Raw genomic sequence first — 111,021 nt, 5'->3', positions numbered from 1 at the left:
TAATTGTAAAAGCTTGTATATTAAAATACACTATCCCAGGTTAATCAGATGTAATCTAGCTTAAATTCATGGCAGTATAATAAAATGTTAATAAGCTTATGCTTACAAAAATTTTTCCAGCTTTAAATTGCACTTTTAAGTAATTTTGTCAGATTGCAGGAACTAGGGAATGCATTGTACAGTATGTTGTTTTTTGTCTTAGGCATTAAAAGGATGAGAAAGAGATTTTGTTAAAATTATTGATTATAAGTTTGGTTCCAGATTGATTGCTTGAGTGAATAATAAAGCACTTTGGAAACTGTCAGGACGATAAGGAATAGCTCTGGATTTGGGCTCAAGTCTTTGTAATCAAAGACTGATGTCTGAGTGCTGTTCCATGCTTTTATTGCTAAGAAGTAAGATTTCATAAATGTAGCTGGTAAGAAGGAAAGATCAAAGGCAGTACAATTGTCTTTGATCCATTTCTATTTGGAATCAAGAATTTATAGCACTTAAAATTGTCATTTAGAGGACTAAATGGACTGTAGTAATCTCACCTGTTTCTTCCAGAGCTTTGTGTAAGCCCTGAGTTTTAGAGAATGGCTTGCTGAAAGTAATCCTGAAATATTTATTTCAGGACTGTTTAATACTTGTTGCAACTAATTGTTTTTTGAGACAGATTGTATTATATTTATTTTCTTAAAAGGGGAAAGGCATGGTGAGTTGATGTAAATTAGAGTATGTATTTTTGTGTTAACATTTTGCACACTGTAAACTTAAATGCACTGTATATAAATTTTTGCTGTAATGATTTTGGTGCCACACTTGTTGCATCTTCCTATTGATAATGAGAAGTCTACAAGAATTTGCTGGTGGTGGTTGTCACTGTTATGGCTTAACCCTGGCTGTCAGCTGAGCCCCTCACAGAGGGATGAGGGAGAGAATCAGAAGGTAAAAGTGAGAAAACTCATGGCTGGACATAAAGAGTTTACCATTAAAACAAGAGCCACATAGGCAGACAACCCCCAAAAAGGGAATCCATTCACCACTTCCATCAGCCATGTCCAGGAAAGCAGGGTTCTTTCACCCATAAACACCCCCCTTCCTCCACCTCCCCCCAGCTTTATATGCTGAGCCTGATGTCATACAGTATGGAATGTCCCTTGGGTCAGCTGGCCTCAGCTGTCCTGTCCATGTCACCTCCCAGGCTGTGCACCCTCAGCCTCCTGCCTGCTGGGGCAGTAAAAGCAGAGCTGGGCTGGGCTCTGTAGGCCCTGCTCAGCTACAGGAAAAACATCCCTGCGTTACCAGTGCTGTTTCCAGTACAAATCCACAGCTCCATTCTACTCCTGTAAAGCAAATGAACTACCCCAGCTAGAACCAGTGCATTCCCAGCAGAGAATAAGTGAGTTTCTTCCCCACTTCTACAAAACAGCAGCTAAAGGGTTAAACCAGCTCTTCTTGGACACACTTGTTCCCAGCTGGAAGCCCAAGGATTCAAGGTTACACACCAGAGTCGGTTGCTCCTGCACAGTTAGGAAGCATCTATCTGACTGTGGTTAGTAGAAGCTCTGAGTTGAGCACTTCCATAATCCAGGGGATTATAATTATAAACACAAAACTGAAATATTTCCAAACAGTATTTTGTTCAAGATGTGTGGTTTGCTTCAAATGGAAATGTAATAAAGTGGTTTAATCCATGCACTAGACTCATCCATCTGTTGCACTGTGTCCTCTTGGGGTTCTCTCCTGCTAGAAGCAATGTATGTGACAAGCCTTGGGAGAGACTGGAGAGTGGCAAATTGGTTATTGTCACTTCACCTTTGTGCCTGAAACCTTATTTCTGACATGCAGACCATAAAATGGAGCGTGGACAAAGCTTGTGAGTCATTGGGAAGTCCTGGAGTCCTCCCTCTAGCCAGCAGAACAGTGTTGGTGTGTTTATAAACACTGGTGACAGAGTTACAGTTCAGGGGGGAACTCTTAAAAGGCTGCTTTGAATATTGTCTCTCTCTCAGTCCTGGTCAGAAAGGCAGTGTTTCTGTGAAGCCACGAATCACAGAATCACTGAGGTTGGACAAGACCTTTAAGGTAATCAAATGTGGCTGTTTAACGTCAGCTTGTTCCAGCTCCAAGCTTCCAGTTAAATAGGCCTGCGTTGATGAATGTTGGTATTTTTTAGAGCATTTGTTCTTCTCCCTGATCTGAACAAGTGAGGCCAGCTGGTGCTCAGGGGAGAAGCTGACAGGAATGTACCTTCTCTGCCACAGGAGGGAGTGAGCACTCTGCATTTTAGCTGATTTTCCAGACTTGAGAAAGCTTATAGCTAGTCATTGCTAATTTCCTGATTATCTGGTAAATGCAAATTCTAACAAAAACTCAAATCTTTTTTTGTTTTGTGAGTCCCTGTTGCCATCCAACAGACACTGTTTGTGTAAGGCTCAAAGTATTGAAAAGGTGATGGTATAAACTGTTGTGCATGAGAAGAAAAAAAAAAAACAACTTTTGGATGCTGAGATGGATTTATTTGGAATTTACTGTGTTCCCATTTCAATCTCTTTGCCCTTTCCCCCTTTCAAGATTGCTTGTAGGATCCGAGTGGTCGCAGTTCTCAACGTGAATATGAGATGTGATCCCAGGAAATACTCTTTGCATCGGCAACATTCTCCCAAGGACTTGTCCCTTGGAAATTTTACCATTGTATCTTACGGGATGGATACAGAGTAGTTTTACACAGAACTCTGGTGAAAAACAAGAGGGAAAACCTCAGTTGACTGGTGAAGCATTTTTTGTTCTATACTATATTTCAGAAATACTAACAATGTCTGTCTTGCCCTTTCCACTGAGATAACAATAGTGGAAATATTGAAATAGCAGAAACACTGTGGTCATAAAAATTAGGTAGTGGTTGGAGTCATTGACTTGGTAGAAGAGGGAAGGCAAAGAGAAGGTGGGAATTTGTGAGGTGGAAAAGCAAAAAGCTTGAAGACATTCTGCAGAACTCAATTATTTGCATTGTAGCAGAAGCAAAAAGTTCTGAATGTAAATGGATAGAAGTAAACATGGCTAAACTACGGGGCTAACTGCAAGGTAATGCATCCTTTATGAGCTCAGGACAGAGAAATGTTAAATGACAGATAGCTGTTTACCTGGTCCCCTGATCTGGACTCCATCATCAATGGCATTTCCATTGTGGAAGAATTTAACAGGCCCAGAGAGCTGGCCAGAGAAGGGAGCATACACGGTGGCCCCGTCAGCACAGATGACATCCACTGCCCGGTGCTTCCCTTTGCCACTGCGTCTGAAAACAAACGCATCTTTACAGAAACCTCTGCTCAGGCCCAGTGCTGCAGAGAGAGGTTAGGCAGCATGTGGGGAGATCTGGAAACGGGCTGTTAGGGCAGAAACAGTGTCAGCAAACTGGCTGAAGGATCTGCCAAGGTGTAGGTGAGGTAGTGTCATGTAAGGGTGGATGACCTGTTAGAGCTGGAGAAAAATGCCTTTCTTCCAGGGCTTTAAATAAAGACCATAGAATCTAATAAAACCATAGAGTCACTTTGGTTGTGTGAAGGACATCAAGTCCAACCCTCCACTTGAGTCAGGAGTGTTCCCAACACTAGGTCGGGTCAGGCATGGTTTAGTCTGATAAAAAAGCTCCAAGCAGAGAGGTGTTATGAACAATGTGGGCAGCCTAAAAGTTTCTCAAGTCCAATTCAAGCCTTCAAAGCTGTAATTTTTATGTGACCTAAACAAAGTTTAGCTCTTACTTCAGTGGTGGTACAACAAAACCCCAAGTGTTCTAATTATTATATTACCTTGGAGCTCCATAGTATCCACAGCCATACTTATCACAGCCTCTTATCTCGTTGGTAGGGTTCCCAGAACACACTGCAGCCCAGCGCCCATCCTGTTGTGGCAGTGGTGGAACATCTTTGAAACACAGAACACAGCACATCAAAGTTAACTTCCAGATTGTTTAATCACTTGCATGTTTGCAACTAGTACTTTTGATTTACAGTTAGGTAAGAACATGCTGACATTACATCCCATGTTTCTAGCTGGATTTTTCTCCATAAAACTTGCAATCCTTTAGGAAATGTAAAGGGAATGCATACCTAAGCTGGATGGTAATATTTCTAGATTAGGGTTATTTCATAGAAGAAAATGCTATAAATACAAAAATTCAAAAGGAGTATCACAGGTCCTGGAGTACAAATCTACTCTTGTACTGAGTTGAGTTTTTTGTTGCGGTTTTTTTTACCAGGTGTAAGCAGATGAGTAGGATCAGAGTGGTCGCAGTTCTCGACGTGGATATGAGAAATAATGCCAGGATATACTTTTTGCATGGGCAGCATTTTCCCCAGCTGTTGCCCTCTGCGGATTTGGCCGTGGTACCGGATGGGATGGATGCAGACGAGCTTCACACAGTAACCTGGGAGAGACAGGAGAGGAAGCAGGGTCAGGAAACATCAGCTGCATCTTCTCCCGGGATGAGCAAGAAGCATTCCCTGCCAGCCTCTTACTGGAGACTGTTAGGATGAAACAGAAATATAGTCGAGGTGCCAGCAATGGTGAAATCAAAATTACTGTACTTACCAGGGCAAAAAGGAAAAAAGGGTGTTGGAAAATAGAGACAGGAAAACATCCTCTCAGCAAAACTGAGGATATATTTCTGGTGCTTTATTTTTACTGTTTCCTATTTTTTGATTTGGGGTTGTTATTTTCCTGCTACCTGTTTTTCAACTCCTTTCTTCCCTCCTCTCCAAGAAAAGCATAGGAAAGGACTACATCCTGCTGGTGCTGTCTTCCAATATTCCAGCGTACTAGAGAGGATGTAAGATTAATCAACACTGTGCTTGAATTGAAGAGTTACAGAAACCTTGCTCAAGTAAATGAAGTGATTACTTGTGCACATCTCACAGCACACCTGCTGTTTACTTGCCTGATCCCCTGATTTGGACTCCATCATCAATGGCATTCCCATTGTGGAAGAAGCGGATGGGTCCCGAGAGCTGCCCGCTGAAGGGAGCGTACACCGTGGCTCCGTCAGAGCAGATGACATCCACACCCGCATGCTTTCCTTTGCCACCCTGCCTGGAGGCAGAAATGCATAATTAGGGATATCTCTCAAGGTTATTGCTATGTTTCAATTGGTCACTTAATGCAGGATGATAGGTGGAGCTTGTCTAACAAAAATTTTTTACCTGCAATGAAATTGAACAGTAGTAGCAGGTTTGAAGCATCTTTTTGTTGTTGTTGTTGTTGTAAATTGTTCACATTACTCTGACTTTGTTCAGAGTGGGATGAAATTTCAAATTTAACTTATTTTTTTTTTTCCCAAGTTCATGGGGTATTTCAAACTGTTAGGGAAAAGTACCATTTTATTCCAAAAACCATGTGTGCCATGTAAAATAGAATCTTGGCTGGCATTTTCTCACCTAGAAATTTGGAAGCTATATGATGAAGATGGACACTTTTAGAGCCTGAGGAGATGACAAGAAAATGGGGGAGTCATTCTACATATAAAAGCATTTCTTCAGAGAAATATAACCTGTTGTTGTATGAGGTCCCTACTTAAAGACAGTGATGCTGACAGGTTTTTAGTTTGTGTAATTGAATCTACTCAGCTTCCTGAGTGTTGGTTAAATTTCTGGAGTATAAGCAACAAGGGCAAATGACACAGATCCTTGAAATACTTCCATTTCCTTTATTCTGTCTGTGATTCATGTATCTGTCCTGCTCCTTCACCCCTGCATCTGTTGTCAGCAGTGGTATCACTGTGCTTCTGTACGGAATATCCCAGAAACCAGCAAGAGGTCCTGCAGACAGCAGTATTCTCTCATTCTGAGTGACAGCTCTGTGTAGCTGTACTCTTTCTGGTGCCTGCACATTTAGTGTAGGAAAGGGAGGTGACCCCCGGTGGCCGGGCAGCCATGTTACCTGTCAGCGCCGAAATTGCCGCAGCCGTATCTGTCACAGCCACGGATGCGGTTGGTGGGGTTCCCGCTGCAGATCTGTGCCCAGTGCCCGTGCTGCTGCTGGGGCGGGTGTGCATCCAGCTGCTTGGTGAAAACTTCACATGGAAGAGAGGAAAAACAGGGAAAATTCAACCATGTTCTTAGTCCCGTGCAACAGAAAGCGTTCAGGTACAAAATAGGGCGTTTAAAGGGAAAGACATGAGCTCCAAGGAGTCTGTAATTGCAGAAACTGTAGGTAAAAGGGCATTCTACAACCTGTTGTATAGACTTGATCCATTTTTTCCTGATGTGTTGCTTTTAGGTACATACACCAGAAAGAAAGCAAAGCTATAGATAAAGATATAGATAAAGCTATAGATAAACTATTTTTACTTTCTAATGGTGCTGGGTTGATGGTTGGACTTGATGATCTTAGAGGTCTTTTCAAACCATAATGATTTTATGATTCTTTCTGAAAGCTCCAACTACTTCAATATACGTCTCTTAATGCACGCCTAATTCCATATTGTATAACAGTCATAACTGCCCACATTACCACCATTCCTCAAAAAAACCTCAGCATTATTTATGTTCAAGAGAATTTCAATAATTCATTATTGTCTGACTAACCCCAGAGAAGCCCAGCTGCATTACAGCAATCTCAACTCACCAGTGGACACCAAGCTGACCAGAGTGACCAGACTGAGAGCTGGCATTTTGGGGCCCTGTCACCCGTGTTCTTTGATCCTGTCAAAGACATTGAACAGCTGCTGCCTGAGGTATTTATGTGCTTTTGAAAGCACAAGTCCGTTGTCTTGGCCAATCAGTCTTGAGCTAAATATTACAGCTCCAGGCTGGTGGTGTTGTCATATTGGGCACTGTGGTGGTCTGCAGGCTCTGACAGTTGTTAAAGATGGTTGGGAAAGATGGATAAAATATTTGGGCTCTTAACAGTAAGAGATGGAAATGACCCCACATTTCAGGAAACTCTGGTTGAGCTATTTCTTAATATCTTTTCTTCCCCTTCCTGGAGTAAGGTCACATTTTGGCCAAAAATGGTAGGAACCACAGATATGGTTCAGAGGATTGAACTGGAGGGCAGAGGTGGCCAAAGCTCCAGAGCGGATGTCACCAGTTTGTCCTTTACTGCTCATTTCTCCCTGGGTGTTTGTGCCCACCAGAGCTTTGTGACTGAGAACACAGGAGGTGTTTGATGTTAATGAGTATTCATTTGTGCAAAGAGAAACAGATGCTTTTGCATCAAAACATTTCTTTTTTTCTGGTTCAGTTGAAATTGTCATTTATTTCACTTAAATTCATGAAGTCTGTTCACTGAAACCCTGGGGTTTTAACAGTGTAATACTTATTAAAACATCTCCAAGTTCTGAAACAACAGTTGCAAACCCACGTTGCATGGGCAAAACTGACCTGGAGTTCAATAATTCTAGGTTTTAAAGTGATGCCTTCAGTACCTTCTTGGTTTCACCTATTGTTCTATAAATATAACCTAATAGTACTTTGTGTCTCTGGTAATCCTTCAGAAAAGCATTAGATTCTCTTTACAGACATGTTGTGGATAATATGAAATTCAAATGAGTCATGGTGCTTTCACATAAATTATTTGATATTTCAAGTTACAGAAACCTCTAGAAGTCCCACAGATTTTATTCAGAGAAGAAACAGATGTGCCTCTGCCCCACTTCCAGTTTGCAAAAGCAGCTGTACATTGTGTTTTCTGAAAACCTCCATGGAACAAGCAGTTGGAGACAAATTTTTCACTTGCATTTCCAAGCTTTTCTTTACAGCCAATATTTAATCCCCAAACAATCTTTTAGCCCTCCCTGAGGTTACAACAAGTGGTTTGGCTGGTTTTATCCCTGCTGCTTTCTTCTCCATGCTGCCAGGAAGAGCTGCTGGTTTCCACACTCATAACCACCAAACAGATATTTATGTAAAAGTTATGTCCCTTCAGTCCAGTTTGGATAGGGCTTTTGGTTGTAATTTGCTTCATATAATGGAGTCTTGGCTGCTAAATGACACAATGTGCTGGGAAGGGTTCTCAGTGGGTATTCAGGGTTTGGGAATGCTGCTTATCCCTGAACTGAAAGATGGGATGTGTGGTTTTGTATGATCCTTGCCAGAAACAGCACTCATTGCTTATTCTCCTTCATTTGACACAAGCTCTCTGCAAACCCTCTCAGCTCTCCTTAACAGCAGGAGTCAGCAGGGGAGGTGGTATGGGTGGCACTTTCAATGAGGATTTCATAGCAGAGAGGTTGTAAAGTGTTTCTGAGCTTGGCTGGCTCTCTACTGGCTGCTGGAAGCTTTTTCCCTACTGCAATCAAAACCATTTAAAAATAAAGATTTTTTTTTCAGGGGATGCCTGGCCCAATCCCAGTTGAGGGGTGTCCAGTGGGATTTCTGCAATAATGATCTCTCTCAACTAGATTTTATTTCTGATTTATTTCAGTTTGCAGTGGGAGAGTTTTAAATACCTCATTAGATAACTTTAGCCTGGGGCAGACCTGCCTTGACAAACTACTGATTTTTATAGACTCCTGTGAACTCACATGTTCCAAATTTTACCAAGGAAAGAATTGCAGCAATTCAATCTGCTCTACAAAGTCTTGTGAAGGAAAAGCTTGTTGTAAAGGCAGCCAAGCTGCTAGGTACAGGAAGGGGAGGTATTATGGGTGCACAGACCCTGAAGAAGGTTTTCCTTGAGCCCTGTTCTGCAGTCTGGTTCTTCGTAAAATGGCTCTAAGCTGCCTGCTCATTGCAGTTTTTTTCCCATCTCTCCTGAGTGCAGGGCTGACTCCAAATTGCTCATAACTGTGCACATTTATTTTTATTTCTTCTCTGTAAGAGATCCTAACAGCATTGTATCTTGCTCTGGTCTTTCAAAAACATATCAAAATGCCATTGCAGTGTATCTAATGCACTTGTGGTAAAGTACTCTTAATAAAACAGCTTTCAAGTGAAGGATGAGGCATTTGGGATGTCTCAGTGCCTTCCCCTTCTTCCCTGGGTGAGCTGGCAGGTGGAGACCTCTCACCTGGGGCATGAGGCAGCTCAGAACCGAAGCTGGAGGGATTCTTGTGTTGGGCTCCAGATGTTAATTTAATAGTTGGTAGGTGCAGTTGTGAAAGACATGAACTGGCCACTCAGCACCCAGTAACAGAAGGATATGGAACAACCCCTGGCATTGCACAGTCCTGGGAGCTGCAGTTGCACCATTTCCTTCCCTGTGGTGGCAAATGGGCACGGAGATGGAGGGGAGCCAGGTGGGTTAAACTGGGAAATGCTGATTCCCTTCTTTTGCATGGGGTGTGAGGTCCCCATTTTCCCCCTTTAGTGTCAGAAATAACTTAAGTGGCTGTGTAAGAAAACCCTTCAAGGTCTTCTGATGGACAAGCAATGTCTCAGCAGGCAAAAGGGAGTGTTTGGGCTGATATCACTGAGTCACAGAATAATAGGCTGGTTTGGGTTGGAAGGCAACTCAAAAACCATCTCCTTCCTACCGCCCTGCCATGTCCCTTCCACTCTCCCAGGCTGCTCCAAGCCCCTTCCAGACTGACCTTGAACACTTCCAGGGATGGGGCAGCCCCAGCTTCTCTGGGCAACCTGTGCCAGGGCCTCACCACCCTCACAGGGAAGAATTGCTTCCAAATATCCCATCTAACCCTGCCCTCTGGCAGTGGAAGCCATTCTCCTTTGTCCTGCCTCTCCAGGCCCTTGTCCAAAGTCCCTCTCCAGCTCTCTTGGAGTCCCTTTAGAAAGGAGCTCTCAGGTCTCCCTGGAGCCTTCTCTTCTCCAGGTGAGCACCCCCAGTTCTCCCAGCCTGGCTCCAGAGCAGAGGGGCTCCAGCCCTCAGAGCATCTCCAGGGCCTCCTCTGGTATTGCTCCAGCAGGTCCATGTTCTTCTGATGTTGGGGATCCCAACAGGCAGAGAAGGAGTTAAGCCTGATGCTGTCCTGAAGAAATTCCTCCTTTGCTGGTCAGCCTTTCCAAGATACCCTGATTCTGCTGTGTAAATGATGTCATATTTCAGGAGTGTAAACTGCCAGTTACCAGGGCTTTTGGGTGGTACCAGCCATGCTTGTCTCCATAAACCTTGCAAACCTTAGACTAGTCCCCCTTAACTTATTAATTATCTTAATATTATCTCTTAATAAATAAAGTTGCATAGCAGAAGAATGGAAAAAGATTTTTGGAGGAAAAAGCCCCAGAAAACTGAGATATGCCTGGGGAATGGTAGTGGTGCCTTTGGGCAGAAACATCAGCAAAGCCAGGGTCAAACTGTGAGCCAGAGCAAATCCACCCCCACACCAAACCCCGTGGTTTCCTTCCAGCCATGCTGCCTCCCACTTCTGCTTGCACACCAGTGAGGGCTGGTTCCCCCATTGTTTCCTTTACACAGCTGCATTCAACCAACTTCCAAAAATTGAATAAGTCCTTCCTCTTTGCTACTTCTGAAGGGCTGCTCCCCAGTGAACTGGGTAAATGAGTGCTGAGCATTTTATTTCTTGGTCCTTTTACAATCTCACAACTGTAGGCTTGCCAGGTTTTTTGGCAGGTGATTGAAAAGGTAAATCCTCTTCCTATCGCTTACCTTTGCCTTGGTCCTTCTTGGCTAGCCCAGTGTTCCACGTGGTAATAAGTCAGTGCTGAGCACTCACCTCCCAGCTGAGCTGTGGACAATAGGTCATTAAAAATCCCTAAAAGCTGTTTCTCTGAAAAATGAATCATATTCTATGTGCTAATCATTATAAAATGAAATATATTTCAAAAATGACTGTAGAGGAGTTTACTCCTGCCACTTGCTGCACAGGCTTTTATGATGAAACTCCAGTGGGCACAATGTAAAACAGATTGCAAGGGTAATAATTCCAGCTCCTGATGGTTGAAATGGGAGGAATTTTTTCCCAGCAATGATCTAAGCCCCGAGCCCAGGGCTGGGGCTGCAGTTCTGGTGGGCTATCAGCAGGCTGTGCTCGCTGACCACCGAAGGGCAGGGCTGGGCTGCCGTGCTGAGCCGCGCTCAGGCTGGGGCAGATGCCAGTCCTGCCCTTTTTGCCAAGTATGAGCTGAAGACGAAGCTGAAGTTGTGCTATTGCACAATTCCGATTGAAGGCTCCATCTCAGATTTATTTGCCCTTATTAACCAGCGCACCTCAGCCTGAGGTTGGCTGGTTCCAGTAGGGTGGGCTAAAGAACACAAAATACCTTTTTGCTACCTATGTTCTATCTCCTGGGGAGGACAAAGCTTCAGCTGAACCCTCCAAAAGTCCTCTAAGGCTTGAGGAAATGGAAGGGCACAGCACAGATTAGGGTTGCAACTTTAGGCAGTTAGTCTGGGACCTTGTGATACAAACTTATAAAACAAAAGGGATAGAAGGGAATGAATCTGTGCAGAACCTGTGCAGAAACAAAGCAAATCTGCATGGCTGAGTTTGCTAGCTCTCTACTCAAAAGCCTAATTCTCCCTGTTCCTTCCCCTCACCTTAAACATTTCCAGAACTCTGTATTTTACCAGCTCTTTATTTCCCTCCCAGAGTCAGCTACACATTGTATTTTCCCTTCCTCTAGACCCAGTTAATTTTTAATAGACTGAGAAGATAAAACTGAATTTCCTTATACTGTTTGCCCCAGTGGGTCTGTAACCTGAAATAGAAATGGATATTTATTTGTTCTTCTCTGCTGCTGGGTGGCAGCCCCTGCTAAAACTGCAAGGTTTTACGCAAGAGCATCCCTGTGCTGCTGGAAAAACTGTAATTCAATAAGGAATCCCTGAAAATGCTTGGGAAACTGTCTGTGGGACACACTGGAGAAGTGCTGAGCTGTGGTCATTAATGGACAGGTGAAAATGTTACTCTTGGAGGGGCAAAGCTGGGGCTGGTGGAGGCTCAGAGCCCTGCTCAGTCCCAAAAGTCATCTCAGTTCTCATTAGGGTTTGCATGGAGAGGTGGGGGTTTGAGTGGGTTCTTCTCTTCAAATATAAGCTGATAACTGTGTTAGAACATGGAATTTTAAACAACAGAATTGTAGGTGGGAGTCTTTCTTTTATAAGGGCAACCAAATTCCTGATATAAATTTTAAAATATTTGTCAACCTGGATAACACTGAGACTTCTGCTGAAATAGAAGCAAAAAAAGAAGAAGAAAAAGTATTGGGTTTTTTTCACAACAAATTTTCACAAGTTCATTGTAATGTCTTGCCTTCAATGCCTGGTCACTCTCTGCCTCCGCAGGTAGGGCTGAATATTAATGTGGACATGCTGATTTTTCATTCATAGCAAAATTAAAGTGGTTCCTGGGGAGGGTGAATAAGACACAGCAGGCTGAGCACCTCTGACAGGTGCAGCAAACACCCTTATGTAGTTAGAAGAAAGAAACATGCTGCCAGGACATACACAGCCCCCACAGAAGCAGCTTCCCTGCTGAGCTAGGAAATACATGAGCCTGCAGCACTTGCAGAGCACTTTAGCCCTTGCCACTCCCAGTAGTGAGTTGGCAGCCTTGGCCTGAGAAGCCCTGACCTGTTCACAAGAGCTTGTTGTCGCAGGAAAGTCTTCAGCTGATTTACTAATGGAAAGAAATGCCTCACTTGGACAAAAAGAAACCTGCGAGTGCCAAGGCAATCCTGAGGCAGGAGTCTGGGGAAAAGGAATGAGTTCCTTCATCACTGCTCTTTTATGGCTTTGGAGATGGGCCCCAGGGAAGATTTGGGTTTCAGCTTTATACAGGTTTTTTCTCCCCTTAAAAAAGCAGAACCTAGCCCAAACTCTATGACAGCACCAAAGAAATTCAAAGCAATCTTGTAGTGAGGCAGACCTTTAATAATGTGATTTTCCATGTTTAGGCACAAGTGAAATTTCTGCTTATTAAAGAAATCTTCACTTTTGGCTGAAAGAAAGCAGTGAAATCCAAGAGGATTGAGCTGCAGCAGGGCTCAGGCTGCGGAGCACTGAGGATCCATTTCCTCCCACCATCCTCTGTCCCTGCTGCAAGAGCCCACACCCAAAAGAACAGTGATGGACTGGACATGGTACCAGCTTTGAAGCAGGTTTGGACCTTACTCTGAGTCTGGTCTTGCTCAGATAACCACCAGGATTTTATTCATGGATACTTCTGATGTGGAACAACTGCCTGAGGCTCAGGGGTGCCCACTCTGCTGGAGTGACTCCCTGTGCCCAAGCAGTGCCCTGCGGTGGGGGGCTGCAGGTTTGACCCTGATGTGCAGCCTCCTGCTCACAGGCTGGGACAGGATCTCTTGAGGCACAGTTCTGGATATGGAATATCCATAAATCCATGGGATATCACCCCTCAGTCACCCTTGGCATGGGCACCAGGACACTGATTTTCACTCCCCCCCAATGGGGCCACTGTACTTGAAGGGTTTGATATAAAACATCTTCACACAGAGTCCTATCAACACAGGAGAGAGACAGGGAGAAACTCCCTCCTGTGAAATGGTTTCAAAGCCTGCCAAAGTTGTAACATTCAGCAGCAAAATACAAATGACAATAAAATGATAAAAGATTTAGCAGCAATGCTTTAAGAAACAGCAAAGAGCTGACATTTGTGTGTGGGAAGAGTCAGCAGGCACAATCCTCTTTGGGCTCTGGGAAGAGGAAGGGAAAATTATATGCTGGCACTGGAGGTCTGACCTCAAAGAATGCAGGAAATCTCTAATGCCTTCCCTAAGTAAAAGAGCCCAGGCCCTAGGCAGTCTTCATTTATTTTATGAATTGTGTATTCTTTGTGAAGTCAAAGGTGCTTGCATTAAAGACAGAAACATTTCTGGACACTCTCTGTATTGATTGTTCAGTAGAAAGCTTTTAAGAAGTCAGGCATGCTGGTAGTAATCAATATGCCTCAGTTGATTCTTGCTTATTCAATCAATATTATTTCTTCAAGAAAATTTTTCCACAACCCTTGACCAGCTGACGATGGGCTGAAGGTGGCTTCAAAGTCTGTTGTTTCAGCTCCAGACAACCCCCTGAGACCAGCAAGATGAGAGGGGGCATCGTGCTGGTCCTGTTACATGGGGGAGTTTAAGCCCCCCACACCCTGCTGTCCCACTTGGATCCCTGAGTGATTTTTTCCTCAAGAAGAAACTCTCTTGGTGTACTGTTTTCCTGCTTGTCAAATGTCATACATAGAGACGGGAAAATCTATTTGACAGCAAAATTGTGAAACAAGATGTTTAGACAGACTATATAGGCAAAAAAATATTTAGTAGCTACTTCTGTGCACTGCTTCCCATGCTCAGGGCTCAGCTAAACCAAGCCAGATAACATTGCACCATCCTAAATTAATTTCTAATTACCAATTTTGTTTGAGAGATCAAAGAGGAGAAAACAATGAGTGAAGTAATTTTATGTTTCCTCAGAAAATAAGTAGTTTTTTTCCTAAATCTTCTAATAAACATCACAAGGGCTAATCACTCTCAGTTTCTTGTTGCACGCTCAGTTCAAAGCAGTGGAGGTGAATGCACAGTGGTGAGAGGCCACAGGGAAACCCATCAGCTTCAAGGACATCCTTCAAACACAACAGCAAGGCCAGCAGCCCATGACATCTCTGACACTGCTCTGACCCACAGCAGAGAAGTCACCACAGCTGGCTTCTGCTCCTGTCCCCAGAGAGGGGACACCAACACACTGGGCTGCAGAAAAATGTGCTCCAGCTCTGTGCCACACTGGAAAATTAGGTAAAGAGCTCTGTGGAAATCTGCATTTCCAGGCTGCAGATGGGTTTCTCTGGGGTCTCTTAATAAATTTCTGCCTGGCTGCCACCAGTGTGGGAGAGGAGAAGATGGTGAGGGTCTGCAAGGCTTGGCTCCTGGCACCCCTCTGGGACAATTGTTGGCTTCAGTTTGATTTTGCTAACTGGGATGAGAGGTTTTTACATTGAGTGAATTAAGCATGGAAAAGACCAAATTACTTGCTGACATTTTGCATCATACCCTGAGATAAAGAGCAGGGAGGGAAAGAGTGACTAATGAAGGTTTTGGGTGAGCTGTGCAAGAGCAGCAGATGCTTTGCTCACCTTCTCTGCCCCCACCATGCTGCATCTCATGGGGGTTTGGCCTCATTGTGTGTATGAACAACATCCCAAGGCTTGGAGCAATGCAGATAACCAACCACTTTCTTCCCATTTTGCTTATTCCTAACTGGATCCAAAGGTGGGTTTTTTAAATTTGCAGAAAAAAGGTTGGCAGACAGATGGCAGTGATTGGCAATTACTGAATTTTGCATTGATGGCAGGAGTGTGGAAGGGATAAAGCAGGACAAGGGGAGCAAAGCAAGGGCAGGGGTTGTGTGGTGGAGAAAGTGATGGGGGACTTGTGTGGGAGGTAAGTGAGGCAGGATGGGATTTTCCTCATCTCAAACAGTGCTGGGAGACACTGAGCAAAGGGGAAGGTGTGTGTGAGGTGCAGGCAATTCTCTCTAGCTATGGCTGCAGAGCCTACCTAGTGTGTCTGTCTGAAGGGAAAAAAAAATCACAAAAAAACCCAAACACTGCAGCTCTGTAGGCTCTGCAGGTCATCCTGTGGGGCAGAAGTGCCCACTGCTCTGTATTTGGGGGTTGCACCAGGCAGGGTGGGTGCCTTACTTGTAAAAGGGTTAAGGAGTAGCAAACTGGTGAACTGCTGATGTGCAAGTAAGCACCACAGAGCAATCAAATTAAATGTAATTCAAGTAAGATTAAATTTAAAAGACAATGGCATTAAATTCTAGCTCTCAAGCTCATAAAAGTCTCTAAAAACAATTTCCAAAATTGTAACCATGCTGAGATCTAATAAAGTTTTCACTGAAGAGGAAGTGCTTGACTCAGTCTGTCACTTAGCAATAGGAGAGTTGTTTTCCCCTGTTATGGAAGGGATGCAAATAGCTCTAATAGTTTCCTTTCTGTTTAACCAAGTACCAAGACATGACTAAAGTGGTTGGCAATGCTGTAAGGGATGTGAATCCCCAACTGATGCTATAAGTGCTCATTTGGTGAGACAGGTGTCTGAAAACTCACAGCCTCTTCTGGCCCTTGACCCAGCAGACTAGATCCTTCTTGTTTTCTTTCATTCACCAGTCAGTACAACCTGACAGACCTCAATGTGCTTAAACAGAGTGAAATCCATGGGTATGGGTAGATGGCAGAGAGGGTGATTTGCTTTCCTGAATGTCAGGTTTTGGAAAAATCCAGATTTTGCAAGATTCTAGTTTAATTTCTTACAGGAGATAAGCCCTGGGGCACAGCACTGCAGATGCCTATTAGCAATGTCTTACTTTTCCTCAATTTTTTTTTCTTGCTGGTGATAAATGCCACAGGAACCATATGAGATGACAAGCTGCAATCCCATGTGCCAGCACACTTTTCCTCTGAGTTGTGTCACTTCTATTTCCTAGATGCTGCAGACTGCATAAAAGAGGGCCTGAATTAGTGTAAAAAAGAGATTTTATGGGGATAATAACGATTGTTTCTGTTGATTGTGCTTATAAAATAATAATTTGGATGAACTAGAGGTCACTGTGATGTCCAAAGGCAGCTTTTGCCTTCCCTTCTCTGATAACATTTTGGGCCTTCAAAAAAATAGGACATAGTTTTTAAAATACTTTTTGGTGTTAAACTATTTTTTCAAAGGAAATACTGTTAGCATGTAATGGATTCCTGAAATGCAGCATCAACTTGTGTAATGGGCTCTGAGGGAAAGGATGGTAATGAAACCCAATTTAACTAATGAGTGTAATTTAGAAAGAGACTTTACTGCAGAGTTTCACAGGAAATAATTTAGAAACGTCCTGCCTGTGGAGAAGAAGGGGTTTGTGGTTCTTCAAAAAGCCTTGCTTCAATCTGCAGAAACACATTGTGGTTTTTTATTAGTTAATGTGAGCAACAGAACTGCTGTGTGCAATCCTGGCATTGCCATTGTCCCCCCAGTGCTGCCCGGGCTGAGGGACAGCTGCCTCTGCCTGTCCCACGAGGTGCCACCCCAAGGGCCATAAGTGTCTCTCTGCCCCACATTGATTATTTAGCCTGCCATCAGTTTTAAATCCTGCAGGTTTCTGTGCACAGCTGGCTGTTACTTCTTGCAGAAAGGAATTTTTTGGGCTCCTGGGTCACCATCTGCATGGCAGGGATGAGCTGCAATGTGGCAGGGATGTCCTGCTGTGGTGCCAAGATGTCCCTCGTGTCCCACCAGGTTAATGGTCATTGTCTGTGGTCCCCATCAGTGGTCTTGTCTCTGCTCTTGTCCTGTTGCTGGGCTGGGGAATAAGAGCAAGAGCTCACCTTGGAAAAACAAAGCTCACCCAGGACAAGCCTATGGAAACCTGGTCCCAGCCAGGACTTGGCTTTGGGCACTGCAGAGCCAGGGATGGGTAGCACTTGTGCTCCAGGGCAGGGAGATGATGGTGAGATGGAACTGGGCTGGGCAGGGGACAGTGAAAGTGGCAGGGCTGCCACTGCCCTCACATGGAAGGCAGGCAAAGGCAGTTCCACTGAGCAGCCTGTCCTGCAGACCTCCCTGGATCCTCATGTCTGTGTATTGGTAGAGATAAAATGTCTCTGGTGTGTGTGTGTGTGTATGTATATGTATATATTTGATATATTTGACACCTGTGCTGCTCCTTCCCTGGTTAAGGGGAACTCAGCCCCAGTGCTGGAGTTCATGAGGATGTTTTGTGTGTGCTGAAGGGCTGTGTAGTGCAGAAGTCCCTTTGCCTCCTCTGCTTTTTATCTGTCATGAAATGATGACCTGGTGCCTGCTAATAGCAGATGTTTGTGGGCAAAATGGAAAAATTGCCTTTTTTCCCCCCTTCATTTCAACATCTGTTTATCCCTGCCCCTGGCATCCAAGGTCGTGCTCTTGCACCTTTGCTTTCATCTGGAAGAAGGAAGAGATATTTATCTCACCTGGAGTAGTTTAAATCACAATCCTCAAACAGGTCTTGTGTTGCCCAGGATCCCAAATCTCCCCTCTCTGGATGCCTCAGCTTCTGGGATCAGTCCACAAACAACTTCTCAGTGCTTTGGCATTAACAGGGTGGAGAGCTGCAATAGACTGGATATCTAATTATGAAAACACATAAAGCAGACTATAAAAATAAGCCATGCAGCTATTGTGGTGGCTGCTACTCTTTTGTGTTCAGCAGATTTCTTTTACCCTTTAAGAGGAACTGTTGATGGATTTAGAAAAGCTGCAGACAGAAAGGTGGTGCTGCAGTGGGGCTGGTTTTGCTGATAGGCAAAGGCAGGTACCACCTCTCCCCCCACCTTCAGGCTGGCAGAGCCCTGTCCCAACTAAAATACAAACTGTGTGGGCATGGCCTCCTGGCAGGTCTCTGAACAGAAACCATATCATTATAAACCCCTGTCTAGCCTGCAGTCCTGCTAAATGTTTGAGCTATCACGTTTCCACAGCTCATTCAGGGGTATTTTTAGTGCTGGTGGAGAAAGTTGCTGACTCCAGGTCAAGTGCTCTTTGCCAAGGTCTGTGGTCCTGATTCAGGGAGGATTTGGTTAAATGTTTGTTCTCGTGAAGCCTCTCTCCTTGCCCCTGCCCCAGACTTCCCATGGGAGGGGACTAGGCCTGGATTGCAGGCATGAAGAAAAAAAAAACACCTTACACTGGCATTCAAAGTAGAAAAGTCAGATACTGCTAAAATGTAGCTCTCTGTCTAAATGTCATTTCTCTTACCTATTTCCACTGCTGTGCTGGATTTCCCCAGAGTGGAGGCAAGCATCCTCCATACAAAGTGCCTGAGGCTGTTTGGAATCCAGCTGTGCAGCACAGCTGGCTCCAGAGCTGAGGTTTGTTTGTTTCACAGGGTGTCTCTTGGTAAGACTGAAGGGAAGGCATTGCTAAGCTGTCACTCACCCTGCAAAGACAAGAGCCAGAAGCTGGAGTCTTGCATGGATTTGTGGTGCTGTCTGTGTGTCCAGTGACTCACCTCCCCATGGCTGATGGTCCCCAGGGGTCCCCCCGCTCCCTCTGGCAGGGATGTGTGGGAGCCACACTGAGAGGGGACTCACAGGGCTGAACCACAGGAGGGACAGAGCAGAGAGACTCCACGGTGGCCAGAATTGGGGGAAGGGCTCAGCTGGCTTTTCCATGCAGGAGGGAACTTCCAGGGGACAGCTGAGGAGGGTTTCTGTGTGGTGGAGAAGTGTGGGGGTCCCAGTTGTGGGTTTCCCTGAGTCTGGGTTGGAGGCGCTTGGGACAGTAATTTGTGTTTGGACTCAGGTGTTGATTATTTCTTATCAGTAAAACAATCTCAGTGCTGTGAGTTCAGCAGCTTTTCATTAGAAGGCACAAAATGGCTAACAATCTCTTGTTCCAAGGTACTTTAAGACTGAACTATCCAATTAAGAGCTGACTCCTGGATTATTTTCCCTTTTAACCCAATAACTGATCCCACAGAGCCCACAATGCAGACTTTTCTGCCCAATTACAAAATGCCACCCAAACCCATGGAGAAGGAGGAAGAAGAAGCTTGAGGAAGAAACCCAGGATGACACCCTGTGCCCTCCATCTTGCTTCCATTCACAACATACTAAAAATCCCAAAACCTCAATTTCCCACCAAGTGACACACCTACACTGCTCTCTATAATCTATTTCACACTTTTGTGGATTCCAGTCTATCTTGAAGTCTAGGAAACTTTCTCCATGGATGAGGGTCAAAGTCAGTGCTCCCCTGGAGGTCAGGGCACCCCAGAGCAGGACACAGAAATATTCCCAGTGCTCTGGGTTTCCACAGAGAAGAGCTCTCCTGCATGTGGAGAAGAGCTGGATGATGGAAAGGAGCTCTCCTGCAGGCAGCCAAGCAGGGGACTGGCTGGAGTTTGCCTTTGGCAGTGGAGGTGAGTGGGGCTGGCAGATTGCAGTGGGTGTTGATGGTTTGACAGCACGTGGGAGAGGACCAGTGCTGGGATGAGCTGAGGAGCTGTGAGATGAAGATGAATCAATGTGTTTGACACAAGAGGGGAGACATGGAGAGAGAGGAGTGATGTGGTTGTGCTGACAAGCCAGAAAATGAGCCTGGGCTCCTCTGAGTGAGGAGATATTCTACAGTAGAGCCACAAATCCTGGGGCCAGAGTGCATTATTGAAATCATCCAAGTTCTAGTTTAATTATAAATAAATTCTAGAAAATACATCCCCTTTAATTTTAACCTGCCAATGAGTATCCAGCAGCAAGTCTTTCTTGTGGGCAACAATCCCTCAGAGTGGAGGACATGAGCAGGGTCTCCCTTGATGCATTTGAGGAGTCACAGCTGCTTTGTGATACCCTAAATGCCACTTCCAGTGGTATCAGCACCCTGCTGCTGAACACGTGCTCCAGGTTTGATAATCACATTTCACTATTAACACAGGGTTTGTAAATAACTCCTTCTTGTGCCATTAAATCCACTGATCATTCCCTGTGGATTTATTACCTTTGTGGTGATAACTTTCCTCTATGAGTTCTCTCTGCAAACAGTATTTCCTGCAAAGAGTTTCCTTCACTGGTGTGTGAGGATTAATTAAAACATCCCTAGGATTTGGTGCTTTGCCGCAATGAGGGATAGGTCAGGGTCTTTTCCCTTTTAAAAAATAATCAATTGTCTCCAGGTAGTCTGCATGCTCCTGCATCTCTCATAAGAAATTCCTACTTTTTTTGCAAGGTCCTTCTTGGACTCACAGCTTTGGAATAATTGATCATATTGTGAAATGGGGAAGACCTGTGGTTCTAGAAAACCTCATGGACTAATGGTTTGTTATGGAAACGAGGAGTGCTCTATCTCAGGCCATGGCTGTCCAGCTCTGGAGCTCGATGATGCCCATGTTCTGTTCTGTTTCCCCTCAGAACTTGGCCATGCCCCTCCAAGAGCTGTGAGATGTGATCAGGGGCTCACATGGGGCTGAGGATCCCCAAAACCTCCTCGAGTTTGGAGTTTGCCCTGGGCTGTTTCAGCTGATTTGTGGGTGCTCTTCACTCCAGCAGCAAGGGGTGCCTGGCCCTTCTCCAGCATTTCTGACCCAGACATTCTCAAACCATTAGTGTTGGATCTCCCCCATTTGCTCCTGGACGCTGCTGCAAGTCTGTCCCTGAGCACTTTGGATACTTGGGCTAAAAAGAGGTTTAATTTTAATTATTGCTGGAAACAATCTTTTTTGCTGCCCTATCACCTTGCAGGTGTGGCTGACACTGAATTTATAATTCCTGTTATCTAGAGCACAATTTGCACCACTGTTCATCCCCAACTGGGATGAAAGCCATGCTGTGCTTTCATCTGTGCTGTACAACTGGAAAGACACAGTCAGAAAAAATTGATTTCTCTTGTACAGGACAACACATAATGTTGTGCATGGACAACACATAATTGTAATTCAGCTTGCCTGAAGTAAGTCTCGAGGAGTCCCCTCTCCAGGCTCCAGCAGAGGGTGCAGTGGCTTTTTCTGTCTGAGCCAGCTTTTAGGAAAGCTTGTCTTCCCTCCCTTCTCTTTATCCTTTTTTGTTTGATTGCAAGGCCTTTTTGCTTCCTGAAAACTGAAGTTGTTTAATGCCTGTAACAAAAACAATCTCTACTTAATCTTAGAGAAAAATATAGCAGTGTTATAGTCCATTCAGCAAACACTCTGATATCCAGCTATCTGAAACCTTTGTCAATGGGCAACAGATGGGAGGTTTATAAGAGTCCTTTTATATTTAATCTTACATTTTTTAATGAAGCCTTTACCTATCAAATTGTGTTGCAGCTGTTAGAATTTTGTAATACTTTTTGGGATGTGCTGATCAGTGTCTGTAGTGAGGGCAGGATATTTCTTTCCTCATGTTACCAGTTCCCAGTATCACAGATGCCACAGGACAGCATTACCTGGTGCATCATCTGAACTTTAGACCTTTGCTTCCAAAATGCAAATACTGTGCAAAATTAGCTTTCCTTTACAGCAAGTACAAAACCTCTCCCAGTGCTCAAAGGCTGCTCCTTCCAGTGTCTTTATAGACTGATGTGAGCTTTTCCCCTCAGAATAACAAGTTTTGGAAGGTGTCCATGCACTATGCACAGCTGGGCAGAGGAGCCTGATGCCACAGTGATGAAGCCCTCCCTTGTGGTGCTGGGTTCAGAAGTCACTTTGATGCCTTAAGATTTTAGCCTTTATATTTTTCAAATCCTGTACTGCATTAGTGCCTAACTCTAAACTCCATATAGAGTGTTAGCCACTGTCTTCACATTTTGGGCAGAAAACATAATTCCTCCAGGCCTGAAGCTCAAGGACAGCCTCAGGCCCTGAAAAGTATAAACAAAAGTGAATTAGGGGGGAGTGAACTGGGGGAATATAACTTCATTACCTGAAGCTGTAATTGGAGGATTAACCCCTGATATGCAAATAGACCAAACATATTTGTCTGAAAAACTCATGACCATTGTCCATCTGGAAGGCTCCTGACTGCCCAAGGTGTACCTACTGAAGGCCTTCAATAAATACCCACTTTATTCTCTTAACCTTGTCTAGCCTCTGTTCTAGGCAGCCACTCCAAGGCATCAGCTTGGTTATGATCCTGATATCAACCAGAAGTGAATAATTCCTCTGCCAACAAGGATCAGCCAAGCTGTGACAGAAAACTGCTGGGGATCAATTTTGATCAGCAAAGTCTGGTCTCATGCTTTTTTAAATTGAAAAATAAGAACAAAAATCCGCAAGCACCGGTCCTCCAAAGAGCCTGAAGGCCTTTTGGCCCAGGTGAGGCAGGAACAGCCAGGGTGAGAGCTGGGAGCCTCACGTTGGCCAGAGGCTGTGGCCTCTGTGTGCTATGCCTGGGGAGAGGGGCAGAGGATCATTTCCCTACATTACAGACCAGGGTCTGATGCTGCAGGCTGTGTTGATCAAGGCCTTGATATTCTCATAGCAAGGAGCTTCTGAGCCAAGTTCCCCCAGTGGTGAGCAGGGTGACAGGAGTGCCAAGTCTCCAGAAGGTTCCCAACCTCTTTAGCAGTCTGGGGGTTTATTTATTTCACAGAGCCAGTTATGATTGACAGGAATTAGCATGGGGATAATGAAGACTGCTGCAGAAATGATCAGTGGATTTGCAAAATCTGCTCTTTGAACACCCAGCATGTAAACTGTACATCTCTGGTGGGGTGGGGTTCTGTGGTCTCTTTAAGACCTGGAACATGGCAACTCAATGCAGCCTAATTGGATTCAGCCTCCTAATTGAAGTCTATGTTCTCCTCATAATGAGCTACAGATCTTACAAAGATTATTGATGGGATATCAGTGTGTGTGTTGTGAGCAATGCACCAGATTTATTCTTCCTGCAAAGGCAGGGAGAGCCAAGACCTGGACAATGCTGCGTGTGCTGGTGCACACAGGCAGAGCCCCCCTGGCTGCCTGGCAGCTGCAGCAGCCATTGCCACTGATCTAATGAGGGCCAAAGAGTGATCTAATTCCTGCAGAAGCCACACTGAGCACTTCAGCTTTCTTACTCAGACTTGCTGCTGCTATGGACAGCTCAGCTCAGGTCAGGGTACACGCCTGGGACCTCGTGCTCTCCTGCTTGTGGGTGTTTGATTGATCTCTTTATTCTGAGCTGTCTCTAGGCATCACTGACGGGCTTGCTAATTTGTATGAAAAGCCTATTATTTCTCTAACTTCCCTCATTTAAATGTGGCATTTCTTTGTGTTTCTAAGTGCCAAAATGATCCTTGTTTTTACACCGGGCTTGGAAAGTTTCCACTGAACCTGCTCAGATGTGGTGGGGTCAGATGATTTAGCTGCAGGAAGAGGCACAAATTCAGCAGCTCCTTGTTGCTGTTCTCCTGGTAGAAAGAGAAAATGTGAAATTCCCCATCCCAATGTATGATCTGAGAAATTGGGTAAACTTCCCACATCTGTCAAAGAGGAAACCAGCCAGATGCTGGTCAGTATTCCAGTTTCCCCATTACTTGTGCTGGGGGTCAAAGTTGACCTGTGTGAAGGTCAGCATTTTCATTTCTGGAGGTAATTTCTCTGTGGAAGGGCTGAGACACGCCCCCCCCCCCCCCCCGGTTGCTGTTGAGGAATGCAGTAGCAGAGCAGAAGAGTTCTCTGCAGGAGGGTGGTGTCAGTGCAGGCTGGGATGGATTGATTTGGAGGGCAAGATGGGATCCTTTCACATATTTCACAAATGAAATCATGGAATGGTTTGGGTTAGAAGAGACCTTGAAGATCATCTTGTTCCAACATCCCTGCCAAAGGCAGAGAGACACTTCCACTAGATCAGGTTGATCCAACCCATCCAACCTGACCTTGAACATTTCCAGGGATGGGGCAGCCACAGCTTCTCTGAGAAACCTGTGCCAGGGCCTCCCCACCCTCACAGGGAGGAATTGCTTCCTCATATCTGATCTAACCCTCCCCTCTGGCAGTTTAAAGCTATTCCTCCTTGTCTTCCTTCTTGCTTGTCTCCAGCGACCCGTTGGTTCAGGGTGGAGACATGGTGGGTGGGGGACTCAGCTACTCTGCTTCAGCAGATTTCCAGTGGGAAAAAAGGAACAAAAAAGGAATATTAAGTCCCCTGAGACACCTTCCTGTGGCATTTCTTAAACTCTTGAGTAAAGTCAAAGTCTTGCTTGGTCTTAGGGGGAACAGAAGGGCAGTTGCTCAGGCTCTTCTGCAGTGAGCCGGGCTTGTGAGCTTGCCCTGAGCAAAGGGCTGCCCACAGCCCTGCTCTGGTGATAAACAGCCCTGGAAAGCTTTCAGCTGGCAATTAAGAGGTGACCAATTAATATGATTCCATAGTGGCTGTTTCCAACAGAGCATTGAGTTCCCTGCTCCATTAGGGTGTTTCCCTAATGACCAAAGCAAGCTGAAGCCATGGTGTGCAAGCTGAGCTGCATCCTGTGCTCTGCACCCCTTCAGGGAAGGAAACTTTGTCCCCCCAGTTTGACATGCTTCCTAGCAAAAAGTTCAAATCCTAACCTAGCTATATATATGTTCTTCAGAACTGATGAAGCAGTATTTTCCTACTGAAAAGTTATTCCACCTCCCCTCCCCCTTCAAGTGAGACCTCATTTTCACTCTCCTTGAAAAAAAATGCATCTTGTTTCAGCTTTGTCCTGGTCTCAATTTTTTTGCATTTGCAGTTAATTTCCTACTTCAAAGAAAAACAGAAAAGTCTTTGATTTACTAGATTGTCTAAATTCAACATCTTTTCCAGAAACAGTGGCTCAGTGTTTCTTTCCTAAAAATAAGTTCAAACATTTGAGTGATACAATTTCCTCACTTCTGACACTCATCAAAATCAGCATATTGCAACCAGTATGGGCTCCTTCATCTCCCTGTGGCAAGCTTAGCATAAATTTTATCCACTTTAAACAATAGCTGTGTTTGCCACACAGTGTCCTAAAGCTGCAAGGTCTGATTCGTGATACAAATAACATGCACAGTTGGATACCTACATTAAGTATGTATGATGAGATCACTTCCAGTAAAATCCTGAAATGCAGTAATGTGAAAAACATCTGGTTGTTTTGCATTTGATTTAAAGTTGGAAGTCTTGGACAAAGAGACTATACATTCATTAATGAGTTCTCTGTTTTATGGAGGTTTCCATGCAATTTACTCATTAGACTTCAAAAGCAGGAAATTATACCACCTCTTGGTTGAAATTGGCTTATTAGACATCAAAAGTAGGAAAATATATGATCTTGGTAGAAAATAATTATTACACTGGTTTGGTTTTTTAAAAAATATTTGAATTTAGCATAGCAATTCCCTCCTATGAACCCTCCACTGATGCAATATGTCTGTGTTTGTTTATGTATGCATATGCCAAAAAAAAAAAAAAAAAGGATGGGGAAAAATATTTGGATGCTGACAGTTAGCCACACTGAGCTGAGCTGATGCCTGAGCTGGAGGTGCTGGTGCATGTTCAAGGGGTAATCCCAGAGCAGGGACCTGAGGGTCAACCCAAATGTTTAAAGCCACAGCAAGTGGCCACATCATGTCTCTAGCCCAGAGTGAGGAGGAGCAGGGGCAGAGCAGCTTCTCCCCTTCACCTCTGGCCTGGGTTCGTGCCTGACACCCCCTCTGTGCCCTCAGCAGGGCTCACTGGGTCTCAGCTGCACCCCCTGCTCTGGGTGTCTGCCCCCCAGCAAAAATGCACTGTGTGTCGAGTCCTGGCCACAGCAAGCTGTGGTAGCTATGGAAATCCCACTGTTTAGCAAATTGTAGAGAGGAAAACTCAGCAGAGATGGCCAAGGGGATGAATTAGAGCTGCCCTTTGGCAAGCACAGCACAGAAACTGGTGGGTTTGGGTTTCTAATTTTTCATTCACTGTTGACTTCCTGCTCTGAGAAGTGGAAAATACTTGGAGGGGCATTGCAAATTCTGCCACATTTCTCTTGTGGTCCTGCCCACCTTGCTGGGTTGGCCTCTCCCTGAGTGCCACTGGGGTGAGGTGTCCCTCTGCCCCCTCCACCCTGCTCTTGACATCCCCAGGGTCACCTGTCCCGAAGGAAGGTTCCTAGAAATGTGGAAAACATTGCTGGAAATGTTGCCAAGAGCCAACCTGGCCCTGTGTAATCCATTCATTTGCCCACCACCTCTCTTTCCATACATAAATCTTTGTGCTGGACCTCTCTGTTGGTCTCCTGTTGTGCCCAGTCCTCATAAATACCCAGTTAAGGTGGTTTTTTGATAGTTTTTTCAAACATGGAAACTGTGTTGGCAGATTAGACTGGGAAAATCTAAGAAATGTGTATTATAAGGTACCTATACTTCTGGAATTGCTTTGTGCTACAGTCCTTCTGCTCAAAGGTGCATTTGTTTCTGTATTTCGTTTGCTGCTGCTGAGGATTTTGCTGCATTAATCCTCAGTTTCTAATAAATTGCCATGTATCTATAGAGAGGATTATTATTTTAGTCCCTACAACCTCTGGTGTAGGGAAACAGGGATGGCAAAGGCGTGTATCTCTGCAGCAGTCACTTAGAAATATGGGCAGTGAGCCAAGCAGAATTTAAACAGTTTATTCAGAAATAACAGTTATTTACATCTTGCCTCAGGCTGCATATTTGGGATGTGGATACACAAATCCTTTGGCTTGGGCACAGTGGAGATAAATACAACCAGTTTCCACCCCATGTGCAGCTCCCCATGAGAAGCAAAGATGGAAACTTCAAGACTTTACAATCTGTAAACAGTTTTTCTGACCAGTCATTTTAAACTCATTCTGTTCTGACTACTCATCTTTTGGGTCCAGCAGTGCTTCAAACACGACCATGCTTTGCTGCAAGCCCCTGCCTGGGCCAGGAAATGTCTGAGGAAACCTGTCCTCTGGATGTACAGACCATTACAAATGACCACTTACTGGAAAATACTCCTCTACCAAAATCATCTGTGTACTGCCTGACTCATCCAGGAGCTGACGAAGCAGACCAGCCACCTCTCCTGTTTAGAAACCAGGTTAGCCCCGTGTGTAAATGTTCTTTTCCAGTAGCACCATTACTTTATCCACCAGGCATGTTCTGCTGAGCCTGCTGTGGGTCAGCTCCCAGGAAAGCACAACCAAGGCACGACAGCCCCATGAGCACGGCACATCTGCTCTGTGTTTTCACATGATTTAGGGCAACTTGCTGAAATTAAATGTGCAGATGCATATGTGTGTATATATGAACAAGCAATACCTTATCACTGATCAAAAATCCTGCTTACTACTCTAATGCCAACAAATGTATTTTTAGGCTTCTCGGATCACTTGCTGCCAAAATTCCCACGTAGCATGCCTGCATAATAAACTAAAATGAAAACAGTAACTCCATTGATCTTCAAAACCAACTGCACTTCATTTTTCCACATGAAAAGATGATGGAGAGATTTATATATGGCATTCCTATATTCCTGCAGTTAAGACTAAGGTACTTAGCAGGAGTAGGGTTCAGCTTTGGACTGTATGGAATCATTTATCCTCATGTAATACCAGTGAAGGTCTCTAATTATTTAACTGCTTACAGGGTTTATAACATTAGCTCAGATTCCTCACATTAGGCTCTTTATTTGCTTTTTATTCTGAAAAAAATGTGATAGCCTTTGGAAGGAAGAGAAACAGGGTTTTTTCCTAGATAAACAGAAATTGGAGCTATGACTTGGCAGGAAATTTTCTTGATGACTTTTTTACAGGCTAGATTTCAGTATTTCAATGCTTTTGTGTTTTCTTCTTCCCACTCTGTTTTTCTTTTCTTTTTTTTTTTTTTTTTCCTTTAAATGGGAAGGACCCTGTCTTCCTTCTTTTCTGCTTTTTACAGACTGAGCAGAACATGGGGCAATAGGACTGGGGACTAATGTTAGTGCCAGACCTTTCCCTGTGGGCAGACAAAACAGGAAAGTCGAATTCTAACCTGAAAAATATGAAAAACCCTCAGTGAAGATGCCCAAGGGCTTAATGCAGTGCATGGGCCAGGTACTCAGCTGTCACTAGTGTGGATCTGTGAGCAGCAGTGAGACATCCCTGGCTCCCTGGTGCTGGGATTACACAGGGATTTGCAGTCTGGGGAGCACAGAGAGCTCAGGGCTTGCAGGTGACAGCTTGATGTGACAGGTTAATTCCAGATGTGGCACAGCAATGAGCAACTGTGCTGTTTTGCCCTGGCTCCTCTCACTGCTCCTGCTGGTGGGTTCATCCTCCCACAGGTAACCCCAGGTCTCCTCTGCAGGCAGCTGGGAACACAAAGGAGCCCCGAGGGCAGAGAGGAGCCCTCCACAGGTAGCAGGATGGGGTGGATCATGGCCTCTGGTAATGTCAGACTCTGCAACCCATTTCTCATTTGCTGAACTAAGGCTTTTATGGGACAATAGTGCAGTGTGTGCTCTGTAAAAGCCAAGGGAGTGAAGGACAGCAGGGAAACCAGAGCAATGAGAACTAAATAGCCCATGGCAGGTATGAAGCCTGCTTCCTTCTCTGATTTTTGGTTTAAATGCTGTACTTAGGTAGCACTGGACCTCTACTCCTACAAAAATCAGTATTGCCCCATATCCTCCTTTCTTCCTTTAGGTTAGTTAGAGCCTTCCAAACTTTAGGGAGAAAAAATGTTAAATTAAATTGTTAAGAAATAATAATTGAATGCAGTTGTTCATTAATCCACTGCTCAGGATATATAGGAATATCAGGCTCTTCTTACCACAGCCAAGAAATGCTCACCTTTGCCTGGTGGAGGTTACCAGCCCTGTTTTCAGAGTTGAGTGTGGTGCAAATCAGGGGGCTGTGGCCAGGGCTGACATTCCTGGTGGCAGTGTCCCCATTTGCAGGCTGTCCCTGGGCCATGGAGCAATCACAGCCACTGCAGGACACTCCACACATGAGTGCTCTGCCATAAACACTTCACATAAATCCTCCATGGCTCATAATGCCATTTTTTCGCAATGACTATTTTGGCTGAGAGCTGTGTAGACTTACTGGAAAAGGAATAACCACTGTTACAAGTGTCAGAACCAAACATTTGCTTTGCTCCCCACTTTCACCCATCTCCTCGTTCCCTCAAAATCTCTGTTTCCATCCCACTTTGCTTCTCAGGCTGGAGCCAGTGCCTGGGGGTTCCTAGGTGTTCTGGACCAACCCTGTCACTCACTGGAAAAGAAGTGCCTGGTTTTGTCCTTCATGGGGGAGGAATAAGGTGACACTTCTGCTTTCCACCAATCTGTCTGCACCTCAGGAGAGCTGCACTCAGGCTCCAAGGTCTCCATCACTGAGATGAGCTGTGGGAGGAGGTGGAGGCAGCCTGAGGTGGGCAGGAGGGAGATGCTGGCAGGTGTGCTGGGTGCAGGCTTGTGGATGCACAGGGCTCCAGGGAAAGGAGGCATGCTGTTATTTAGCACAGGGGGCCCCAATTTTGCAGGTTTCTGGAGTTTTGGTGAGATTTCCTTTATTTCCATTTACTTTAAGGAACAATTTCTATGAGGCAACTCCCCAGGGCATTGGGGAAGGGAGCAGGGAGCATGGGAAAGGGTGGGGGGATGGAAAGCAAACCTTCAGGGTGGGGAGAGGAGGGACAAGGCTCTGGGAGACAGGTTTCCCCAAATTTCCTCAGGGAAAACCTGAAGCGCCTGACTTCTGAGATCTTGTTTTGGAGAGAGCCAGTGGTCCTCTCCTAGGGCCAAGGATCTGATAGCAGTGGAGGAAAAAGGAAAAAAAATCATCACTGGGAACTGTGTGAGAGGCAATGAGCTGAGTCATCACTTGTGGGCTCAGTGTCCCACAGACACATCTTCTCGTGGTTTTATGTCAGGAAATCTGGAGGACTGGTTCCAAGCAGTGCTGGCCATGCTGGGCTCCCATGGCTGATGTGAATCTGGGAAGGGCTCAGCCTCCAGCTGCTTTTCAAATGGATGTGATGTGAGCTATCCTCTGCAAAATTAGTGGATTGGAGTTAAAATGAGGCACTAAGGATGTCTCTGAGGAGGTATCTGTGTTCTTTTACAGCACACGGTTTTCCTGTTTTGCAACCAAACCTCGTTGTTTGGGATTTTTGCTGAGTTGCTCTATTTACTGCTTCACCCATTTATGGTACATTGCTGTGGAAGTGATGCTGATGGTGAAGGTGGTTTCACATCAGGCAGAACACCTCAGCCCGCAACATCTCTGCAGCACAGAGATAAGCAAGGCCTGAGTTCTTGGTTTATCTAGCAAATGTCTGGTGCTTGTTCTGGGGCTGCACTCAGTTTCACATACTCAGAGGTGTTTGCCAACCTTCCCTGGTGCTTTGTGTGTCCACATTGGGCACCTTGTACCCCTCACTGAGGGTCCTGTTGAGCTCCAACACAGGCTGTGGGCTGGGTCCTGCCCACTGTCCTGAGTCAGTGTTGACACCCGTGGACAAGGAATAAATCTCCAGGAGTTGAGCATTTCATCCTGTCAACCTGGGAGAGATTTGCTCAGATGACTTACATTAATTTTAATGGAAACTGTGTGCAGAAACCACAAGCTTAAATCAAGAAGATTATGTCAAAAGAGCAGACTTTATATCCATAAATCCAAATGACAGACTCCAAGTGGGTTTTTCTGTTCACTGCAAAGAACCCATCACTATTTTCAGCTTCTTAGAGCTGACACAATGCCCAGTCTTCATGGGGATCAAGTTTTGGCATGGTTTTTGTAATTCAAAGGATAAAGGAAGAAATCTTCCCAAGAAGGGTCATGTTAATAAGCAGCTGCACTGAAGAAACAGTTCTCAGAGACTTCAGCCCAAGTTCTGGCTTGGCATCTCACTGCAGTCTCCGTGCCAAGGTGGGCTGGGCTGCTGAATTACATTTCCTTGTGGTGCTGTGGTTGGGAGCATGGCAAAGGACATTGCATCAGTCCTGCCTGCCTGCCCATCCCAGTAAGGAGGCTGGCACTTTCCATGGAAGAAACAGTCTTTCCTGTCCAGCTGTACTTCAGAAATTCTATCCATTAACTGCAATGAAAGGAGGGGAAAATGTAGCCTCAGAAATCTCCACCATGGATAGTATTGATTTTTTTGAGGATAATTTAGCTTGACAGAGCACCTCTTGAGTTGGTGTGGAGATGTAGGTATAAGACCAAATCCAACACAGCAAACACAAACTGATCAAAATGAAATTGAAGAAAGGGATGAAATTTGATGTATTGCAACAGGTCAAGAAAACCATGACTTGTCTTTGGGCAAAGAAAAGGACCTGGCAAGCAGGCTTGGAACCAAAATCCTGTTGTGTTCTGTGCCTGAGAGAGCCCCTTGTCACAGAGTCACAGCCTTCTCCATGAGCAAGACAAGAACCCCACCACAGGGCTCTCCTGCTTGTGTGGAAGGACCAGTCAGAAGATTTCCCTCTCTTCTATCCTGAACTGCTCCCAGCCAGCCCTCCTTCCTGCTCCTTTTCTCCAAAGCCATCCTGACCTCAGTGCCTGCTTGAGTTCCTGCCTGGCTCCCTGGGGCTGGCATTACCAACACAGAAGTCTAATGCCACCAAACTTTAGGAGAACCTCACAGCCTGGGGCTGTCAAACCCCACTGGCTGGAGACACATCTGCTACTTGTTTCCTCTCTACAGATCCTAAAATGCCTGAGCAATGTGGTGCCCTGTGCCAGTGCTCCAGCAGCAGCTCTGGGGCAGGTCTCAAGACCAGCTGGGATGAGGATCTCCTCATGACCCATCAGACAACAGCTCTGTTTCTGGGGAAGGAAGAAAAAAAAAACCCTGCAAACCCCTCCCTGCTTTTGGAGGCAAAAAAAAAATCTTTCCTGCCAGGAAACAGTAGCCATCCCTAATGAACAGGGAGCCACTTGTCATTAGGCTCTTGTCAGTGACTGACATGTTTGTGGCTCTGGACATCTGGAAGGGATTTAGCAGAAAGGTCTGGATCCTGTGACACTGCTAATCTCCCTGGCTGATGGATTGAAGGGAATGAGGTAGAAGGAGAAAACTGAAGATTGAAGAGCTGATTCTTCCCACATGCGAAATAAAGGACCTGCTCAGGAAAGAGGGTAAACAACAGCATCCTGCAGCATCAACCACTTTCTCTTGCTTTTCCACTCTCCAGTTATTTATTGGAATTAACTACAGTGTGCCAAAAGCAAAACACACTCAGACCCACAGGGTGTGGGTTTCTGGAGCTCAGGGACTCTCCCCTCTCTGACTCCCCAGCCACCTTCCCCTCTTGGACAGAGTGTTTGGGGCTCAGTGATGTTTCCCTACAGAGGTGGTGAGCAGAGCTTGAGCTACACCCCAGACCACCTCCTGCTACAAACTCTCACCCAGGTTTTGTGAGTACTTTTGTGACCCTGCCTTTGTGCAGGATGACCCCAGCAGACCCCATTGCTGACCTGAGACAAATGTGGCAGTCCTCCCACTGCTGCAGACCTGGGGGAGAGACAATGGGACACAGAGGTTTTAGCTGTTGGTTTCATCTTCCTGTGATGTAAGAAAGAAGAGTTATGGCAAGAACTGGCAGAGAGATTTCCCAAAGTCAAATCTGGGGGCTGGTGGTTGGGATGCACCTTGTCTGTGGGAGACCTGTGCTTCGCTGCAGGTAAAGGGGCTGCTCTGGGTCAGTCATGCTCAGAAATCACCCAGTCTTACAGAAAAATGCACAGCTAAAGTCTGATTCAAAATAAGGGACATGATCTGCCTTTTCAATCTCCTTGACTACCTGGTGGTCAGGTTCTTCTGAGTGACTCAAATTTCATCTTGACTGAGGTTTGGGAAACCTTCCAGCTGCAAATGCCACCCACAATGAGTTGGTTGTGTTCTTTCCCTTGGTTCAGTCCTGCTCAAGATAACCTCATGCCTAGACATGGTGCTGCTATACATTGTGTACTGATGAGCAACATATTTGAAGTTGTTTCTAGGAGTATGACACATTATTTGGACGATTATCTTAAGCATGGCATTCCAAAAATATACCATTGGATGTCTCATGGTTTTGAGATGGTCTTTTTTTAGTACCATCTGGGCTAAAATAATAAGGGTCTGTCCAGGACCTATGAGCTCAGACCTCAGTAGGATTCACATACAATTCCTAATTTGGACAATTCTGGATTCAAACAGTCACTGGAGGAAAATGGTCAGGGACTTCCCTGGTTCTTCAGTTTAAAGTGTAAATCACCAAAGGCCAGTGAAAGCTAATGAGCAAGTCAAAGATACTTTAGCCAGCTAAACAAATATTCTCAGCAGTAATCACCTCAGAGAGCCTTTAAATGACTTTTTCAAAAAATGTTTTATCAACTCTTCGCTTTTGAAAAGGGCTTTTGCTTAAAAGAGCTTTCAGGGAGCTTGACAATTGGATTTTGGCAAGTTCTGGAAAGTTAGAGCAACAGGTGCCCAGAGTTGGTGCTGGAAATTCAGTGTTGGCAGCCCTGACGTGGTCTGGAGCAAGTCCTTGTGCGTGTTCATAGGTGTGTATTTGCACATCATGTCCCTAAACCCCTGTGGTTTTTTTCCTGGCCAGCCCCAGGCAGGGATAAGTGTTCTCCATCTTCCACCTACCTGACCTGGCCTCTAGAAAAACAGGAGAGTCTGGGATTCAACATGCATGACCTCATCCAGGGAGTTTCACATTACTGCAAGGATTAGGACCATATGACTGGAAAGCCCATCTGATAAATATTTGTTCCTGCTCATGGATGAAGAATCTCTCCTGCAGCAGCTGGAGGAGGGAATGTTGTCCTCCTGCTTCTCCTGGCTCTGCCGGCACACTGGGCTCCCGGTGTAAATCAGCCCATCCCTGTACTGCAATCAAAGAAGCAAATGTGTCCACTTGCCAGCTTCAGAGTTGGAGAGTGATGAGTGGGGACAGTGCCAAACCATTGTGAAAAGCAGACTTAGAAGAACCAAAAACTAATAATGAAGAAATTAGTCCATCTTGCTTGCGTTAGAACTGCCAGACTAATCCTGCTGGAATCCTCCCAGGCCAGAGCATCACTTACTCACTTTCTCAGTAGCTGGCAACTCTGCTTTTTAAAAGTACTGGTGGAAACTACTTTGGCTTTAAGAAAATCTTTATTTGTAGTGAGGTTTTGCTTCATTTGAATTCCAGATTTCCAGGCACTTGGGGCTAGTGGGAATACAAACTCCTATTGCATCACACCAAAGAAATCACTTCTCTGATTCTTCCCGTAAGTGCCCAAAGCTGAGTTTGTTGATTCTTTCTGAGTGAGAAGCCCCACCAAAATCCAGAGCTCAGTTCACCTAAAGAAGAGGAACTGGATTTTAGCCCAAGATGTCTTGCTTTACAACATGCTATGTCTCCTATAAAATCCATGTCTCCAGTTTCTCACTGCCTTGGCTATGCCAAAGTCCCGGTGCATGTTCAGACATCCTCTACAAGACCTATTCCCACATGTGCATCTCCTGTAAAAATCCATAAACCTACATGCATGTGAGCTCAGAAATCTGTGTGTGTGTGTGCTTTGCAGGACAAATCTGCATGTGCCTGCTTCAAATACTTTGAAACCCGTAGAAAATGCTGCTCCTCATATTTTATGGAAAATAAGCAACATGGCCCTCACTGGCTGTAAAAGTGTTTCATCCAGGAACATATGTCTGTACATTGAATTTGCACAATGAAGGCAATTATTTTCCATTCAACCCTCCTGACACATATTGCAATGCTGGTTCTCAGCAGTGGTGAGGAAATGGATCCAAACCCCTCCAGCTCTGCCTGGCCCTTTATCAAGGAGCCTCTGCAAGCACTGCAGATTATATTATTAAATCATTCCCTCCTAGAAGCAATCACTAGCCTTGTCATGTTATTTGCTCAGCTGTAACAAGAAAACCCCTGCAACTCAATTAAGGTGTAAGTCCCCCAAAATTCCTCATGGTGATGATGGACTTGCAATATCTCATTGAGAAGTGTGTGTCCCTATGGTTTTGGGCTTTCTAGGTGCATGTGCATCATGGGCTGGGGGAAAGCACTGCTTTTTGGGCATGCAGCCCCAAAGCAGACAGTGGTGAATGGCGTGTCTCTGTCTGAGGAAGCAGAAGGAAAAGGTGAAATCCAGACATGAAGGAGCTGGTGAGGTACAGAATCACCTTCACAGTGTGATGTCAAAGCTGAAGGACAGCCTGAGGAGGTGTTTTGCTGCCAATGGTGTGATGCCAGGCAGGAGAGCACATGAGGTTGTTTTGCTCTTGTGCCCACACAGTCCAGCCCTGTAGGGATCAGTGGGAGGTGGCCAGTGACATCTTTCCAAGCTGTTACAGGAACCAAGAGGAGAGATCTGTCAGTTTTCTCCCTCCCAGCTGTGCAGGGCTTCTCCAGTGTCAGGTGTGTATCAAACAGAATCATTGAGGTTGGAAAAGACCTTTAAGATCATCACTTCCAAATATTACCCCAGTGCTGCCAAGCCCACCACTAAACCATGTCCCTAAGTGTCACAGGGCCACATCAGCACATTTCTTGTATAACTCTCCAGAACTGGGATATCAGGGAGGTGCAAATACAACATGTAACAGATACCGATCATTTTTTAATTTTCATTATTATTTCAAGCTCTATTTCTTCTCTTAGATGCAGCATCTCTCCTTAAGGTGTGACTCAAACAAGGCAAAGCAGCCCTGAGAAACACTCTGTTGTTCTCCAGTTTCTTGCCTTCCCAGAACTTAACGATTCTAAATATTTTTAATATGCTTCTAACTGCAAGAACCCACAGGGCTTGGATAAACCTTTGGGATTACTTCAGAAGTATGGATAATATGTTGGAAAATGCACAGTAGGGAACATGCTGGCACTTTTGTGCTTTTTTTTCTCTTCCATAACACATGCAGTGCATGGAGAGATTCCTGTGCAGAGACCTCATGCTCTGTGAGCAATGCCCACCTTGCCATGTTGGGTGTAGCATAGTAAAACGTGAAAATCTGAAATTATTGTTCTGAGCCACATAGGCACTTTTTGAGGCTGGCCTTGAAGCCGGAGTTTTGTCATGCTTTCAGGGAGCTGAACTTCATCCAGAGTCTGCAGGCCAACAGGAGCAGCTTTCTGGCTACACAGCTCCAGTTATGAGATGGTCTATTGACATAATGGAGTTTGTGTATCTTTTTGGCAGGTAATGCCTTCTTCTGCCTGTTCTGTTTAACCAGAATTAATGAGTACCCTGGGTTTTGTTTGGTTTTTTCCCTTTCTTTTTTTTTAAAGGAAGTTCCAATATATCATAATAAACTAAATGAATTCAGATTTCAAAGCTTAGCATCCCAAAATAACAGTCAGTTGTAATTTGGCTCAGGATGCTCCAACGTTTGCTCTCTTCCTGCATTACAAGATGGCCTGGGGCCAACCTCAGCAGATTATTGTGCTGGTGCTGGGTGTCTATCAGGCCTTAAAATCAGATGGAGCAGGCCAGAAAAAACTTGCTTTTATCCATTTTAAGGTCTGCAGACTCTGCTTGTCAAGTGGTTTGCTCTCCAGTGATACCACAGACTTCTCCATGGCTTATGCAGCTATGCATAGAAATGAATATTCCCCAGAAACATATGTCAGAATAAAATTTCTTAGGGGTTTTCTACTTCATTGCTGGCTCGCTGAAAGTAAGAAGATAAATTGCAGGATAAGGAATAAAATGAGAACATGCAAGAACTAGAAATGCCTTGTGGGAGAAGTTTTCTCTCTCTTTTATTTTTCATATACATGAATGATATGAATAAGTGACACTGAATTATTCCCTGAAAGTTGAATTGCTATTTCTTATGACTCTGTAAATCTACTGTATCATATATCTACAATACTGGGCAATGGGAAGGAGAGGAAAATAGAAAACAGGTGACAAGATACCAGCCTGGCCCATAGATCTGCTCCTGAAATTCAGTGAGTTTGTTTTGTGTGTGTGCCTGTCAGCAAATGAGAGAGCAACAGCAAGAGAGAGGTGTTCTTAAAAAGACTTTTCTCAAAGTATCTGATGTGGGAAGATACTTGCAAGCTTATAGGATGAAGTAAGAGAATTGGTTTATTTATACAAGGGAAGATAAAGCACATTTTTCATCCATCATAATGATATATTAATATGAAGCAGAATATTGTGTGTAATTGCCTTTTTGGCCAGCTCTCCTGAGGCCCCTGAGGACAGGACAAGGGGTGCTGTACCATCTAACCCAGGGCAACAACCCTGCTTAAATGCTTGGGGGAGGCACTTCAGCACTGCTCAGTGGAGATTAATTGGGCCAGACCTAATTAGATCTACAACAGTATCTTCACCTTTAATCAGAGAAGAGAGACAAACAAACAGTACCTGTACATGGGCATGCAGTGACAGGACAGAGGGAAGTGGTTTTAAACTGACAGAGGGCAGGGTTGGATGGGATATTTGGGAGGAATTCTTCCATGTGGGGGTAGTGAGGCCCTGGCACAGGTTACCACTGGCTGTGGCAGGGCCAGGTTGGATGGGACTTTGAGCAACCTGGTGTCAGAGACTGAAATGTTACAATTTATGGCTAAAACATCTTCATGGAGGACTTCTGCCTATTATAGCAAAGCTGTATAAAAGCTGCAGAGAAGACCACCAGACTCTGACTAAGGCCTGCACTGCTCAGTGGTGGAATAAGGTAAAATGACTCAGGTCTGGGCTGAGGAAGAAGAATATTCCCTGAGGGATGGAGCTGAGCACCTTTGGGGTGGAGAGCACAGCCCTGGGGCCATCAGCTGCCAGGCTGGCACAGACCCTCACACCAAAGGGTGAGGAGAGGTTTTGGTGTGGGGTGGAAAAGCCTCTGGTGAGAGGCAGTGAACAGCCATCCTCTGCTGTGCAGAGCAGCTCAGCTGAGGGCCCCCCTCACCCAGGGAAAAATCCATGAGAAGGGCAGCAGAGGGGGTGTCCTGGGCCATCAAATGCCCCCACAAAGGGGTCCTCAGACCCTGCAGTAGAGCCTCAGTGTTGCAAGGGACAGTGCCAAACTGGGGCCCTGCATGGGAGAAACCTGTGTGTTTCCACTGGCCCAAACGTGTGTTAATCCTCTGGATTCTGCACTCAGCACCAAGGCAGGGGATACCAACCACCAAGAGCAGATGGAGGGAAACCATGAGATGTCCTTGGGACCCCCAGAAGGGTGATACGTGTCTACCTAAGCCCTGTCAGTCTCTCCCTGCCCTCCCCAGCCCTGCACACTTCTTTTTCTTTCTTTCTTTCCTTCTTTCTCCTTCCTTCCTTCCTTCCTTCCTTCCTTCCTTCCTTCCTTCCTTCCTTCCTTCCTTCCTTCCTTCCTTCCTTCCTTCCTTCCGCCACTTCCGCCACTTCCGCCACTTCCGCCACTTCCGCCACTTCCGCCACTTCCGCCACTTCCGCCACTTCCTTCTGCCACTTCCGCCACTTCTGCCACTTCCTTCAGCCACTTCCTTCAGCCACTTCCTTTTCTTCTTGCCTCTTTTACTATTAAATACATCACTTTCTTTGGAACCAAACATTCCAAAATGTTTGGAACCAAACATTTTGTTTTAATCAAGTTTTGGAGTATATTTCGAACCTTTCTGTGTTTGATCCATTTTATTCACAGAGATTTAGTTTTCTTTGCTCTTTTGTGTTTAAGCCAGTTCATAACACATGGTCTAGGATCTTCTTGTTCAACCAACCTGCCATGGGCAGGGACACCTTCCACTAGACCAGGTTGCTCAGAGCTCCCTCCAACCTGGCCTTTTATGTACTTTAATGCATGTTACTGTACATATTTTTATTTTACTATTTTATTAGTAAGTTACTGTACATAGAAATAACACTTCAAATATATAGAGGGCCTTTGGGACACAGTTTGGAGTGGAGCTGGAACATAAATCCCATTAATTCCTGCCGTGTGTGGTAAAGTCAAGTGGGATTAGCTCTTTTTCTTTTCCAGCACACTCTGGACACATCAAATGGAGCAGTCTGCAAAGGGAAATGAAGAGAATTATGTGATCTTTATCGGGATCTTTTTAAAAGACTGATGTGTGAAAGCAAGAGCACGTGTGAAGGACCATCTGCCACATCGTTAACACATCGGAGTGGCAAGCAGCCCCAAAAGGCAAATGCGGGAGCATTTGGGGTGAAGAAGTTGTTCCAAAAGACCTAGAAAGACACAGGAGGGAAATATATTCCCCTGATGTCAGTATAGATAGTGAAAGGAGGGAACAAAGTGAGCGTGTGGGATGAGATGGGAAGTATTTCACTCCAATGTATGGATGGCTTGTGGTTACTGTCGTTTCCCACCAGTTACTGACTCCCCTGAATTCCCAGCCCAAGGCAGCCATGAGCCACTGGCTGTGATCAGGGAATATTGCTCTGTGGCATTCTGAATCCCTTCTCTGGACCGGTTGTTGTTTGCTCCAGCCCCATTTGTGCTGGAACTGCTCTGATCCTGCAGTGTCCCTTGCAGGACTGTGCCTCCAGCCGTGGCAGGGACCTCCCTGCCTGGCATTGCAGAAACACACAGGGCTGAACTGAATGAACCTCACCTTCTTATTCTTCCAAATAAATTCTGCCCAGCTTCAAACAATAGCACAACAAAGATGCTCAGAGCTATTTTCAGTGCTTTTTCTCACTGTGAAAACAAGAGCAGAGGCTACTCTGGGGAAAAAGAAATTCAACTTGATATCACCATTAAGTAGAGCTCTGAATGAAATTGAGATTCAGCCTGTTGAAGGAATGTGAGGGTTATCAAACATCACTATGACTTTTTATTTTGGGAATTAGAGATTTTTCTGAGGATGGCACACAAAGACACTAATTTTAATTTAATGTTGTTGATTATTTACCTTGAAACTACTGCTAGAGAGGTGGAAAGGTGGTTTTTCTCCAAAAGCTCTCCTTCTGGCCTTTCTATGCAGCTCACAGAACAACATGAAAAATATTTATGGTCTTAATGATTCAGTAATTTCAACCTTCAGTTTTGTTTATGCAGGAAAAGCTTTTTAAATAATAGATGTTTATTATTGCTGAAGATTTCTTCGTTTGGCTTGGGGTATGTCTTAGGGTTCCTCCCTTTTGGTGGAACAGCTGTTATGTCTGAAATGTGTACAGAAGGGTCTATTTGTGTAAGTGCAATTTTCTACATGATTGATTTTAGAGTATTTGTTTGAGTGTGCAGAGAGTCCACTGCCCATGGATTTCATTTCAAACTAAACATCCGTCTGGAGGCAGAGGTTAAAACAAGTGCAAATCAAAGCACTGGTTATTCACAAATAGGTTTGTCACAGTCTGATAGCCCAGTACATTTAAATATTTCTTTGCAACACTTGAACTGCTCTCAAACAGATTCTAGAAGCTAATTGAAAGCTTAGTTAGTACAGAAAGTCCTGTTGAAGAGGAATAATGAATAAAGAGGCACTGAAGAAGAACGAGGAGGCAGCTGGACTGGGAGGGAGCAAAGCAGCAGTGGTAGATAAAACCAGTGGATTTGCCTGCATGTGACTGGGGGGAGCCAGAACCTGTCAGTGCTGGCACAGCATGGCAGTGGGGCTGTCCCATCCCTCCCCACCCTCACCCTGACCCCTCACAGCTGGCTGTCCCTCCTCACTCCCTGTTGGCTCAATCTCCAGGGAAACATTTCACTGGGAAAAATCTTTGTCAAGTTAACTTCCAACATTTTGAGTTCAACAAACTTCTGCTGGATGCAGTGTGGGGTTTGGTGTCTCAAGGACATCGACCCTTGTCCTGGAAGGTTGTGATAGGAACCCAGGGGTCCTGGTGGCTCATCCCAGGACAGGCAGCCCTGTAACTCTGGGGAGAGATGCTCTTCTGAGGACCTGGGGGTGTCTGGGAGAGAAGCTCATACATCTTAAACCAGCTTTGTGAGTGAAAGGGACCTTGTGACTCCCAAAACAGCAATCTAGCACGTGGGGGCAAGGCAGGAGCCTACACCCATGGCTTGGCTCTGCCACCATGTGGGATCTTTGATGTTCTTTTCAGAGAAATTGCAATTGGCCGCTGTTTTCATAGGCCTCAGCAGATGGCAATGCCTTTCCTTGATTTCCCTCCGCTTGTCACTCTGTTTTTAAGAGTTTTAAGCCTTCCCCTGGCAGAAAAAAAATTGCAATAGCTTGTGGAGGAGGAGTTAGACCAAGGGGTCTAACTCTGACCTGGAAAAATGCGCAACCATCAGAATGGGCTTCACAACTGAAAATCTTTGCCCAGAGCCAGGGAACCAAGTCACCCCTTTCCGGGCAGGACATAGATCACTGCTCTCTTTAAACAGAGAACAGGAGGCTCATAAAATTGCCTCCATTTTACAGAGGTGCAGCTGAGGCTCTCAGGCAATGCTCAAGAGGGTTTAAAACATCACCTTTTCCTCAGAAAGACCTGAGACCTCTGGTTCTTACCTTTTATGCTGGAGACATGAGCCTTTGCAGGTAAGATTTCATTATTTACCTACTTAGATGGAGGAAGTAATGAAACACTCCCTGGGGAGAGGAAATCTGACTGAGGAATGGTTTAATGATTTGTTTCCAAGAAGCAATTAATAGGTTTTATGCAGATCAGATTTATTTACTGTGGGGTGAAAAAAAATCTTTGCAAATTTAAAGTGCTTGATATTGCTAAAGACTTTTTCTCCTTGGCTCAGTGGCTGCTTGCTGGACACATTTCAGTTCCCATCCTTTGCTGAGCAGCTGCCCTTGCTGGCCACTGCCCAGTCTGCAAAGCCACAGGAGGATTTTGCACAGATCTTTCCCTTAGGGCAAGTGGCCCCACAGGACCCCTTTTGCTTCCCAGGCAGATTTAGGGAGGAAAGAGCCATTTGACTTTGATGTCAGTCCAATCAGAGGAAATCTTTTACAAACACTGGGATGCTGCAGTGAATCATAGAATCACACAAAGGTTTGGTTTGGAAAGAACTTAGAAGCTCATCTTGTTCCAACCTCCTGCCATGGGCAGGGACGCCTTCCACTATCCCAGGTTCCTCCAAGCCCTGTCGAGCCTGGCCTTGAACACTTCCAGGGGTGGGGCAGCCACAGCTTCTCTGGGCAACCTCACAGAGAATAATTTCTTCCTAATATCAAATCTAAATCTCTCCCCTTTTAGTTTAAAACCATTCTCCTTTGTCCTAACACTATCTACCCATATGAAAAGTTGCTCTCTTTACTTTTTGTAAGCCCCGTTTAGGTCCTGTTAGAGTCTCTAAGATCTCCCTGAAGCTTCTTCTCTCCGGACTGAACACCCCCAACTTTCTCGGCCTAAGACCTTCTGCTTTCATTTGGTTTGGTACAAAAGCGACAAGAAATCTCTTGCCAAGGGTGACCCCTGCCAGTGCTGGAAGTGGCTGGGAGCGGGTCGGCACCAGGAGGCACTGCGGGGACCTGGGGAGCAGCACGGGTGACATTGCCGCGGCGTGGGCAGGGCTGGGCTGAAAGCATGAGAGCCCGGCAGGGCTGGGCTGAAAGCATGAGAGCCGCCGGGCAGGGGGATCCCGGCGGGGGCAGTGCACCCACCCGCTCTGAGTCCCGACTGGGGCAGGATGGAAGGAAAAAGTCCGGATGAAGAAGAAATTGAAGATGAAACGCTGCTCTGGGAAGGAGAATATAAAACATCCTTGTCTGCTTCCCCCCATGCGGCGGGTCTGCGGGGCACGGACGGAGCGAAGTGCAGGAAGACGGAGGATGGAAGGGCGGCTGGGCGGACGGACGGACGGACGGATGGATGTCCCTGGCGGGGGGCGGCCCCTCTCCCCTCTCCCCTCCCTCCCGCCGGGCCGGGCCGGGCCGGGCGGCTCCGCTCCCCCCGCGGGGCCGCTCCCGCCCCCCTACGCCGCCGCATTTAACGGGGCGAGCTGCCGCCGTGCCGAGCCGAGCCGAGCCGTGCAGAGCCGAGCCGAGCCGAGCCGAGCCGAGCCGAGCCAATCCGAGCCGAGCCGAGCCGTGCCGGTGGGTCCTGTCCCGCTGCCCGGCCATGGCGCGCCCGCTGCCGCTGCTGCTACTGGCGCTCGGGCTCGCAGCCGCCGCCAAGTCCCCGTACCAGCAGGTCCTGCAGCACAGCCGGCTCCGCGGCCGGCAGCACGGGTAAGGGGAGGCAGGGAGGGGGGAAAACCTCTCTTAAACCCTTTTTCCCCCATCGTTTGTCCGGCCCGCGAGGGATGATGCGGCCGGTGCGGTCTCGCCCCGGGGTCTTTGTGCGGGCACCGTGGGGAGCTCTCTCGGTAGCCGCTGCTTTCATTTCCTTCTCTTTCATCCCCTGGTAACCTTTTTTCTTTCCGTAACTTTTCCCTCTTTGCATCACGAAACTTAGTATTGCAGATGTTAGTTCGGACCTTCCAGTGCTTCTTTATCAGTTTATTCCTCTAAAGGAAAGAGGGGATAAAAGTCCCTAGATTTTGGGCCATTACAGATTTTGTGGAAAGAATTCTCATTTTTATAAATTTGTAAGAAAAAAACCCCTTCAATGACTCTGCGTAGTCAGCACCAACTTACTCTTTGACTGGAAACCTCAGTTAGTCTTGGAAGTTTTCTTGACAAAAATAATCACTAATTTATTCATAAACCTTACAAGATAAGGCCTATGGAAAAATGCATGAAGACCCCTCTTGCTTGATACACAGCCTGTTATAGAGTGAGTACTTTGAGTCTTCATTAGTAGGCAGAAAACTAACCCAATGTTAATAGTTGTTCCTACTGTTTTTAAAGTGTATTAAGAATTAGGAATGGTGAAAGGATGAAAGATCTTTCAGCTGGCTTCCATCTCTCAGGATGGTGACAGTGATTGAGTTGAAGCTTCTGTTTAAGTGCGTTGCTGGAAGCAGGGTCATGAAATGCTTTAAATAAAAAAAACTCCCAAGATTTAAATCTTGCAATTTGATACATTCTCTGGCAGGGATCTAGGTCAGGATTTATGACAAGGGATGTGCTGTTTGTATGCCTGACCAGGGACACAATCCAACAGGCAAATTCTGAGCTGATATTTATTTGTAATAGGTCAATAATGCCAGAATTGCATTGAATAGAAATACAGTGAATCTTGTTCACCATCTCTGTGTGATGTGAAACTAAGTAAATAGTTCTGCTGATAGCCCTGAGATTGAAGTTTGCCCAGGCTGAATAAGTTATGGCAGTCCTGGTGTAAAGCAGTGCACTCATCTCTGCAGAGAGAAGCTTGTTACCCTCCACAATTACCAGAGGCACTGGGTAAGATGTGACTCTGGTCCACTCTGGTGCCTTGGAAGACACAAGGAGCTGGAATGCCAGAACTTCCATCTGAGTTGAGATAAACCCCGTGTAGCTGCCCACAGCTCCTTGCTCACTGCTCCCATTGTGATGGAGAGGGTGATTTTTACCAAGCTAACTTTTGAACATACACGGAATTCTGAGCATTGATTAATGATGTGCCAAAGAGATACAGCAGCACAAAACCAGCCACAAACATGCTGGATGTGGGGTGTGTTGTGTTGCTTGCAGGAGCCAGCTCCAGAGGGATGTGCAAGCAGGACTGCCACCCTTTACTGTGAGCATCCCCCACACCATCAATGCCCCTATTGAGCCGAGAGCCAGCTGGGAGGCAGAGCTTGGCTCTAGAGCAAAACTTGTACATCTTAATTAACTTTTTTTAAAATGAACCAACTCAAGTCAGTGAGAGGAGCTGAAAAGTGCATAAGGAACGTTAACATTGGGAAATGAAAATGTAGGAGTGGTCTTCCCAAAGCCAGCCAGCCTTGTGGGCACAAAGTGATGCTGGGGAGCGCTGTGGCCACAGCCACTGCAGGTATCCGGGGCTTTGCATCAAGTCCTGCTTTTCTCAGCCTCTTCCCGAGGGCAGCCCCTGTCCCAGCAGCTCCCAGCTGCTGCTGCCAAGCAAAAGGCTTTGGCTGAAGGGGAACAATAGGCAATTTTATCCTGGAGTCAGCGTGGCTGGCTGGGAACGGCATGGCAGAGGTGATGAACTCCAACGAGGAGAGGGAAGAGTGTTGACAAATTCATTTTAAGCCAGACTGGGCAAGAAACCAGGACATGCAATGCGGGGAGCCGCTACTACAGCGTGCCTGCAGGAATCATTGATAACACAGCCCCGAGAGGGGATTTTTCCACACTGAGCAAAAACTGGAAAGAAGTTTTCCCCCATAAGTCAGGGAGGGAGGAGCAGCCCCACAGAGCTGCAGTCCCAGGCAGGGAGGAGGGAGCAAGGCAGTTGAGTACTGTCCTGGAGGTACAAGGGTTTTCTTGGCAGGCTGCTCCTGGGGATGTGGGGGAAGTGATCAAACAAGTCCTTCAGTAGCCAGGCTTGTCAAGATGAATATTAGAGGGATTGTCCACTGCCGTCAGCCAGATGCTAAACTCGAGGCAAGGTTTGGAATTTCGATGTAATTGGAACCATATTTCAGCACAGGGCCGGGTGGCCAAGGTGGGCTGAGTCAGAGAGCACAGACGTCTCTCTAAGTGATGATTTGGCTTGGAAGTTGCTGAGTCTGGGCCAGTTTGCACCAGCTGGAAGTTTGGTTTTGTGATTCCTAACTTTTTTTCAGTAGGTTCTCCCTCCTTGTTCCCTGCCTTATATACAGAAACTGAATGAAATCCTTTCATGAAGAAACAAACTACCATTACTGGATGTGGCAGCAATGAGGGAAATGATGAGCTGAGTCTCCCCAGGTCCTCTCTTTCCCCTCGGGGCAGGAGGAAGGTGCCTGGGACACGCTGGGTCGGATGCTGCCTCCGCAGGGCCCTGCAGCAGCCACAGCAACAAAGGCTCATTGAAGGCAAGCCAGGCTCCCGCGGAGGTTGGCACTGCAGTCAGCCAGCTATAGGAGACCCTCAGGTTAATTCATGCTAATGATGGCAGGCTGGCTCCTTCTGGGATGCCTCTGAAAAGCAAGCACGGCCGCAGGAGGCCTTGGTGGTTGGGCTGCAAACTCTGCTTTTGTTCCTTTTGGGGGGCAGGCGGGCAGTGCCTCAGTCACACAGCAGGACACAGGCTGCTGCCTGCTCTCCTCAGCACAGCAACGGGACCTTCACAAGAGCATCTCCAGGCCCCATTCGGAGTTTCGTTTGTGCAAATGAAAAATCCACCTTGGACAGCACAGAGCACTTCTGACAGGCTGAAGTGATGATTTACATGTTTTGCTTAATTATTTGTTTTCCCTTCATCTGCTTGGCAGCCAATACTGTGCATACTTTTAGTGATGCTGCTGCAACTGGGACATGGTGGTGGTGTTGGGAATCCAGCCTCAACTGAGCTAAGCATCCTCAGCTTGCTTGAGCATTTGCTACACCTCTGGTCAAACCCAGATGGCCTTGCAACCCAGATCCATAAATCACATCTTTTGTGCTGACCATGTTTTGCCTATACACGTGGCCAGGGCCACTGGCCACAAACCACAGAGAGGGTGAGCCAGGCAGAGCAGGGAAATGCTGTGCTGGCCAAACCAGCAGCAGAGGAACTCCCAGCTCCAGCTTGACCACATCTCTACTCACGGTGATACCACTTCTTAGAAAGCTACAGGGCTGCAGCTGGCTCTCAGCAGGGTTACTCACACATGGAACACCAATCTCCAGGTTTTTTGGCTGAGGAGGATCTCTTGGTACCTTATGGGCTGGTACAGCCCCTCTTGATCTGTGCTGTCATATCTGGTGTAGTGAAGCACAGGAGGACAGTGCCAGTGCTCCTTTTCCCCTCATTCAGCTCAGCATCCATGTCCACAATTTGAGTCTATCATACAGCCAAAGTTCTGGGTTTGATGCAAGTCTGTAGGCTGATAAATATCTGTTGTTTTTTTTTTTTTAATGTCCTAGACAATAAAATAATGGTTTCTTTTGCAAGGATTTGTATTATTGCATAATTTCCTAGGTTTTAGCTGAGTTTTGAATTTTAAGTAGCTGTTCACCATGGAAATTCTGACCAAAGGATTTTTACTTGATTTCTTTATATTTTGGTGAGAGGTGGAACATGGAAAAGAGTCAAGAATTTGTACCCAGTGAAGAGATGCTTTGTCAGAGTCAGAAGAGATCTCTTTCTCTGCTTCCGCCACTTCATGATAGTCACTGTAAGACTAAATTGAGCGAGTTGACTTGCAGCTCTCAAGGTTTCCTGCCTTGCCATCCCAGCAGGGCTTTTCAGGCTCTGTCAGGTGGGGTCTGGCTCCGTGTTGGGGGTCAGCATTGGCAGGAAGGAGGCTGACAGGACCCTCTTCTGCTCTGTTCCCTGCAGCCCCAACGTGTGCGCGGTGCAGAAGCTGATCGGCACCAACAGGAAATATTTCACCAACTGCAAGCAGTGGTACCAGAGGAAGATCTGTGGGAAGTCCACGTAAGTCCCCAGGTGCCAGACAGGGTCTCCCCAAAGACCCCCTTGTGGAGGTGGGTGCTGGGTGGCAGAAGCAGATGGCAGATGTGGGATGGCAGAGCCCATGGTGTGTGTGTCACGTGTGTCCGTGTTAAAAATTGTTTTAGCTTTTTGCCCCCTAAGAAATATTTGTTTTTCTAAAACACTTTGATGTTAAGAATGAAAAGTGCCATGTAAACATAAACCCTGATGGTTTATTCTAATTGCATTTCTGTATATACTTATATAGCTCTCTGTGCTGTAATGAAGTGTGGGCCAGATGTTTTCTAGTACTGTCCCCATGATAGGCTCAATGCTGCCTAGATTTGAGAAATAAAAAGGGGAAAAAAAGGCAGCCCAGAGCTGATGGACATTGGAGGGAATGTAAAATTCATCTCCATCTGTTTGCTTTGGAAGGGAAAACAAATAGAAGGGAAGGGGTGTCAGCTTTAGCCAACACTCTCTGTCTCCACCAGGAAAGTTAATCAGACTTGCAGGCCAATTCCACGTCTAACATTGCAAACAATAACATTCAAGTAGCTGTTGCATGAAGAATCTGTGTGAGCAGCCTCGGGACATTCTTTTGAAAGATGCAGTCAGCAGATAATTAAGGCTATGCATGCTTGACTATCTGCCAGGCAGTAGAGCAGGAGCAGAGAATCTTTTTCTTTGCTGTAGTCCAGGCTGGGCTTTTGGGCTCCCTTTTTGGCCCACAGCATGGACCATCACCACACCCAGGGCCAGTGCAAAGATTTCCTGAGCAGTCCTGGCTGTGGGATCAGAGCTCTGGGCCAAGTCTGCAGGGTCAAGAACAGAGAGAAGAAAATCATCTCATTTGTTTCCCTTATGGCTCAGAGTAAATTGTAATTAGGTCTATAGCAACATGCTGTTCTTCACTGCAGGTTTGGGTTGCCATTGTTGATTTGGCTGTGACACCTGGCTGTCAGGAATTCACGTGTGCTGTTGGTGTGGGGAGGAGGGAAGCAAACCAGGAGTCATGGCTGTGCACAGCTTTTGGCCTTTCATTGTACTTCACATGAATTTGCCCTAAGGAGGAAAATTCTGTACTTCAGGAGGATGTATTGCTGCCTGTACCATGTAGTGTGCATGTACCATTGTTTTCCTTATGTCCAATTTCATTTCAGAAAAAAAAAAAAAAAGGAGAGGCAATATTGTAAAAACAAGCAACCAGATCCCCTCCCTTTAATTCTACAAACAAAATGTTGGGAAGGCTTAGCTTGGGTGATTAGAGTTCAGGCTGTCATCTTGGCTGAATAATGGTGCTTCTTGACATGACATGGACAAGGTTATGGCAAAGCAATATGGTCTCATCATTGCCTTTTCTGATAACAGAGTAGCTCAGTTTGTCTCCAAAAAAAACACAGCTCAGCTGTGGATGTGGGAGAGTTTTGCTGCTGTGGTCACTGAAAGGCAAAGCAGTCCAGCCATGGATTTCTTTAGCTCTGAAGCAAGTGAGAAACTAACCTTATATAAACCAAGTGTGCAGCTGTATTTGGCACAGACAGACTCATCCACTTATCTTGAGGAGGAGATGGAATAACTGGCATCTGACAGCATTTCATTATTTCATTTGAGGAGAACTCTTTCATTTGGGGTGAACTCTTCTACCTCATTTTCTCTGCTTTTCCCCAAGTGTCTCACCCAGTGATGCATCACTGAGAGAAAAGCACACAGACCATTAACCTGCCTGTTAACCTATGAGGTAATTTTTCCATTATCCACAGAATTTGCTCACTTTTCTTTGCTTTACATCACCTCCACAATGGGTGTTATTGTCTTCTCTCCTCCCAGTCATTCCTGAGCCTGGGCCCTGCTTTCTCCTTTAGCAGTGCTGGTGCAGAACAAAAGACATGTGCCTTGACTCAGATTTTCCAGGGGACCCTGGGACAGCTCTGATTACAAATGTTTGCTTGTGATTGCTCCCACTGGACGTGGTGTGCCTGGCATATGGAAGCAATCAGGAGTCATTTGGGCTATAAAGGACAGGATGCATTATGCTGTAGCAGTCATTCCTACAGCAGTGTCAGGAGTCTGATGCTGTGGCATGCTCAGGTGTCAGAGCCCAGGAGATCAGGTGGGCACAGCTGATGTGCTCAGCATGAACCTCCAGACTGGCCCTTCCTGTTGGACTGAGCTGGTCCATCAGAGGTTTTGAGAATACCCTTAAATCCTAGGAAGGAATCAGGATTTGGCACATTTATAAGCGGGTGGATCCAGCTTTTGCTTGGGATCTGTGGTCAGTAGTCCCCTCCTAAAGCTGTGTGGGTGGTCCTCTTACAGGCAGGAGGATCCCCCCATCAGCCCTGGGGGGATGGTGGAGCTGCATCAGCATGGTCAGCATGGTCATTTTCTCCTCCTCTTGAAAGGTTTTTCTCACCTGAGAGCAGCAGTCCTGGGGAGGAGACACTTGGACCATCTCATCTACCTCACATTTGACCTGGCTCTTTTCCTCTGTATTTGCTTAAAGGGTCGCTGGTGCCACAGGCTGTTTGTGTGTTGCAGGTAAAAATGCCTGGCTCCAGGATGATGGGTTTGACTGCTTTGGTTGCTTTCCTTTTCCTGCTGTGAGCACCTTTTCAAACAGGTGGTGGAAGGGAGGCCAGCAAGAGAGCAGGAACTGCCGAGGAGCAAAGCTGAGCTCCTGCAGAGCTGGCTCTGAGCAGAGAAACTCATCCCTCAGCAAGGAAGGCAGAACAGTTGCTGCACTCCTGCAGCATAACTTCACTCCTTGTGGAAGGATCACATCCTGCATTGGGAGGCTTAGAATGACTGGAGCAGCAAGGAAAGCCAGCCTGAACACCACAGATGTGCTTGGTCTGTAGTCTTGGCTCAGTGTGCCTCACCTTTGGGTGCTGCTCCAGGCTGGGAGGGCTCAGCCACTGGGGAGCAGCAGGTGCTGTGCTGGGCTCCTCCGTGGCTGCTGGCACAAACAAAGGGCTTACCCCTCACTGGGGAGACGGGGGGCTTTGCAGATTTGATGCTTAGGAGGCATTTTCTGGCCCACAGAGGTGGAGTAATTCCACTGGGGCTTGTAACTCCACTGTTTGTGCACAATGGAAATTTTAATCCATGCATCAGAAGAAGATTTCTACCTCATTATCTGCTTTTTTTTTTAATTTGTTTTTCTCTGCTGAAGTATTGGCTCACACAGTTACAGAGAAATTAGGTAGAGGATTTATGTAGAGTTTTTGTCTTTGCTGATGAAGTGAGATAAGATAGTTGGCAAGAAGTCTGACACTGCTTTGATTTCAAGGAGCGCTGAGACAGAAGTGTTTTGATAATTAGGTAACTTTCCACTGTTGGTTATTCCAAAGTCAAAGAAGTAATTCATTCAGAGTATATTGTCATCATTTTGCTTGTCTATTCTATATTTTTCTCCTTCCTTTGTGCAGTGGACTGATTCATCCAGAATTGGGGTTGCAATGGAACACATCCCCACACACTGTTTTGTCTTGAGAATGAAGACAACCTCAGTTTAGAAAAAAATTACTGGCACTTATTTTACAAAAACAAAACATATGGGCTTTATTACAGGAAATTATTACAAATGGATCTTTTTTCACTAATATATGCCTAAGCTTATTTTTATTACCTTGAGAAATGCACTTTAGATTTAATTTCAGCTCTTAAGAATGCAGCAGCAGTGGAACAATTACTAATAAAAGCCCAAACTAAAGGAGCTTGCTTCTGCAGGCAGACACAAATAGACATTAAAGAAATAGTTTCAAAAACAGAGGCTAAAAAACTATAGATTTGACTTGAAATGACTCATTGAGGAGGTCAGGAACTTGTGGTTGAGGCGTTGCAGAGTGGATGACAGATGCTCTCTGTGTGAGGGCAGTGCCAGGGAGCCCAGAGCGCTGCATCCACCGTGTCCCGTGCAGGGCTGGGCCAGGAGCAGGCAGCAGCAACAGGGAGGGACTGGGCAGTTCCAAAGGCTTTTGTGCAGAGCCCACAGTGTGGAGCAGTGGCTGGGAGGTGCCTGAGGGAAGTTCTCTGACCCAGCTGGAGCAGGACGTGCCAAGAGCAGCCTCCCTGCCCCTTGGATGTGGGGGGAAAGCAGCACTGAGCATCCTTCAGCCATGGCTCTGCTGCTCCTCTCTGAGGGCTGGAGGTGGCTGCAGGACCAGCTGGGGACATGCCCTGGGGCCACCCCTGACCAACCCCTTCAGTGGTGCCTTTGGGTGGGCTGGGTGGGCTTTTGTTTCCACCTGGTCCACCAGCCATGGGAGGCCAAATGCCTGAAGCTGAAGCTGTGTTTTATAACCCTCATCTCTGGCTCCTTGTAGGTGCCAGCCCTTGGCTGAGCACCTCTGTGCTCACCTGGCCCCTTGCAGCAGTTGGCCAGAGCTCAGAATGATGATTCCAGACACACACCAGGGGATGCTGAAGGCCACCTGCTGAGGGAGAGTGAGACAGGGGACTTGAGGGAGTCCCTGCCCAAGTGGAGCTGGCCCTGTTTCTGCCCTGGTGCTTCTTGCCATGAGCTTCCTTTGCTGCTGGGGATGCCCACAAACTCAGTGAAAGCAGGAGGTGCAGTCATGGAATCACAGAATGGTTTGGCTGGGAAGGGGCTTCAAGCACCATCCAGTTCCACCCTCTTGCCATGGGCAGGGACATTTGACCAGGTATCTGCATCTCTTCCCAGTGTGCTCCCCTCCTGGCAGGCACCAGGGTCAGCTCTGAGCCAGTGTGCATCTACGTCCTGCCCCTGTGGAGCAGCTCATTAATCTCCAATTGATCTATAAGTTAGGCTTTTAAAGACTTTGTCAGCACTCTGGAATGATTTCTCTTTAATCAGCTCTTCATCTTTGGTTACAGGTCTGAACCAAGGGAGCTGTCTAGACTGGATTTAGTTTCTAGGGTGAAAAAAAGAAAAATTGGAGGTAGGGGAGGGAAGTGGTGGGAGAAGAAAGTGTGTGTTTCCAATGAACATGAGACGGGGGGGCTGGGAAAGCAGAGCAGCAGGGTGTTAAGATCTCCAGTAGTCAAAGGAAGGGATTGCTTTAGGCAAACTCTTTCCCACATGGAATATATAATGTCTAGACAATCAGTCTGGGTTTGGTTTGTAATTCTCTTAGGAAACCATGACACAGAATTTATTTGCTTCTGTCACACAAAAGCAGGTATTTGTTTCACTTTCTGGCTCTTAATTACCCTGAAGAATTCCCTATTAAACCTCAGGCATTTCTACTGTTTGTTAAAATGATGACAAATATCTGAAGCTGGAGGAGTTTCCTCTCTCTTTGAGTGAGTGTGCTGACCCTCAGCAATACAGCATCCTACTTGTCTCAAATGCAACTGGGAGCAGAGAGGAAATGCTTGTCTTCGGGAGGAACACCTATTCCCTGGCTCTCTCAGCCCATCAATCAGGTGGCCTTGTTACTTTCACACCAAGTATAGAGCAGGAGGTGAAAGAATCCCCTGGGAAAAATAAGCAGGCAACTTCTGGATTGATTTTTTTCCCCTTTTAATTTTTTCTTTTTTTTCTTCTCCCTCTTAATATCAAGACATGTTCCCTCAAATGGCCACCTTTGAGAATCAGATGACTGTTTTCCATTGAGCTGCAGATGATGGATGCAGTTTTCAGGCAGCTCTTGCTTATTTAAGGTCTGGAAGTCCTCAGGACAGCCCGGGATGGTGCCTCTGACCCCTTTGGTTTTACAGGGGGAAAGTGCTGCTCTGAGGCTGCTCACAGGGACACAGCTGGGCTGTGGTACTGCCCAGGCTGCCTGTGCATGCACATCCCACCACTTCAAGGCAGAATTTCCAAGGTGGAATTTCTCCTTGCAGGGCTTTTCCCAAGTCCCTGTGCCAATGCACATATTTGAGAACAGGGTTCTCCTTTCCCTCCAGGTCTGTCTTGTGGGTTTTGCCATAAGTTAGAAAATAATTTCTGGTGGTGGACAGAAAGAGGGTGAAATGAGAGGGAAATGCTTGGCTGGTTTGGTCAAACAGCCACGGTGGAGCTGCGGGTGTTGCCTGAGCAGTGATGAGATGTGACAGCAGCACTCAGCTGAGGAGATCCCAAATCCCATGGGAAATGTGCCCAGATGAACCAGCACTGGCAGTCCTGTTGGGACTGTGGGATCAGTTTCCATCCACTGTTTGTATAAAGTCTCCTGGAAAGTGTATTTTTGAAAAGAAATAGTTTCTGCTTTTGTTCTGTGGAGAAATTGGCAACATGCAGCCCTGAAGGAGGTAAAAGTGTGGTTAGCCTTTTGTTGAAGTCTGTATTTCTAATGAAGAGTCTGCTTGGAAACATCCCCAATATGGATGGACCCAGAGTTATATCAAATAGAGAAAAAGCTGTGAGACACTGCTGGTTAATCTGCTGTATCCATCTCTTATTCCAGAGTAATCAGTTATGAGTGCTGTCCTGGATATGAAAAAGTTCCTGGAGAAAAAGGCTGCCCAGCTGGTAAAAAAATGTTTGATATTTTTTACACTTCTTAAAATTATACAGCTGCCTGGTAAAGGGAAATGTTAGAAAATTGCTCAAAGTGGATTTGATTTTTGTAATCTCTGCACAATATTGCCAGGAACAAGTCCAAAATGGACTTGGTGGAGCACCAGCCAAGAGTCAGATCAGCTCCAAAGCATGCTAAATGTTCCAGACAGCTTAGAACCTTGGATGTAATTGAACTTAATTGAGCATGGGAAGGCCATAGGGGACTACTTATTCCAGCAAGTAATATATCTGTATTGGAAATTCAATTCAGAGAAATGACAGGGTAAGAGACAGCTCTGCCAATCTCTGCTCATTTTCGTTTTCATAGATTCATAGAGTGGTTTGTACTGGAAGGAACCTTAAAGATCATCTCATTCCAACCTCCTGCCATGGGCAGGGACATCTTCCACTAGACCAAGTTACTCCAAGCTCTGTCCAAACTGGCCTTGAATATTTTGGCAAGCATAGGGTTAGCAAACTTTTATATAGGAAAAAATACAGTTGATATTGGGGGGGAATAAACTGAGTTTATTGAAGAAGGCCATATTCTGTTTTTGCTTTTGGAGCACTCCATTCCACAGAAATTACTGCATGGGCTGGTGCATGTGGTCAGTGGACACTGAGACCAGCAGTGTCCAACAACAAATCCCAAGAGCTTGAATACAAACAGGATTGGGTGAAAACAATCAATATCTTTGCTTGTCTAAATCACATTTGTATAAACCCAGAATAAGTCCATTCAAACTTGCAAGAATACAGTACATCCTGGATTACACTGCTGTAATTGAGGGTGAAGTGTCAGGCTATGATTATTTATTATCTAATTATTGAACAGACACCAATCCCCTGATGTGTTTCATTTCCCAGCATTCTCACCAGCTATGCTTTAATTCAGCCAGAAGGAGGAATGATGTTTTTGGGAACTTAACCTTCTCTTCTTTCAGCTCTGCCACTTTCCAACATCTATGAAACCCTGGGAGTAGTTGGGTCTGCCACCACACAGCTCTACTCCGACCGCTCCAACCTAAGGCCGGAAATCGAAGGACCTGGAAGTTTTACAATTTTTGCTCCCAGTAATGAGGCCTGGGCATCCTTGTCTGCTGTAAGATAATTCCTCTGAATTTCCCTAGTGGAGATCCAGCTCTGCAGGGGTCTTGCAGGATAGACATGGTACTGATAGAGGAAGGACTGTGGATTTCCAGGAGGGTTTTTATTGTACTAGTCCATCAGCTCCAGAGCTTTGCTTCTAAAGGATCCCATCACCAGAGAGATGGGAATGCAGAAATCTCCTCATTCAGTTTTCCCTGCCTGTTATCATTAGAGATTCAACTGAGACCTGCAGCAAGAACCTTCCCATCCCTTGCCAGTTTTCTTGTTGACCCTTACATTGCCATTCTGGTTGTTCTTAATTTGTACAAATAGCCAGGCTGGAGCCTCAGTAATTCCCACATGACTGTGTCCCATGCTCAGTTAGGTATACATTTCCTTTCCATTCATTTTGATTTTCTCTTTCCATGTCTTGTGATATTTCCATTCCTGTAGTGGTCACTGCTGTCCTGCTGTTGCTCCCATAGCAGCTGAGCATCCCTGTGAACAAGAACAACTACTAGGGCAGGGAGAGGGGATATTTATTGGTCTCACTACTGCCAAGCCTGTGTCCCAAATGCCCCAGCAGAGCCCCTTGCAGGGATGATGCTATTGGAAAAGGTCTTTTAGTGTATTTGTCAGTGGCCCTTTTGCCCTACTGCTCATTCCAATGCAATGATCCCACTCTGGAGCTGCAGTCATCCCTTTGTGTGCCAAGGACTGGGTGTCAGAGCTCTTGGCTGCTTTTGTAAGGCAAAAGATAAGGATTTGGGAAAGCTGAGCTCTTAATTTACACAAATGGCATGAGGCTGAATGAATCACTTAATATTCATGCCCACACCCCCACCTTGGGAGCCCCCTGGGAGCAGCCAGACCTCCTGGTACTCTCTAGCAGATGCCTAATTGCACTCAGCACTGAACAATTGATTTTTCTGCTTTTCAGGAGACTCTGGACTCCTTAGTGAGCAATGTTAACATTGAGCTGCTCAATGCCCTCCGCTACCACATGGTGGACAAACGGGTCCTCACGGATGAGCTGAAACACGGCACCACCCTCAGCTCCATGTACCAGAACCTGCCCATCCAGATCCACCACTATCCCAATGGGGTAAGGCACTCACAGACTCACACTGGCTCAGGCTGGAAGGGACCACAGTGGCTCACTTGGCCCAGCCTCCCTGCCCAGCAGGGTCGTCCCAGAGCACATGGCACAAGATTGTGTCCACATGGTTCTGGATGTTTCCAGTGAGGGACACCCCACAGCCTCTCAGGATAACCTGTTCCAGTGCATGCTCACCTGCAGGGAAGAAGTTCTTCCTCATATTAAACCTACCCACATCAGGCTTGCTTTACAGCTGCCTTGCAGCTCTTACACTGCCCTGGGACCTCCAGGACTCTGTAATGCTCTAGGTTGACAGCTACTAAGATACATACCATGAAAGAGTTTGAAAATGATATTTTTAAACAGATGGTTTCCTCAATGCTGTTGCAGCCCATGCTGCTGTGTAACTCTGCTTGCCCAAGTATTGGTTCTGGCTTATTTTCTTAGCTTTGAGGGTAGAAAAAAACACTGATGATTTTCAAAGCTCTTTAAACTTGAAATATTTTAAACATTCTTGATAGAATTTTCTTACTTTTGGTGGAAGATTTTAAGGAAAATTTAAAGAAAATAAGGTAGAATATTTTAAGGAAATACAGCTCCTGCTCATGCTGACTCAATAAAGTGCTTGCTGCATTTGAAATAGAAATAAAAAAGCAGCACTTTACCTTCTGGTTTTAGTGCATGTAACACCTGTGGGTCTCTCCCTGTGCAGATTGTGACAGTGAACTGTGCCAGGCTGTTGAAAGCTGACCACCACGCCACCAACGGAGTGGTTCATGTCATCGACAAGGTCATCGCCACCACCACCAACACCATCCAGCAGATCATCGAGACTGAGGACAGCCTGGAAACCCTCCGGGTCAGTCAACACCTGACTGCTCCCGCTCCCCTTTAAGATGCTCAGGCATCCCACCCCTCATGAATTGTCCTGCAGAGCTCTGCCAGTGTCTTGGGCTGTGACATTGGAGCTGTTGATGAAATCCTTGTACCAATGTAACTCCTTTTGATTTAGGAAGAGAAGTGTTTGCTATCAGTGCAAGTAGGGTTTTATGACAATAATTGTCACCCTTCTATGGCTGCTCAGAAAACAGAGACTGAGTCTTGTCTTCTCACTCTTGTAGGGGAGTCTTAGCCTTAGGAGATACTAACTGTTCCAATTTGATGTGTCCTGATTTATTTGCCTTGGTATTTGCCAAATTAAGGAAAATGCACAGGGGATTTGCAGTTAGCCAGATGTGGGTTCTGATTGGAATTATTCACTGGAAGTACTGTGAGCCTTTCCAGGCATATCTGGGTATTCAAACTAGCTCTCAGTCTTGCCAAAAAAAAGGGCTCTTGTACTCAAATTTCTGGAACACCAGAAAACCATGGGGCTGGGTCAGATTTTTAAAGGGACCAAAGTGCTGATTGAAGCTATTCAGGATTTTTTGTAAGTCCTCTGAAATTATAAAAGCCTTAATAAGTCTGGCCCTTAGTGTGTCCCTGGACAAAGTTTCTGACCTTTGTATTCTGGCTGAATGAGTTTTTCCCTCTCTCCTTGTTTCTGTGAAGACTGCTGTGGCTGCATCTGACCTCAGCAGTTTGCTGGAGAGCAAAGGCCAGTACACACTCCTGGCTCCCACCAACGAGGCCTTTGAGAAGATTCCGCGAGAAACACTGAACAGGATCCTGGGAGACCCAGAGGCCCTGAGGGGTAAGTCCTTGTTCACTGAGGCTATTGAGAGGCTGAAGAGAATTTTTCAGTTCTTCCTAAATTTTTTCTCAAGGACAAGTCAACAGCTCCTTGATTCACTCTGACAATAGCTGCAGTAAACAGATGTGACAGAGTCCATCTTTTCTAACTGGACAGCCCAGCTCCCTTTGGTTGTAGATGTGTAGATATGGCAGGAGTGGCATCCAGATATGGATGAGGGAGCTGAAGCAGGCTGAGTTTTCTTCTGGCACTTTTTGCAGTGGTGATTTCTATTGATCCACCAAGATGCAGGAAAAGCAAAATCTAATCGATGTAACTTCCCCTGACAAGTGAGTCAAGTACCCACATGAAGCCTTTTGAAATTGGCAAAGGTGTATAAAAAGTGACTCTTTTTTACGCATTTTATTTCACAGGCTGTGGAATTGAAATCAGCTCAATTTAAAATGATTGCATTTTATGGAGTACACCCTGGCCACTGAACAGGATCCCTGAAAGCTGCAACACTTTCACAGCTGGTTTTGCAGCTCACTAAGGCACTCTCCTCTCTCACAGACCTGCTGAACCACCACATCCTGAAGTCAGCCATGTGTGCTGAGGCCATCATTGCTGGCCTGACCATGGAGACCCTGGAAGGAGCCACCTTGGACGTGGGCTGCAGTGGGGAAGAGCTGACCCTCAACGGGAAGCCCATCATTGCTAACAAGGATGTCCTGGCAACCAACGGCGTTGTACATTTTGTTAATGAGCTGCTGATCCCAGACTCAGGTACTGGTGCCTCTCTGCAGTGTTCTTTCTGCTGCCTTTCTTTTGTCTATTTTGCCAAGGAAATCCTGGATTTAGAGGGATAACCTTAAATGCAAGGTTACTATGTGTTGCTTTTCTTTTCAGCTAAGACTGTGTTTGAGTTGGCACAAGAATCTGAAGTTTCCAAGTCTACAGACCTTTTCAGACAAGCTGGGCTCAGTTCTTATCTAACTGGCAGTGAGCGAGTGACCCTCCTTGCCCCAGTGAATAATGTGTTCAAAGGTAAACCAGGGATTAAATCCCTTTCTTCCATCAGTTTGGGCCACAGATCTTCTTCAAACAGTTTTCAGACAAATTTCAGTGCACAAGTATGCAAATCCTCTCTCAAATGCCCCGAGGCAGTGGCATCCAGGTTTACTATTTAAAACTGATGTGGATAATGCTCTGTATTTGAGTGGTTTTTAGTGTCTCAATAGCCATTTTAAGTGAATCACTGGTTCTTTCCACACTTTTTGCTGCAGATGGACTCCCCGTTATTGACAGTAACATGAGAAACTTGCTTCTGAACCACATTGTTAAAGACCAGCTCTCCTCTAAATATCTGTATCATGGACAGAAACTGCAGACTCTGGGGGACAAGGAGCTGAGAGTTTTTGTGTACCGCAATGTGAGTCCTCCTGTGTGCTGTGCTCCTCAGGGCTGGGTGATGCTCAGTGTTCTGATGCTGCAGCCATCATGTAAAAAGGGGAAATGAGCACTGTGGAAAGCACCAACATCTCTCTTTTGAAGCATATTCTAATGAAGCCTTCTTTTCTGTGGTTGTGTTTGCAGAACCTTTGCATTGAAAATGCCTGCATTGCTGCCCATGACAAGAGGGGAAGGTTTGGGACCCTCTTTAGTGTGGACAAAATGTTGACCCCTCCGAGTGGCTCGGTGATGGATGTTCTCAAGGCAGACCATCGCTTCAGGTGACCTTTCTGCTCTTCCCAAGAGACAGTTAGAATCAGAAGAGCTGCCAAAGCAGTTTCTATTTATTATGGGTAATAGTCATGACAATGTATATGTTTTTTTAGCATAGAAAGATCATCCAAAACCATGGTCTCTCTAAATTATAGGGAGTGAAACTTCAAATAACCCTCAATCAACTGTGAGCCAAGAGTAAGTGGTTCCCTTAATCCCACAAGAATCTGGCTCTGAAGCCATCTCTGCCCATCAGATCCACTGCAGCCAGACCTCTCTGACTCCCCAAAGCATCTGGTCCCCATGGAGTCAGCACTCCCAGGTTGCTTTGCCACCTCTCAGATGTTCTGGTTGGACCCCACAGGCTCATTTCCTCCCTCATCACCCTTTTGGCTATTTGATTTGCTGCACCCCAGCAGGATTTCACATTGTAACTCCCCAGCTCTCTCTTGAGCCCAGCATGCAGCTGACCAGGGAAGTGTTTTGCAGTGAAGCATTTGATGCATGTTTGCTTTGCAGTACCTTGGTGGCTGCAATCCAGTCTGCAGGGCTGACAGAGAACCTCAACAGGCCGGGAACCTTCACGGTGTTCGCTCCCACAAACGAAGCTTTCCAAGCCATGCCCCAGGGGGAGCTCAACAAACTGCTGGGTGAGCATCTCCACAACATCTGGGTGATGAGCTGCTGTGTGGGGCTGCTGTGATACCAGGAGGAATGGCCAGGTTTCTCTGGTGTATCTCATTCTTTGGCTCTGTCTGTTGGAAGCATGAGCTTCCTACCCAGAAGAGGTGTATGAGCAGAAGCTGAGAATGCAGAGTGTCACTGAATTCCCCAGGTGGGGTTTACACTGCCTGTGTTCTTGGAAGAAATGTTTGTACTGTGTGTCACAAACTCACTGTGACTTCTGATTTGGCTGTACTGGTGGTGTAAGTGACATAACTCCCAGATATTTCTAAAAGAACCTCTGCCTTTTTCAAGGATGAAAGAAGCGAGAATGTGACTCTTGACAGCACAGGATCAGGGTGTCTGCAGTAAGTTTTGCAAAGAGAAGACATAATCCACATGCAGCTTCAAGTTACACTGTATGAAATTTTAGTAATAAAAGGCTGGGGCTGTTTCTCCTTCTCCATGTTCATGGACAAAGCAGGAGGTCCAGTCTAATCCTGGGAAACCAACAATGTACCATTCTAGCTCAGACAAAGACCAGTATCCTGAAAAGCAAAGGCATGCAGGCTGGGTGTGGAAAAAAGCACGGGAATGTTTAGAAACTCCCTTCTGGATAAGCAGCATGATCTTTTATTTTGTTCATGTTGAAAACTGGCTGTGGCTGGAAACAATGTCAGGTATTTGAATGTAATGTCTTGTCATAAAACCCAGCCAAACCCTGACATCATAATTTGGGAAGCATCTGCCCATGGTAGCTGGTTATCCTTTTAAGTGCAGGGATGAGGAACCAGTAATATCAGTCTAGTCTTATGCTTAATATATAAATATTATAAATATTGTAAATGGCTGCAGGATGAAGATTCCCAGATGCAGACACTTGAGATGTTCTTTTCTCACACAAATGTTTAGCTTATGCCTCTGATGAACAGGTGGATTGTGCTGGTGAAGGTGTGCAGAGTGAACTGTGGCCACCCTAGGAAAACCAGAATGGAATAAAGCTTGCATACAGACTTTGAAAGCATTGAAAGTCCCCTTTGCTGAGGGAGCTGCTCTGTGGATGGAGGCCACCTTTGCACTAGCCATCTGTAGGGCTTGTCAGTGACTCTGTCTGTCTGTCTGTCTGTGGGGCTCGTCAGTGACTCTGTTTGTCTGGGGGCTTGTCAGTGGCCCTGTGTCCTCTGAAGAATATGGAGAAGAGCCACTGGCCCGAGCTGTGCACATCACCACCTCTTCTGGAAAACAGATGGTGCAGGGAAAGCACCTCATCTTCCTAAAATCTGTTTCAAAGCACAGCTGTATGAGTAGAGACTCAATGGGGTGGTATCAGTCCATGAGACATTAGTGTCACTTCTCCTGCACTTTTCCCCTTCCTACCCAGCTGTGAGGATTATTGCCAAGTGACACTGGCCTTGGTGACATTTGGAAATACCAGAATGCCCTATCTGCTTCCTTATTTCACATGGGTCTTTCCCCACACCATCCCAGACTTCCGTGGGAAGTGAAAGCAGCAAGAGAAGCAGGTTCATTTCGAGAAGCAGGTTCTCACTTGGCACAGTGAGAGAATGAGGGATGAAAACCCAAGAGAGAGAGAATTCATGTGTAGAGCAGGCTTGGTGGGTACCAAGGACATTGGGAGAGTGTCCTTCTGGATTTGGGAACCTGATCTGCCCAGGCAGGAACAGCCTCAGTGCCCTAAGCAGGTCCTTCTGCCTGCTTTTTGGTTTTGGTTTATTTTTTCAATTTTACATTGCTTCTTCGCCCTTCTAGGGAATTATGGTTGTTTTCCAAGTAATTCTGTTCCAGCACATGAAATATGGGAAGCAAGTACTGGTGCTGGTCTGCAGATGTAAAGGTTTTCTTCCCCCAGGTAATGCCAAGGAGCTTGCCAACATCCTCAAGTTCCACGTGGCTGACGAGATCCTGGTGAGCGGCGCGGTCACTGCCCTGGTGAGGCTGAAATCCATGCAGGGAGACAAGCTGGAAGTCAGCATGGTGAGTACCTCAGATGGGCTTCTGTGCTCAGCAGGGCTGTCCACTGCCTGGTTGTCCATGTCATGGACCAGAGCTCATGTCTGTGCTCATTTGGATGGTGCGGGAGCACCTCCATGGTCTCACCAGTATTTTCTGGGCTATACTGGAGGGACTGTTGCCATTGTTCAGTTTAACAGGCTGGAAGAATGAAATGTGGTTTGCTCCAGCTTTCTCCCCAGAAGACCAGTTGTAAATGATTTCCAGGAGCTGCTGTAAATTTAACCCTGAGTCATGGGGGGAAAAACATAAATAAATGAAATGAATAGCTTGTTCAGCTAACATATCTTTTTGTGTAATGAAATTGATCTCTGCATGGGCTCCCTTAGCACAGCAGAGTTTATTTAGATATGTAATTTCATTTCAAAAACTCCACACTACATAAGGGAATGTAGGATCCTCTATTGAGGGAAAAAATCATTTCAGAAAATAAGCAATCATGGCCCACTCTATGCATAAGAAAACACAACGGGGAAAAAAAAATGGAAGGGACTGTGTTTCCAGGTGCATTGAATTGGCCAACGTGCATCCTGGACTCTTCCCATGTCCAGTCCTGCCCTGCCCTCTCCTGATCCCATCTCCACAGCCATCCCCCTGGCAGGGTGCTGGTGGATGTGCTCTGCTGCCACGGGACAGCATTCCCAGCCAGTTGCACTGAGGAAGTCCAAAGCCTGCCAGCCATTCCAGGACAAACTGCTCAGGCTATAATTTGTCTTTATATTCTCCTTAATTGGCAAGAGGAAGGAAAATGCCTTCAACCATCCAGTAAATGAATGAACACAAAGTGAAGGGTTTTTTTAATAACATTGGAAATGACAGAAGATTCTCATCTTCTGCATTTTAATTTTTTCTTTTACTGAACAGAAGAACAACGTAATACATATCAACAAGGAGCCTGTTGCTGAAAGTGATATCATGGCCACAAACGGTGTCATTTATGCTGTGAATTCTGTCTTACAGCCACAGGGTAGGTCCATGGTGAGAAATGTCCAGAGCAACCTTGTTACAGTAAAGCTGCTTTGGGAGGGACTGGGGACATGGGGAAATTGCTTCAGTTTGGTGAGGAGACATGAGTCTGTAGTGGGATTTTCAGCAGAAGATAGTGGAAGGAAGCAGTCTGCATGCTCTGACAAGTATTTCAATGCTCTCAATGTCCCACTCTTAGCTTCAAGGCCACAAGAAAGAGGTGACGAGCCTGCAGATCCTGCATTAGAAATCTTCAAACAGGCATCTGCATTATCCAAGGTAAAAGGGAAAAACCTCTCACTGTGAAACTGCTGAAATCGCATTTCAGTGATAATTATTGGAAAATCATGTCACATTCATATGCTGACTTCCAAGGAAAACGAGTGTATGTGTTCCATGGAATGATCCATCCTCTCTTCTTCCATGATTTAATAAGAAATTATAAGAAATAACAATTAATTATTATATATATAATTCTTAATTATAAGAAATAATAATACATTTTGCAACACAAAGCTTCAGTTTGCAGCACACTGTGAATGTAACCGTGGCATGGTACTATTATATATCAGCTTCCAATAATGAAGAGTCATCCATCCATAGCTTTTGGAGACTAAGGATAACTGTATTGACATACAAACTGTTCTTATGGCTGCTGGAGATGTGTTGAATTCATGCAAACCCTGTGTTTTCTTTGCATGCAGGTTTCTCAGAGGAATCCTCGACTAGGTAAAACAACTTCTCCAGCTCATCTCTAATTTCCATTGTCTCCCCCCATCCCTTAAAGAGAGGTTTCTCCTGTTCTCTTGCTCTAAGCAAGATGTAGCCTGACTGGGAGGAGAGGGGCTGGGGGATGTTTTGTGTCTGCCCACCCAACTTGCTCTTCTCCTTGGCAGCCCCTGTCTACTCCCGGATACTGGCGAGGATGAAGGAGAACTCGGGGGGATTCTGAGCCCATCGTGAGCAAATCAGTGCCTCCATCCCATCCACTCCAGCTGACAGCTGAAGAGAAGGACAGAACCATTTTTAAAAACCAAATGCCACCCTTAAATTTATTTTTGTTTGCAACGAAATGGAGAGGAAAAATGAAAAGCCACATATATGTATATATTTTAAGACCATTTTTATTTGGTTTTGACTTTGAAGTTCCCAGACCAAGGAAACCTTTTAAGGGTTTTTGTTTGTTTTGTTTCATTTTTGTTTTGTTTCTTTTTTAAATAAAATTATTCACCAACTTTCAAGTTTTTGGGCTTGATAGGTACATCCAAGGGCCTTTTATTTTTTTAAACAAGTATGTCCTTTCTTCTTCCCTTGGATTTTAAAAGTTTTCCATGAAATTCTGATCTGCAGGCTTTTAACAAAATTCTCTCTATTGACATTGAGACAATTGCATAGTTATAAGTTATGGTTTGAAGTAGTCTCTTTTTTTTTTAACTGGGGTCTTTTTTTGTGCCTATGGGTTATAACTGTGCTGCATTTTGTTCATGAGATGAGAGTTCTCCCTGGCTGAAGCCTTCCAGTAAATGATTCATTTTTAATAATGGTTGTTTTTTAATAAAAATTAAAAATAAAATCAAAAATATAAATATAAAAAGTGATGACAGTGCTTGGTTGGGTTTTTGCTTGTTTTGAATTGCCTGATGGCAGCAGGTGGTCAAACCTGAGCACTGGGAAGGAGGGGAGGGAATCAGGTTTGGCTGGATCAACATTGATAGGCCTAATAGTTACTTGAGTGGAAGGGCAGAGCATTTCTCCTCTCTGATCGTGGCCTGGCATCATTTTTTGCTGGTGCTTTCATAGGCAGCCACTGTCACTGTCCAAGGAGCACAGGGCAGCCATTAACATCCTTCCAGCCACCTTTGCTGGCAGCTGGAGCTCAGTGCCACATTTGCTCCCCATCGTGGCTTCAGATTCATTCCCTGGTCGTTATTACCTTGGTGCAACCCAGGAGTGGGAGGCAAAAAAGAGAAAGAGGGCGTCAAGTACAGAACACAAAAGACTCAAGATTGTTTTGCTTGCTCTGGCAGAGAAATACCCTGTAGTTCTCCTTCTATTAAAAGCCCAAACTGAAATCCCACATGCTCGGAGTCATCTGCATAACTCAAATATGTGAAGAATACCCAGCTCCTCTTTTAGCTCTTTTATTTCTCTTCTTCACTACCCTTTGTCCCACCCTCCCTCATTTTTCTTTGTTATTTTTCTGGCATGATACAGTCCTGGTATTTCAGGCTGAGGAGGAACACTTCCAGCCACCTAATCTCAGCAGCCCAAGGCAGAATAGTTGCATCAAGGGACTGGATTTTGGGGGAGGCTCAGCTTCTTCTTGTTAAACTAGTTACTGTTGCTTCCAAAGCCTGAGGAAGAGGCAAAGCCATGTCGAATCTGCTCTGGTTTATTTTCTCTTCCTTGATACTTCATAACTGAGAGATATAAAGTCTTCACAACTTAGAAGGGTGGAAAGTAGCTCTACTCCTCATCTAGGTGAGTGCCCCTTGTTTATAGGTTCTTGGCATCTGGCTTGGTGACTAATTGTTTCATTGAGTAGACAGGAGTAGGGAAAACTGCTTAGATGAGCTTAATAACCATGAGCAGACTCATCTGCTGAGACAACAGTTTTCATCCCCTGGAAACACAGCCCTGGCTTTTCATTCCATGCTTCCTGGGCAGGTATTAGGCTGTGTGGTGATGGGGTGATGGTCTCCTTTGTGCTTTTTGTGTGGCCTGGCTTTGCTAGGCTTGCTTTTGGAGGTTTATGAGTCCTGGCAGTTTCCAGTAGATAGAGGTGCATTATCCTGTCAATCCAATTCCCTTTTTGCTCTCTGCTGTTGCTTATTCTCCCTGGTCCTTTGGCAGTGCTCCCTGCCTCACTCCTGCTGCCTGTTCCATCCTCTGAGCTGCTGTGGGGTGCCAGCAGCAGCCCCCAAGTGCCGTGGGTGGGGGCTGCTCTCCCTGTTGTGTTGGCTCTGTCATTTCCCTGGGATCCTACAACCTGGGAAGCCATCACAGGGTGCCTTCCCACAGGCTGCTGGGCAGCTCCCCAGGGTTTGAGTGTCTCCAGATTGCAGGTCATGGTGGAAACTCTTGAAAGTTCTTAATGTTCACCCTGCTCCAAATTGATTTTTCACCTCTCTGTATTCAGGGAGGGATACACAGATGGATTTGGTCAGTGGCTGAGCTGTCTGAGTTGATCAGTAGGGACTGTACCCCTTGCTTTGATTCAGTGACACTTTGGGGATATTTTTCCCCATGGATTTGTCACTGTGCCTTACCCAGTGATGTGAGGGTGAGTGCTGCCAATTATTCCAGCAAGGGGAGTGAGATGTTAATGCCTCAGCCTTCAAAGGGTGCCCAGGGAAGAAGCAAGAGGACAGCAGCTGAAAGATGGGGAAATGAGGAGTGCTGAAATGATGGGAATAAAAACTTATCTGTCATTTTCTAAAGAAATCTTTTTAATATTTTTTAAATATGATAAAAGGTGGAAGTGAAAGGAAGAAGGAAGTTGCTGGTGCTGAGGCAGAACATAACTTCCCTGGGGAAGTGCTGGCCAAGGGGCAGAGAGCTCCCATGGGCCCAGCTGGGTGTGAGAACCTGAGGGATGTCCCAGCCAAGGGCTGTGGTGTGATGGAGGAGCTGGAACCCCCCTGGGTACCCCTCCCCTCCCAGAGCTGCAGGACCCTTCAGATAACAGCACTCAAGGAAGGGGAGAAGCAAAGCCTGATTCAGAAACTGCTGAGTGAGGGTCAGGGTGGCCTTGGGATGAGCAGCATTTGGGATTGGCCTTCAGTGACACACAGCTCTGGGGTGCTCAGCACAGAGCCATGCTGCACCACGGGGTTTGGTCTCTCACTGTTGTCAGAGCATTTCCTCATGAAACCCAGCCTGTGGTTGAACGTCACCATGAGCTTGAACCACGTCTGTGCTCCACGGGAACTCCCTTCAGGACTGGGGCAAAACCAGCAAACTGAGACCAAATAAGAGTCTTTTGGAGGAGATTCTTGCTGTCCCCTCCTTAAGGGTCAAGAGTGTTTTTCAAATGAAAATTTGCAGGGATGTGCAGCTGCCCTTGTTTATTTTTTAGAATAATGATTCCTTCATTTGCAGCGGTTCCAGTTAAGCAAAGTAATTAAATGCATGCATAAATCCATTTAGGAAAAATACAGCTTTTAAGTGTGTGTCCTGTGTCCCAAAATTATGCCAGCATGGCCAGGCTGCTTCTCGTGGGTCGCTCCTGTGCCAGAGGAGCCCCAGTGCTCTCCAGGGTTGGAGCAGTGAACAGAAAGTGGTGCTCTGAAGGGCTGGAAAAGCAAATGTTGACTGCAAAATGCTGTGTTTTGAGAAGCTTCATGTTGTGGTTTTGCTCATTTACATCTTGAGATATGAACCAGAGGTGCTTTTATTCTAGAAATTTTTTTTGTTTGCTCTCTGGCAGCCTTCTGCAAAGATATTTAAGGCAAGAGGAAAAGCAGCGCTGAGCTTTGTTCCAAGGGGGATCTCACATGCAGGGCTGTAGTGGAAAACACGTGTTCCCCCGGTGTCAGGGGGATCTGGGAGCTCTGTGTGCTTGGCTGATGAGGGAGGTTTGGAGCTGACCTGCCCCAAGTGCTGTGGGGGAGCTGGGTTGGGAGGGCTGCAGGGTGGGCAAAGGCAGCTCTTGCCTCCGTGTGGGAGCAGTGGAAAGGCAAAAGCCTTTGCCTGTGTCAAAGGCCAGGCAGAGGCTTGAGTGAAGCCAAGGCAGCTCAGCCAGATGTGCTGACCCCTGGAAGGGGTCACCTGGAGATGGGGGAAGCCACCCATAGGCTGTCACTGGAAAACTGTACTCCTGCTTTTGTGCTGTGGGGAAATTCTTGCTTCTTCATGTGATTTACGAGAAAGTTAACTGGTGTCCCAGGAGGGGCAAAGAGAAAAAACAATGGTGAAAGACAAGCTCAAATGAGCAGTTGGGATCAGAGGCATTCAGCTGTGGCTCAGGCAACTCTTGCATTATTTTGTTTTTCTTTGGAGTCCTTTTTGAGAGACACATTTGAGAGATTTTTCAGAAACCTGTAAATTCTCCAAAGGAAAATATTTAAGGGGACTTTCTTTCCAACAGTGAATGATCCCTTACTGTTTTGTAAGATTTTTATGATCACTTTGCAAAAGATCAGCACTTTTCCTAGAAGAAGTCAGAGGGTAGCAGTGCCTGGTGAACCACACACTGTGCCATGTGAAGGCATCTCCTGCTAAGGGAGAATATTCTAAGGATTTGTTTTCACCTCCTGGAAAGGAAGGTGACAGGAAGGGTTGGTTTGCGGGATGATGCCATTCATGATACTGAAAAGCTCTTTACAGAATTGCCATGGGCTGACCCATGCACATCTGTCCTGCTACACTTACCCTTGACTTTTCTGCAGCTTTTCATAGAGCTTGGCTGCCTCTGGCTTTTGACCTGGCTGTTCTTTCTCTGTTCAGCATTTCCAAGGGAGCTTCATCTGAATTTGGAAGTCATACATTTCATTCACATGCAGCTGGCAAATGCAAAACTCATTCTATTTTAATTTCTCCTTCTGGGAGAAGAATCAAGTTCTCCTGTTTGGAAAATCATTGTGCAGAAGCTGAAGGCTGTCTCGGAGCATTTGTTAAATTTTGCAGAGGCAGGAGGATAAATTCCTGGATTTCAGGATTTCTGCCAGTGTTGCTGTGTAGTCTTCAGCTTTCTACCTTTGTTTCAAAGTTTGCAATTGGGATAAATAACCTTTCTCAGGAACCTTTAGGTGGAGATCCCAGATAATCCCCAAGTATTACAATACTATCTTTGTTCATGTAGCACTTGGGAAGTTACCAACCTCCACAAGGGAAGAGCCAGAGGATTGCTCTGGTGGAAGATCAAGTTTCATGATGAGCATGACAGCAGTCATGAATTTATAATTAGGGCTGGTTTTATAACAGTGACCTGAGGATACATCCATTGGCTGTAAATTCACTAATCCCATGCTCAGCACAAGTGTGTGTCCCCTACCAATGTGTTTGGGCACCACACAAGCTCAGGTGGTGATGTGGCTTCCGGCTTGGAGCTGGCATCTCAAAGTCCAGGATGTGCGGCTGGACCAGGCCTGGCTACACCTGGTCCTCATCATAACCAGGCAACAGATCCTCGCCCTTCTTATCACCCAGAACACAAAGTTTGCAGACAGAAATATTGACAGGCTTGTCCCTGACGATGGTAGATCCATCGTGGCCTGCTGGGAGCTGTCCCTGCCCATGGCAGGGGGTTTGGAACTACTTGATATTTCAGGTCCTTTCCTACCCAAACCATTGCGTGACTCTGTGATTCCTGCCCTGGAAGCTGGAGGGAGCAGATTTTGCAATCGTGGCTCATGTGAATGGCAGGGACACACCCACCGCTGCTCGTGGACGTGCGCTGGCACCAGGGAGGGATTGGGGCAGCAAAAGTGGCTGGTTCCTTTCTGTAGCTCGTAACTAAAGAGCAGGAAAAGTGGAATAAACAAAGCCAAGCTGCAGGGCATTCACGCAAGGCAGGGGGAACTGAGGAGCATCAGCAGAAAGTGCTCCAGGACAGCAGCATCTGGAGCACTTGAGGCTCAGGAAATGCTGCTCTTTAAGGAGCTCTGGTGCTGCTGCGTAGGACAGGAAACAGGCTGGGGGTGAGGCTGTGCCACTCTGCCTTTTATTTGCTCAGCATATTTTGCCTCTTTTTACGTAACACCAGCAAATGAGGAACTTAAAATCACTTCTCCCATAAAAGTTTTTTACTGCAGAATTATTTTATGGACTTTCTTCTTCTGGGCTGCCTCTGCCTTACATTCCTGAAATAAACTAGGTAAACTGTAATAAAATGACCTGTGCTCTAAAGCCTTCTGAAGCTACAGAGGCTTTGAGTTAAGGACCCAAAAGATGGGGCAGTGATCAGGATCAGCACTGATCTGTGAGCCACAGTGGGATGGCCTGGATCATTGCCTGTGCTGTAGAGCTCCTGGTGCAGACCTGGGAGATGCCCTCCACCTGCAGACAGGGCAGGAATGATGCTCATTCACACCTGACTGCCTGGGCTTGGCCATGGGAAGCTCTGCTTGCCACGAGGTCCCAGCTGGCCCTGGCTATGTGGCTGGTGTCACTGGGAGGCTCTGGGCTGCCCTGGCTTTACACCCTGGTGTAGGTGTAGCAGCAGGGAGGTAACAACCAGAGCAGAGGGGAAAGTCTCTGTGGAGAGAACACACTGGCACGTGTGTTCTCTCCACCTGCCACTCCTCTGAGTGATCTCCCCCTTGCTCAGCACCTTGGCAGTAGAAAGGGAGCTGCTCTTTCATGTTAGTGGTTTCTGAGGCAACACCACTGACTGTTTTTTGGGTTTGCTGAGTCCCAGAGTGAGCTGGCTCACTGGGGAGCCATGTTCTCCCTCTGCCCAGCACAGAGCACTGGGGCAGCCAGGGTTGAAAGTGTGTCCATGCAGGATGCTGTGCATCAACTGCACAAAAAAATCCTTCTGAGTCCAAGGAGATGTTAAGATGTTTGGAGGCTTTATTTTGTTAAGGACCAGATCAGTTCAGATCATACTGGAGGCTATTTAAAAAAGATGAGATTAAATTTGCCCTGGGAAGCCCTGAAGGGAGGTGGTGGCTGCCTGAGGGGCAGTAACCTGCCTTTCCTTCTGCAGAGCTGAAAGCTTCAGAAAGCTGTGGACAGAGCTGCCAGGGAAATCAAAGGCTTGTCTTCATCTGGGCTCTTCCTTCTGCCCTCCCCCCTGCCTTGCTGATGTTTAGCTCATATTAATGAAAACTGGGGGAAACAGAAGTTGGTGTGCCAGGGAGAGAATGACACCAGGATGGTGTACCCAGGCCTAGAATGACACCAGGGTTGTGTGCCAGAGAGAGGATGACACCAAGATGGTGTGCCAGGGAGAGGATGACACCAGGGTGGTGTGCCAGGGAGAGGATGACACCAGGGTGGTGTGCCAGGGAGAGGATGACACCAGGATGGTGTACCAGGGAGAGGACGGCCCTGGGATGGCTGGGAGGGCTGCTTTGCTTGAAGAAGTTTCTGCACTGCACAACCTGGGGATGCCTGAGGGCACTGGGGGAGGGAAGCACAGTGAGCAATGCTCAGAGTAGGTGGTCTCAGGCCTGCTGACCAAATGTTCCTCCTGAGCTACTATATTTGGACACCACAGGCAAGTGGTTTCACTTTCCTGTTTGAAAACAGACCCCCTGAAGTCGGGCTGCTGGCTGCTAACGCTCTCCTTGCAGAGCACACAGCTCAGCCAGCAGCAGCCCCTCTCCTCCCAGGGGTCACCTCGGTGCTGCCTGGGACTGAGGGGCTGCACAGCCCAATCACTCACTGCTTAATTGCAACCAGATTGCCCTAGAAATGTCTGCTGAAATATTTATAAATATTATAGCCAGCAGCTGCTGATGCCAAACAGGAAATTTTAAGCTGAACAAACTTTTCCACGTTTCTAAGTGGGGAAAGTAAACTGTAGCTAAGATCAGTATTTAAAAAAAAAAAAAAAAATTGTCTAAATAGCAACAGGCTTCCAGTGTTCCATATCCTGAGGGAAGTTCATGATTTCTTGAAGTCTTGGTTCTTTCAGCCAAGAAAGAACAATTTTCTATCTACATATAAGCAGTGTGTGTCTGATAGAGGAGGTGGCTTTAAAAAAGAAAATTAGGTTATATCTCAACACAGATATGGTTAATGTAATTTCAAGGGAAAAAAAATAAGAATACACTACTTAAAACCAATGGGCCAGGGATCAGGCTGGTGGGGGCAGTGGCCACCTGAGGGAATGGAGCCCTGTTTTATTTTGCACTTCATGTTTTGTGCTTTCCCCTCTTTCCCCCTTCTCAAGTTCTTTTCTAGGACTTTCTTATTCTGCTCATTCAGTACTTAGCATTGGAACAATACTTTTGAGTACTAAAACATGGAAAAAATGTAGCACTAAATCTTCCTGGAATTAGCTATTTTAAACAACTTCTGCCATTCATGAATTCATTAAACACAACTTCAGGCAAAAAGCATTATTGGGCTTTTAAAAACTGATTCATGTCATTTCCTAGTCAATGATATTGAAATAGAGATGGAATAAAGCAAAGATCCTCAGTGCACATATAAAATCTGAACTTGTATTTTTTGAGCATCTTCAAAATGAGGTGTAGATCAAAAACTTTGAGTCTTTGAAGAATAAATTATCAAAATAACTCAGTTGATACCATTCCCACAATTACCTCTATATACAGATATTTTTCATCTCTTTTTTCCAATTAAATTCTGTTTTCTATAGTACCTAAGTGGAAAGAGAAGAGCTCTCTGATGCTGAGAATTTGTTTGTTTGGTTTTAACTTCTGGCTGTTGGTAGCAAATCCTTATCCACTTTCTCTTTGTGAGTTAATTTTCTTTGAAGGAGGTCAGTGGTGCATGGTGAGCTGTAGAGTGCATAGACTGAATTGCATTGCACCCTCTGGGTGGGTTTTGATGAGCAGAATCCATCTTAAAAGGCAAAAAGATTGTCCAAGGAAATGAAGTTTTGAGAAATCTTGTAAATTTTAGAGATTAATGACAGTAAGATCTCAGGAAGCTTTTATTGCAGTTTAAAGTGTGGAGTTCAGCAGGAAATTTATTCATAGCTTTTCTACTTGAATTGATCTGTTTTAATTCTGGGTGGGAAATATAGCACCCAGGGGCAGCCCTGTGAGCAGTGGAGTTTATTGTGAATCTGTGATAAAGTAGGGTCTCAGCCTGGTGTGGGATGAAGGGGAGTGATGCTGGTGAGCTGTCAGAGACACTGCAGGTGCTCAGAGGTCCCTGCCAGCTTCCTTGGCAATGTGGTGTGCTGCATTGCCAGCTCACTATCCAAAAATTCATGGTGTGGGAAAACTGCAGGAGTTTCATCTCCAAAATCCCACTTTCCTTTCAGCTTTTAGGTTTGGTCTCTCTCACTTGGTACCCAAGCACCCTGGGAGATGCACAAGGGGCCAAAGGAAGGGCTCAGTCTCCATCCTTCCAGAGAGGAGGTCCTGGCAGAAATCCTGTCTGTTCTGTCCCCGTGCATGACAGAAAACTTCTCACTGCCATTCCTTTTAAACACTACCACTCCAGATAATATGTAGAAAACAAAGTGGATTTTTTCATCAGCAGGAGAAGTGGGGACTTTTGGATCTTATCCCCATAAATGTTCTCAGTCACAAGGTTTTTTAACAGGATACCTTGCTAGTTCTTTGTCACCACAGAGTCAATCCTCAAGCTCCCTTGAATGCTGCATCTCTCAGTGCACAGGCTTGCCAAGCTTTAGTCTGTCATGCCTGAGTGACTTTTCCCTCAGGAATTGTTTGTCCTGCTGTGGAATGTATCCATCTTAGACCTTAAACCACCTGCAGCAGGGGCTGGACTTCTGCTCTCAAATCCTGGCTCAGCAGCTCCCTGTATCTGCAGCACCCTCCTGCCACACCCTTTAAAGTGTCACTGGGTTTTCCTTTCCCTCCTGGACAGGACCAGGATCCCCAGGGCCAGGACAGGCATGACGGAGCATGAGTCACGAGTTCTCCATGTTTCAGCATTGGGAACAAGTTCCTGAGTCTAATTCAAACCAGACAGTGCAAAAGAAATGTGGCATTGAGCCTCTGCAGATGTGTAGGCAGTCAGGAGGGGCATCTCTTGGCAAAGGGAAATGTTTTGTCTCTTTCCTAGTTAATATTTAACCAGGAATTAACTGGGAGTTAAGCATTTGGAGCCCCCAAAGAAAGCAGGAGCACCCAGTGTCACCAAGTGAGGCTTGAAAAAGCAGTCAAGGCATTTTCCCTGCCCTTGGGTAAGTTGCAAGTGCCTGAGCTCTTTGATGCACTGCTACAGATCTAAGTGTCAGTCTGGGCTCCCAGCGGGCTGCTCTTCCTCACCTACCTTCCCTCCAGGTATGGCTTTTCATAATCCTTCCCAGTGGCTTTATCCAAGGGCTGGTCAAAGCCTTGATGTGGACCTTGCATACGAAAACAAGGAAACTCAGGGCTGAGCTTGGCTCTGTGCTGCTGTGCATCAGCACTGCTGGAACAGCCCCAGCCTGGCCTGTGACTTGTGACTCCTGCTCTGACACCAGCTCTTGTCTGCTGTCCTGTGACTCTTGCTCAGGTTCTCCATGGTCAGTGCCTTTCTGTGGCCACAGGGATTCAGCAGCATCCCAAACACATAGATACAGCACAAAACAACTGAACTGTGGTCAAATGCTATGGCTGTGACAAGGAGCTCCATTTACAATTCCAGTTTGGAAAGGCCAGCAATTAAATCCATTTTCTGCATAATTGATGAGAAAACTCTGGCTATCTACCACTAAGCTCTAAATAAGAACCTGACTTAGAAAGGACTTTACTCTTCCCAGAACAGGGCTCTCTGTGGCTTTGGGCTGTAGCTACTTCTCAGTCTGTGCCCATTAGCTTGGATGGGCATTACCTGATTCCTACCCACTTTTGTAATTCTATTTTAACATCAGTAAGTACAAAGGTTTTATTCTGCCATTCCTCTCCCAGACTCCAGGGATTCCTAGGGAATGGCAGGAGCAGAGCAATGCCAAGAGTCTCTTTGGTGGGGTTTTGTGGAGAACAACACGTGGGAGCAGAATGCCATGTCCTGCAGGGCAAGGCTGACTCACTGCAGACCAAGGCAAACATTGAATCATGAGCATGTGGGTTTGCACCAGCCACAACCAAACACAGCACCCCAGACAGCTCAGAGCAAGAGAGGACCAACAGCTGGAACAGCAGGACAGGATGGAAAGGAGCAAGTTACAGATCTAACTGCAGCTGCCCACTGCAAATTGGGTTATTTAAGGTAACCTGGGAAGTCCCTAAAGAGAAAAGGAAAACAGCTGGCCAAAGCACTGTGTGCCAGGTCACTGCTGGGGTGGCATCATTCCTCCTTGCCTCGGGCACTGGAGCCCCAGCACTTGAGGATCTGGTCTGGAATTTTTATTACATTTAGGAGCAAATTTGATCTGGTTTAGGGATTTTCCAGTGAAATCCTTCTTTGCTGGGAATTGTTGATTCGCTGAATGTGAAACTTCAGCACAATGAAATCTTTCTTGTTCTAACCTGGGTGGGACTTTTGGTAAGGGACAGAGACAATCACAGCATTGCTCACACTTGGACTGGAGAAACTGAGGTTGGTATTTTGGGCTGGATTTAGGCAAGAGGAAACTCTCCCATCCCTCAGGTGCAGCTTGGTGCTTTTCCCCACCTGAGAGATTCAGGAGATCACACAAGGCTCTGGGAGGACTCAGGCAGTGCAGGACTAATGCTGGGCAGTTCCTGAGCTGGCTGGCTCCTCACAAAGCTCCAGGTGGTTTCTGGAGTCTGGAGGAAAGAATGTACCCTAAGCTGCCACCCAGTGCTCTATGGGGCAGTCATGAGGCATCCCTTGAGCACACAGAACTGGCTGGGGATTTAGGAGGAAGCTCACATCTGTCTTGCCTCCACAATGTAGAGAATTAACTTGTCAAGTTTAAGCAGGTTTTGACTTTTCCTGGCTGCAATAGTGGAATAGCTTGATTAAATCCTCCCATGGATTAGAATTCACCTTGCCTGTTTACAGCCTGCTTCTGGTTCTTCATCACAAAAGCAGTGACTATTACTTCAAAATTTCCATTAGACCCTTAAAACTGGATCTTTCAGAAGGACTGAGGCTCTGAGGCTCTGCTGTATTGGAAGCTGTGGTTGAACCTACTCACATGAATGCAACAACACTCAGCTCAGGCTGTAGCACAATGCCAGGCTCAGAGACAGAGCACAGTGCCCAGCAGCCTGGGCACCCACCTCTGAGCAATTCTGGGCTTTTTCACCCCATGGATTGGAGCACATATCTCTAGCTGGGCTGGCTTACCCCTTACAGTCCCACCCTTTGGTGACTTGTATGTGCCACACACTGATCCAAAAGCAAAGACTTGTGCTAGTGTTCTGAAAGAGCTTCACCCACCAGGGATCTATTCATAGATGTACCCTTGAGTTATCTCCTTCAGCCCACACCTTTCTGGAAGCCTTCTGTTATCCTTGTTATTTTCAACCATGTCCAGAATTTAAAGGTGTGATGGTGCAGCACCAGCTCACAGCCCTTTCTGTGATGGCCCCAATACCTGCCCACCTTGTGTGGCTCTGAGACAGCTCCTGGTCTGGTCCTTCCCTGCTCCAGGGTGCTGGAAGGATCACAGAAGAGTTTGGGTTGGAATAAACCTTTGAAGATGACCTAGTGCAAGCCCTGTGCTGCAGCAGCTCAGCCCTAGAAGTACTTTGGCTACTCTTGTCAGACCAGCAAATCACAGAATGGTTTGGGTTGGGAGAGACCTTAGAGATCACCAGGTTGCAATTCCTCTGGGCATCTTCCACTATAGCAGGCTGCTCACAGCCTGTCCAACCTGCCTTTGAATGCCTCCAGGGATGGGGCATCCACAGCTTCCCTGGGCAATCTGCCTCTCCACTCAAACAAACTTTAAGTAAACAGATCCAAAATCTATGCACAGATAATAGACACATAACCTGTGTATAACTGTACAGATAAAAGACACATGACCTGTGTATAACTGTATATAACTGTACAGATAATAAACACATGACCTGTGTATAACTGTGTATAACTGTATAGATAATAGACACATAACCTGTATATAATGCAGTACTGTAATACCACTGCTGCCTCTGGCAGCTCCTTCCATGTACACAGGGCATGTTCACATTAGTGTGGCTTTTCAAAGCATGGCAGAAGATCTCTTTGGGAATGATTCCCCATCCTTCTGCATCCATGTGCTGATGGGATGCAGACATCTATAAAGGCTTGTTCTCCAGGGACTGCAGTTGCTGCTAGCTCAGTCTGGCAAAGGCTCTGGAATTTGTTCTGTGTTAACATCTGTTGGATTTTAATGAGGATTTTTTTCCTCCATCACTCTACATTTTGCACAGACAGATGCCTTGCATTTTATGAGCCTTATGTAGAAAACCTACCACAAGTGTAAGGTTGTAGTGTAATGATGTTTACTCTAAACTCCATCCACATTCTTCTGGTTCCAGTAATTTGTTTCTGGAGGATACATATCCATGTCTCTGGCAGTCAGATATGTCCTAACTGTGTCACACCATTACTGTAGCAGCAGAACTGCTGTCACTTGCAGCAAGCCTGTGTTTTTATTTGTTCAAGGGTGACTATAATTGGAACCTCCTGCAGCCACTGAAGCCAGGAGCCTTTTGGCTTTAACACAGTTTGCTGAAAAGGCTAATGCAATTACTTACGTGAACTAATCTGTAAAGGATGATTTTCTGTTGTCTCTGCCTTAATTGTTTCCAGCTTATGGCATGGAAATGTTATTGGCCCTGGGAGGCCAAGGGAGGAGAAGGGAAAGAAGAAATGTCAGAAGCAAATGGAAGATTTGGATGAATATAGGAGCTACTTGGAGTTTTTCCTGCTACTCCTGAATTCATTAAACCATGGGAATAAAGGTAAAGCTATTTAAGTGACACTTGGTAGAATAGGCCTTGGTCTACCACAGGGCAGCTGAGAACTTCTTGTAGCTGCAAAACTTTCTTAAAACAGGTCATGCTGGTCTCCAGGTGTCTCTTGCTGCTTAGGAGCAGGTCCTCAGTCTCCCTTCTGTTGCTGGTGGTAAGAGCTGGCTCTAGTAAAGGTGTCTGGGATTGCTCTCCCTCAAGAGAGCCACAAACAGGCTGGCCCACGTGGCACCTCTGGGATTCTGTGGATTCCCTCAGCTGATCTGCTGCTCTGCATCTCTGGCTGTTTTTCAGGAGAAAAAACTTGCAGAGAAGATTTGTCCACTTTCAGCACTTGTACTACTTGAGTAAGAAGGGTCTGTAAGTGGAGCCTGGAGCATTTGAACTCCCTGTTTCTGAAGGGAATGTTGGAAACAGTGTCTGACTCTCCTGTGTCTCTGAAGACTCCAACCAAGCATGTCAGCGCTCAGATCTGAGGGCAGCTGTGCTGAAGAAACGTTCCCAGATCAGAATGACTCATTAGCAGAGGCTGGGCTGAGGCCATGGGATTTTGAGTCCAGCTCCTCTTGTCGTGTCTCCAACAGCCAGGCTGTTCCAGAGGCTGTAAGCGCTGGATGACCTTTGCTCATTAACTACCACACGAACATCTCTTCCCAGCAGTAGCCTTCCACATGCTGAATTACTCACTTGACATCTGAATTTAAATGGAAAATGTCTTTTTAGTACTGAAAGCTATTCCCTTCTCTTGTTCATGTCCAAACTGTAGCCTTTTGGATAAGCTTCTGGCTGGTTTCTCCAAAGCAAGCATCTCCTGCAAAGGGTGAGCAGCTAATGGAAAGAGAATTTTCTTTTGAAGCACTTGGAAAAGGAGGTCAGGAAGGGCTGCACACAAAAGTGAAAATTTTAATGACAGAAACTAGAGTTTCTCCTTGGAAATGCCTATTGCTTTGCACTGGCTGTTCTTTCCAAACATTGAAGTGTCTCCTACAGGAGCAGGGCAGGGGAAGTAGCTGTTGCAGAATGTTGCTTGTCATGGTGTTTTGCACATTTTTATGTTGTTTTCCTGGGATGGTCTCTCATGCTACCTGTTCCTCTTTTCTGTTCTGAAAATGAAAACAACTTGCTGTGTCAATGCTCACAGCCCAGTGCCATCAAAAATGGCAGTTTTGCTAAAGAAAATACAAGCAAGTTATTTGCCTATTTACATAGGGTTCCTTCAAGCATGTCAAGTATTACTGCTGTGGAAAGAGCACAGCAGATTCAATATATTCAGACTGTATATTGACTACCTAGGGATTTCAGAAAACACTTCCTTAAATTTATTGCTGTTTCAAGCTTTCATTTTGTCTACAACATTTTGTGTCCAGGGTTTTCCTTTGTAGCCAACTCACCATCTACAAAGTTGTTTTAGATATGCTGCTGTACTGTGATCCACTTTAACCAACTATTAACCAATGTTCCACAGCAAGTAGAAGTGCCTTTGCTTTGCCCTGTAGAATCAGGACTGATTTCACTGAGCCTCAGCCCAAGAGCTGTCAGTTCGCTCCCTTCAGATGTGGCTAATTTTTAGTTAAAAAAATAAACTGATGGCACACTACTTGAATAGTAATTCTTGGTCAAAACCAAAGCCAGGGTAGTGCCACTAGGTACCAAACCCATTAGGATTCCTGGCTATTGCTCTTTTTTTGGCTATTGCCATTTTTTTCCTTGGCTGCAGTCAACATGTTAAATTCTATGCATGACCCTAAGTTCTTGAAGAAAGCATTTAAGTCTGATTTTATTCACAAAATATTTTGTTTCTATTGCAACCAAAAAGCTCAGGTCTTTGCCTGGGCCCTGTGGTTTTCAAAGACTGTGGCTCTCTGTGTGGTTGTGTTATTCCACTATGCAATCTGGAATGCTGGTGCAGATGGAGAGTCAGGCAAGGGCCATGCACCCACCAGCTGGCTCCTGATTTAACATTTCTAGCAATCACTGGTGGTGATGTTAAGGCACACTGGAGCCTCAGTCTCTCTGGGACTGAACTGTTCTGGAGTCAGCACTGGCAGTCTCATCAAGAAATCATTCAAAAATCAACTACAAATCTCAAGTTTCAATTTCTTTATCATCTGTTAAACATCAGCACAAATATGTCTCTGTTGCCATGTAATTAAGATTATTTCAATTTATTCAACAATATCAGGACTTGGTGGACTTTCTGTTACTTCTCTGAAAAGTGGAACAACCTGGGTGTGGGCTAGTAAATGGAAAAAGTATTCTCTTAAATCCTTTAAATCCTTCCTCTGCCACCAGTTCAGCAGCACCACGTACATAATAAACTGTGGGGAGAAACTGAGCTCCAGTGCGGACAGATGTAGGTCTCTGGGCATCACCCTCTCTGTCTCTTCTTGTGGAAAACAGCCCAAAGGTATGAAGCACCTCAAGTTTTAGGGGGTTTATTTTGGGCCTCTGTTTCTCCTCCGGACCCTTTCACATTTTAACAATGGGCTTTTAGCTTTAAAGGCTGTTCTTGAACTTGTCTGTGCTGCCATTAGTGATCACAGCTTGAGAGTGTCTCTGTTCTTGTGTGATGGCAGAAGAATTATTTCTGTGTTCTCCTCTGTGCACTCAGTTTCTCCTACAATCTCTTGCGCTTTTTGCCCTGCAGATCCTCCAAATCACATTGAATTTCAGGGTTAAAGAAAGAAGGACTCTTGGCATTTGCTACTCCTCTGCTGTACTCTCCCACACAGACTGAGGAGCTGTCCCTTGGCACGACCTGCCATTATAGACCCTAAACCTTCAAACAAGAGGTTACAGCAGGAGAAAGTGAGGAGAGAGAGACAAATGAGACTTCCTTTAAAATAAAAATAAAATTAATGGGATGCTGAGAGGATGTAAAGATAAATGTCTAATTTCCCAGCACTCTTGGAATTCCGGGGGCTGCACAAGGTGAATAAAAAATTAAAGATGAATTTAGACATTGGCCTCCAGGATGGATTTCTCTCTTGAAAGTCTTCTGGCTTCTTCCTCAGTTTAACAAACCTCCTTGCAGGCCTATTTCATGCAGCAATAATCTCTCCAGCTAAAAGTGATGCCAAAACCTTCTCTAAGAGTTGAAAGAGATGCAAAATAAGGTTATTTCTGCACATCTGTGCTGGTCCAAATTCTGCTGAAATTAGGAAGTATTTTACAAGGTTTCAGTATTTTGTTTCTATGTATTTCTATAGTTCTGTTCCCTGCCTTGTGGAGGAATTAGAACTGTTAAAATATCAAGGGACTGGGATCCTCCAGTCTTCTCCTCTAGTAAAATGATCCCACCTTTTATATGACATTTGAATTGTCCAACCTTTTCCTATGATGTGAAAAACATGTTGACAATAATGAAATCTGCTTAGTTTCTGCAGGAATTATTGCTTGAGTTTGGTGCCACTGTAAATTCTGGCATGCTTTTACAAGGAAGATGTCTGGAGTTTCGTTTATAGAAGAAAATTAACAATAAGCATGTAAGACTGATAAGAAAAGCTCTGCTTGCTTTTGAGCCAAGCAATAAAAAAAGCGGAAGAATTATAAATGAAAGGAAATCTCTCCAGCTATCTAGATTCTAATTTTGTTGCTATAAATTAATTTAATTTAATTTAATGGAATTTTTCAAACTTGAGAATTACATTTAAGGTGGAAAAATGAACTGTCTGTCAACTATTCTTTTAGAGGTAATATTACATTAATATTTCTATTTTAATATGTTTTCCTCCCTCTGAAAAAATTTGAGATCTTGTTTTTCAAGGTGAGGACAATTTAACTTTTAACACCAAGAAATGAGGTGTGGAACAAAAGCACTGAGGTGTGTAGGGAAGCTGATCCAGGAAGGTGACAGGAAGCGGCCATTATACACCCAGTTTCCATAGCCTGAAAAAAGTTACTTTGACCATCTCTGACATTATATTGAGCCCCTGGCTGTAGCCTATGAAAAATGTGGGTTCAACACCTTCTAGGATTACACTTGGCCAATCATGCCGTTAAGTGGAATGGCAGAGTCACCATCCCCAGAAGTGTTCAGGAAACAAATGGACGTGGCACTGCGTGACATGGCTTAGGTGGCAGAGAGGAATTAGGTCAAAGACTGGACTTGATGATCTTGGAGGTCTTTTCCAACCTTAACAATTCCAGGATTCTAAGCCAAGTAATGCAGGAATGCAGTGCAGTCAGTGAAGTTTGGGCAGGTCCAAATGGGTAGGGATGTGCTTCAGGCACAGCAGCCAGCCAAGCACACCTCTCCTGGCTCCTGCAGGAAAAGACCCGCTAAGGAGATGGAGATTTTGCATTCCTTCTGTTTTCTGAATGTGAAATTCCCTGCCATTCCCTGACAACATCCCATTCTGCACTGAGACTGTGAGTCTCTGAGGCCATGGGTCCTCGTGCAGGGAGGGATGTGGCTGGTAAAAGCCTTGGCTTTGATGTGATGTGCTTGAGGTACAGGTCAGCAGTACACAGGCTGGCAAATGAGATGTCATGTTTTCAGGGAACAAATTGTTTGCCCAGAAGAATCCCTCAAAGTGGAGGTTGGCTGTGAGTTTCCAGAAAGCCCAGTTTCTGGCAGAAAATGCTGTTTATAGAGGGCTGGTTTGGGAATATGGAGTTGCTGCTTGTCCTCAGGCTCGTCCTGTATTTATCTGCCTTTATTTTAATTGGATAATTCTTGGCTCTGGAAATGCTTCCTTTGAGTAATTACAGCTTTCATTTCTTCCTCTGCCCCAAACACGAGGTCTGAGGGAGGTCTCAATGCCTTCTCTCTCTGTTACTTCTCCCTGCCAGTGTCTTCAGCAATCTTCTCTCAGAACACATCAGGTGTTTCTGAATTACTTCAAATTGACTTGAGTGGTAAATTGGGGAAGCAGACAGAGATTTATTTCCTATGTTTGATTGTTTTTCTGGGTGTTCTTGAAGAGCTGTCTTGGTCTCACTTTGCTTAAACCCTTTTAACAGATAAGGCTGTTTATTTCTTTCAAACATTTTGAAGCTCTCCAGCCACAGATTTCAATTTCTTGTGTCTGGATCTACAAAGCTGGGGGTGTAGCTCCTTCCCTACTCCCTTGCTGCTCATCAGATTTCAGGTAATGGCTGAGTGCTGTGTTCTGACTTTAAAAGCCATTTCCCATCATGAGTTCCAGACACCTTTTCCCAGACTCCATTCTCTTATGTTGTTGGTTAGACAAAGTTATCAGTGAGGGAGGATGCAACAGCTAGCTGGCAACCACTGCAGCTGGTACAACCACAGTACTGCTGCAGATGCCAGGGAGCCCTACTCCTCCTGAGTGAGCTCCCTGGACCCGAGTCTGGGCAAGCACTTGTTTTGGTGCCATCTAACAAAGCCTTTATAAACCACTGTGGTCTTCTGAAACCCTGCTTCGTGGCAATGTGCTATATCAAAACAGAGGGAGCACATTTTTGCTGTAGAACGTGATGCTCATAAGGAAATGATGACATCAGGGTGAACCTATTGCTCTGTACAAGTCCTTGAAAGGAAGCTATAGCCAGGTGGGAGTTGGTCTCTTCTCCCAGGTAACAAGTGACAGGATGAGAGGAAATGGTGTCAAGTTGCGCTAGGGGAGGATTAGATTGGATATCAGGAAAAAAATTCTTCACTGAAGGTGCTGTCAAGCACTGGAACAGCCTGTCCAGGGCAGTGGAGGAGTCACCATCCCTGCAGGGATTAAAAAGACATATGCCACTTGGGAATGTGGTTTAGGTGGTGAACTTGGCAGTGTTGGGTGGGACTTGATGAACTTAAGTGTATTTTCCAACCAAACCAATTCTACGATTCTATGAAAGAAGAAATAAATTCATGTTCCAGCAGAAAGTTGGGAGGTGATGCTTCATGTTCTGCAGCCCACAGTCACCACCCTGTGTGTGATGCCAAGTGTCTGGTCATTAAAGTGTTGAGGTGACAGAAGGACAGAGCTCCTTACATAAACAGAAACGACAAGACAAAAGACCTAGTGGAGAAAGAAGCTAAATTTGGCTGTACATATAGATGACTCACACAGAAATATCATCCATTTATAGGTTGCCTCCTGGATAGCAACTGGCCTGGAGCAAATTCACCCTGGAGTCAGTGGAAACACTTACAGGGAATTCAGTGGGAGTTCAACTTGGCCGTAGGGAATGTTTTCCCCTTTGAAGATCTTTGGTTTTTGTTGAATTGTTTCTTTCAAGCCTGTGGAGTGCTAATGGGCAGCACTCCGTGTGATGAGGCAGACATATAATCCTTAGAGCATCACTGCTTCAGCTACTGATGAAACATGACTTTGTGCTGAAATCACATCTGGGGCACTGAGGAAACAGGCTTTGAAGCAGATGTTGGTGCAGGGCTGCCTGGAGATTGCTGCAGGGAGACATTGCTCAATCACCCATCAAAACAACATCTGCACACGTGTGCCATTGAGTGAAAGCTGTGGGGCTGGAGAGGGACCTGGAGGGTGCCAAGGAGTAGAGGTAAAATCTGGAACAGGCAACAAGTGACAGGTCACAGAATCATAGAATGGTTGGGCTTGGAAGGGACCTTTTAAAAGTCACTTTGTGCAACATCCCTGTAATGACCCAGGATACCTTTTAGACCAAACTGCTCAGAGCCTCATCCAACCTCACCTTGAATGTTTCCAGGGATGGGGCATCCACCACCTATCTGAAGAGCATTGTTCTGGATTGCAAGGCAGGATGTATTCTATTACCATCTGTATGGCAGTTGTCTAGGTGTTAAGTGGGCAATTTCCCCTTATCTCTCGTCCTGAGAGATCACAATCACTCCTCCCTCAGCAGGGGGCATCCCGTGATAAGAGGCTATTGAATGTCACTGCATGGCTGATACGAACTGTAACATCCCATTGTGAGATGCTCCGCCCAGAGGGAGGAGCCGAGCATTGCTATCCAGATATAATCAGGAGATTCTGACACACCAGCACAGCTTCTCCACTGGATTCACCAGAGGAACAGCAGCTGCTTCTACTTCCACAGATCTGCGGAGGAAGAATCACCCTTTTTATACAGGACCCCCTGCTCCAACAGAACCACACCTGACACCTCAGGAGGACTGCAGCCACTTTTCCAACTGGACTGCTGCCAGCACCCTGACCAACAGGGTGTCAGGTTGAGTTCTGACTCTGTCATTTTAGTGTACTGCATTGTTTTTATTTTATCATTTTATGTTTTTCCCCCCTTCCCTATTAAAGAACTGTTATTTCCTGCACCCGTATTTTTTTGTTGCCTGAGAGCTCCTTAATTTAAAATTCATAGCAATTTGGAGGGGTGGGGAGGGTTTGCATTCTCCATTTCAGGGGAAGCTCCTGCCTTCTTTAGCAGGCACCTGTCTTATCCAAACAAAGACAAGCATGTGCCAGTGTTTTATCACCCTCATGGTAAAAATCTTCCATCTAACCTAAACTGACCTTTTTTAGGTCAAAAGGTAATGGTTTTAAACTATCAAAGGGCCAGGAAATGTTGGGGTGCTTTGAGGACACCAGGCACTGTTGGTGAGGAGAAACCCTTTGCTCAAAAAGGGAAAACAAAGACTAAACATCACCTGAGCTTTTCAGTGGAACATTCAGGAGCTGGCAAGAGTCTGCTGTGTTCACAGAGCAGCAGCCCCCTCAGAGACCCCCCTGTGTGGGCAGGAAACCAAGGGAGAGCTTGGGGGCTTTCCTCCTCTGCCAGGCAGCAGAGCCTGGCTGGAGCATCTCACTGCTGGAGTTCGTGGGATGACCCCCCTGACACCACACTATGAAACTTGGGGAGCAGAGAGCTGGGAGCAGCCCTCCCTACTCCAAAAACACCATCTCCATGGCCAGTACAGTGCAGCCCTGCCCAACTGCACAGGGATGGCTCCTGTCCAAGTTCAGCAGTTAAAGGAAATTAGCATATCAGGAAAGGAAACCCCCTTAACATCAATACAAGAATTAATCTGCACATAATGCAGAGCCCTGGTGATTCTTGCTTGCAGTCATTATTTCTCACTCATGGAAAGGCTGCTCATTTTGGACCTTATCATTCAGGCAAGAAATTACAAGATGTTTGCAAAGGCTGGGGGCAATTTTGAGATTGGAGTTTTGCCATCTCGCTATTAAACAGTCCAAAGTCTATTATTAAACAGGTGGAGTTGTGCATATGGGTGACTGGCATTTAGAACTACCACTCCTATCACCACTGAAAATTGTTCCACAGCAAAATTATCTTTATATTTAAAAATCTAGACCTGATTTGGGGTACATTCAGAGCATGTTTGAACTGTGGTTCCATCAGATGTGAGCAAAAAACTCCTGACAACTGGTGGATGTTTTAACAGCACAAATAAAACCTGAAACTCCCAGTCATTTCTTTGGTGATGATGGGAGGCAGAAAGGGCTTTTTAAGATAAATTCTCTAAAATTTGGTGATGTGGTTGGGAGATGCAGCTTGGATGGAGGCACCAGGTGGTGCTGGGAATGTGGGTCTGTAAGGAAACCTCTGTGCCCTGAACATTTCCAGAGAAAGGATTTGAAGTGGTATTCCTGATAGCACCACACATGTGACAGAGCAGCAACCCCAGAGCCTTTCCAAGGAAGCCAGCTGGAATCTGGGCCTAATTGCAGACTTCTACTCATAAATGTTTGTGTGTATCTACTCACACAAACATTTCTGAACCTCTTCTGCAAACAGGGTCAGCCATTAAAGCCCATCCCAGCCTTCCTGCTCTGAGGCTGCCTTTGCTAAGCCAGGCTCTGGGGAAGGGGAGGCAGTGGCTGCTGTGGGTGCCCCTGGGTCACACGTGCCCTGTTACATGACCTGCAGGGTGCTGCTGGTGAGGCTGCCTGGGGTTTGCTGCAGGTGTGTGCTGGCACAAACTGCAGCTCCATATCCTCTCCTTGTTCCTGTGGCTCTCCTGGGGATTTGGGGAAGCAATCTAACCTCTAATCTGATTGTTGTGGGAGCCTAATTCTACTCAGATTCATGCTAGAGAGAAAAAAAATCTCCCATCAGAGCAGCTGGGATTCAGGACTGCTTCCATGGGCGGCTCCTGCTGCCCCTGGGCCCCCTGCCAGCTGAGGGTCCTGTTAGGAAAGGGAGGAGGAAATTGCGCAGCCTTAAACAGACACTCTGATAATATCCCCTTGGTCCATTCAGCACCCATTGAGGGGTTAATTGTATCTGACTTCTTGATTTTGGGCAGTAACAGACGTTCCATCTCTCTTCCAAGGTGTGGATGGGAAGATCCCACAAGAAAGTGGGTTTTAATGGGAGATGAGGAATCCATTTACTTAAACCCTTGTATGCAAATGTACTGATTCAATTCCAGTCTGCTTGGGAAGTCTGAAAATCAGAATTAAATGGTGGGGAGTGAAATGTTCTCTCTCTCCTTGGATTTAAACTGCAAATCCAAGGTTCTAGTCCAAATGGGATAGAAAAGGAATGTGATTCCCAGTGAATGGTTATTGGATTTTGGTCTATCTCATGGGCATGTGCACTTTCTCTTGCTCACCAAGGTTTGGTTTGGAATGGGTGTGGAAGGGTAGAAGTTGCTGACATGTTTAAGACCCTGTGCTGTTGCAGTGGGGGCTCCTCAGCAGCTTTGCCGAGCTGTGAGGCCAAAAGCACCTTGTGACTCCTGCACCTCCTTCCTCACCCGCACTGGGTGCAGCTGATGCTGGAACAAGGAGCATGTGTCTTTTCTTTGAAAATGAGAACAGGGCTTTGCTCTCCTGGGGCTTGGCTGTTGTATCCAGAGATATTCACCCGAGCTTGGGCTCAAAGTGAGGGCTGCAGGTCCTTGCCATCACTGCAGGAATTTGACTTCAGCCAACAGTCACGTTTAGGGGAGCTCCGATGGCCTGGTGGGGAGAGAGCTCAGCACAGGTGGAGCTGCCCTATCCCCCGTGCTGCGGGAGATGAGACGCTGCCGGCATGAGCAGAAAATCCTGGCCTCTCCTTTGGAAGAGCTGAACCCAGGCATTGACCCGGGGAGGAGCAGGACAGCACAGAGCCGCCTCTGGGCAGCCGGAGCGGAGCGCTGAGCACGGGGGATGCTGCCCAGGGGCATGGCCAGAGCGCTGGGCACGGGGGATGCTGCCCAGGGGCATGGCCAGAGCGCTGGGCACGGGGGATGCTGCCCAGGGGCACGGCAGGAACGGAGCGCTGGGCACGGGGGATGCTGCCCTGCCCAGGGGCAGGGCCGGTGCGCTGGGCACAGGGGATGCTGCCCTGCCCAGGGGCACGGCAGGAGCGCTGGGCACGGGGGATGCTGCCCAGGGGCATGGCCAGAGCGCTGGGCACGGGGGATGCTGCCCAGGGGCATGGCCAGAGCGCTGGGCACGGGGGATGCTGCCCAGGGGCACGGCAGGAACGGAGCGCTGGGCACGGGGGATGCTGCCCTGCCCAGGGGCAGGGCCGGTGCGCTGGGCACAGGGGATGCTGCCCTGCCCAGGGGCACGGCAGGAGCGCTGGGCACGGGGGATGCTGCCCAGGGGCACGGCCGGAGTCCGGCGCTCCCAGCCCTGGGCAATGGGTCCCTCTGGTGGGGATCTCCGCTCCACAGCCGGCCCGGAGCAGCACCGACACCGCTGGGCCTGGGCTCCCCACGGGCAGCGCTGGACACAGCGGGTTTGTCCGTCTGGCCCCACGGCAAGAGAGGGAATCCTCTGCTCCGGGAAAGATTCCTGACAGCCCTTCCTGCCCGGGTCCTTGGGCCGCTCGCTGGCCCTGCCTGGGTGGCACATGGCGGCTCCGCCTTCACAGAGCAGGGATGTGCCCAGAGCCCTGCCAGGCTCTCCCGGCATCTCCAGGCTCCGTCCGGGGACGGTGGGGCTGACAGCATCCCCTCCCTTGCGGCACCGGAGCAGGGCATGGCGCTCGGCAGGGCGAGGGCAGAGGGGTACGCCCTGCAGCTCTCCAATTGCCGTTTCCTTAGTGCAAAAACAGCCCGGGAGGAAAACCAGGACACCTGGCGTGTTTGCCAGGAAGAAAGGAAGAAACCCACCAGGTAGAGGTTGGTTTGCGCTGGAAGAAGCAGCTGTCGGTAGCACAGAAACAATCCCATGACAGAGGTCAGCAGGGAAGTTTATCCCTGTAGGCCGTGGGAGGGAGAAATCACCTCTCCCCGCCATTGGACACGCTGTCGGTCGAGCCTTGAGCGTTGTGGCTTGCCTGGCTTTGTTTATGATTTCTGTGATGTCCCCACCCTGCGTCCAAGGGCTTGGCAGCCTTGGGAGGGCAGGGAGCGCAGGAGCGGGGTGGGAATGCTGCGGACAATGAAGCACGGGCTGCGCAAGTGCCGGGCCAAGGTCACCTATTGTTCCAGCGAGTATAAATAGCTGGGCTGTAACAACGCAAAACCCAGCCTGGAAATCAAAACTTGATTTCTTCTTCAGCTCTCTAGTGAGGAAAGTGGAACAAGTCACCAGGAGAGAAAGGAGCGTCTCCAGGAATGCCCTGTCCACAAAGCAGATGTATGAAACATTGCTATCACGTTATGCCCGAATTTCCTGTTTGTACCAGTAATAAGAATTTTTTCCCCCCCTGCAAACTGCAAGAGGTAAATCTGTTCTGAGCAGAGATGTAAAATAATTAATGTGTTTTCCCCTGTTATAAATAAATGTGATATTTTTATGTCACAAATACAAACTACGGTGTTACTTCAAAATCAGGTTCAGAAAAAAAATCAAGTTTCTATTTGACAGGTTTTCAGATACAATAATTACATAGTGATTTAATATATTTTTCAATAGCATGGCTAAACCTCAGAAAAATCCTCACTGTATTCATCTCTTGAGTGAAGTTATTGGTTTTGCTGTTTTCGAGAAAGACTGGCTCTGCAGGGAGCTGTCTGCACCAGTGCAGGTTCAAGGACATTGAAAATGAAAACATTCTTGTTCAGTGGCTCCTGGTGCCCACTTGCAGCCTGTTCTATGAGGTCTATGGTTTCAGTCTCATCCCCAATGAACTTGTCTATAAGGGTTAATCCCTCTCTAAACCTTTATGTGATACTGTCTGGCTCTGGACTGTCCATGCTGCCCAACCTCAGGGGGTTGGCTTTGGGACACTAGCAGAGCAGGATATACCTTTTGATTAGTAGGGTTTTCCTTTCAGAGAACAGACCTGAAATCAGTGTAATTGAAAGAAAAGAAGTTGTAAATCTAGCCTTCCCCTACCCCAACCCTCATATCTTCATTTGGGAATTTCACTTGAAAGTGAGTATCACCCTAAAACACATCCATACTTTGTAAATAATGTATGCATTGAAGGAAAAAGGCACCACAGATAAATTTTCAGTTAGGTAAAGGGCAGGCTGTGTGTGCAGATCCTAATCTGACTGAGAAAAAGGCAATTTCAGAGAAGCTGTGTAAAATGAATGTCTGTTGTTGTGACAGTGTGAAGTACTTTCATATGCCACAGAGACTTTATCCCCTTTCATTGTACCATTTTCTTTCTTCTATTAAAACATTTATTGTTTCTAGAAATTGGCTGAAAGGCTGGACTTGCATGTCCACTCTTTTTGTGAACCAGAAGCTGTCAGGGTTATTTAACTGTTTGTGCCTATCTAACTGGATTGAGGAGTGATCAGATGAGGTGTGTGCCATTTAGCATTGATGCTGTTGGGATCACGTGTGTGACCAAATAGAAAGCTGTGCACTTCAAAACTCTGTTTGCAAGAACAGTGCTCTGAATTGTGCTCTGGAGTGTTTTGATTGTATTAATGACAGCATTACTGCACCTTATAGCTCCAGTGCATGTGTTAGTTTATATCTCATCTTCCTCTGTCTTGCAAGCCCAGATATAATTACAGCACATCTTTCCTTTTTAAGTTTCCTGCTGGGATATTTTCTGCTTGAAATCAATGTCTGCCAGTGTGCCTGTGAAATTTCCTGAGGAAGTAGTTTATATGGTGCTGTAAAAACCAGGACTGATTCAGTAAGCAGGAGCAATCCAACATTGTTTCCAGAAACCCATGGCACTGAGGGAAAAGGAGTGCAGAGGGGCTGGGGAGTTCGTGCCCATCAGCTGCTGCCTGCACTGCTCTACAAATACCTGGGTTGGAAGGAAAATAAGTGAAGAAAACGGAACATGGATATGGAGCAAAGCAGACACAGGACATCAGGAAGGATTGTGTTCTTCAGACAGGAAGGTCTCATGAAACAAGGGAAACAGCATCATTGCTTCAAACTGCTCTGCTTGCAGAAGGTGTCCTCATCTCTCATTAGCACAATCTAGACTTCTGTTGTGGGAAATAGCAGAATAATTCCCTCTTTATCTCCTCCAACTGTCTCCTGTCTCGTGTTAGGATGCACCCAGCCCAGTAGCAATTGTTTGCAATGATCTTTGCTGCCACACACTTGGCACCAGCAGCAAGTGGGAGAGTGAGCACTGGCCAGCTGGGAGAGGTCCCCAGCACTATTCTGCCTAGCGAGCACAAAGGCAAGCAATAAAGATCTGCCTCTTGCTCTCCTGTCACTCTTCCCTTGCTGTTATGGTCCCAGGAGTAGAGGCTGTCCCTTGGGCAGAATCTGGGGGTGGTGCTGCTCTCTGCACACTCACCAGCAGCATCTCTGAGGGGGCCAGGCTGCATCTGGGAGCACTGCCAGGCTTGGGGAGGAGGGGATAGACATCACCTCACTTTAAACCCTCACACAGGTGCCAGGCTGCTGCCCTGGGGGTGTTGGACTGGAGTTGGTGATCAGGAGGGTCCCTCCCACAGGAAACTGTGCTTGGCACTTTGATAACATGCCCCTCCTAAGCACTTGAGCCTCTCTGCTAAGAGGTGTTTGAACAGCTGGGTGCGAGCATTGGCACCCTGCTGCAAGGCTGCCAAAGGAGCTGGTGTTTGGGCTGGAAGATTAGAGCAAAGGGCATTTCTAGGCTTATGGATTTGTTTTACATCAATTCACCATCAGATGGAGCAGTTTTGGAAGCAAAGACCAGAACTGTTCCACTTGCACTCTGCCTGAGGCCAGGATAAGCAGTTCTATAGCATCCTGCTGTCAGATCAGTGAATCTTCAATTATTTGAGAGCCTTTATTTGTGGGGTAAAACAGTGGGCTCACAAGTCTCTGTTGTCAGTGTCAGTACTCACTCTCCTGGGAAGTGCAAGAGGAAGCTTTCAGTATCTTCTTGCAAAAAAATAGGAATTCAGCCTGGAGCACTGAGTGCTGTGTGAATGTGGGGCTGGCAGTGACTGCACCTCGTGGGGAGCTGGGTCTGCAGGAAGGAAAATGGGAGAGGCTGTGCTGGGTCATGGCAACTGCAACAGCTTTGGGCAAGTACAGAAACTGTACAGTTGTGTTTCATGTGAGGGGTTAAAGCAGGTGAGTGAGCAGGACAGTGAGGCTTTTCTGTGCCTCAGACACAGACCTGTCCTGTCTCACCTGTGACATTACCCTGATTTTGCTCCTGTGGACATTGGTTTACTTGAGCCAGGCTGTGCTGCTTTGCTCCAAGAGCAATAATCAGCTCTTTGGGGCAGATATTCAAGCTGTGTTCCAGAACATCACTTAGTATTTACTTTGACACTGCAAGAGTAGTACATAAATAAGTGCCTCTATATTTAGGCATTGGTCCATCAAGGGAGGTTTGCTGGAATGGGCTATCTGAACTGTGTGAAGTGCACAGTGAGGTGGGGATAAATTCTGACTGAAGCAGTGAAGAGGAAAAAAAAGCCTGGATTTTGAGTGACTGAAAAAATCCCTTTGCCTCTGGAGATCTCTGGGGAGAAAAGAAAAAGAGTATTTTTCCTTCCAACTGTGTAACTCCAGTTCTAGCAAGGCACAGGCTGTTGACTGCATGCTGTCTCCATTAGCATCTCGAGTGCTTCCCAGAAATACACCTGCTGACTCCTGAATAAGAGGAGTTAAATGAGGTACATTAAAGCCACGTTTCCTTGCCATGAATTTCCAGGAGCTCAATAATGCTGTTTTTGGCAAGTTAATCTGGCAGTCTTTGTAGCGATGTCTTTAAAGGGTCATTAAAACCTCTTGTTTTTTTCTAAACAAAAGACTGAACCAAAGATTTTTGTGAATAATGACCTGAGTTAAAAGACTTGGTAAACCTGCTGTTGCATCAGGTAGTACATCATCATCTTTATGATGCTGGAACAAACATCCTGATGATGCCTCAGTGTGGGGGACAGCATCTAATTTTCTGGAGCTTCCCCAGGCATTCCCTGTCCTCAGCAGCTCTCCTGCCCAAGGTGTGCCCCATTACCGCAGGCATTTCAGATTTGACATCACTTCTTGGTGACAGACAGTTGTAGGTGTTAGGGGTTAAATCCTACCCAGCTCTGAGCACTCATCAGGAATGAGGACCTTTTTAAAGTGAGCTGGAATCCTCTCCCTCCTCCTTGCAAAGGCTGCTGCAGCTGGGATGCAGACAGGGAAACATGAACCAGCCCAGCCAGCACAAGGAGATGACAACCTCCCTCGCTTCGGCAGCCCTGCCCCCCCGTAAATCCACTTTGTTGTTTTTGGCCAGTAAATGAAAGCCAAGCTGAGGCCTTGATCCAAAACTTGGTCCCAGGCTGTGTGGGAGAGTTTGTATACGAACCTACAAAGGACAGACTGTTTTGTTTGCGAGGTTTTTTTGGTGGGTGGTTGATTCCCCTCCTTCCCCCCAGTCAATTCATTTTAGGTTTCATAAACAATATTAAACCAATAACGCCTGTGCCAACAAATTGTGATTCTAATCCTTCTTCCTGATACTTGCAATCCTGACTGTTTGTCTGGGTGAAGAATTTGTGTCAGTTGGCTTCTTCCCTGCCTCCCAAATAACTCTCCTACTGTTGGGAACCCCTCTGCCCAGGCAGGCTGGGAACAGATCTTCTGCTCCAGCTGCCAGTGCCAGTGGTGTTCCAGCTCCTCTGTGAAATTAGCAATCACCCTGCAGGGATACCCATCTCTGCCCTGTCTGCTGGGGAGAGGGGCTAAGGACATACTGACATGGATACTGGGATGAGAGTTTGGGTTTAGCATGAGGGGAAATAATGGGAAGGCCACTGCACGCGACAACTGGGTAATTTTCAAGCATCCTGTAGCTATTTTAGTTACAGTCTCTTTTAAGGAGATTAACACTGACGGCAAATTCCTTCCCAGATAAATCATGCTCATTCCACATGCACGAGAAAGTGGGGGATTTTGTTTTTCAAGTGGCTGCTTTGCATGTTTCCCTGGCTGGCAGCTCGTGTGCCAGTGCCAGGGCTGGGTTCACAGGGAGCGAGGGCTGTCGCTCTGGGGGTGGAGGGGAGTTTCAGCCTCACGTGATGCTCATGGGATAACTCCCTAAGATAACACTCTGAAAAAGCACAGGATTCTTCTAAAAATCCTTTTAGAGAAGGTGTCACCCCTCTGCTCTTAATAATCTTTTGAGCCTTGGAATAAGATGTTTTTTTTGTTTAGAAAGGAAGGGGAAGAAGAGCTTTAGGGCACAAGCTGCTTTTCCTTTGCCCTGACAGACTCATTCACATCCTAAACCTTGGGCAGCTGCAGCCCCTGCACTCCCTGCATGCCCTTTGGATGCCCCAGCCCTTTGGATGCCCTGGGCAAGGCAGGCAGCCAACAGCAACACCGGTGCTGTGGCCACCTCCCTGCACAGGACCCAGCTGTTTCCCAGGGCACTTCTGGCCCGAGCTTTGCTGTTCACCTGACCCTGCTCACAAGGCACAGCAGTGGCTGCACAAGATCCCACAGGAGATCCATGGAAGCTGGGCGTGCTGCAGTGGTGAGGACTGAGGATGCAGATGCCTGCAGCTCCTTGCTGGGGCTCTGAGCATCACCTCTTTGTGCTTGGTAATGACAGGTGAGGAAAAGCTTTAGTCCTTGCCTCCTCCTTAGAGCTCCAAAATTTCACTGCAAATACCTTGGTGTGGGAGAGGAATGGAGGACCTGAAATGTGGTGACTTGACCTTTCCTATTCCTACAGGCAGCTGTAGCTGAGTGTGGAGGTTTCTTTCTCTCCCATCTGTAAGCTGTGTGCACAGAAAACAATGAATTCCCAACTGCACACACAGAGGAAGCTCCATGCCTTCCACCAGGACCATTCATGGAGATAATTCCTCTGGAGATACTCAAAAACACCATGAATGTAAGCACCACCAATACTTGTCTATTTTATCTAGTGAAATTTATCTGTCTTTTTTTCATGGCTGAGCTGTGTGTTAGCTCTAACTTAGTTGTAAACACGGCTTAAATTTTCCACGTCTGTTACTCTGAATGCAGAAGAATGAAGATGTTTTTGCTAACTCCCTTTAATGCTAAAAGAATTAAGATGTTTTAGTTGTCAGAAACAATGCTGGTAACTTTTATGTGGTCTGCACAGCTTTGTACTGTATGAGGAGGCCAATATTGCCTTTAGATGCTTCTAAAACTCTATGCATTTTGTATTTGGTTCATAAAATTATGGCAGGCACTGTGAAGGTGACTTCAGTAAATCACTTGGTCTGTTACACTGGCCCAAAGGTAATCTGAGTCTCTAGCCAAAGCAATGGATTTGGCACATATTAAAATCCAGAGGTTTTCTTACATTTGCATAAACAGCTCTAGATTTGAGGGTTAAACTGAATTTGTCTTTGGAGGAGTCAAAAATACATGGCTTGGGGGGGATTTCCCCCCTCCCCATGTGTCTCAGGGACCCTTGTGCTTTGTGTGAGTTTTTAATTTTACATGAATGACCACCAGCTGAAATATTCTGCTCATTGCTGTGGATAACAGCATCTCTAAGAGGAAATGCTGCAGAATTGATCCTTCATTTTTCAGTAGCTCTTGACCTTAAGCCAGGCCTTGTTTCTGAAGCTGGCTCCTTTCTTACCAAGAAGCTGAACTTACAGGCAAACTCAACCGGGCCAAATGAACTTAGGGCTCCTGGGCTGAATTCTGCCTCTTGACTCTGTCACTTGGTTCATTGATGCTTGCTGGAAATGCACTTTCCATGAGCTCTTCTGACTCATGAAAGGGCTCTGATTTCCTGATGTGTGTTGTGCACATTAAACTTCACAAGCAGATCCTGCTTTGGGCAGCATCTGCTTTTCCCAGTCCCAGCCCTGCTGCAGCCCTGGTATTGTTTTACATGAATCTGAAGGCCATGTGTGTTTGTCCCTTCCACGGATAATGTCATTTCTGTTAAGAACCATCATGTGCTTTTTGTTTTGATCCTTTTCCCATGTGCTTGGGATGTACTTGGGGTCATCTTCACTGCAGGCTGAAGATCACTTACAAGGCATTAAATATTTATTTGCTGGATTTACAATAAAGGTATTGACTGCAGATACAATGAAAAGGTATTGACTGCAGATACAATGATTAGTTATTAGTCTGTCACTAGATTTGATGATAAACTCTTTTCTTTGCTAGCTCTTATTGCTGTGAATTTCTTTTGTCCAGAGCAATAGGATGTTCTGAGATAAATATAGGGCTTCTGTTTCTGCTTCACTTAGCAAGTCTGAAAATTTTATTTCCACATGTTCATAGACTGGCCTTTGATTTTCTTTTAGATTGTGTTTTTTGTTGGTTTTGGTTGTTTTGGGTTTTTTTTTCTCCTTGAGTTTCAGTCTGAAGGTTTCCCTTTTCTCATGTTTCAAATACCCGCATGGATTCAAGACCTTGCGTGGAATTGCCAATAATGCTCTTTTCCCACAGATATTTGCTCAAAAATAAGGATTTGGTGCCTACTCTTCTTCACTGTGTATGGGGGATGTGCAGACTGTGATGGGGAGGCACAGACTAAACCTACTGAGAATACTGAAGTGGGCTGGTTATGGGGAGCTGCTTTTAGGGTAATTATGCTTCCCATACCCCACCCACACACATGATGTCTGTCAGTAAGGCTGCATGAAAAATATTCCCAGTGACAGGTCACACCAGAGATGTAACTGGTGTCACCTGAGCTCTCTCAAGAGAAGCCAGAAATGCTGTGGTTTATCAGAAGTAGAGATACAAAATGAAAATCTTTATCTGAGTTTCTAATTGGAATTGCTGGGGTAATCTTCTCTGAACAAACTGCTGCATGGGCCTGTGGAGGCAAACCCAGGGTGACACTTTCAATATGTCTTTCTGAAAATCTCCTTAGACCCCATCTGTTGCTATCAGTACTTTTAAAAACCTTAAAAATCAAATTCTACAAAACCAGTTCTTACTGTTGTCTGAACTTTTCTATGCTCTTGAAAACCATCCTGTGTATCATGGAGCCAAATGTTCTGTTGAAGTGCAAGTCTGTTCAGAATTTAGTTCAAAGGGGCTGGAAAGAGTTCCTGGTATTGCAAAACAGACAGTTCTGAAGGCCAATCACAGCCCCTCCATTGCTGCACGAGCCTGGCCAGAGCCCAGGTGACAAAGCATTGGGTTAGCCACAGCCTGATGGGGAATCCAGTGAGATGTCCTGGAGGATTGCACTAGATAGGATGTTCTCCAAACATGGCAAGGAAAGAACAGCTAAAACAGCAGAGAATTCAATGCATGCCTTAATTTAACCATGCCTTAGCAACCCTAGCTATGTATTTTCATGACAACTCCATCCATATTTTGAGAACAATCACTCCCAGCCATTAAACTATCAACTATGTACTCAGTGTAACAAAATAATTCATAAACTGATGGACTAAGTGCCAGGAAGAGATGTGATCAAGCAGTCTCATGATACTCCAGAGAAATACTGTCTAGTTCCAATGTGCATTTGAGTTTATTTTTTGTTAAAAATAGATGGAGATGAACATAAACTGAACACAGTGAATGTCTGAGATAACTTACAATGAAATGCTGGGGGGGGTTGAGATTGCAGCACCAAAGGAAAAACATTGTGAGATCTTACACTTTGATACTAAGGTACAACTTGTGGGCTCAGCATTATTCTAGGCTTTGCTCTCCATATTTCAGTGACCTTGGGCAAATGAGAGCTGACCTTAGGAGTTCTCCATCCCACTGCCCCCTAAGGAGCCCTCTGCGGGGGTTTGATACTCTCAGGTGCAGCACTCTCACAATGTTTCTTCGTTACAGGACCAGAATGAAGCAGCAATGCCTGGGGCTCCTTAAGGGAAGGGTTTGTCACTGGCTTCTGTGCCCAGAAAGCTTGGGACCACCCAGTGAGGGCACACAGGTCTCTGTGATCCTGTGGCTTGGGCATTTTCATGGTTAACAAGGATGAATATGACTTGATTTCTGAGGGATTTCCTAAATATTTCCTTGGTAGTCTTTACTCCAACTTAATCTCCTAAATTTTTCCAGGGCATTAATTTCTCCTTGTTGATAATTCCCTGGGAGTTTGGCGATGCAGAATGAGATCACTGTGTGCTCTGCACCCCGAAACAAAAGAGGTCTGGTGCAAATGGGGGCCACACTGGGGCACCCCAATGTCTCATCAGCCATGAGCCTGTGCCACGGTGGCCAACCCAGCCCCACCTCCACGGCCAAGCATTCCTGCCTGTAATCCAGGGTGAGACTAACCACCAGATGTCTGACCTCCTCACCCTCCTGGCAACACTAAATGTCCTTTCCTGTAAAGTTCTGCAGGGTTTTATTTTCCTTTCTTTCCCCAGTCTCCAACTGCTGGTTATTATCATTATTAAGCATAAATGGCCTCTTTCACACTCTGCAAGGCGAGTGCTCCTGTGAATGAAGCTTAACTAGCCTGAAAGGGTTTGCATGGTGATACTGCACAGGACTCAGAGAGCGCCTTGTAACTAAATTAATAAGAGAAAGGAACATTATGAACACATCCCCTTTCATAAGTGAGGGGATTATCCCATAGGCTTGGATCAAGAATGTATCCCATACTTTTGCAAATGAAAAAAAAGTCCAAAGTGAAGCCTTTTCTTTGGGATAAGGAAGTTATCTGAAGGGCAGCTAGGAAGAAGGTTTCAAAAACGGAGTAGGGGGAAAGTATTAAGATAATACTCCAGCTCCCAGCCCAAATGAACAGTTGTTTTTCAGTGGTAAGTGCTATTGCCCAAAAAAATATGGCAAAAGGCATCTGTCTACAGAACCTGGCAAGGAAAAAAAAAGTATCTCTTTGCCACAGAACAGATGAGTATTGTCCGTGCACTGCACTTTTAATTTATCATCCATCACATCTATGCACTAAGGGCAATCTGAATGCAAATGTTCCTTTTATTTGCATGAAGGGCTGAAAATAGCTGGATGCAGGTTACACTTACAGGCATGTAGATATCAAACCACCCCCTACCCTCATCCTGTTACAATTAATGGGCTGTGTTCCTACCACCTCATACTGCAATGCCCTCAAATATCACAAACTAAGCAGAGTCAAGCAGGATCATTGCAAGGAAAGAAGAGCTCTGAAGATTCCTCCTGCATTGGCAGCACGGGTCACTCTGAGCTGGCGTTGTCCTGATTCCCAGCACAGCCCTGTGACAGGCTGCTGCACAGGAAAAACAGAAAATACACAACCTGAGACTGGAATTCAGCAGTCTTACATATTATATGTAGAGATTTTTGTCTGTTCCCTTGATTATGATTTGGTGCACAGCTCCTGCATCATGGTATTTCCTTGGTAAGGCCAGGCTGATTCATTTCTACACCAAAATCCTGCAGAGTTCATCCCCGAAAGAGCTGATTAGATCCTCTCTAGAGGGAGCTCCCTCTAGGATTACACACAACCATCCCTTCCCCCATGAACACAGGGGTGAGCTGTGACCCTCACAGGTGAAGAGGAATGAGCACATATTTTTCCAAGAGGAATTGAGAATATAAGTGGAAATGCATCCCAGGGAACTATCAAATGCAGCATTCCATGGTCAGAGGTAGGTTCAAACCAACCTCACAGATCTGTAAGATGCACAAAATTCAGGCCCAGAAAGCCCCCAGCCTGAGCTGCTGCACACTGCAGAGTGCAGGGATTTCCCAGGGCTGCCAAAAGTCCCAGTTCCTGGGTGTGCCTCATCCACCATTTCAAAACCATTTTGCAGAGGTATCAGGACACATCTAATCCTTGAAAAGAAAAGTGGACCTCATGGTAATTTAGCAAGATTCCCCCCCCCCCCTTTCACTTTCCTTTGTTAGAGTAGAATGAGATTGGATGGACTGTTGTTTACAATCCCTTACAGTGGACTCTTTTACTGCCAGTGCCACAAATGATGTCATTTGTTTAGCAGGAGACTGACTATTAGAAATGCCAAATGTAATTAGGATCTTTCCTTTCAGCTGGGTCTCACAAATACTGATAGTGAGAAATGGCTCCTACCTTTTGAACTTTCAGACTAGTGGTAGGATCCTTGCCCTGACAGGGCTCTTGGCAAAGGTTTCAACCTCGGGTGAGAAAAGATTTCACATGGTATTTGCAATTCTCCTCTGAATTTGGAAAGTTCATAAGCTTTCAGCTGGGAGTGACATCACTGGAAACAACTCCTCTCCTGGGTGAAGAAAAAAAGCCCTCATTAACCCCTGGAGATTGCAGAGCTGAGGCTCTGCCTGCTTCAGGTCCTCCAAGTCTGGGAGAAATGGGGCTGAGCCTGGCCAGATGCTGCCAGCTGGTTTGGAGCCAGCTACTGGGATCCTACTCCACCCATGACACTTAGAGAGAAACAAAGGGTGCAAAGGGTGTGTAAGGGACAGGAAGAGGCGTGATGCTTGTGACTGTACTCCAGCTATTCTCTACTGTCAGAAGCCCCCTGAGGGAGGAGGTGGGAGGAGGCCAGGGGAGGAAGGCCAGGAGCAGATGGCATTAATTTAGCACGGCCCAAGGCTGTTGCACAATATGCATAAGCTTGGTCCTTGTTTAGAAACAGCCCAAAAACCTGCAGCCCTGTCCTTGCAGGCTGGCCATTTATCCATCATAGCAGGAGAGGAAACTGGGCATCTGAGCAAGTCCTGAAAGTCACCCAGCAAAGCTCCAGCTGACATCAGTCATGATGCTGTGAGCATGCAGTGAAGCTCCAGGGGCCTATCCAGTGCTTGCTGACATCAATGGAAACCTTTCAATGGACTTCAATAGACTGTGGATCAGGCCCCTGATTTGTAATTGTGGGCATACATGGTTCCTTCTCACCAGAGATGGCAAAAGTGTGTACAAGACATCTCTTCACTGGCTCTGGCTGTCCAAGCACCACTCTTGCCCTGATGAGAGGAGTATGTGACCAGAGTGACACCACACAGACACTTCTACACTTATGGCACCTGCTTCATTGTGATTTAGTTTCAGCACACTCAGTATGAAGAATGCCACTTGCTGTGGCAGCTGGCATTGCTGAGCTCTGGTTGTCCAGCCCTGCCCTCTCCACTCCCCTTCTTCAGCAAGAGTTTGCTTCTCAACCTGATGTTGACTTAACTGTAAAATTTACAACCAAGAAAACCTTAAAGGTCCATTTTCTATATCAGGTCCTATCTGTTCTTCTGGTCACCCAGCAGAGAGCCCAGCCTGTGACTGGGCAGCTTTGTACTGATGTGAAGAAGTTTAACCCAAAAAGTTTTTGCTGCCTGTGATCCTTCAGTGCCAGCTCCATGCTCTCCTCAGACCTTTTTCCTTCATTTTGCAGAGTCTTCCCACCACCTCTTCCAGGGATTTTTGTGAAGGTTATTTGAGGATAGGGGTACTTGAGTGAAAATATGGTGATGAAGCACCTGTGCTTTGACTACACACTGTCTTCTGCTGCTGGTTTTAATGTTCTGTACATTCCTGTGTGATTACTTTTTCTGCATTCCCTCTCTTTTATTGAGCTTGCAAATGCAAATCAGTTCTGGGTTTTTATTAATTTATTTCTAACTGATAAATATCTGTGAGGCAGGAGGGAGCCTGGAGTCTGGTCTGTGTCCTTTAAGCACGCACTGCATGCAGCCAGTAATTTTTCCTGCTTTTCACAGTTCCATCCATAACAAATGGATCAGAAAAGAAAAGCTGATTTTATTTTGAAAAAATGGAAAAATTGAAAAAATTGAATTTTTCTCAAAATTCTCAGTAAACTGAAAAAAAGAAAAGGGATTTGTTATCAGCAAATTTGATTTGTGGAACTGAAAAAATCCCCAAGTTACTCTTACCTTCATGCTGCTAAATTTAAAGAATAGCTTCTGCAAACCCCAGCCACTATGTGGACTTCTTAAAAGAGCAGCCTGGTTACATGATGAAGAACTTCCCCAGAATTTCTCCTTATTTTATGTAAATCTGCCATTATATTTTAGGGACCTCGTTATTGCTTCCTTTGTGTTTTGAGGCTAAAGTTCTGTTCAACTCTTCCATTATAGCAAATCAATGGCAATGCAGCATGAGGATAGATTCAAAATGTTTTACTACTTTTCTAAAGCTTTCTGGTATTATTTTGGTGCTACCCTTTAGTTTGGACATCTGTGCCACTGAATCCACACAGCCATTTATTTTAATCAGTTCTGAACCTTTTTCTACTGTGTCAAGAGGATAATATTGCGTTACCATGCTTAGGTTATATTAGATAATATTGTGTTATTCTTAGGTTATATTCCTAGCCAAAGGTGAAAAAGAATTTTCCCAGTTCAGGTCATAAGAGGAATAGTGTTAATGAACTTTGTCTTTAGGACTTGTAAATCAGCACAGAACTACAGAGATTTAGGAAGAGGGTTCTCAGTCTTCTGTTTTTGTGCAGGATGCCTAAATCCAGTTCACTGCCATCTTTTCCAAAGAGTAATCGACTGATTTAAAAACTGTGCCATTCCCCTCTTCCCCCTAGATTCTTGCTTTAGGAGCAGAAGATGAGATGGGAAGCTTGTGATTGCATGTAGGTACCTTGGGGTCCACTATCCCAGCCAGATTGCTGTGCACCAGCTGGGAAGCAGAGCTCTGGTTTCAGTGTGGGGGTTGATCAGACACCACTGATTTCTGGATGTCCATCACAATGTCCCTGTGACTTTGGGCAAGGCACAGCCAGCACAGTCTGCTGCACAGTCTCTGCATGCTGTGACCCTGCTTTTCACAGCTGCTGGCTACCAGCATCCCGGGCCTGTGGCTGCTGAGCAAAATGAAGGAACTCACACAGAGTTCTCAAACCTGGCCAGGTCTGGATTTGCTACCCACATCCCTGGACAAGCTCCATGCTCCTGATGCTCCTGATACTAACACCAGAGGTAGCACGCATGTGAGCAGTCTCAGCAGGGCAGCTCTGTCCCTCCCCTGGATGTCACAGGAACTGATGGGGCTGTATGTGCAGTGAGCTCCTCTCCTTTGCCAGAGGTTAGCTCAAGATGCAGCTGTGGGGCCACGCTTTGTTCCAGGCAGAAAGCTGGTGTAGGACCCACTTCCTGGACACAGGGAGGAAGGAAATGCTGAGGAAGGAAGATGAACAGCACTCTGAGTCATGACCCAAGTCTCAGCCTGCCTCTGGGAAGCATGTGTCATGCTTAATATGAGTGGGGCTTAGGGCACAGTGACAACAGATGTTCCAGATTCAAGTATTGTGAAGATATTGCTCTTAGGTTTTCAACTTAGCATTCAATAATTTATATCTAGACTTTTTAAAGGTGAACAACTGGAGGAATATATAATGTTGTGGCTTCATTAAACAATGTTAACAGTAAGCACAGGTCGTGCATAAGGCAAGATAATGAAGGCTGTAGTGCTAATCATGTGTCAACATGACAACAGATGTTCCAGGTTCAAGTATTGTGAAGATATTGCTCTTAGGTTTTCAACTTAGCATTCAATAATTTATATCTAGACTTTTTAAAGGTGAACAACTGGAGGAATATATAATGTTGTGGCTTCATTAAACAATGTTAACAGTAAGCACAGGTCGTGCATAAGGCAAGATAATGAAGGCTGTAGTGCTAATCATGTGTCCTCCTGGTTTGATGCATCATCAGAGTTGGTTGCTTTGGCCAACCCCTGAGAACTTCCAAAAGCAAATGCAAAAGGGAGCTGGGTAAGCCAGAAAGAAACTTCTCAGATGGAGAAGACTGCAACCTTTCTGTGACTTGACCTCAACTTGTGTATATACAAAACCCTTTCATTGTTGAGGTACTTGTTTTAAAGAGATGAGGAAGAGTCAGAAATACTCAGTAAGTTCAGGCTTGAACTACACTGTGAAAAGCTTTGAGGGGAGGAAAATGCCCCTTCCTCTTCTCCCTGATGATCCATTCTTGAATGTGTCACAGTCCCTTCCAGGCAGGGCCACCTGCTAAGGTGAAATGACCTTCACAAATTTGATATCCTAAAAGGAGATTTGGGTATTTCACTCATCAGAGGTGCCCACTAATAAAAGGCTTGGTGCAGTTATTTAGCTGGATGTGATAATGAGATTAATTCTTACAACAGAGTAAATATGTCAAAGCTGACATTTTCTTGTGTTGGAAACAGAATTTTGGGACACAAATTTGAAGATTTTTTGTAAAAAGGGTGCTCAATGGGGTTTTGACACTTGTTTACCCATTGATCTCTCCACCTCAATTCTGACACATTCAGCCATCAGAGGAAATAAAAGAGATAAAATTGTCACTGTTTGGGAATCAATCAATACCCAGGTGAAAGCAATGAAAATTTTTGAAAACAAGGGTAGCAAAACCTTGAACAAAGGTAAAAATTCTTGGCTGATATTTGGCTCTCCAGCCTCAGATGCCTGCAAAAAGTTTGATAAATTTACACAGAGATGTTCTTGTTTATTTCTTCTCTGCAATCTTTCATGGTCATTTGAAAGTTAAAACAGATCCTCCTCCTCCTCTGGACAGTCTAGTACAGTGAAAGCAGCTTGTTACAAAACATGGCTAGGAATATTTAAATAAAAAATATGTAGAATAAAGAAAGGAACTATTCATGATGCATCACTCCTCTGACAGGCTGTGAAGTTATTTCACTCTTCAACACAAGTGCTAAAACATAATGGAATCCCTACTGAGTGTTTTCATGCTTACCAGAACATTAAAAAAATAGCATAACAAAATGCCCAGTGTGCCCCTAACTATTAGCTTGGATGAGTAAGGAGGCCAGGGGAAAACAGTAGCACTGTGGGAAATATTTGTGGCCAGGGAAGGAAACAATAACTGAAAGTAATAAAAATGGATGATTCCTGCAGAACCACGCACCAGCCAGGCAGCTCTTTGTGCCCTGTGCAAGGGGCACAATCTGTAAGCACAACATCAATGTAGATTATGGAGGTTTTCTCTCTGCTACCATAAAGAATTTTTAAAAGCCAGATTCAGATTTAGACAAGGCCTTCAGTCAGGAAAGGAGGCTATTTTTTGGTTACAAAAAAAGCCATTCAGCTTAAAAGCAAGACTATGTGTGAGATACTTGTAATGCACCATTTCAATCTATTCTTTTTGGCTTTTAACTTAGCTAAGAACATGAAATGGGCACAGATGCAGCACTGCAGTGTGCAAAAGTGGGGCACTAAATGGTGCATTAACATAGAGCTGAATTCTGTTGTTGTTAATCAGGCCCTATTCAGAAAGAAAGAAACAGTGAAGCTTTTGCCTGCATAAAAACATATATGACTTAGCCTTTAATATACAATAATTCATTTAAATTTACTGAATCCACTGAACTTTATGAACTCAGAGTGGTTGTTCAGGTACACATTAATGGTGAACCAGCTGTAAATGATGATTTGCTCCAAAGAAGTTATTAACTCTTACTGCTTTCTTTTTCTCTGATTTGCAACAGATTGTGAGTGCTTCTGAAGCCTTGCATGTCATTTGATGTTTAAATGCAAAGAACCTATGAAGAATTGTCCTGAATTATTATCATTTACAACAAGGAAGTGAAGTTTTATGGAGGTTCCGAAGCCCTTCTGTACTCAGAAGATGGGATGGTTTAACTTTGTTCTCCCTTTGTATTGATGTAGCTTCAAAACCACCCAACTGGAAGTGATGGTTATAGTGTTGTAAAACTGGTGGAAATAACAGGATTACTTTTAATTAACCACAGGGTTTTCCATGTCAGAAATTTGAACAGCCTGAAATCATTCTGTCCTCAGACTTTTTTACCTTTTAAAAGAAAGGACTAAACAATATCTTTAGGGCTTATACACAGATTATACAAAGCCTGTGAAAGTATTTGGAAAGGACAAAAGGCAGGCAATGGGGAGCAGTCAGCCAGAGGGACCTCTTCAAACCAAACCCAGTATTCCTTCAGCTTAGAAAAGGGTGTTTGTCAGTCAGATAAAGGGCAAGACGTGGGGAAGCCATCCTACTTAGCATTACACTGTCTGTAAATTTTTGAGCCATCAGCAGCACCAATATGTTGTAATTTGAGAGAAAACCCCTAAGTGCTCATGCCAACTTCTCAAAGTCTCACTTCATTCTTATGCATATGAACTTTCTGCAGCAATACTGGCCTGGAGGAGGGAAAGCCCACTGTACTTCCACCTCTCTGGGCTGGACCATCTCCCTGGGGTACAAGAAAGATATGCTCAAGTGTTTGTGGCAGCACAAGTGTTGGTTGTACCCTCAGCCACCTGCCAGTTCTTGCAGAGATGAGCTGCTCTAACCTGGTTGTGAACCACTCAAAACTCTTGGTTCTGAAGGCAACAAGTTTCCTGTCTGACATTCTCCCAATACCTGTTCAGTATTGTTGCCCTTCAGCCAGAAATACATTTTCCTGTATGTGAAAATAATTGCAGTAATGTTCACAATATAAAAATGGAAGTGTGCTTCATGTGCTCACGGTATTTTTTCATACTGAGCCTTTGCTAATATTATTCATAGAAGCAATTGTATGAAAACCAGAAATTCCAATTTTGTTGGGCTTGCTTTTCGTCTGGTTCCATAAACACTAACAGCATTAGAAAATACTGAAAGTCTTTTATTTCACATTAATTCAAGTAACTATGACAACATAACACAATTTATTTCCTTTAACATTGAATGGTGGTAAAATTGGCATTGTTTTAGGCCAGTTCACAATTTGCATCAGAAATAGCCTTGCCAGTTCTGTAACCTGGTTTATGCTCAAATTTTTCAATTATTCTTTTACTTATTTTTAAAATGGTTTCTTCTCTGGTGAACAGATCAAGTGTTAATGACATTTGAAAGGGCTTTTTTTGAGCCATATAAGACTTAATAAAACCATAATTTTTCATTTTATTGCTTCAGTGGGGAAAAGCTGTTAATTAGGAGTGTCATGGTAAAGAAAACTGCTTTTTGGCTCTGCCTACCAACTGGTTTATTCTGCTTATAAACAATTGGTCCCACTTAATGACTAGACCATACTGTATTTACTAGCTACTGTCAAGCATTCCCAGACCTCATAGTTTTATGTCTGTGAAACACTTGCATATTATGATCTCACCTCATGATACAGAATCTCTCTATTCAAGTTCATACATGACGTGGAAAGTCTCTGAGATGTACTCTGAGGTGTAAAATTAGTGTAATTCCCCTGGAATGAAAGAGACGTGCCAATTTCTATCAAGTGGAGCTATGGCCCACAATGTCTCAAAAACATTTGCTTTTGTCTAGAAAACAAGCAAACAAATGTCCTTCATTTCAATGGAAAACAACACTTATATGTCTCTTTGCTCAAGTACAGAAGGAGATCAAAGATGGCACAAAGGCTCCTTGCAAGGCAGTGTTTCACTTCCAGACAATTAATATGATAGTATCAGGGAAATGAAAATCAATTCCTTGCCTAGGTGTTTCCCCTCATGGACTGGAAAACTACTTGGTTTATCATTTTCTGTCTTTAGGCAAAAAGGTAACTCTTATTTGCATGTTTGTCAGTTTGTGCTTGAGAGTAAAAAATTTACTTAAAAACAAGCTCAGCCAGCTAAATGAAATGCCAATGGTCTTATTATCCTGAGAGAGCAGAGCACTTAAGTCCATTATTAAAATGAAGTTAATTGAATTTAAACGTGGGCTTAAAGTAAAGCACAGCCATAAATACCTCACTGGATAAATGGGAGATTATTCTTATGCTTAAATGTAAGCACTAATCAGTATTTTCCTAAAACCAAAGTTTATGGCCTTCTATCAGCAGTTCCAACTATCCCACTAATAATATCTGGCACTAAAACCAGAATTTTTCCAAGAAATTTGTTCAATAGCATGAAAATCAAGACGTTGCTCATACAATAAAGTAGAAGAGTAGGTTTGAAACAAGAACACAAATATTAAAATCTGGGTGTGATGAGTTAGGTATAAGAAAGGCAGGAAAGAGCTTATTTCAAGTTGAATTGTGTGGCTTTCTCAGAAACAGCTCTTTGGCAATCTAGAATGGAAAAAGCTTGCTCTACAAAACCCCAAAATGTAGAGAACTGTAGAGAAATGGGAACTGCAGAGCAACTATAGCTGCTCTGTGTTTATACACCCAGATCCTCTGCATCAGAGCAGTCTTTGGAATTAAAACTGGGGGCTGAATTAAAAGCTTGAGCCCTGACATTGCCACTGAGACATCTGACTGATTTTGGACATGTGGCATTTTATAGCTGAACCTAATTTTTTTCGTATTTCTAATAGCAATGCAAATGTTTTCCTCTTAGAAAGTGTAATAATCAGATATTCCTCAAGTATGCTGCTATCCTTTTGAGTTGGACCAAAGAATATCTGGCCTACATCTCTTCCACTGGTCTATATAAATTTCTTAAAGTACCTCATGAAATACATTGTATTTTACTGCTAGTTTAGAGAAGGAGGAGAATGGACAAAAAGAGAAGTTCAACTGCAATCCCATCTGATCATTGTCAAAATTCAAGTTTTGGAAGTTGCTTTTCCATTCAATGTTCCTCACTGGCACTACTGTTTCAAAAGGACTTTTCTTCCATCAAACAAAACTTTTCAAATGCCAAATGATTGTTCTGCCTGCTACCATTTTCTCTTTAGAGCAAATGCAAAAAAACCTTTTTTTTTTCCTTGTTTGGCATGAAGGGAAGTTTCTCATTGTTACACAGCCTGTTTCAAAACACAGCTATTATTTTTGTACATAGTGATACAAAAATGTGGATGAAAAGATGCAACAGGGTTCACTCACTCAGTATCTGCGCTGGGCTATGAGCTCTCAGTCATGCTCTACCATACTGAAGCTTCACTAATTTGAGGTTTCTATTTAAATTACCTTTAATGTGGAATTCTTAATAATAGTTTCTTAATGTAGAATAGAATAATTTATGCATTTTTGAGTTGTAAACTCAAAACTCAGAGTGTAAACTTATTACTGACTTTTTGGAATCTTTGCTTCAGAGTCTATTGAGAAAGCCAGAGTAGTACGTAAATGAAAACAATTTCACAGTTTTTGAATAGAAGACTTTTATTTCTATTAACAGGTGTCTTTATATGTGTAATTTATGTAGATGTAAAATATTTGTAAAATGGTGGAGAGGTAGAACTGGGGTAGCACACAATATTAGAAAAATGCTGACCAGAATTGGTGATATTATAAACAATAAAATGTGACTGCAGTGAGAGATGAGCTCCAGAACGAAAAACAGCTCTACTGACATGTGAAGAACAGGAGTATGACCCTCACAGGTGGGGTCAAAGCCTGTCTAGCTCAGTGTCCTGTCCAGCAGCCACAACAGGGAAGCCCAGAACAACAATGCAAGTGCTGGGAAAACAGTGATGGCCTGGAATCCTCACCCACCAATTTGCAACCACGGCACTTCCAGAGCCAGAGACCAGTGTCTTGTATTTAATGACTTTTAATGGGCTTTTCTTGCATGAATTTGCTCTGTCACCAGTTTTGATTTTTGAATTCAAGTAAACCTTTAATATCCACAATGTTTGGTGGCAGAAATTTGAACTCGTCATTACACTTTGAGTGAAGAATGACCTTTTTCTTCTCAAAAGCCTGCAGCTAAGCTTTCTTCTTCCAGAACTTGAAGACAAAGGCTTTTCTTTCACCTTTTCAATTTGGCCTTTGTGCAGATGTCTTTAATATCCCTTTTCAGCTGTTTCTTTTACAGATGGAAGAGAATATTTAGGCATGCTCTGCATGAGACCCATCTGATATTCAGACCACTCCTTTTGGCTTGTCTGTACCTCTACCAGATGTAGCATTCCTTCCTTGAGATGGAGAACTGGCCCTCTGTCTGGAACCTGTGATGCAGAGGTTCAGACAGAGGGCCAGGAATTCCCAGCATGGAATCAATCTTTTCTTTGTTCGCTATTGCTTTTGTAGCAACTCCTGATGTCCAGTGCATTCCTTGGTGGTCAAAAATTCATCCAATACCTGCACTGAACTATTACAAAACATAGCTAGTGGGTGATAATATGTTAGATCATGTAATCTTGGATTTTACTTCACCCCCACATGTGCTACTTTGCATTTATATCTAGACTGGATTTCATCTACCTTTTATTTCCTACTCAGTATGGGAAACTTGTCCTTCAGTTCTTCACACCAAGTCGTCATCTTCACTTTCGTACATGACTTTGTTATCTACAGCTCATCTAAGTGCCTTCTCCAGCTCACCCAGTGACACACAGAGCAGCACCAATGGGCACTCTTCCCTGCCAAATTCCACTTCCTTTGCTGTGAAAAAGAACCAGAAACCACCACTCTTTGCTGCCTTCCTTTTGAGCGGTTATACCTTTTAGGAGAGCATTACCTTCTCTTCCCTGGCAGATAATCTTCTCTAAGACAAGTGGGAGACATTGCCAAGAGCCTTTTAGAAATCCAGGTGGAATACATCAAGAATATTATCTTCCTCACTCTGGCTGAATTCTTCAAAGAAAACCAGCAGTAATCTGCAAAGTCTGACTTTCCTTTGACAAGCCAACACCTCACAGGGGGTTACAAGCTTCCTTTCCACTGCTGGCTCAAATCTTGTTAGAACATTGATGTTCTGGTAAGGGAATTCAAGCTTGAAGTGAGAGGGAGACACAAAGTTTCTCCCAAACTGGGATATGAGAGGGTTGAGCTAGTTGTTCATGCACAGCTCTAGTCATCTTCATGAAGAACAAGGGCTAATGATTAGCCATAGTCCTAATAATTTCATTATTAATAATAAATGTTTTGATTCTGCAAGCATCTAATTGCATAAATTTGATGTCCTGTATTAAGTGGTTCTTCTAGGGGGTGCAGCTGTTAAACTGTTCCTGTTAACTGGACTTTGGAATCTCTGTGAGCTCTGTTGTCAACAAGACTAACCCATTTTTATGGTGTTTAGCTCAGTATATACACAGGTCTTTTGCAGACCTGTATTCTCATTTACAAATGTTACTCTCCATTTCTGCCATCTTGTTTATATATACAGAGTAGTAAAATGCAAGCATAGGCCTGGTATAAAGATTACTTTATATTTTTACATGAAAACCACCATTATCCTAATTTAACTTCCCAATTTTGAGGTGTCTGTGTTGATATGAGCATAGTCATAGCATGTGAATACCTTAAATATGTGTATACATATG

General features: G+C 45.5%; 2 protein-coding genes across 2 annotated transcripts; one reads left to right on the top strand and one right to left on the bottom strand.

Moving 5' to 3' along the window:
• Nucleotides 1-2,482: 2,482 nt before the first annotated feature.
• On the bottom strand, nucleotides 2,483-6,714 carry LECT2 (leukocyte cell derived chemotaxin 2). Its single transcript, XM_059859998.1, has 7 exons — nucleotides 6,607-6,714; nucleotides 5,920-6,052; nucleotides 4,922-5,073; nucleotides 4,241-4,411; nucleotides 3,795-3,909; nucleotides 3,129-3,280; nucleotides 2,483-2,720 (listed from the first exon to the last, which is right to left on the bottom strand). Exons 1-7 carry the CDS (start codon nucleotides 6,650-6,652, stop codon nucleotides 2,530-2,532), a joined length of 960 nt encoding a protein of 319 aa, XP_059715981.1. The 5' UTR covers nucleotides 6,653-6,714; the 3' UTR covers nucleotides 2,483-2,529.
• A 36,266-nt stretch (nucleotides 6,715-42,980) lies between these two features.
• On the top strand, nucleotides 42,981-64,908 carry TGFBI (transforming growth factor beta induced). Its single transcript, XM_059860086.1, has 17 exons — nucleotides 42,981-43,354; nucleotides 47,484-47,582; nucleotides 53,975-54,039; nucleotides 55,014-55,171; nucleotides 56,099-56,263; nucleotides 56,970-57,116; nucleotides 57,809-57,950; nucleotides 58,503-58,715; nucleotides 58,839-58,976; nucleotides 59,216-59,361; nucleotides 59,526-59,662; nucleotides 60,174-60,304; nucleotides 62,188-62,312; nucleotides 63,213-63,315; nucleotides 63,514-63,593; nucleotides 64,019-64,043; nucleotides 64,211-64,908. The coding sequence occupies exons 1-17, from the start codon at nucleotides 42,996-42,998 to the stop codon at nucleotides 64,264-64,266; spliced, it is 2,289 nt and encodes a 762-aa protein (XP_059716069.1). The 5' UTR covers nucleotides 42,981-42,995; the 3' UTR covers nucleotides 64,267-64,908.
• The last annotated feature ends 46,113 nt before the right edge of the window (nucleotides 64,909-111,021 follow it).

This window comes from Haemorhous mexicanus, chromosome 15, assembly GCF_027477595.1.
Source record: "Haemorhous mexicanus isolate bHaeMex1 chromosome 15, bHaeMex1.pri, whole genome shotgun sequence".
Lineage (NCBI taxonomy): Eukaryota > Metazoa > Chordata > Aves > Passeriformes > Fringillidae > Haemorhous > Haemorhous mexicanus.
Note: the sequence above shows the minus strand (reverse complement) of the source record. Positions and strands in the feature narration are given on the sequence as shown.

What these genes read in the sequence shown, in the direction of transcription:
- LECT2 (XM_059859998.1), bottom strand. Translation starts at nt 6,652, where the DNA reads ATGCCAGCTCTCAGTCTGGTCACTCTGGTCAGCTTGGTGTCCACTG. An exon ending in GGATACTATGGAGCTCCAAG is followed by an intron (nt 3,281 to 3,794) that starts GTAATATAATAA and finishes GTTTGTTTTCAG; the next exon opens with ACGCAGTGGCAAAGGGAAGC. An exon ending in AGTCCAGATCAGGGGACCAG is followed by an intron (nt 2,721 to 3,128) that starts GTAAACAGCTAT and finishes GTTTTTCACCAG; the next exon opens with AGTTCTGTGTAAAACTACTC.
- TGFBI (XM_059860086.1), top strand. Translation starts at nt 42,996, where the DNA reads ATGTCCCTGGCGGGGGGCGGCCCCTCTCCCCTCTCCCCTCCCTCCCGC. An exon ending in CCTGGGCATCCTTGTCTGCT is followed by an intron (nt 55,172 to 56,098) that starts GTAAGATAATTC and finishes TCTGCTTTTCAG; the next exon opens with GAGACTCTGGACTCCTTAGT. An exon ending in AGTGAATAATGTGTTCAAAG is followed by an intron (nt 58,977 to 59,215) that starts GTAAACCAGGGA and finishes TTTTTGCTGCAG; the next exon opens with ATGGACTCCCCGTTATTGAC.